Source organism: Mus musculus, chromosome 6 (genome assembly GCF_000001635.26).
Source record: "Mus musculus strain C57BL/6J chromosome 6, GRCm38.p6 C57BL/6J".
In the NCBI taxonomy this organism is placed as follows: Eukaryota; Metazoa; Chordata; class Mammalia; order Rodentia; family Muridae; genus Mus; species Mus musculus.
Genome location: NC_000072.6, coordinates 85407568 through 85521763, shown reverse-complemented (window position 1 = coordinate 85521763; position 114196 = coordinate 85407568). Strand labels below are relative to the sequence as shown.

The 114196-nt window shown below is 49.2% G+C and overlaps 6 protein-coding genes across 13 annotated transcripts; 3 read left to right on the top strand and 3 right to left on the bottom strand.

The window, feature by feature from the left end:
• Nucleotides 1-8174: 8174 nt before the first annotated feature.
• Nucleotides 8175-10643, top strand: Egr4 (early growth response 4). The gene is made up of 2 exons (NM_020596.3): nucleotides 8175-8499; nucleotides 8821-10643. Exons 1-2 carry the CDS (start codon nucleotides 8367-8369, stop codon nucleotides 10122-10124), a joined length of 1437 nt encoding a protein of 478 aa, NP_065621.1. The 5' UTR covers nucleotides 8175-8366; the 3' UTR covers nucleotides 10125-10643.
• An 8126-nt stretch (nucleotides 10644-18769) lies between these two features.
• Fbxo41 (F-box protein 41) lies at nucleotides 18770-52190 on the top strand. 3 transcript variants are annotated; one of them, NM_001001160.3, is made up of 14 exons: nucleotides 18770-19055; nucleotides 35669-35843; nucleotides 36901-37938; nucleotides 40772-40997; nucleotides 41471-41544; nucleotides 41778-42136; nucleotides 43122-43363; nucleotides 43543-43658; nucleotides 43756-43908; nucleotides 44101-44196; nucleotides 46252-46370; nucleotides 46526-46684; nucleotides 48448-48563; nucleotides 48676-52190. In NM_001001160.3, exons 3-14 carry the CDS (start codon nucleotides 37040-37042, stop codon nucleotides 48736-48738), a joined length of 2622 nt encoding a protein of 873 aa, NP_001001160.1. In that variant the 5' UTR covers nucleotides 18770-19055; nucleotides 35669-35843; nucleotides 36901-37039; the 3' UTR covers nucleotides 48739-52190. The 3 variants fall into 3 exon arrangements, with proteins under 3 accessions (NP_001001160.1, NP_001276604.1, NP_001276603.1); NM_001289675.1 differs by lacking the exon at nucleotides 35669-35843; NM_001289674.1 differs by lacking the exon at nucleotides 35669-35843 and having other exon boundaries at nucleotides 18770-19061.
• Nucleotides 52191-53286: 1096 nt separating this feature from the next.
• On the bottom strand, nucleotides 53287-70259 carry Cct7 (chaperonin containing Tcp1, subunit 7 (eta)). Its single transcript, NM_007638.4, has 12 exons — nucleotides 69637-70259; nucleotides 62496-62649; nucleotides 61716-61822; nucleotides 60594-60719; nucleotides 60204-60256; nucleotides 59567-59738; nucleotides 56820-56984; nucleotides 55676-55864; nucleotides 55043-55140; nucleotides 54605-54737; nucleotides 53979-54185; nucleotides 53287-53711 (listed from the first exon to the last, which is right to left on the bottom strand). Exons 1-12 carry the CDS (start codon nucleotides 69640-69642, stop codon nucleotides 53487-53489), a joined length of 1635 nt encoding a protein of 544 aa, NP_031664.3. The 5' UTR covers nucleotides 69643-70259; the 3' UTR covers nucleotides 53287-53486.
• Nucleotides 69777-74979, top strand: Pradc1 (protease-associated domain containing 1). Of its 5 annotated transcripts, none has more exons than XM_011241486.2 (6): nucleotides 69777-70007; nucleotides 70387-70651; nucleotides 73173-73273; nucleotides 73719-73828; nucleotides 74076-74243; nucleotides 74467-74954. In XM_011241486.2, exons 2-6 carry the CDS (start codon nucleotides 70585-70587, stop codon nucleotides 74585-74587), a joined length of 567 nt encoding a protein of 188 aa, XP_011239788.1. In that variant the 5' UTR covers nucleotides 69777-70007; nucleotides 70387-70584; the 3' UTR covers nucleotides 74588-74954. The 5 variants fall into 5 exon arrangements, 3 of the variants coding, with proteins under 3 accessions (XP_011239788.1, NP_001156899.1, NP_082781.1); XR_003956256.1 differs by having other exon boundaries at nucleotides 69915-70007; nucleotides 73957-74243; NR_028081.1 differs by lacking the exon at nucleotides 70387-70651 and having other exon boundaries at nucleotides 69794-70007; nucleotides 74467-74979.
• Nucleotides 74980-75334: 355 nt separating this feature from the next.
• Smyd5 (SET and MYND domain containing 5) lies at nucleotides 75335-89788 on the bottom strand. Its single transcript, NM_144918.2, has 13 exons — nucleotides 89664-89788; nucleotides 83548-83656; nucleotides 82875-83014; nucleotides 81989-82107; nucleotides 81589-81658; nucleotides 81020-81124; nucleotides 80142-80204; nucleotides 79956-80026; nucleotides 79547-79653; nucleotides 79109-79165; nucleotides 77427-77521; nucleotides 76776-76846; nucleotides 75335-76695 (listed from the first exon to the last, which is right to left on the bottom strand). Exons 1-13 carry the CDS (start codon nucleotides 89757-89759, stop codon nucleotides 76548-76550), a joined length of 1251 nt encoding a protein of 416 aa, NP_659167.2. The 5' UTR covers nucleotides 89760-89788; the 3' UTR covers nucleotides 75335-76547.
• Nucleotides 89789-92886: 3098 nt separating this feature from the next.
• On the bottom strand, nucleotides 92887-97878 carry Noto (notochord homeobox). 2 transcript variants are annotated; one of them, NM_001007472.2, is made up of 3 exons: nucleotides 97410-97878; nucleotides 96155-96366; nucleotides 92887-93807 (listed from the first exon to the last, which is right to left on the bottom strand). In NM_001007472.2, the coding sequence occupies exons 1-3, from the start codon at nucleotides 97771-97773 to the stop codon at nucleotides 93661-93663; spliced, it is 723 nt and encodes a 240-aa protein (NP_001007473.1). In that variant the 5' UTR covers nucleotides 97774-97878; the 3' UTR covers nucleotides 92887-93660. The 2 variants fall into 2 exon arrangements, with proteins under 2 accessions (NP_001007473.1, XP_006506419.1); XM_006506356.4 differs by lacking the exon at nucleotides 96155-96366 and having other exon boundaries at nucleotides 93491-93807; nucleotides 97410-97865.
• Nucleotides 97879-114196: the final 16318 nt, after the last annotated feature.

Genomic DNA, 114196 nt, shown 5'->3' with positions numbered 1-114196 from the left:
TGATTAGTAGGGTGTAGTGGACTTGACTCTAGCATCTCAGTTCCGTTCTAGAATCCCAGACCCACCAGTCCACTCCAGCAGCCTTCTTTTCTCCTGTTCAACTCCATGCACTGAAAATCAGTGTTCTTAACACTCCTGTCAGCTAACATATCCAAGGCTGGCAAGAATGCTTAGTGGGGAAAAGTGCCTGCTGCCAAGCCTGACAACCAGAGTTCAAGCCCCAGAGAACCCAGATGGGGCTTCCCAGCACCCACACGGCAGCTCACACCAACTGTAAGTTGTCTTACAGATGTCCAGATCCAGGGAACCCGACACCCTCTTCTATGTAAGACCCTCAGGAGACCACAGGTTCCCCAAGTGTCACAGTTTCATTTCTGTTGCTGTGATAAAATATCTAATAAAAAAGCAAGGAAGAAGATGTTTATTTTAGGTCACTATTTGAGGTTTCAACCCGTCACTGCAGGGAAGTCATGGTGTCACACACACGATTGCAATGAACAGTTGTATTGCAATGAGTTGTTGGTCTAGTTTGAGGCTCCTCACTGGGACTCCGGGCTCTCCTGTTGTTGCTCTGTGTCACGGAGATCCGGAAGCTTTGGATTTGTGGGACTGGCCCTTTCACACATCCCAACAGTTTGCAGAGGATGCAGATTCAGAACCCTGAATCTGAGCTGGGGTGGTAGCCTGTAGGCTCTCCCTTAGCCACACCACCAGGGTGAGCTCTTCAGCATTGCTCCAGGTAGGCCACCCATCAGCAGGAGGCAGGGTCAGCTCTCCTGCTCTTATGCCCTTGGGGATGGCTCATCCCCACCCACACCTCCAGAGCCAGCTCCACTGTGCTGCCCAGTCAAGGCAAAGGGCCCACTCCCTGCCAAGTGCTGCAGCCTTCAAGGGACTGGGTTAGCTCTCCTGCTCTCACACCCTTGGGTTCAGAGTGCAGAGTGGAAGTCAAAAGAAAAGCTAACCTCCCTCACAATGTGAGAGTAGCTTCTAGGAAGCCATCTTGTTCTCCTCTTCACATCCCCCATCAGCCAAACCAGAACAGGGTAAGGCGGGTGCAGAACTGATCCTGCATTCCCATCTAGTCCCAAGCCCAGCCACAGCAGAGAACCATCAGAGTCCACCATGCCAGCATAAGGATGCTTCTATTCATGTTCCTGGGTGATGGGAAAAGACACTCTGTGCAAGGATGCCCATCCCTAATGATAATGTTTACAGTGCATCTGGGAGAGCATCGGTCAGCTTGCCAGCTGGCTCCCCTGTGCCTCTGCTTGACCTAGAAACTGAAGCCATTTTTTTTTTCCAAAGAAGGCTTGGCAGTATTTATAATGTTAAATGTTGCTGCCTTTGACCTAGCCACCATTTTCTACTCTTGGAAGTCTGGGGAAGTTAACGGACTTCATGCCTCATTTTCCTCACCTGTAAAATAAAGGTAATGATCATACTTACGCATGAGCTTGTAGAAGTAAATGATGTTGTGTGTGAGGCTCTCGATGCCCAGCAAATGGTGTCCATAGTAAGTGGTACCTAAGCATTAGCTTACGTACTAACGTGTTAATACTCCATCAGTGCAGGCTGGAGAGATGTCTCAGGAGTTGGGGGGCAATGGCTGTTCTGTCAAAGGACCTGGGTTCAATTCCCAGCACCCACATGACAGCTCACAAGTGTGTAACTCCAATTTCTGGAGACCTGACCCTCAAACATACATACATACATACATACATACAGGGAAAACACTGATGCCTGTATAATAAGTAAATAAATAAACTTTTTATAAAGTACCCCACCAATACACCAAGTATAAACAAAAGACTAGAGGCAGTTGGATTCCTTTTTATCAATTTTTCAGATAGGGTCTCACTATGTAGCTTAGGATGTTCTTGAACTTATGATTCTCCTGCCTTCGCCTCTTGTGTGCTAGGTAGACATATCCCATTATGGCTGGCTCCTGTTCTGTTTTAGGTTTTTTGTCTTAGATTTTTATTTTTAATTATGTGTATGGGTGTGTCTGCATGTGGGTTTGTGCACACATGAGAGCAGGTATCAGAGGAGTCTTAAAGAGGGTATCAGATCCCTGGGAACTGGAGTTACAGGTGCTTGTGAGCCATCCCAAACTTGGGTCCTCTGCAAGAGCAAATTTGCATATGATGGAGTCATCTTGCCAGCCCTTTTTTTTAAGTGTCTTAAAAAACGTTTTATATTTATTTTGTTTTATGTGTATAAATGATTTGCCTTCATACATGTATGTGCACCATACAAGTGCCTGCTGGATGCCCTGGAACTGCAGCTGCATGCTTATTAGCCACCAAGTGGGTACTAGGAATTGAACCTGGATCTTCTAGAAGAGCAAAATAGTGCTCTTAAATACCGAGTCACCTCTCTAGCCCCAGTTTTGTTTTGTTTGGCACAGGGCCTCACTGTGTAGCCCAGGCTGGCCTTGAATTCATTATGACATAGTGGCTATGTTGGCCAGTCCTACCTCCTTTACTTCCCAAGTACTGGGACTAATTCAAACATAAACCACTGTGCCAATGATTTTTTTTTTCTTTTTTCTCTTTGGTTACCATACAAGATACCCAGATTTTTTTTTTTAATCATTGAACTTTGGAGTTTAAAATATCCAGATGTTGGGAATGTCACTCAGTTGTTAGAGTGCTTGCTCAAACGCACAAAGCCCTGGGTTTGATCTCCAGCACTGTATAAACAAGGCATGGTGGTACATGCCTGTACTCCCTGCTTTTTAGAGACAGGAGAAGGAGAATTAAGAATTCAAGGTTATCTTCTGCTACACAGCAAATTCAAGGCTAGTCTTGGATGTGTGAGACCATCTTAAACAACAATTATAACAACACAAGCAGTGTGTGTACATGACAGAAGCACCTGTCCAACATATCATGAGGACCTGGATTTCAGCCCCATCATGAGATTGAGAAAGAGAAAGAAAAGGGGGGAGGGAGGAGAAGCAAGAATGAAAGGAAGAAAAAATAAAATGACTGCCTATTTTGCAGGGGAGAGAGAAGGGACAGGGGACCTAACAGGGATCTCTTGCTCCATGACCAAATGATTAGATTCCTGCCCTAGTACTCATGGAAACCTGGGGCCTCTGCATGACTTGAGGGGAGGCTGGGCACACTATGGACACTCCTTCTATCCCTGCTGAAGCTTCATTGGCCTTCCGACTTGTCAATCTGGTAGTCCCATCCTGATTCTGTCCGGTTTTAAGTAAATCCTTCAGAAACTGGAAAAGGGAAGGGACAAAGGGGGAAGGAGAGAAGACAGAATGGAAGGGGGTGAAGCAGAAAGGAAAGAGAGGAGCAAGCTTGGATGCATTGTCCCTGCATCCTCATGGCCCCAGGAAGTGGGGCAGGGAACTGCTCTTCAGCTCTGTCAGGAGTCACCATGGCGACCGAGCACTGGTCTCTTCATGATTAATACTCCCAGGCAGCTGTCTTCTTGGAGTCTTTTAAAATACACACAGTATTATTTGAACACAATGATATTTAGAGCAGAAAGATCAAGGTGGGGTGTGGGGAAAGAGCGGTCCTGTTAGCAGAGCTGTGGCAGGGGATGGGCTGCCTTCCCTGCCAGCCCTTCCAGGCTCAGCTTGCTCTCTGGATGCAGAGCTTCCCCTGCCAGGTGCTGCAGCAGCATCACCATCTGAAGGGCCCTCACAGCACCTGGCATCCGGCTGTGTTCAGTGAACACTTGGTGAATGAAATCATTCATCCATTCATTCATTCATTCATTCAGCACTGTTTTGTTCGATTATCTAAAAATAAACTCCACTTTGCCTCTACCATGAAAATATGAAATGTCCTTTTCCTTTCCTCAACACACACACACACAAACACACATACACAATTTTACTGCCACCACCATCAGGTAAGCTTCCACAACAGGCATCTATATGACCCCTGTGGTCTTGTCCATGGTGGGCCTGACAGTCTTTCAGGGATCAGTGATGGCTAGGTTGAAAAGCTAGAAGATCTTCCACCCACAAATATGTTTGTGTGACTCATTCTTTAAGGTAAACAATGCTTTAAGTGATCTTGTAGACTAGCCTGAACTCACCACTCTGCCCCCACCAGAGAACAAAAGTTGCCCTGGGCAATTCACATAGCATCTCCAGTGTTTCGTCCTTGGTCCCCTGAAAACAGGAATCTGCAACTCCTTTCTCCAAGGAGGTAAGAAAATGATACAATGTTTGCAAAGTCTAGGTGGATATTATTCCCCTTTTGAGCATGCCTGTTTTTCTATCTGAGGTGTAACCTACCAGAGCTCAGCGAGCCTGGCTTCCTTATCTCCTAACCCTTCCCAGAGATCTTCATTCCCTTTGAACCCAGAGTGTCTTTACACACTGCTGAAAGTTCAGAGGGAAGGCAAGGGGGATGGTACAGTTGGTAAAGCTTTTCAAACGAGAGGACGTGAGTTTGACTCCCAGAACCCATGTTAAAAACAAACAAACAAACCAAAGCAGAAACCAGTCAGGTGTGGTGGCACAGGCCTGGAGTCCTAGATCAGGTCCTAGGAGCTAGGGGGTCAGCTTGTCTTTCAGAATCAATGAGCTCTAGGGTCAGTGAGCAAACCTGCTTCACAAGATGGTAGAGCGCCGTCTTAGCTGGGTTTCTACTGCTGTGGTAAACACCAGGACCGAAAGGAATTTGGAAAGGAATGGGTTTATCTCAGCTTACAGCTGTAGTCTGTCATGAAGAGAAGTCGGGGCAAGAACTCACTGCAGGAACCTAGAGGTAGAGACTGAAGCAGAGCTACAGAGGACCACTGCTTACTGGAGTGCTGCCCAGTGGCTTGCTAAGCCTGCTTTCTTATACAACACAGGACCACTTGCCCAAGAGCAACAGAACTCAGAGTGAGCTGGGCCCTCCCCCACACCAATCATTAATCAAGAAAATGTCCCAAAGGCATCTCACGGACAATCTGAGCTGATGTTGTTTGTTTGTTTGTTTTTTGTTTTGTTTTGTTTTCCCCAGTTGAGGTTCCCTTTCCACAGATGGCCCAACCTTGTGTTGGAGTTGACAGAAAATTAGTCAGTTGAAGACTCCTGACATTGACCTCTGGCCTCCACATGAACTAGCACGTATGTGCACGTACATGTGAACATGTATGCACATGTGCATTCATGAAGTTGGAGGAAAAGGGAGCCACACTGGGAGGGGAATGCTCAGATGTCTCCCATTTAGTTCCCCCTTGTTCACAGGGAACCAAATACAGATAGATGCTCTTTATCCTCCAGGAGCAGTAATTCTGCGTGAATATATCTCCGATGGAAGTACAAAGAGATGAGGTCCACCTGCACCCACCCCGCGTGCGCACACACACACACCTTACTGCCACCACCATGTCCAGTGGGGGTGTGCCAGCCCCAACTCCGAGCATAGTCTTCCTTTCCCCTCCTAATCTCTCCTTCTTTCCAGCCCTGCCCCAGGTCTGGCCTCTAGCGAGAGCAAATTAAGGTAACTTGGATGCTTGTCCCAGCACAGACCTAGCCCAACAGCCCTTGGCAGAGAGTTGCAGTGGCCTGGCACCTCACCATAGGACTAAGGGACTTATCCATGACTAAGAGGGAGGAGGGGTGCTGTGGCAGAGGGAAGAACAGCAGAAGGAATGGGCAACCTGGGGCTGGCCAATCTGGCCCGACGGGCCACCCAGGGAGTCCTGGACACCTGCCCAGCCAAGCTCCTCGCTTCCCCTCTCCTTAGGCCAAAAGATGCCAGAATATATGTGAGACACATGTGCCCTTCCTGTCTGGTGTGGCTCACCCAGCCTAGGCAATGCATTTGGATTCAAGTCAAGCTCTGGGTCTGAAATAGAGCAGAAGAAAATTTTCCTGTGTATGTGTGTGCATTCCTTACAAACAGGTTTCTTTTTATACAAGGTTTTACGGAGCATGAGGCTGGCCTTGAACTTCTAACCTCCTCTACCTCTACCTGCACAGTGCTGGGACTACAGATGTGAAGCATCACACCTAGTTTATGTAGGGATGTGGATGCTAAGCAAGCACCTACAACTGAGCTGCATCAACACCCCCACTTCTGTATTTTCGATATGGACAGCATTGGAACTGTGGCCATCATGGAACCACAACTGTGCATGGATGTAAAGAACATTCACCCAGCTTGTAGACTTGGGAAGATTCATGGAAGTGTATCAACAAGTTCTGCAGATGAGCGTGTGGTGGAGTTTATTCTGTGAACACTTGGAAAGTCACTGTGGGGTGGAGTGACTAAGGACGGAAGTGTACCTCTCCAATAGTGGCTGAAATCTACCATCGGAGCCCAGAGAGGAACCTAGGGGATGAATACAGAGGATGCTGAGTGTTCTACTATACTGAGTTTATACCATAGGTAAAGGAGCACAGACTCTTGAAAAGGCGTAAGGGGAGGGGATTCTCGGAGATACACCAACAGTCTTTCTGTAGCCCACAACCTGCAAGGAATTTGTTTCCATTTTGAGGATAGTGGAAATGAAGTAGGGGGACCTCAGACCATGTTAAACTTAATCGTTTGATCAAATTATTTCAGGCTGGAGCGGTACCCCAGCAGTTAAGAGAGCTTACTGCTCTTGCAGAGGGCCCAGGTACTGTTCCCAGCACCCACATTGGGCCACTCATAACCATCTATAACTCTAGGTTCCAGAGGGATGCAGCACATCTGGGCTCTGTGGGCATCTGCACTCTCATGCACAATCCCCCACACACACATAGACACACAATTTACAATAATAAAAATAAATCTAAAATGTAAGACATGCTATTTCAAACTGGCATAATGGTCTTTAATCCCAGAAGCACCCGGTTCCCTGCAGGTAGCAGAAAAGGGACTGCCACAATTTGCCAGCTGTCTGTTAAAAACTGAATATCCTGTAGCTTAGACTTATACTCATTAAGAATTTATCCCATATATGTTCACATTTATACAGTTAAGGATAATGACATCAACATTTCAAAAAAAAAAAAAAGTTGGAAGTTACCTATGTGTCCGTGGATATGAACCAATCCAACGCTTATTCAGGGTCTCCCTGTGCCATGGAGAACCAGTCAGCCTTAGAAAATAGCCTAAGAAAATAGCCTTAGAAAATAGGTCTTTGTCTTCAGACATGATGCAATCTCTCAGCTAGTTTTAGTGAAAAAAAAAATATTTCTAGAACAGTTTGAATGTTTGTATAGACAAAAACATTTTCCCCAAAACTACTCAAGAAATGTCAACATGGCTACCTCAAGAAAAAAAAGTGAAGGCAAGAGAAACCTTTAATTTTCAGAATGTACTCTCAACTTGGCATGATGACATACCAAGGATATCATCTCTCAGGACTTAGGAGGCAGAGACAGAGGCTGATGGATCTCTCTAAGTACAGGGTCATCCTGGTCTACACAGTGAGTTCCAGGTCATCCAGAGCTGCATGTGAGGCCCTGTCTCAAAAAAGAAAGGAATATTCTTGTATACTAGTTGATCCCGCCCACCTCCATCATCAAATTTTTCATTATGACGATTTTTATATAATTTTTTCAAAGCACAGTAAAATGTTAAAACGGAAGCAAACACAAACACACCTAAATAAAGGCAATCTTTAAGGAACTGCTTATCTCAGACATCCCCACCCCCACACCCCCAGTGCTTTCACATCTGGCTTTTTCAGGACTCAGGTCCTCATGCAACTCAATCCTGCTTGTAACTTAAGTGCTGTTATCCATTTCAGGGCTACTAAGTGTTCCCGGGACTTCATGTTATTTTGTTATTTCTCTCCTTAGCAAGCTCACAGGTGAAAAAAAAAAACAAACTGGTATTAGGTGGGAACAAACGTTTTAAGTGGGAAACGGCAGGTTCGAACCAGTAATTCTACGGACTGGAGGGCAAAGCGCATCCCGGGTGCTCACACGGAGCTCAGCCCCTGCGGGGCGCACCCGTGGCCCAACGCACACGAGGCTCCACGCTCTGGGGACTCGCGCGCACGCAGCGGCGCGAGCCCGGCGGCGGCAGCAACGTCACAGGCCGAGCTTTCCTTTTCGGGAGTCCCCGGCATACATCCTGTGTCCATGTTTGGTCATTTACGTCACGGCGCCAGGGCCGGGGCCTCCCGAAATGGCAGTGGCCCGGGGAGTCGGAAGCCCGGAGCCAGCGCCGCCGCAGCTATATAAGTGGGGGGACTGTAGGTTGGGGGAGCCCTGTTGCACTTTGGAGAAGCCAGGAGCCGCCACCCGAGGCAGGTGCCGGTGAGCCAGGGCGCCGCGGCCCCCCAACCCTCGTGCCCCAGCCAAGCGCCCGGAGCCTGGAACTGGGGCGCCCGGATTCCCTGCCAGCCGCGCGCGCCCCAGTCCAGCGAGGCCCCGGGCGCCCCGCCGCCACCGCGCCATGCTCCACCTGAGCGACTTCTCCGGCTCCGACGCGCTTCTCTCCAAGCCCACCGAAGGCTGCGCCCACGCCAGCCCCGAGCTGCCCCGGCTGCCTGCTAGGGACGCTCCCTCGGCCGCCGCGTATCCTGGAGGTAAGGAGCGGGTCTGGGAGCTCGAAGACTCTGAACGCGATGAAGGGTGATAGGAGAGGCGCGCGGGGTGGGGGGTGGGGGTCCCCAAGCGCGCAGTACCATTCCCACCCCCACCAAGGCCACAGGCGCCTGTGCGGGAGCCTTGGGTGTGCGCGCCCTGGGGCGTCCGTGGGGGTCCCTCTGCTGCAGGATCGGAAGTGCACGAGGCGCTCTGCGGGTGCCTTGCGCCAGGAGGACTCGGGTGGAGGGGGTCGCAGCTGTAGGCTCCGAGGCACGCCCTTTGAGGTGTGCGGGGCTGATGCGTGGTCCCTCCTTTGGCAGGCGACTTCTTGAGCTGGGCTTTGAGCAGCTGCGGCGCCGGGGGGGACTTAACAGACTCCTGCTTCCTGGAGGGCCCTGCACCCACGCCCCCTTCGGGCCTCAGCTACAGCGGCAGCTTCTTCATCCAGGCGGTTCCCGAACACCCGCACGACCCGGAGGCCCTCTTCAACCTCATGTCTGGCATCTTGGGCCTGGCACCCTTCCCCGGTCCCGAGGCGGCAGCGTCTCGGTCCCCCCTGGATGTCCCTTTCCCCGCGGGCCCCGATGCCTTGCTGCCGGACCTCTACTCCCCAGATCTGAGTTCGGCCGCCTTTCCGGAGGCGTTTTGGGAGGCAGCGCCTTCGGCGGGCGCTCCCTCGCAGTGCCTGTTCGAGCCCCAGCTCTCCCCGCCCGACGTCAAGCCAGGGCTGCGGGCGCCTCCCGCTTCGCCAGCGCTGGACGCTGCTGCTTCAGCCTTCAAAGGGCCCTATGCCCCCTGGGAGCTGCTGTCGGCCGGGGTCCCGGGGAACTGTGGGTCGCAGGGGAGCTTCCAGACCACCCCGGAGGCCCGCTTCTCTGCAGTAGGGACCAAGGTCGAGGACCTGCTGTCCATCAGCTGCCCCGCCGAGCTGCCCGGCCCGGCCGCCAGACTCTACCAGGCAGGGGCCTACGACACCTTCTCGTTGGCCCCAGGTGACTTAGGGGAGGGGACCGAGGGCCTCCCGGCGCTGCTGACCCCTCCCGGCGGGGAGGGAGGGAGCGGCGGCGAAGGCGGAGAGTTCCTGGCCGCCCCTCCGGCGCAGCTGTCCCCTCTAGGCCTGCGCGGTGCCGCCACGGCGGACTTCTCCAAACCCCTGGTGGCCGATCTCCCGGGGGGCAGCGGCGTGGCCGCGCCCTCATCCCCCGCCGCATCCTTCCCCGCGGCCAAAGCCCGACGCAAGGGACGCCGGGGCGGCAAGTGCAGCGCGCGCTGCTTCTGCCCGCGGCCGCACGTCAAGGCCTTCGCCTGCCCGGTGGAGAGCTGCGTGCGGAGCTTCGCGCGCTCCGACGAGCTCAACCGCCACCTGCGCATCCACACGGGCCACAAGCCCTTCCAGTGCCGCATCTGCCTGCGCAACTTCAGCCGCAGCGACCACCTCACCACGCACGTGCGCACCCACACGGGCGAGAAGCCCTTCGCCTGCGACGTGTGTGGCCGCCGCTTCGCGCGCAGTGACGAGAAGAAACGGCACAGCAAGGTGCACCTAAAGCAGAAGGCGCGCGCGGAGGAGCGCCTCAAGGGCCTGGGCTTCTACTCGCTGGGCCTCTCCTTCGCCGCGCTGTAACCGGAGCTGGCCCCGTAGGTCGGGGGCGCCGGGTGCTCGGCGCACGCGGCACGGTCCGGCCGGTCCCTCGTTCCCCGCTGCCCTCCCTGCCTCTTCCACGCACGTCCGGGGCCACCCGCAGTCCAGCTCCAGTTTCCCCCGAAGCGCCCGCCGCTCACGCCCTTCAGCACGGGTTCCGCGGACAGCGCCCGCTGTTCGGGAGCCGCCTTCCTCCAGCCAGCCTCTCTGGGGACAGTCCTCTCGGTCCACCCACAGAACAGGCACTTCCTTGGGACTGAAGAAAGTGTTTTTGTAACTGGCGTACGCCCCACGCCTTCCTCTTTATCCCTCCCCAGAGACAAGCTGGGGATGTACCGAGCCGGTCTCTTAAGAACTTTGTACAGCAAGTCTTTGGATGTGATGTTTTTGCTTTGGGGTTATTTCCTTTTTGTTGTTCATTTTTTGTAAAGCAGACGCTACTCTCAAGCATTTGACAAAACTGTTTATTTTTGCAATTAAAATTATTGTGCTAAAAGCTTACCGAATCTGCCTTGTAAAAACTCCTAACAGTGATCTCTTTAACTTCACTCCCAGGACAGTATATGCCAGGAGACAGGAAATACCCACATGGTGAGATTCAGGCCTCCGACATTACTGACAAACACTCCTACAAGACACTGTGATTCACATTAGGCATTTAATAAATATAAGAGAATGAACTGATGTACTTCTTCACTGCTGACTTAAGGATTAGCAGTGTTTCTGGAACCAAAAGTGGAAGGCAAAGGTAGTAACGTCATGATATCCTCTAGGCCTCAGTCTCTAGTACCAATCTCAGAGCAGGAGGCAGTCAGTGCAAGTCGATTACTGTGTAATCCAACTGGAAACAACCAGGGTCGGTTATCCCTAACTCAGGAGCTTGCTTTCCAGCCCCAAATGGAAGGGAGGATGAGCCTTTGGAAAAGGCTTCCTTTCAAACAGGAAAGATTTGGCACTAGAGGGCGCCCTGGGCAGTAGAGGCCGATGCATTTTAGTGAAATGTGACTACTCTGTTAGCATTTGCTACCACAGATACATCTGTTCAAGAATCACTGCTGTAAAGACCAAAAGGGTCTCTGGGTTTATCTAGGCCAGACCCGAGGCTGTGAGGAACAAGCCAGAGGCTCCTGGAAGGGCCCTCCCTCTCCAGATGACAGTCCTTTTATTAAACAGCCGAACTCACGGCACAGTCAAAACCCTTGCCAAAACTTTACTTCCAGGTTAACCGTTTATGGTTTGGGGGTGCAGGCAGGCACAGAAAACCATGATCCTGTAATAGGGAAGGTGGGACATCCTCTTTATTCTCTTGATTTGCTCCTCAAAGTCTTTTCTACCTTGGGCTGTATAAAAGGCCTACAGTTGCACCTCCTGAATGACAGCTCTATGCTAAAGCAAGGGTGGGTCAACTCAGCTGAAGAGAGGGACGGAGGCAGGGAGAGAGAATATTTAGAGGTCAACTTTATGTAACGTTCTTCAGGAGCCATCTACTAGGGGTTTTGGTTGTTCCTATCTCTGCATGTGTGTACATGTATGTGCATGTGCCTTTGCAAGTGCATACCTTTGCAGAGGAGGATGTCAGATGACCTCTGTCACACCTCACATATACTTTTTTGTTTGTTTTATTATTTTGGATGCATAAATGTTTTGCCTGAATGTATGCATGTGTATTTGGTGCCTACAGAAGTCAGAAGAGAGTGTCCGATCCTCTGGAACTGGAGTTTCAGATGGCTACGGCACACTGTATGGGTTATGGGAATCAAACCTCAGTCCCCTGCAAGAGTAATAAGTGCGCTTAACCACCAGGCCATCTTCCCCAACCCTCTTGCACTGTAGTGTCTCTCTCTCTCTCTCTCTCTCTCTCTCTCTCTCTCTCTCTCTCTGTCTCTTTTATTTTTTCTGATACGGTCCCTCAGAAGCTGAAGGTTTGGGGGGGGGGTGTTTGGCTAGAGTAGGCAGCCTGTAAATCTCCTAGATACCCCTGTCTCCTCCACCCCTCAACCCTGGGTTACATGCACCTACAAGTTATTAGTGGCCATGCTCAGCTTTTACAGTGTGTACCGGTTATTAAAATTCAGACCCTCCTGCTAGCACAGCACATGAGCTTACCCATTGATCATCTATCTTGCTTAGTTATTTTGTTTTGCTGAAGAAATGTAGCTTTCTTAAAGGAAAAGGGAAAACATCCCCAGAGTAGAGAATACACCAAGAGAGAAATACTCTGTCTTGGTTTTTGAGATAAGGTCTATCTCTCACTGGACCTGGCTGACTGTCCTGTCAGTGAAGGCCAGGGATCCCCTGTTTCTGACTCCCCAGCTCAGGTATTATAATCTGCCCAGATTTTCTTTTTTAGCATAGGTTCTGGGGCTGGAATTTAAGTCGTGCTGCCAAGGCAAGCACTTTACCAACTGATCTCTCTCCTGCCCCCAGCTCCTCTTGAACCAGGAAAGACCTCACACAGATGCCTGGATTGGTGCTCCTGCTTTCTCAGCACCCCTCCCCCATATGCTTGCCCTCCAGTAACCTGTGATTAAAAACGTTGTCCCCTGCAGGGGAGCACCTTAAGCAAGGAGGTGAACAACAACAAAGCCACCCCAAAACTAAACAGATGCACTAGGCCCTTCCCTTTCTTCCAGAGTAAGCCGAGCCCAGTTGCAAAGACCCCAACTAGGTGAGCAACCAAGAGGACTCAGAGACTGGATCAGGTGCCTGAGATCAGCCAAGCTGCCTGGACGAGGTTTAGAGCAGATGAAGTGCCTGGAAAAGACACTCTCCAGCCTGCTGAGCTGCCAGCAGGCTGTGTGCAGTGCCACGTTTTCCCAGCTTTTACAAGCTGTGTCATGCATGCTGCAGTGGGCCTTGGTGATACAGCTGTCTTTGAGTCATGCCTGCTCCTGTAAGTAATGTCAATAAAACTCACTGGTTCACCAGCTTGGACTTTGGTGGTATCTGTACTTTAGTCTGTCATGGGTTCGCTACCAGGGATGAATACATGAATCTGTTTCGTCTCCTCAGGAAAGGTTTTGTCACCCAAATGCAACCCCAACAGCTGACCAGAGACAAAATGACTGAGACTTGTAGCCTTAGATATTAAGTCATTCTCTCCCTAGGTATTAAGTGCCCTCTCAGGACTGAGGACTTATGTCTAATAAACCAATTTTGACAAATTGATGCTGTCTCTTCCAAAAGAAATGCTATTTCAGAAGTATGGCCTGCAGAGGGCAATATTTAACCCTTTGGAGCCCAAGTGATGGATTGACTGCCAGACACTGAGAGGTAAGTGGTAGATTCAGGAGACCTGAGCTAAAAGGTGAGCCACATTATCTTTCTGACTATACCTTCAGACATACACACTCATAGGCATGACCTCAGACTTCATTTCTATACAGAGTAGGCAAGGCAGAGCATGGAGGCCCAGCTTTTCTTCTTTTTCTTCAGGTTTTATTGATTCTTTGTGAGTCATGCAGCCCAGTCCCACTCATCTCCCCATCCCCTTGTATCCACTCTCTGCCTTTGCAACCACCCCCCTAAAAAATAAAAAACACACAACAAAAAACAAACAAACAAACAAAAAAACAAAGCATAGAAAAATCTCATCGTGGAAGCTGTAGTGTGTCCCACAGTGTGTCCCTCTGTAATCTCTTGCAAATGTTCACTGCAATGAGTCATCATCCTGGTTTGATGTCTCTGGCTTCTGTGTCATGAAGACCCTGCAGCTTTGGATCCCCAGGACAGAAAAGGCCCATAGCTTAAGCAGCACCAAACCACACCACTGGAACAAAAGGAGGTCATATAGGCAGGCCGTCATCAGCGGCTAGTCTCTGAACCAGAACGCCCTTGCCAGCTTCTGCTGGGTTCCATCACTGTGGTCCTCTCCCTCCCTTCTCTGATTTCCTCATACCCTACTATTAAGTTTAACGGGATAAGAAAAGGGAACTCAGGAAAGCGACTTTGTAGTAATCCTGGTGACTGGCCAAGAAGTCCTCTTCATCCCCATGTAGTGGAGATTCCCCAGGGACCTTGAAGGAAGAGAATGTTAGGCCAGATATGGAGAAAATTAAAGTCAATCAGAAAACCCAAATTGAAATCAAAAAAGCATCAAGGGGCTGTCAGTTCATTTTTATTTTAGCTTGATTTTTATTGTTTTGGGGGTTGGTTTTATGATTTTAAATTGTATTATTTATTAAAAATAATTTATTTTTATTCTGTGTGCTCTAGTGTCTTATCTACATGAACGAGGGTGTCAGATCCCCTGGAACTGGAGTTAAGGACAGCTGTGAGCTGCTATGTGGATACTGGGTATTGAACACAGGTCAACAGGAAGAGCAGCCAGTACCTTTAACCACTGAGTAGTCTGGCATTTTTTGGCATCTTGTGATCCATTCGCCTTTGTGATCCATTGTTTTATGAGTTATTGCTTGTAGCTTGTAAACTCATCTGGCATCGGGGATTAACCTGGGCAGCAGGGCTCTGTAGCCCAGGTTGAAGGTATCTTTCCCTTTCCTGGCACTCTTAAGACTATAAGCCAGTGGTGAGGAGTCTTTTGTTGGTTGTTCTGGGTGGAGTCCCGTAGCCCAGGCTCTCCTCAAGCTCACTGTGTAGTCTCTGCCTCCACAGTGCTGCTATTACAGACATGCCACACCATACCCGGCTGAATCATTTGACAATTCCTTTACTTGGGGTTCCATATGGGTGTAAGTAGTTATAATTTTTCAGAGGTAGCTCCTCCTTCTCCAAAGAGCTTACAGGCTAGTGGACTTCCTCCCCGGGCCTTTCAGGGGCTGAACTCAACAAACTTCATGCTTTTGTGCTGACATTTTTGTTCTCTTTCTAAATTCCATTCCCTTTATAAAATTTTGCATCCATGTATTTATCTCTTCTTATCTTATCTTACCTTACCTCATCTATCTATCTATCTATCTATCTATCTATCTATCTATCTATCTATCTATCTATCTGGCATTGTGGACCCAACCCAGAGCCTCTTGCATCTTATGCATGTCCTCTATCCACTGAGCTACGTCCTCAGGCCCAGAAATAAACATTTTGATGAGATAAGCTCTGGAAGCCTTGGACTTCCTTTTACCCCAACTCACCCCTGTCCCCTGTTTGAAATGAGACCAGTATAACCAGTTTAAACTACCCAACTATTTCCTGACTCATATCTCCCTCCATTCCATCACACAGTACTAATGGTAGAAATGCTCTAAAACACCATTTGTGACATAATAGTGGTTTAACCCAAACTGACCAGGACATCTAGCCTTGTACCAAAATACTTACACCTGGGCCAGGGAGATGGCTCTGGAGGTAAAAGGGCTAATAGTCACACAAGCCCGATGAGACATAGTGGCATGAACCTGTAATCCCGGCATTCCTCTCAAAAGATAGGAGGGGGCAGAGACAAGAAAAGCATAGGAGAATCACATGGACGTTCACAGCCAGCTAGCTTGAAGTGTGGAAAGCAGCTGCAGATAGATCAAGAAAGACCATGCCTTAACAAAGTGGAAAAAAAAAAAAGCTGCCCTCTAGCTTCCACACACAAACCATGGCACATATGAATGAGTCTATATTCATATATATGTATACACACCAAATGAATATTTTTGAAACAAATATGCTTGAGGCATGGTGGTACCCACCTTTAATCTTAGTACTCAGAAGGTAAAGTGGATCTCTGTGAGTTGAAGGTCAGCCTGCTCTACATAGTGAGAGTTCCAGGACAGCCAGGCTAGGGCTGTGCAGAAAGCTCTTATCTCACAAACAAAACAAAATCATTTTCATAAAGACTGGAGAGATGGCTCAGTAGCTAAGAGCACTTGTTGCTATTGGACTAGACCTGATTTTACTTCCTAGAACACACATAGCAGCCTATAACCACCTGTACCTCTACCCCCAGCTCCAGCTCCAGCTCATGCGCGCGCACACACACACACACACACCTGTGTGTGTGGGCTCAGACACACAAATATACATATAACTAAAAATAAAATCTTAAAAAGAAACCCAACCACATACAGATAAAGCCTCCCATGTCCAATCTAAATTGTCTTCCAGCCACCTCCATCTCTTTATCCTCTCCCTTAGAATCTAATACCAAAACATCCCCACCTTTGAGCCCCCTCAAGGGTGGAAACCTTGTTTGATCCATAATGTGACCCCCCCATCTCAGCAAGACAGCACAGTTCACTTAAGGATTCAATCACTGTTCTGACTGGTTCACAGGAGGAGGAAGAGAGAAGAAAGGTGGCCAGAGAGCATAAAGCTGCCAGAGGAGGAGGGATGCTTAACAGCAGGATGATAAAGGACATGACGGTGGGATCCTGAGAATAGGACTATACCTCAGACTAGACCTCTGACTAGCTGGGACCTGGCTAGTCCTTAATTCATGATTCCCTGCCGTAGCCTTGGGAGCCCTAGATGTGTTTGTCACTGAGCATTCTCTCTTTTGATTTCTCTGGACCACATGGAGTGGGATTTACATTTTTAGAACAGTGGTTCCCATAACAACCAAGCAGGAATTGTTGTCTGTGAAATATAGCATGGTCACACATGCGCACAAGCATTCATGCCAATGCACATGTGTGTGGGAATACATGTGTGTGCCTATGTGCATAAGGACAGCCAGCATACATACCCTTACATATACATCCACATACATCCACAACCATGCACACATGCACTCACAAATGCACACATGCATCTATATATACCTGCATAGTCACAGGTATATACCTCCATATCCATACAAATGCATGCATACATGCGCACAAAAGCACACACACAGCACACTCCATGCCCTAAATTGTTTCCCTATAAGCACAACAAGCACAGAATATGGGCAATTTCACAACAAAGGTGGGGCTGAGATGACAAAGAGATACTTTTGGCTAGCTGCAGAAACAGGTGCATTTATCAAGTCTCTGCGTTTTGACAGGCGCAGGCTCTGGAACTTTATACTGTAGCAAAGAGGTGGCGTGCAGATGCTGGGTTTTGATCATAGGATGGATTGAGTACCTGGCATTCAAACTGTGATCTTGCTGTCTGTTGAACTTTGAACTTTAACCTCTCTGTCTGCAGAAGCGGGTATATTTTCTCACTTCTGTGACAAAAAACCTAAGACAGGAAGGGTTTACCTGGTCTCTCTGTTTGATGGGATACAGCCCAGCAAGTCTAGGGAGGTGTGGCAGCTGGTTGGTCACACTTTGTCCCCAGTCAGGAAGCAGGCAGCAGTGCTTGCTGCCTCACCTTCTTTGTATTCAGTTTGGGACCTCAGGGCTGCCCACGAGGGTGGCTCTTCTCATTCCAACCTCACCCCCATTAAAACACACCACAGGTGATTACAGACCCTCCTGAGCTGACTGAAAGGATGAGCCATCACAGTGGGAATAGGAATAGCTTCCGCTTTGCTACTCTACTGGAAAGTGAGTGACTGTGTCTTACAGCACCGTCAGGATGCCTGCTGCTTAGCTGAGTGATCTCCCTTCTTAATCTAAGAAGGCTTCCTGCAGGTGGAAACGCTTCAGAGATTCAGGAAGTAAAAGGGGTTGCTTCATTGGCTTGGCCACTGTACACTCTCCAGTTCTTGTTAGATGTATGGTTCCCCCTAAGTCGCCTGCCCAGATTCCAGATTCCTTCCCCCACACTACATGTCCCTGGGGCTTCTGCCCTCTCATGTGTGGGATGGGGCCAGTGGAAGCCACCCAAAGCCTCCAGGGGAGTCCTGGAACTATGCTGGCTGGATTTCTGCTCTGCTGCAGGCCCTGGGTGCAGTCCAGCAGAGGTGGTGGAGTGGAGGCACCGCTGTGTGGTCCAAGTATCATCTCCCTTTTCCTCATTCAAGGCCTAGTTCAGCCCAGGCCTTGCTTGGTATCCCCAGTGGGTTGTTGTTTTGTTTTGTTTCCCCAGCTCACCTTCAGCCCTGTGAACTTTCCCTAGCGCAAGACAGCCAGGCTGTGCCTATCTCAGCAGATAGGTAGGCCAGAAGCCAAGGGCGAGGAGTCTTCTAGGTACTTCAGGTTCAGGAATTCTGGGGCTATCCTATGGAAGTGATGGGTTTATCTGGAGCAAACCAATGCACGGTCCCTGCTCCTTTTCATTTGTAGGAAAAGGACCTAAGTGCAATAATAGGTCCAGGAACATGACACAGTGTGGCCCAATGCAGCCAAGTCTTCCCAAAGACTACGTGTCTGACCTGAAGTCACTGAGGGCAAGACCTGCACTTGGGCTCGAAGCCCAAGAGGACGCTGAGGAACTGTGGTGTATGTCATAGAGCTTGTGCCAGCCTCGTTTGGATCTCCAGAACGACCCATCCCAAGATCTGCTTCTGATTAGGTGCAGGCCAAGTCCGAGGGGTGGGTTAAGGTGGACAGGCCCTGATTAAAGGTGGGCAGCAGAAGACACAGCTGGACGCTCCAAAGCACAGGAATGCCTTGGTGGTGGTGCCTGGTGAGGGGAAGGTTGCACCCCCATCCCCGTAGTGCCCATCCTCCACCCAAGCCACCAGCTTCTGCGGAAAACGTGGGGACCAGGCGCAGCCGCTCCTGGCTGCAAGTGCCGCTCCCCTCTTGCTGGAGAGCCCGCCCCGGAGGAGGGGCCGGCTCCGCCCCACCTCCCGGCCGCCTCCCTCCCTGTCTCCTAGCTGCACCGGGGCCGAGCGCCCCCTCCTATCTCCCCCTCCTCCGCCCTGCGTACCCCGCCCGTGATCGCATCGCGAGCCCCTCCCGCTGCACCGGGCTGGGGGATTCGGCCGCCCCCGCCCCAACCGGGAGGCGGCGGCGGCCACCCAAGGCTGCAGTGGGGACCAAGATTTAAGGCCCGGCGGCGGCCCTGCGTCTAGACCGGGCACGCGGGGTCTGTGCCTCTGCGCCCCCAGCCCAGGGCCGCGGTGCCTGGCCTCGCCACAGGCTGGAAGAGGTAAAGGCAAGTCTGGAGCGTGCTGCGGGACTGGTCCTGGAGAGGCTAGGCAGGGAAGACCTCAGCCACTGCCCCCTCCTCCCCTGCCTTCTTCCCTGTTGCCCTCCTGAGGCCGTGAGGCCGCTAGAACTGGGAGGGATTCTGGGCAGGCCAGGCTTCCAGGCAGCCAAGGGGTTAATTTAAGGAATTAAAATCAGAACGGGTCTGAGACCAGGCTTCCCCTCCCCCCTCCCGCCTGTCGCTGCCTGAGCCTTGTTGGGGGGGGCGGGGGCGGGCTCCAGAAAAAACCCACTGGGACTCTGGACCTTGGAGAGGGAGAAGGGGGAGTGCCCTGAAACCCCAGCCCTCTCCACCTGCTGGTGATGGAATGGGGGAGGGTCTTGGTAGGCCTGCCTGGGCACCTGTGTGGTTGTAGGTGCGTGCCGGTGTGCACGTGTGATCGTCTGGAGGCGTTCATATATGTGCACACATGTTTTTGCCTCCCCACACCCCAGTGCCTTTGCGGGTGACTGTGCCCACAGTGTCTCTGGAGGTGTGGGCTCCATCCATCGCCTTGCATGTGTGTGTGATACTGTGCCTGTGTACACTGCCTACAGTCTGCCGAGAGAAGAGTGAGGCCTGCCCCCTCCCTTTGGTTTAGCCTGCGGTGAGGGGCTCAGATGGTTTTCCGGGTGTGGGATCCAGGTGCTGGAGCCTGTGTGCGTGTGTGACCTTGGGAGGCGTGTGCATGTTTGCAGGACCACGAGAGGGGGTGCTTAGAACAGAAAGGCAGTGAGGAGGGTGATCAGGAAGCAGAAGAGTGGCTGCGATGGCTCCTGTGGATTTTTACCAGGCTGGGTGACTCTTCTGGAGGCACCCAGTTTGGGGTTATATAGCTGCAGGGCTCAGGCCCAGGCTTCTTGGAGGATTGGGCAGAGGGGTTGGACAGGCAGGACATTCCTTTATTCTCCACCCACTGGGGCATAATGGGGGTATAATGTGGACACCTCCAGCTGCCTCTTCATCTGCAGAAGGCCTCCACCTGCTGGTGGAGGCCTCCTGTAAACACCTAGTTTAGAGCTTCTGTTGGGGCTTCTAAATCCATCTAACACCACCCAAACCTTCTCCCCTCTGTTGTCTGATTTTCTCTTTCTCTGCTTCTTTCCGGCAAGTGGATTTTACACGGGAAGGAGGAGGGACATGCTCCTGGGCCCCGAAGGCCAAGTGGGAGGGAGAGCAGATAACTGTGGGTTGGTCAGGTAGGAAGTTGGGAGCCAGAAAGGGAAAACACAAAAAACAAACTCAGCTAGCTTCTGCCAGATCTGAATTTAACTGGTGGGACAGGGGACAGAGATTTGTGACATATACACATTTGTGCCTACATTAAGGAGTACCTTGCTTTTAGGGAGGGTTAAGAGGTAGTGAAGGTTGTCAAAATATAGTAATTACCTTTGCCTCTGAGTACCCTAGACATTCCTCTGATAATGCTTTGTATAGTCAACAAATATTCCCTTAGTGCTACTATGGGACCTTTATCCTATGAACACTTCAGGATTGGTACAGACACCCCGCTCTCAGCCAGAAGGAATGTAGCATAGAAATGAGTTGGTCAGGAAGTGTTGTGTTCAAATCCCAGTTTGTCATGGGTTTCATTTATTTACTACTGTATAACAAACACCCACAGAATTTAGAAACTTTGGATGGCATTTGTTTGCTTGCTTATTTCAGTGCTGGGAATTGAACTCAGGACCTTGTACATACTAGGCACATGATCTACTACTGGCCTTAAACTTTCGGTCTTCCTGTCTCCCAAGTTGCTAGGACTTCAGGCATGTATCAACCACTAGCAACGACACTGTTTCTCATAGTCTATGAGTTGCCTATGACTGTGGCTATGGGATCTGGGGATCTCACTTGGAATCACATACAGGGCCTCTCAAGATGCCTTCTCAGCCCCCCAGGGCCTCCTTCCAGCAGTAGCCTCAGGCAATCCTACACAGCTGGGATCCAGTCTCTGGGTTGCAAGGCTCCCTAAGGGGAAATGTTCTAATATGACAAATCCTAATGTGCAACTACTCAGTGGCTTCTGCTTGCATGAAGCTTGCTGATAGCCATCTGGCCAAGCTCTGAGTCAGTGTGGGAGGCACATAAGGCACATAAGGGCAACACTAGAAAGCTTGATTCCTCAGAGGTCCTCATGCAGGAGCCATTTGTTACAGGTCTTTATTGGCCACGGGCAAGTGATCTGACCAATCTGAGCCTTAGCTTCCTCATTCCAGCACTGAAACCTTCCACCTCCTTGGGAGCATTGTGGTGAATATGGTGATGTACCAGGAATGATTATTAGACAGACATCGGGCCACTTGACTTTGACATCTTGTGCTGGGCACATGACATAGAATAAACCAGGTGACCCTGAAGCCTTAGAGCTCAGCTAGAGCAAACCATGGCAATGAGAAGACATAGTGGGTTCTGACCTCTTAGTAAGGGACTGGGGAGCCACCATGCTCTACAAGGCCATTCGTGGATTTATTTAGTTAATCTGTTTATTTAGTTACATGATGGTAAGTGTTGAAAATCGCTTTGGTTGGGCACTGGAGAGATGGCTCAGCAGTTGAGAGCACCTTGCAGAGGACCTGGATTCGGTTCCAAGCTCCCACATGATGACTCAAAACTGTTTGAAACTCCAGTCTTGAGGGATTCAATACCCTCTTCTGCTCAGAAGTGCACTTGGTGCATGTACATACACGCAGGTAAAACACTCACACACCTAAAACAAAAATAAATCTTTTCTAAAAATTCGTTTTAGAAAATTATTTTGGCTTCGTGAAATTTAATTGATTCATGATTTGGGATTCCTCTAATAGTGTATTTATGTGCACCATGTGAAGATGGTCATTTGAACTGTTTCTGCCTGTAGTGTATAAACGATGATGGATCTAATTTATATGTATATCCATGATCCCCAGCTTGTGGGAACTGTCGTCTGTCAGAGTTTAGTGTATGGGAGGACTTGTGCTGTGGTGGGACTCAAGGTATCAATGAAAGGCTCTACAGAAAAGGTGACATTTGAGCTGAGTCTACAAAACTTACTAGTTGGAGAATAAAGTCCCAAGAAGGGAGACCAGCATGAGCCTAGACTTGAAGATGTGACAGGGCCCAGGGCTTCCCAGTGTAGGTGAACCCTCATGGGGCTCAATGGCAATTTGTGTGGAAAAGGAACAGAGACAAAAACTGGTGCTGGTGAAGCTGAGAGCTGATCAGATTTAGCTACCCTTGATGACAAGGGCTGCAGGTGTGCTTCACCACTGAGCAGATGGACTGGGGATATAGCTCAATTTGATTGCTGGTACTCTCCAAGCACTTGGGAGATGGAAACAGAAGGGTCAGAAGTTCAAGACCATCCTTGACTTCACAGTAAGTTTGAGACAAGCCTGGGCTACATAAGGACCCGTCTGAAAGGAGGAAGAGTAAGAGACCATCCTTCAGAGATTATTTTACTTGTTTGGTGTATGTGTGTGTGTTCATGTGTTTACGCATGTAGTGTGTTAGATGCTTTCTTGTTCTTCACCTCATTCTTTAGCAAACAGGTCTCTGTCTGAATCTAGCATTCACCGGTTTGACTGGGTTGGGTGGCCACTGGGTCACCTGTACCTCCCTCATCATTTACTAAGAGGTCAGAACCCACTGTGTCTTCTCATCGCCATGGTTTGCTCTAACTGAGCTCTTAAGGCTTCATGACCATGCTTTATTCTATGTCATGTGCCCAGCACAAGATGTCAAAGTCAAGTGGCCCGACGTCTGTCTGATAATCGTTCCTGGTACATCACCATGCTCACCACAATGCTCCCAAGGAGGTGGAAGGTTTCAGTGCTGGAATGAGGAAGCTAAGGCTCAGATTGGTCAGATCACTTGCCCGTGGCCAATAAAGACTTGTAACAAATGGCTGCTGCATGAGGACCTCTGAGGAATCAAGCCTTCTTGTCTTCACCTTCCCAGTTCTGGGATTATAAATGTACACTGAACTTTTTGTGTGAGGATCTGAATTCAGGTCTCCATGCTCCTGCAGCAAGCACTTTTCCATAGCCCCTATTTTACATCATAAGTGACATACATGACTGGGTTAATACTTGGGGAAAAAATTCAGAAGTCATGAGGATTGTAGAATACGTGAGTTTAAGTCCAGATAGACGAGGATAGAAGTCTAGCGTGCAACAGTGACTATTAGAAAAGCAAGAAGCCAACCATTCAGATAGTGTGTGACCAAGGGCAGAGATGGAACAAAACCCAGACCACCAACAACAACACCAACACCAACACCAAAAACAAAACAAAAAACAAAAAAACAATAACAAAACAAAAACCCTGTGTCGCTGTCCAGGGTGCTGAAAGCTGAAAAGATAACGAGGCTGTTGGTTAAGTTGGGAATTGTAAGAAAAGCAGGTTTTGAGCTGGGCGTGGTGATGCACGCCTTTAATCCCAGCACTCGGGAGGCAGAGGCAGGCGGATTTCTGAGTTCGAGATCAGCCTGGTCTACAAAGTGAGTGCCAGGGCTACACAGAGAAACCCTGTCTCAAAAAACCAAAAAAAAAAAAAAAAAAAGAAAAAAGAAAAAAAGAAAGAAAGAAAGGCAGGTTTTAGAATGTGCACAATGGTATTGAGAGTTTAGAATTAGCCCCTTAAAAGTTTTGGTTGACAATATTGAAATAGGTCATTTGAATCTTTGTTTGTTTGTTTGTTTGTTTTGAGATGGTATTTCTCTGTGTAGCCCTGGCTATTCTGGAACTCATTCTGTTGAGCAGGTTGGCCTTGAACTCACAGAGATCCAAGATCCACCTGCCTGTGCCTCCTGAGTGTTGGGGTTAAAGGCATGCACCATCACTGCCCAGGGAATTCATTTCATCCTTTAATGATTTCTTTTAAATTCACCTCGAGCTTTTAAAAGGAGGAGAGAAGGGGCCAGGAGGGGAGGCAGGAAGAAAGAAGGGATCTTTAGCTCAGTTTCAGGCTCCAGGCATTAGCTGTATCTCTGACAAGTGGAAGCAGGTTATCTCTAAGATGTTCATCCTCTCCTATCTTAAAAAATGCTCCTGGGGTCTCCAACACTGCCTGCTTCCCAGCACAGGAAACTCATGTCCACTCAGTGTGCCTTATACACACCTCAGCCCACACCAGCCAGACTCATTAAAGCAGCCCTCTTAGCAGTCCCAGTGGGTCCTCCTCAGTTCCAGCCCCATGTGAGCTCCACCACTCCTTCCAGATTGCATCCACTCTTCCTAAGTTTCCTGCGTAACTCCTGTTTCTGCTGTTGGTTCTTGGGAATTCTTTGGCTCTTCTCTCTCCTCTGTTGTTTGAAGGTTCCATTTTCCCCTCTACCTCCTTCTCTTCTCTCTCTGTGTTCCCACCCAGGGCTTGCTTGTCCAGTATCATTTTTTAGGGTTTTCTTTTTTTAAGTATAAGTTTGGGGCTGGAGAGATCACTAAGTGGTTAAGAGTGCTGTTGCTCTTGCAGAAGACTCAGGTAGGGTTCCCAACACTTACCCACATGGCAGCTCACAACCATCTGTTACTCCAATTCCAAGGGATCTGATTCTCTTCTGGCCTCCAAGGATACAGCATACACATGATGTACTGACACATATTCAGGTAAAACAGTCATACACACAAAATAGAAATAAGTAAGCCTAGTTTTTTTTTTTTAATGTATGTTTTAAAAACTGATGTAGCTTCAGCTGGCTTCAGACTTGTTACATAGTTGTGAATGACTTTAACCTTCTGATCCTTTTGCCTCTGCCTTAAAACTTCTGGGGTTGTGGGCATTATCTGGCCAGTAATGTATTTTAACTTTTTGATATTGCACTTACTTGCTTTGCATGTGGGTGCATAGAGCTGGATCTACACACGGACAACACGTGAGAGTCCATTTTTTTCTTTCCACTATGTGGACTACAATTATCAGGAATGTGACAAGTACCTTTACCCACTGTCCCCAATAATGTATTTTTGGCTGCATACTGCAAAGTAGGTACAAATAACTTTACTCCTGCTTTTTATCACTATTGTCATCATCATCATCATCATTTTAAGTTTATGCATGCTTTCTCGCATGTTTGTGCGTATGTATGCATCACATGTGTGCCTGGTTCCTGCGGAGGCTGAAAGCAGATCCTCTGGAACCAAAGCTACAGTTGGTTGTAAGCATTCACGTGGGTGCTGGGAATCAAACTCAGCTCCTCTGGAAAAATAACAAGTGCTCTTAACTACTGAGCCATCCCTTCAGCCCCCATTTGTCTGTTTCCTTTTGCCTCCCCTCATCCCAAGACTGGGTCTCTTTTGTAGCCCTAGCTGGCCTGGACCATGTAAACCAGGCTGACTTTGAACGCACAGAGATCTTGCCTCTATCTCCCAAATGCTGGGAGCAATGGCACGTGCCACCACACCCAGCTTGTTTAATTGTGTGGATGTCAGCGTTTGCATTTGCCTTCATGTTATCATCAGAGTCCCCGAAGCCACAGGTAAGTGTGGTTAGGAGCTCCCTGAAGTGGGCGCTGGGGATTGAGCTTAGGTTCTCTGCAAGAACATCGTGTGTTCTTAACCACAGAGGCTCTGTTCATCTCTCATGCTCTTTCTGGCCATATCATCTTCTTTCCAGATTTGTCTGTGTGGCCTGTATATGCTGAGCACCGTGCCTGTGTGGTACTAAGCAGTACTCCTTCAGTGTACAGAGAATGACCTGTATATGCTGAGCACTGTGCCTATGTGGTACTAAGCAGTACTCCTTCAGTGTACAGAGAATGAATTCATGTTTAACTATAGCTTAGGTGAGAAGTATAGGCTTTAGTTGATTAGGTGAGAAGAGGGTTTTATTATAAGTGACAGAATCCAATCTTATTTACTGTTAATTACATCATTTATTCCTGTGTGTGTGTGTGTGTTTGCATTTATGTGTTCTTGTGCTATGGCCTAGAATAGCGAGGTCAAAGGACAACTTAGAAATCAGTTCCCTCCTTCAACGTGTGGGACCTGTGGTTTGAACTCATGTTCAGGTTTAGTGACAAGAACCTTTGTCTGCTGTGTCCACTCACCAGCCCCCGATTTTATTTTAACCAATAAAAGATCTTAACACCTCCTGTAACTCTGAAAAGGGGAGATGACAGAGTCTTGAGCATAACTGCATGCAGGTTCTCAGAGATGTGGGGTTCTCAGAGACTCCGGGCTCTGCTTCCTTGGGTGTTTGCATGTTTTTCCCTCCGTGCATGGACTCTGTGGTGGGTCAGTCTGTGCACTGACAGCCCTTTTCTCCTCCACAGTTCTGTGGAGACTGTACAAGGTCTCAAAAAGCTTCATCCTAGCATGTGATTCCCCAACGGAAAAGAGGACTAACCCCAATTCCCCTACCCTCAATCCCGCAAATCTCCCAATGAAAAAAGATTCCTCTGGCTCAGCTGGAGGAACGTACCCATCCTGGGTCAGTCATCCAGACAAGGGAAGCGGGACCAGGTCCCGTGTCTACTTCCTAGGAATAAGGTAGGCTTGCCAGAAGCACATGGAGTAGATAGGGGTAGCTCATCAAAGAAAAGCTGGATGCTGCATGACCAAAAGGTGAAGATGAAAATAATGTCCCCTGCAGGACTCACCAGGGTCCACGTGGTAGTGGGAGCCATAGAGTAAGATCCCCTATACTTCTGGTAGTAGTAACAGGTAAGATTGTGACAGGAGACACAGAGCTCGGGATGAGTTATGTCTTGTTTGGAGATGGGCCTGAAAGCCTAAACATAATAAATAAATAAATAAATAAATAAATAAATAAATAAATAAATAAATAAAATGAATAAAGTTACTCCAGTGAGTTCAGCCTGTAGAATCCTAGCCAGAGAAAACCAAAAGCTGAGCTTGGAAAGGAGCCCTGAAATGGGTATACTGGGTTAGAGAAGCAGTTTGGGCAGGGCCAGAGGGTGGAGCTAGGCACAAGTGGGGCGGGTCTCAGGGCTGCAGGAGTTGTTAAGGTGGGAGAAGCAGACACATATGAGCATCTCTAACTGTTCTTCCCCATGTTCAGAACACAGGCAGGAATCTAAATAGATGACGAAACTGTGCTTGTCTTCTCATCCCACTGCCTACCTTTCCATCATCTCCCTCCCTTTTTCTTGTGTGTGTGGAAATGCGCATGTGTGTATATGTGTATTTTTGCATGTGTAGCACTCATACTTGTGTAAATATGCCAACATGTGATGGGCCAAGATTGATGTTAAGAGTCATCCCCTCTTGATCTTCCACCTTAGTCACGGAGGCAGAGTCTATCAAATGAACCCAGAGCTCTCTGATATGTCTGATCTTGCTGTCCAACTTGTTCTGGGGACCCCCTGTATCTGCTTTCAGATGCTGGAATTACAGGCAGGCAGCCATGCCCACCATGGGTTTCTGGGAATCTGAACTCTGGTCTTCCTATTTGTCTAGCTAGCACATCTTCTAAATAACTAAATCAACTAAATAAGCAAAAATCAATCTCCAACCGTCCAATGTCTGGGATCCAACTCACGATCTTCTGGGCTCCTCCAAGGGCTTGGGTCACTTCTCCAGCCATGCCCTTTGTAGTACATGCGTCATCCTCTAGGCTCCAGATGCCTGTACTCCACTGCTGCTAGACATTGAGCTATCTTCCCAACCCCCATCACCTCTGGGTTGCATTCGGGGAAAGCTTTATGCTCTCGTGGAGGTGTGCAAGTCTAGATGAGACTATTCCCAAGAACATAGTCATTTGTAGTAGGCGGAGGGTGGCTGTGTGATGTGCTGGGGCAAAGAGCTTCTGGGATATCAGTAGCCACTCTTCCCGTCTGCTTTGGTGTTCACCCACAGGCCTGTTTCTCCCTCTCCGTGATTTCCTGGAGCCTGGCTAGTAGGGTGCTATGAAAGCTAATAAAGTGTTCTTCAAAAGTGGGAATGGACAGGGAGAGAGTTGGAAGCACACATAGAACACTGCTGCACTTAGCTAGAGCAGACAGGTACACAGGTCAGAACAGCCCTGCCCCCACCAGCTATGGACATGAACTGGGGACCTCCAGGCCCACTGTTGTATGACAAAACACTACACACTGGTCAACTCACCCCAGATATGGAGCCAGCAACGGATCAAAGTACAGATATCACCAAAGGCCAACTTGGCGAACCAATGAGTTTTATTGGGGTAACTTAGAAGAATATGGATGAGAGGTGATTTACAGGAGCAGAAAGGTCTCCGAGTCAGCTGCATTACCAAGGCCCACCCCAGCCTGGGTGACAGCTAACAAAGGCAGGGAAACGGGAGCTCACTGCACAGCCTGCAGGAAGCTCAACAGGTTGGAGAGTGGCCTTCCCAAGAGACCCAGCTGGTCTAGACTTGTTTTTGCTTCTTCATGCAGCTGGTCAGCACAGCCTGTCTAAGGATGATTCAGCTGTCTTTATTGTTTACTCAGGGAGGGAGGGAGGGGCCTAGTGAGTCTGCTCAGTTTCAGGGACTTGGAACTATTTTGAGTTGTTTACTTTCTAGTTTAAGCCCCCTCCTCCCCCCAGAATGTTTCAATTTCAGAGGAAACTGCTCCACAAGTCTGACCTCCTCAGTCTTGCCTGTTGTAATAAATCTATTGGGTGTTCTGTACCTTTTCTTTGTTTTCCTTTTTGTTTTTCTGTTTTGCTTTTTGTTTTTTGGGTTTTTTTTTTTTTTTTTTTTTTTTTTTTGACAAGGTTTGTCTGTAGAACAGCTCTGGGGGGTCCTGGAATGCACTCTGTAGACCAAGGTAGCCTCACGCTCATAGAGCTCCACCTGCCTCTGTCTCCTAAGTGCTGAGATTTAAGGCAAATGGCACTGTGCCCGGCTTGAGCGCTTCCATTTCTTCTTGAGTCAGTTTGATGTTTTATGTTTTCCTAGAAAAGCATTCAGCTCGTTCAGATTTTCAAGATTTTGGGCCAAGAGTTGTACCTAGTAGTATTTTCATAATTGAAAAAAAAAATCCAATTGTACGCCTGCATGCCAGTCATGTACTTCATCTCGTTATAGGGTTGCATATGTGTGCTTGAGTGTGCACTCTCTCTCTCTCTCTCTCTCTCTCTCTCTCTCTCTATATATATATATATATATATATATATATATACACACACACATAATTAGTGTTTTCTAGAAAGTCATTTTTAAAATTCATTTCCACTGGCTACTTTTTAGAACTTGGCACACTTACTAAGTATTTAGTGACCTTGGTCTTTTTTGCGCGGTGCTGGGAATTGAATCTAGGGCTTGTGTATACAAGACATGTGCTTTACTGACTGAGCTGTTCTTCAAAATTAATTCCCCAGTATTTGTTTAAAATGAAGGAAGAAAGGAGGTTAAGTTGGGTATGGCAGAGAAGTCCTGCACTCCTTAGCACTTCAGAAATTTAGGCAGGGAAGTCAGCAATTGAAGGCCAGCCTTGGCTACTTGAGACCCCATTTAAAGAGAAAAGGAGGGGCTGTCGAGAGGGTGCGTCAGTCAGGAGGTCAGCAGCTCAGAACCATCCTAACTCCAGCTCCATGGGCTCTCTCCTGCTCTCCTCAGGCTTACACCTACACAGACACAAACACACGAGCTAAAAAGACTTAAATCTTTTATTTATTTATTTATTTATTTTAAGACGGGAGACAAGAAAAAAAATCCTCTTGATGGTTCTAAGTGTGGAAAGAAATCTAACGGTGGATACAAATGTGAAAAGGCCACACAGCCCGCCATACTTACACATTTCCCAGTTGTCATCAGCTGTGGAGGCAGGGTTATTTGTTTAAATGCTTATTTTTAAAATATCCTGGGGCTAGCAAGAAATAAAGAGGACTAATTGTTCTTCCAGAGGACCTGGGTTTTATCGCCAGCACCTACCTACCTGATGGCCCACATCTGGTTCCAGTTCACATCTGGCTCCAATTCTAGATCTAAAGCCCTCTTCTGGCCTCCGTAGGCACCAGGCACACAGGTAGTGCTGGACATAAATGCAGACAAACCACTCATGCACATAAAGTCAATTTTAAGAATTTAAAAACTCTCTGGAGGAAAAATAAAGTCTAAGCACTAAAGAACACATGTGTAATTGGTAACAGCCTTTGGGTGGGAACAGACTTCCTCAGCGTAACAACAAAATCAGAAATCATTAAAGTTTTACTGAGGTGTACTTTCAACATATCAATAAAAAACATAAAGTAAAAGCCAATCAGCATACTTGAGAATATATTTACAGTACATAAAGGATAAGAGATCAATATTATAAAAAGCCTTTGCAGATCAGTAAGCAAATAGGAATGTTCCGTGTAAAAATGAGCAAAATTGGGTGGAGTGTGGCAGCTTGTGCCTATAATCCCAGCATTTGAAATGCTGAGGCAGGAGGACTGTGTGTAGTTTGAGACCAGCTATATGGCTATATGGTGAGATGCAGGCCAGCTTGGGCTATATGGTGAGACCCTGTCTCACAAAACTAGAGCTGGAGAGATAGCTCAGTAGGCCATAGCCTTTGCTCCTGCTAGTGCTAATAATCTGAGTTCAGTCCCAGGGCCCACATGGTAGAAGGTGAGAACTGTCCTCCACAAACTATCTTCTGACCTCCATGTGTACGAACTGTGGCAGTTGTACACCCTTTCCAGTGTGTGTGCGTGCACACACAAACACACACACACAGAGTAAGTAGTTTCATTTTTAACCCCCTCTCCCCCCCGCCCCCCCCCCGGCCACACAAACATAGAAATAACCTAGTGTATAGTCAAATCACTAAGACACGTGGATGGCTGAAAGATGGCAGGCAAGTGTCCAAACAGGGCAATCAAAGAAACCCAGGTGAAGAAACCAGGTCAGTTTTCACTTTCAAGTTTGTAAGAGCACACAGAGACCAGACAGGATACAGAAACCTGGCAGTGGTAGGCAGGCAGTGGGGGACCATAAAAGGAGTCTTGAACAGAAATCCTGTACTGAAAGATGGGTCTGGATCGGAGCATGGAGGCAGATGCTTGCACAGCAGACAGCGGTGCCGGAAGGGCACAAGTAGCCTGGGCTGCAGAGTGAGACCGTGTCTTAAAAATAACAAAAGCTAATAAATTAAAAGGTGGGTAGGGCACATCCTTATATAGGATGAAAGAGAGTTGTGAGACTAAATGCTAGCCTGGGTGCGAGGAGGCTGAAAGAGCACAAAGTGTGGAAGGATGTGGGCTGAAAGCATCCGAAAGAGAAGGAAACAAGATGGCCAAGAGGCATCGCTGGGAGGACGGTAGCAACACTGAAGGAGACTAGGCTGCTGGGAGTGAGTGGGAGTTTGGAATCTGTTTTGTCATTGTGGACCACTGAGTTCATCTAGAGGCTCATGACTAGAGACTAGCAACACATTCAAATGAGTCATTTGGAAAATTTAAAAAACAAAATACATGAGCTGGAGAGATGGCTTAGTGGGTTAAAGCCCTTTCCATGCAAGCCTGGGAAATCTGGGTTTCATCCCAGAACCTGTATCAAAGCTGGACGGCACTGTACGCATCTGTAATCCCAGCATTCCTACCATGACGTGGGAAGCAGACACCGGAGAGCTCTCCCGAAGCTGTCAGACCAGCTAGCCTGACTTCTACAGCCACTAAAACAGGGAGCAAACCTGCCTTAAAAATAAGGTGGAAAGTGGGGAGATGGCTTAGTGTTTAAAGTGCTTGCCCCACAGAAGTTTGGATCCCCCATATAAATGACAAGTGGCCATGGTGGCCTGCCAGTGTGACTCTAGCCACAGAAGGCAGAAATAGGGGATTCCCTAGAGCAGCCTGGCTGGTAGAACTAGGTATAATCAGTGAGCTCTGTGTTTGATTGCGACATCCTGCCTCAGTGAATAAGGTAGGAGGGTGATCAAAGATAGTCTCAATGTTAGCTTAGGGCCTCCATGTGCACACAAAATAGAAAAAGAAATTGGAAAGGCGGGGACCAACTCCTGAAAGTTGTCCTCTGACCGCCACACACATGCTGCAGCACACAGGTGCCTGCCTGCAGTCAAACACACAAACACATGAGAGCCTGCAAAAGTCGTATACATCCTGTTGCCAACAAAGTCTGTGTTAAGCAAAAAGTTCTGGGCACATTCGGGTGTTACTGTTCAAGTGACATCATAAGCCCTTTTCTTCTGTCCCACAGAGAAGACAGGACACCAGAAGCTTCAGGCTCCTGTCCTGCTAGCTGCACATAGGTCCTGGGGTGCCTGTCTTAACCAGGAGTGGGAGACTTGTTCATCTCTCTCCAGACAGCGAAACCACACGTGCTTCCTTGGAGCCAGGGGCTGGGTCAGCTCCGCCCACTCAGAGTTGACCTGGAAACTGTTCTCTAAGAGAACTGGGAGTGTAACAAAGAGGAAAAGCTGGGTGGCAGGACTGTAGGGCACTTTAATAGACACATGGGCTCCCAGTTAACTGTTCAGTAATGTTTGATTAAGCAGCAATCTAGTCTTCAGGGCCTTGCAGTCTACGGCCAGAATCAAATGGTGGAAAGGAGACTGTATAGCTGGAAAAATAAAAGTACCCAGCCGAAGAGGGGAAGGGAGGAAAACCGCCTGGTCCACAGCCCACAGCTCTGACACACACACACACACACACACACACACACACACACATACATACACACACACCCAGCCAGTGCTACAGCCTCCATACTTGGTGCTCTGAGGCCCCTTGTGAGATGAATGAAGGGAGCCTGTTTGGCAATAGAGAAGGCACAAGCTTAAGAGTAACTTTTATTTTCTAGCTTTTTCTAGAAACATGCTGGTCTTCATCTTCAGGAGGGCTTTCCATCACCTTGCCTTCTTTATCCCCAGAGTGTTTATCCAAAGCCAGAGACTTCATCAAAAGTTATAATTCTACAATTGATTACTCGATGGTGGTCAAGATGGGGAATCGGAGTCATCTCTTAGCAACGGAGCCCCTGTGCTGCCCATTGCCAGAGCCCAGGCTTGGGAGGAGGGCTCTCGACAGGGCCCCTGCCATTGAGGCAATGCAGGTTCCCAGCTCCTTGGTCCCTTCTTACTCAAGCTGAACTCCCCCTCACCCAGGCTGCTTACAATGGATGTTTCCATGGAGAGGACACAGGAGGGCCAGAGGAGTCAAGAGCAGGCAGGCCCCAGATTGCCCTCCCTCTGAGTTTCCTGCCTCCTCTCTTTGCTTGAGTTCACTTTAGTTTAAAGCTAAGAACTGGCTCTTCATTATCTCTCAGTCATATTAGATTACTGGCCCCAGGCAGAAGGGGCCTCTCCAGGCCAGCGATCTTCAGATTGGCTGAAGTAGGTCTTGCTGGACTTTACTGAAGCAGCCATAACAAAGACCACAACAGCTAACAGCATCCTAACAATTTTCTGCTAATGTGGCAGCCTTTGTGGGGACATGGCCTCAGCTCCAGGGGCTGATTTGCTGTTGTGACAGGTTTCACCAACTTTTTTTCTTTTAACTTTATTTTTTATTTTGAAACAAGGTCTTTCTTTCTGTGTAGGCTCAGTTGGCCTGGAGCTCTCACTAGGTAGATCAGGCTGACCTCCAACTCACAGAGATCTGCCTGCCTCTGTCTGCTTCCTGAGTGCTGGGATGGAAGGCAGGCATCCACCATCTTTTCACTAGGGAGTGCGGGGAGTGGGACTGGTTTACACTCCCTTATCTTCATTTCTTTCCTTATTTTTTGTTTGTTTGGTTTGGTTTTTTTTCCCTTGCACATGGAAGGGGATGAGAAGGCATTCAAGACAGGGTTTCTCTGTGTACCCCTGGCTGTCCTGAAACTCACTCTGTAGACCATGCTGGCCTTGAACTTAGAGCAATCTGACAACCTCTGCCTCCCAGTGCTGGGATCAAAGGTGTGTGCCACCACCTCCTGGCTGTTCTGACTTGAATGCCATTTTTTAACAACTTGGTCAACAGCAGTCTTCATAACAGAAGCAAGTGAAGGGAGAAGGGGTTTACTTTAGCTCAGAGTTCATAGCACCATCCACCCAGGCAGCAGGAACTTGCAGAGGCTGGTTGCCTTTGCAGGATCAGGAAATAGCACTGAAAGCAGGCTACTGCTCAAGTCTTAATCCATGCACACGGTCCAGGGCCGCCCACAGTGGGCAGCTTTTTCCACCTCGACAACTGAAATCAAAATTCCCCAGTGGCCCATTTCCCAGATGCTTCTAGATTCTGTGAAGGAGACAGTTAACACTAACCATCACAGGGCGAGGGAGATGGCTTCATGGGGTAAAGGTGCCTAGCTGGTAAAGAACATGACCACCAAACCTAACAACCTGAGGTCCAACCTGGATCCCATGTGGTGGGAGGAAGGGACTGACCTCTGACCTCCACACATGTGTCATGGCGTGATACCACATCCCACCCCACACAAAATAAATGGACTAAATGTAAAGCCACTACCCTACCACAGGGCCTAGCCTATTGTTTGAAACGGGAATCTATCTGTCTAATTTCTCAGATGTACAGGGAACACAGACCTGATGTAAGGAAAAAAGGGGAGTTGATCATCTGCCCCAGTTCACATGGATAGGTTGGAAAAGTGGGAAAAAGCAGACTCCCCAAGATCCAAGCGGAGTGCTGAGCTGAGGAGGAGGCTAGGTGTGGGGTGGCCATGGGATGGCTCTATATCTGTGAGGAAATGGCAGAAGGCAGGCAGAAACCCAGAACCCATCAGGAGGGAGGGGTGGAGCTGAGAGCAGCTTCAAGGTGTGAGTTGAAGGGGGGGAGTCAGAGAGAGGCCATGGGGCTACCACACAGAGGTTGGAATCAATTAAGCACAGAAAGTCACAAAACCAGAGGAAAATCACCATCCTGTTTGGGGTTTTATTGCTGTGAATTCACACCATGACCACTGCAAGTCTTTTAAAGGGTTGGCTTACAGTTTTGGAGGTTTGGTGCTTTATCATCAGTGGTGGGAAACACGTTGGCAGATGTGCTGGAGATGAAGCCGAGAGTTCTACTTCTTGGTCCATACACTGGGCTTGGCTTAAGCATGTAAGACCTCAAAACCCACCTCTACAGTGACATACTTCCTCCAAGGCCACACCTACTCCAACAAGGTCGTGTGTCCTAATGGTGCCATTCTCTAGGGCCATGAGTCTGTGGGTACTGTTCCTATTCAAACCACCACATCCACCCTGGGCAATATCATGGCAGCCTAGATGTCAACAGCTGCATAAAGTGGACAAAGATCTTGATGACAACTGCACTGACCTCAGAGTGAGCATGAAGCCTGAGTTAAGGCAGTTAAGAAAGGAAGTCACAAGATGGGGAAGGGTGAGAAGCCACAGGTGGAGGATGGGTGGCTCACAGCCAGGAGTGATAGGAAAGATAATGAGGGTCTTGAGGGGACAGGCAGGAGTGCTCCCTAAAAGCCAACTTATCCAAGTTTGAGGAAAGGACATCAGTGCCTGGAATGGTGGCATGGAGCAGTGCCACCTACATCATAGCTGGGCAAGCATCTTGGTCTCTACAACTTAGCTCTAGTGGTTCAGCCTATGGGATGGATGTGATCTTCATAAGATGAAAGTTAAGTGTCTGTTTGAGGACCTTCTTAGATGAGCTTAGATGACATACATGAGCTAGGGTACACAGAATACCCCAGGGTTCATGTACATGTCTTGACTTTTGTCTACATAGGCATTCATAACCCAGCCCTGATCAAGCTCAAGAACATTTTCAATAGCACACAAGGTTCTTTCCTGTCCCTTCCCAATCCATGAGGCCCCCAGGAAGAGCCTCTTCCTCCGCCTTGTGCCTGGTCTTGCCTTCCAGCTCTGAAATCCTGCAGTGTTTTCAGCTTGGCTTCTTTCCTGTAAGTAATTCTAAACAGATTCATCTGTTGTTATGGATACTGGTTCCTTTGTCACTACAGAGTAGCAGTACATTATGAATAGACCAAAATCGATCCATTCTGTTTTCTTCCTTGGGATCTTATTAATTCTGTAACATTTGACAATTCACCTGCCTTGGCCTACTAAGTGCTGGGATTAAAGACATACGCTGCCACGCCTGGGTCCCATTCTGCTGTTGAAGAATGCTTGGGCATTTTTTTTTCTAGGTTGGAAATCCTTACAATTATAATTATTTCTTTAAGCCAGGCTCGGTGGCTCATGCCTATAATCTTGGCACTTGGGAGGTTTAGAAAAGTGAATATCTGAAAGTTTGAGGCCAGCCTGAGCTACATTGTGAGTTCCAGGCTAGCAAGTCTAGGGAGTAAGACACTGTCTTAAACAAACAGAAAACTTGGTAGCAACAATAATTCATTCCTGTTTCTATGAGGCAGCATCTCATGTAGACCAGGCTAGCTGCACCTCTGCATGTAGTTGAGGACAATCGTGAATGTCTCATCCTCTTGGCTTCCCCTCCCAGCTGCTGGAATTACAAGCACTTGCCCCATTGGCAAACCAGTTTTATTTGTACAGTCAAACATTCCCTAAATTTTTAAAACCTTATTTTACTTTTTGTGTATGAGTGTTTCGCCTGCGTCTATGTATGTTCATTGTGTGCTTGTCTAGTGCCACGGAGGTCTGAAAAAGCAAACAAGAGCCTTGGAACGGGAATTAGAATGGTTTGGAGTCATTTGTGTGCATCTGGGAACCAAACCCAGGTTTCTTGCAAGAGCAACGAGTGCTTTTAACTGCAGAGCAGTCTTCTCCAGCCTCCGAAAACAAATATTAAAAACAAACAAACCCATCCACCTAGACCTAGTAATCTTAGCACTTGGAAGGCCAGTGGCTATTGGCCTCCTCCGGCTCCTCCATCCTGGGCACGTCGGTTTCCCGCTGAATAGGGTACAGGGTTGCTGGACCTGGGAGTAGCGAGTAGGAGCAGGGCTAGCAGGCTGTTGAGCTTCACTTTCTTTCTTCTAGCCTCCGGGCCCCTGGCTGTTGGTGAACTAAGCCTCCTTGATCTCGCAGGCCGGGCCCACCCGCGGCCCCCCATGAGCGCGCCCGGCTGACCCTGGAGGCGGCCGCGGTGGAGCCGGCGCGCCCCGAGGGCGGCGGGGCCATGGCCTCGCTGGACCTACCGTACCGCTGCCCGCGCTGCGGGGAGCATAAGCGCTTCCGGAGCCTATCGTCGCTGCGCGCGCACCTGGAGTACAGCCACACCTACGAGACGCTCTACATCCTTTCCAAGACCAACAGCATCTGCGACGGCGCGGCCGCCGCTGCAGCCGCTGCCGCCGCAGCCTCTGGATTCCCGCTGGCGCCTGAGCCCGCCGCCTTGCTGGCTGTCCCCGGGGCCCGGCGTGAGGTCTTTGAGAGCACGTCCTTCCAGGGCAAGGAACAGGCGACCGGGCCCTCGCCCGCGGGGCCGCACCTGCTGCACCATCATCACCACCACGCGCCACTGGCGCACTTTCCCGCTGACCTGGTGCCCGCTAGCCTGCCCTGCGAGGAGCTGGCTGAGCCGGGGCTCGTGCCCGCTGCGCGCTATGCGCTACGCGAAATCGAAATCCCACTCGGCGAGCTGTTTGCGCGCAAGTCCGTGGCATCCTCTGCCTGCTCGACGCCGCCACCCGGACCTGGCCCTGGTCCTTGTTCCGGGCCCTCCTCTGCATCGCCGGCGTCGCCATCACCTGCGGACGTCGCCTACGAAGAGGGCCTGGCACGCCTTAAGATCCGCGCCCTGGAGAAGCTGGAGGTGGACCGGAGACTAGAGCGGCTGAGCGAGGAGGTGGAGCAGAAGATCGCGGGCCAGGTGGGTCGGCTACAGGCGGAGCTGGAGCGCAAGGCAGCAGAGCTAGAAACTGCAAGACAGGAGAGCGCGCGCCTGGGACGCGAGAAGGAGGAGCTGGAGGAGCGCGCCTCTGAGCTCTCACGCCAAGTGGACGTGAGCGTGGAACTGCTGGCTTCACTCAAGCAGGACCTGGTGCATAAGGAACAGGAGCTGAGCCGCAAGCAGCAGTGAGTAGACCCTGGAGGCCCAGCGGGTGGGTATTCGTGGATGTCACACACTTAATCCCCACACTTGCCTGGGGTGTCTCCATGTGGCCAGGTCCGTGATGGTAATGTCAGTGGGTTCAAGAGTGTTGTGGTGGTGGTGACTTGGGACTTCTGAGTATGTGATATTGGGACCTTGTGCCCACTCTTTTTTTTTTAAATTAGGTATCTTCCTCATTTACATTTCCAATGCTATCCCAAAAGTCCCCCATGCCCTCCCCCCCACTCCCCTACCCACCCACGCCCCCTTTTTGGCCCTGGCATTCCCCTGTACTGGGGCATATAAAGTTTGCATATCCAATGGGCCTCTCCAGTGATGGCCGACTAGGCCATCTTTTGATACATATGCAGCTAGAGACACGAGCTGCGGGGGGTACTGGTTAGTCCATAATGTTGTTCCACCTATAGGGTTGCAGATCCCTTTAGCTCCTTGGGTACTTTCTCTAGCTCCTCCATTGGGGGCCCTGTGATCCATCCAATAGCTGACTGTGAGCATCCACTTCTGTGTTTGCTAGGCCCGTGCCCACTCTTGAAAAGTATCTCTTCGCCTTTGATATCCAGGCCAGGCAGTGCTTGCGTTTTGGTACCAGATCTTTCCCATTAGCCTACTAAAAGAAATGCCCCAGTTCTCCATGCCCTGTACTTCGTCAAAGCATGCAGACACAACTGCATCCCTTCCATAAAGACGGAAGAGGTACCATAAACCTGCTTTCTCTCGACCTTCTACCTCTGTGCTCCTGCTTTCTTGAAGGCCTTGCTTGTCTTTCTAGATCTTTCTTGAACCTACCCACTAGGGTCAGGTTGCCACTTCCACCATCAGCCACTGTGTCATCAGCAAACTTCGTGTTCCTCATCCTCCTGGATCCATCTACAGCCCTCCCCCCCTCCCCCCGACACAGACTCCCTCCCTCTGTAGCCCAGGCTGCCTTCGAACTCGTGATCCTCCGGCCTCTGCTGGTATTACTGCCAGGCACCGCCACCGTTAGCTTTCCTTTATCTTTGTCCCTTTACAGCTATCTTTCCTGCCTTCCCCTTTGTTTCTCTAGTCTCAATGGGAGCCTTAGGAGCTGTATAGGATCAGACCTTGTGCTTGTTCCCACTGTTACATAAGCTCAGCCCAGTCAGGGATTTCCTTTTTTTTTTTTAAAGAGAAAAGGGTTTATTTTTGTTTATACTTCATACTCCATCATAAAGAGAAGTCGGAGCAGCAACTCAAGGTAGGAACTGGAACAGAGACAAAGCACACCTTTCTACCTTTCAAGTTGCTTTCAAAACTCGGAGGAGGAGCATTTACAGTAGCTGCTCAATTTGCTTTTTTCTATGCAACCCAGCACCACAGGCCGAGGGACAGCTCCATCCACGGGATTTCCTTTTTTGTTGTTTAGCAATGCTTTCCCTGTGTCCCAGACTGTGCTTGGCAGCCGGAATAGGTGTTGAATGGATGCGAGAACAGCTGAATGCAGGTGGGGATAAGTGAGCACTTGGGTAACTGAGTGTGCCGTGTTTGTATGTACCCCTTGGATGCTGGGAGGTGGTACCTCGGGTGCTATAGGAGTTCTCTATGCATGAGTTGATGGGACTCCTTCATTTTGGTGCTTCTAGAGCGCATGCATGTGTTTGAGCAGGTTGGTGGGTCTGAGCCACCATGGTTCTTGGTGTATTTCAGAGCATGAGTGTGCCTGAGAGTGAATATGAGTGCATACATAGGAACGTGTTGGGCTTTGTAGGATATGTGTTCATTGCTATGAGGCTTTCCATGTGGCTGGACATGTTCCTTTGTGAGGAGACAGTGTATTGAGGCCACAGGGAACTGGAAAAGTCTGCTTTTTGTGTATAGGGGTCTTGTGTCTGGAGGTGACTGTGTCAGGGAAGACTCGGTATATTTAGTGACTTTGCTTGTTGCCCTGACAGATTAGCTGACATAGTTTAAAATGCCGGCAGTTTGTTCACTGGGTCTCATGGTGGAAGGGTCTCTCCTTCCTGTCGCCCTCCGGCCTCTGATGGTGTGGGAGCACAGTTTTTGTTTTAGATTTATCTTTGCTATTTTTTTTTTTTTGCGAATGTGTATTATGTGTGCATATGTGACCTCTGGTGCCCACGGAGGTCAGAAGAAGGAGTCAGATCCCCTGAAATGGGAGTTACAGGCAGTTGTGAGCCAGTATGTGGGTGCTGGGACCCAAACTCAGGTCTTCTGCAAGAGTAACAAGTGACTGAGTGATCTCTCCAGCCACGGGTAATAAAAGTTTGTATTTTGGAAGCAGTTTGAAGGGGAAAAGGTGTGCTTTGTCTTGTGGTTTGGGGAAGCACTCTATCATTGCAGGAATGGTGTGATCTTAGGCATGTGGGGTCCCTGTTTACATCCTGTCAGCCAGGAAACAGAGAGATGGAGGCTGCTGTTCACTTTGCTTTCAGCTTTTTGTTTAGGCTGGGGCCCCAGCCCATGGAACGGTGCCACCTAAATTTAGGGTGGATCTTCCCACCTCAACTAGCACAATCCAGAAACTTCCTCACAGATTTGTCCAGAGGTTTATCTCGTATGTGATTCTAGATTCTGTCAAGCTGACAGCATTAACAGAGGTGTCCTGGACTGACTGTGTGGCTTGTGTGTCTGCCTGTTTGTGTTGGGAGAGGAGAGGGGCGAGGGGGGTTAGGAGGATGTGGTGGGCCTTACCTATGGGATCATGAGCAAACACCTTGGGCCACTGTTAGCTCTCTCCCCACTGGCCGCTTTCCTCCAACGGGAGGTGTGAGCGCAGTCAGGCTGGGGACCTGGGGTAAGAGACTGCTCCCGGCCTAGGGAGGTGGTGCAGATCGACCAGTTCCTGAAGGAGACGGCAGCTCGGGAGGCCAGTGCCAAGCTGCGGCTGCAACAGTTCATCGAGGAGCTCCTGGAGCGTGCAGACAGGGCCGAGCGCCAGTTGCAGGTCATCAGCAGCAGCTGTGGCAGCACACCCAGTGCCAGCCTGGGCAGAGGAGGTGGGGGCAGTGCCTCGGGGCCTGGGGTGAGAGGCCCCGGCAGAATGGTGAGTGAGTGCGCACCTGCCCTGGCTTCTCATTGCTCCTGTGACCCCCCTCCCACACACACACAGCCATCCCGCACACCACCCCAGCTTGCCTCCTTTGCCTATACCATAGAGGCAGCCCCAGGTCTAAAGTGGGAGGGAGATGCACTCTCGGCAGGGCAGCAGTGCAGGCTCTGAGGCTGTGACAGAGCAGCTTCTGTAGCCTCAGCCTTCAGAAGTCCTTCTCCGAATTTCAGATGAAAGCCCAGGAGTCACAAGCTGGGCCCTGGGATGCTGGGTGGGTGGCTTGGGAGGGAATTTGGGAGCCTGCCTGTCTGGACTGTCTGTCTGTCCGTCCATTCGTCCATCTTTCCCAACTGTTTTCTTCTCTCTCCTTTCTTTCTTCTCTCCATCTTCCTCTCTCTCCCACAATTGCCTTCTTCTCTGGCCTCCTCTGCCCATCCTTTTTTTCTCTTCCACTCTGGGGGCTGCAGCGAGAACATCATGCAGGCTCAGCTGTGCCAAGCACATACGCCGTATCACGGCATGGCTCCTCTCCCAGCACAGGGTAAGCCTTGGGCTTGGCCCACCCCAAACAGCCTACCCTCACCCTGGAAAGTCTGCTGGCCCATTAGAGGCTTGTCTCCTTCTGTGCCCACGCCCCCTGTTGTCACCAGTCTGGCTTTCCATGCTCAGGGAACTTTTGGAAAGCTAGCCATAGCTGGTGGTAAGGATAGTGTGGGGAGTTGGGACAGTCTGGTAGTCCTCAGCCTTCAGTATGCACTCCCCCACCTACCCCAGGGCCTCCAGTCGTGTGCCAGCTGCATCCCAGAGCTCAGGCTGCTATGACAGTGACAGTCTGGAGCTGCCCCGGCCAGAGGAAGGGCCCTCGGAGGACAGTGGCCCTGGGGGCTTGGGTTCACGGGCCCAGGCTACCAACGGTGGTTCAGAGCGGTCCCAGGCCCCTCGTAGTTCAGGCCTAAGACGACAGGCCATCCAGAACTGGCAACGCCGACCTCGTCGTCACAGCACCGAGGGGGAGGAGGGTGACGTTTCGGATGTGGGCTCCCGAACTACTGAGTCAGAGGCTGAAGGACCCTCAGATGTCCCACGCCCTGGACCTGCTGTGGCTGGCCCCTTGAACAGCTGCCGGCTCTCTGGTAAGTCCTGAGAGAGTGAGTAGGCAACGCAGCCTCTCACAGGGGACACAGGGTAGAGGTGGTAACCCTTGGCCCCTTCCTTTTGCTTACCTATCAAGTACCCTTCAAGCTTGGAGCTAGGGTTTATGTGACAGGGTGGGCCTGCAGGGACCTAAGAATGCCCCATTTAAGGAGTCTGTACATGGTGGGCTCCATCACAGGCAGGAAGAGGAGCTGAGTGTTTATTCTCAGCTCTGAAGCACCTGGCGCAGAGCAGGGGTTTGAGGGGGTAGCTCTGTACTTATATGGGAGGCTTAAAGGGTTAGAGTCAGGGTGGCCCTTAAATAGAAAGTCTTGCCGGGCGTGGTGAGGCACGCCTTTAATCCCAGCACTGGGGAGGCAGAGGCAGGCAGATTTCTGAGTTCGAGGCCAGCCTGGTCTACAGAGTGAGTTCCAGGACAGCCAGGGCTATACAGAGAAACCCTGTCTTGAAAAAAACAAAAAACCAAAAAACCCAAAAAACAAACAAACAAACAAACAAACAAACAAACAAATAGAAAGTCTCTGGGGTGGCAGTGTGGGTGGTTCAGAAGACAGTGAAGTGCTTATCTAGATCCTTGTGGCTTCAGGCTCCAGCCCCTAAAACTGGACACGGTGGTGCACACCTGTAATTCTAGCACTTGGGCAGCACATTCAGGAGGAACAGAAATTCAAGGCCATTCTGGGCTTGAGTTCAAAGCTAGGCTGGAATACATGAGACCCTGTCTGCAAAGTTTTGGGCGTGTGACAAAGGAACAGACAACTCCCTTTTCCAATCAGCAAAATATGGGGTACTTGTAAAGAAAGGGAAGGCAGAGGCCATGTTGTCTTCTCAGGAGGCTAGTCCCCAGTGGTGTGGGAGGTCTCATACTCACCCATGCAGGTCCTGCCCTTCCCCGGCTCCTCACCCACAACCCTGACTGGTCTTTTACTCTCCACTGTCTCCTTTGACCCTGCTGTTCTCCAGCACGTCCTGAAGGAGGCAGCGGGCGAGGCCGTCGGGTGGAGAGAGGTAGCCCCTCACGCTCCAATGAGGTCATCAGCCCAGAAATCCTCAAGATGCGAGCTGCCCTCTTCTGTATCTTCACCTACCTGGATACCCGGACACTGCTCCATGCAGCAGAGGTCTGTCGGGACTGGCGCTTTGTGGCCCGCCATCCCGCTGTCTGGACGAGAGTGCTACTTGAGAATGCCCGAGTCTGTTCCAAGGTGCCTGCCCCTGCCCTCCTGGGAGCCCAACTTTGTGCAGCAGAACTGGCCCAAGACTAGTAACCCCTTCGGCCCCGGTTCCCCAAGATGCTGTCACAGTGCCTCCTCCTCAGGGCTAACCCATCACCAGCCAGCCAGTCCAGTTCAGACCTCTACTCATATCACTTGATTTTTCCCAGTTCCTGGCGATGTTGGCTCAGTGGTGCACCCAGGCTCACTCGTTAACATTACAGAACCTGAAGCCCCGGCAGCGGGGGAAGAAGGAAAGCAAGGAGGAGTATGCCCGCAGCACCCGGTGAGGCCTGCGGTGGTCGGTGGGTGGGTGGTTGGGAATGCTTCCCAGATGAGGAAGTGACCACCAGCAATTCCCTGACCTTGTTGGTCATCCCCAGGGGCTGCCTTGAAGCAGGGCTGGAGTCCCTGCTGAAGGCAGCTGGTGGGAACCTGCTGATCCTGCGAATCTCCCACTGCCCCAACATCCTCACTGACCGGTCCCTCTGGCTGGCCAGCTGCTACTGCCGTGCCCTGCAGGCTGTCACCTACAGGTGGGTCCTCTCTTCCGGAAGCTCAACTCACCCTTTGTGTGCCTTGGGCTCCCAAGGTCCTTAGGTACCACATGGTCTTAGGTACCACATGGTCTTAGGTACCATGGTCTTAGGTACCACATGGTCTTAGGTACCACATGGTCTTGCCTCTTAGTGGGGACAGGGGCTACTTGAGCTTCGGCTTTTCCACAGGAGTGCCACGGACCCCGTCGGCCATGAGGTGATCTGGGCCCTGGGTGCAGGCTGCAGAGACATTGTCTCCCTCCAGGTGGCGCCACTTCACCCCTGGTAAGTCTAAGCAAGGGGGTGGCTAAGGAGAGAACAGCAGTGGGCCTGGCCTGGGGCTGAGGACCGAGCTGTTACTGATCAGTGTGTTGCTAATTAGGAGCAGGGCTGTAATAGGAAACCTGGAGTCTTACTCTGGCTTGCTGGCAGTGCCACTTAAAATTTATTTTATTACATATTTTGGCGTGGGAATTAGGTATGTATGTGGAAGTTAGGGAACAACTTATAGGAGCCCTCCCTCCCTTCCTTCCTCCCTTCCCTCCCTCCCTCCCTCCCTCCCTCCCTCCCTCCCTTCCTTCCTTCCTTCCCTCCCTCCCTTTTTCCTCCCTCCCTCCCTTCCTTCCTTCCTTCCTTCCTTCCTTCCTTCCTTCCTTCCTTCCCTCCCTCCCTCCCTTCACCATGTGAGTCTCTGAGATCAAGTTTATGTCATCAGGCTTGGTGATAAGTGACTTTACCCACTGAGCCATCCTAATAGCCTGGCATTGCCACTCAACCCTGTGAATCAGTGTTGATTATGAGAGCTGTTACTACTGGCTCAGCGGCATCCTGTCCATAGACACTTTTTAAATACGCGTTCAGCCAACAATATCCTGACATAGTATAGGCAGGTCAGGGAAGTCAGTAATAACAAAGAAGATCCTGGGAACGGTATCACACACTTGTTGTCACAGCTACTCCAGTGCTCAGATTGTGAGTTTGAGACCTCTGTGAGCAGCTTAGCAAGATTCCATCTCAAAACAAGAATAAGTCTATTGTCGTGGGAGAAGCCAGGGGGTGAATCTTCCCCTGCTATGCTTGGGACTTCCTCACATTACCAGGTTGTCTGTGTGCTGACCCTTACCTTCCCAGTGATCTCCCCAGCGTGCCGGCTCCTCCCACACTATCACTATTGGAGTCTGCCATTATGGTCCCTACTTGGTTCCCATTGCCCCCCTCCCCCCATCCTGACTCTTGATAGCTTCTATTCTGTAGTAATTTGTACTTCAAGCTCCTCTGCTAGACTTGGTTCTCAAGGCAGACTGTGAATGTCCGTTTCTGTGTCCTTGCTGCCACAGGCATGTCAGATGACAGAGATACTGATGCCTGAGTGAATGTTGAGGGATGAGATTGGCAGTGAGTAGGGCAGGCGAGCCGACAGTGATATGGGAAGGCAAGTGGGGAGATGCCATGAAGGCTTTGGTAAAAGATGCAGAGCCACCAGGTTGTGGTGGCATATAGCTTCACTCCCACACTTGGGAAGCAGAGGGGGAGGTGGGTCTCTGAGTTCGAGGCCAGCCTAGTCTACAGAGTGATTACCATATCAACCAGAGCTACACAGAGAGACCCTGTCTTGGGGTGGGGGAGGGGGGGACGAAGGCCTGTGTATATCATCTAGAGAGTACTAGGTAGCTATTGGGGCGATTGTCAGTTTTAGCAAACTTACTGAGCCAGACATGGTGGTACACACCTGTCATCCCAGCTATTGGGGAGGTGAAGCAAGAGGGTTTCTCAGCTTTATGACTTTGAAGTCACTCAGCCTGGGCTGCATCAGACACTTCTTAAAAAAAAAAATCTAAACAACAAGAAAAAAAGTAATAAAGTTATCAAAAACTAGGTGTGGTCTGTAATCTGAGCACTTGAGAGGCTGAGGCAGGAGGATGGCTTCTAGTTCAAGGATAGGTGGCAGCGGCAGATAAAGGTCAGATGACAAATGTTGTTGGAGAACCCAGGGTGTGCTCTTAAGGGTGGAGCTGTGTCTTCATTGTCACCTTGCATTCCACAGCGTGGCTGTAACGCACACTTGATAACTACCTGGTGCCCAATGAGGAGCTGGTCACCAGGTGCAGGGTGAATAGAGACCAGGGTGGGGCTCTGGTCTACAGCTCTGGGTGGCTCTGGAATCTGAAGCTGCCTGGTGTAGTGAAAGGGGAGAGGACAGAGTCAGAGATGAGCTACTTTCTGACTTAAAAAGCCAGCTGGGTTGTTGGCAAGGCCTGAGGCATGAAAAGAATCCTCCGTGGACTCTCACACTTGGGAGTGCGATGCCTCCCTGACCACTGTCCACTTTCCATTCTTCAGCCAGCAGCCCACCCGGTTCAGCAACCGTTGCCTGCAGATGATTGGACGCTGTTGGCCCCACCTCCGGGCCCTGGGCGTAGGTGGTGCCGGCTGTGGGGTACAGGGCCTGGCATCACTTGGTGAGTCTTTGCTTGGGGTTGGAGTATGTAGACAAGAAGCAGGCAAGGGTGAGATGCTGCCTGTGAAGTCCCACGAGCGTTGGGGGCTGCAGCCTGGGTGGTTGGGCAGGGGGGCCGGGGACTTTGTCACCAGGCCTATCTTCTTCCTCTCCTAGCAAGAAACTGTATGCGGCTGCAGGTCCTGGAGCTGGACCACGTGTCAGAGATTACCCAGGAGGTGGCGGCTGAGGTCTGCCGGGAAGGCCTGAAGGGACTGGAGATGCTGGTGCTCACAGCCACCCCTGTCACCCCTAAGGCCCTGCTTCATTTTAACAGTGAGCAATGGGGGTTTGGGGTTGCGGGGTATGGCTACAGCCTATCTGCCGACAGTCCAGTCGGCAGCACTGAGTGCCCTCTTCCTGTGGTGATGCAGATAGATGCTTGCTCCTCCCAGAAGGGCCATCTGTGGTGTACCAAGTAGTGCTACCAGAATTCAGCTTGCTGAACCATGGTGTTTATTGGGCTTACTTACAGAACATGGGTGAGGATTACTTATAGAGTGTGGGTCACCCCAAACAAGCCGTTCCACCAAAAAGTCTCGGCACAGATGACAACCCTCTCGTGGCTGCACGGGTGGAGTGCTCTTCTTACTCCGGTTCCTCCAAAGACCCTGCAGCTGGGGGAAATTGCACACACCTGGGGAGACAGGGACAGGGACTAGATAAGAGTCTCTCCAATTCAGAAAAATCAACAAGACCAATTCTTGAGGGGTGTCCTGGGATAGTTGTAGCTTCTAGCAGGCAATGTAACTATTTCCTGCTGCTCTAACCAGCATATGCCAGTACAGGGGCAGGCAGAGTTTTTGCCTTGGCTCATTTAGTGTTTCTGAAGTACTCCAGGCTTGGCAGCATTTAGTGTCAACTGTTTAGCTGCACAGGATGGCTACTGTTCTGTGCTGGCCCACAATGTCACCAAGAGCTGTGTGTGTGAGCCTCCCACTGGGGTACAGGCAGAGAGCAGACAGGCAGAGTGCAGACAGGGTTTCGATACCACTCTTGTACATGCGACTTCCCTTCCTGAATTCGGCAGTCTTGTCTTTTGACTTTTTAGGTGGTAGCTTAAAATACATGTGAGTCCTCAGAGACATATCTTGGAGATACGGACTTCACTCTGACTCTTTCTGCTGTCCACATCATCCTATCTGCTCAATCATGCATAGCCTTCACTGTAGTCCACCTCTCAGGACCAAGTGGAGGTGACCATGATTTTTCCCCCAGTACTGGGGATTAAGCCAAGTGCTTTAAGTGCTATGCTTCCAGTCTCCATCCCCTACCCTACCCGTACCTTTATGAGACAGGGTTTGTCTGTGTAGCCCTGACTGTGCTCTGGAACTTAGATCAGGCTGGCCTCAAACTCACAGAGACCCATCCACCTCTGCTCCCCTCCCCGTGCAAGCAGTAAAGGCTGCACCACCATGCCTGGCCTTTTTGCATTTTTACTTTGAGACAGTCTCACTAAGCTGTCCGGACAGACCTTCAACTTGATGATCCTCCTGTCTTGACCTCTTGAGTAGCTAGGGTGACAGCCCTGGGCCTTCACACCTGTTTCTTTGGCCTTATCACCTCCTGGACCTTCAGCCTCATGTCTACCTAAATGGACTACATAGTCCCCCCCCAATCCTGTTGTCCTGGCCCCTCCTAGCTCCTGACCTCACTCTGTCTCTCTCTGGCATCATGGCTGCTAGTTATTGAAACCATTGCTTCATTGTCTGATCACCTCCCTTTCACCCACTCAACACTCAGCCGCAGTTCAACACCTCTGCCCCTCTTAAGTCACTTCCAAGTGCCCAGGCCGTGGCACAGCTGTCCCCTCTGCCGGGGAGTTGCTAGGGCAGTGAGCAGCTTGCTGTCACACACCTGTCCTCTCAGGATATCTTTGCCTGTCTTACGATGTTTCATTATGAGCTGCAGCCAGCCCGGGCCTGGTCCTCTTGTTCCTGTGGCTGGCCCAGGTGTGTTTCTCAGTGGGGCTCTGGTTTTGTGAAAGGAGATGCAGCCCATCGCCCTGCCAAGCACTGTCTCCCTTACCTGCTCCCCAGGCATCTGCCGGAACCTTAAATCCATTGTGGTGCAGATTGGGATTGCAGATTACTTCAAAGAGCCCAGCAGTCCCGAGGCCCAGAAGCTGTTTGAGGACATGGTGACAAAACTCCAGGTGAGAGGTGCCTTTTTAAGGCCACACAAGACCCCTTGGCTGGGGCTGTTGAAGGTGGCAGCAGTTTACCTGCCCAACCTAATGAGAGCTAACTTAGGGCCTTTGTCTGCAGGCCCTGCGTCGGAGGCCTGGCTTCTCGAAGATTCTGCACATCAAGGTAGAAGGTGGTTGCTAACCCGGGTGAGGGGCGGCAGGGCACCTGCCAGCCCCACACCAAGTGCTCTTTGGACCTCTGGAGAGGCCCTGGCTTGGACTAGACCTTTGGAGGCCTAGTGTTACCCCAGGTTCCAGACAGTGGTTGAATATCCTGTCCAGTTGGGACAGCAGTGACAGGTGACTCAGAGCACTGCCTCCCCGGGACAGGGGACTTGGAAAGAAGCTGCCCTGAGACACCTCTCCCCTCACATCCCCAGCTGGAATGGCCTGCTGGTACAGCCAGCAAGGAGCTGACACACCTGCTGCTGGTTGTCACTGCGCAGAGGATCTGCAGTAGCCACCCAGGGCCTCCTCAGCTGCTCAGGCAGGCCATCTCCTGGTCAGGAGCCAGATGGGGCTTAAAGCAGCTCAGACGTGGCAAGGAGGACTCTTCTCCCCTTTTCGTGACCGAGCCCTCTGTAAGGCCTTTCTTCCAGGTCCACATTCTCCAGTGATAATCTAGGCGAGCCTAGGAATCCAGGGACAAGGTTAGCTGAAAGTTGAGGCAGGGCCATAAGGGTGAATTTCAAAAGCTAAAATAAAATGTCTATAGAGTACACCAGGCAGGATGAGGCCTACACCTCCCCAGCAGGTAAAGTACTGGTCAGTTGGAGGAGGCTACTTCTCGCTACCACAATATAGAGCTAAGCTCAAAGCAGTCTCTATACAACTCCTTGCTTCGGGGATCACAGAGAGCAAGGGACCCAGCAAAGCCCTACAGTGAGAAGGGACCTCTTAACCCAGGCATTTCGGCAAGATCCCCAAAGGGAGGGGAGACCCCGGGCTACCTGCTGTGCTGGAGTTTGGGGGAGGGGGAGCTTGCTTGACCTAACTAGTGGCTTGAGAAGCCTTTGGCAAGGAGCCAGATCCTGGTGCTGAGGCGGAGGAATAATTTCCACAGCCTGTGTCTCTACAGTCCTGGGCTGAAACTATAGTAGGAGAATCCTTGTGATAGGGTGTCGCCGGCCCTTGCATCGTACCCAAGAAGTCTGGTCACCAAAGCCCCACTGGCTGAGCACACCTAACCGAATTCCTCTGCTCAGAACGTGGAGTGGCCGAGGCCATGAGTCTTGGCAGCCCTCATTTGGGCAGATCTTTCAAACGCCTGGTTTGTCGTCCACATCTTAGGGTTTTCTTTGCTCCTTTGTAAGGTGGGATCCTCTTGCCAGTTTTCTCCAGCTGTGCCACACCCTGGACTGGGTGCAAACCCATCTGTATGTTGCTGCCACACAAGTCCCTTCCATTGCTGCACAGCCTCCAGCTCGATGCTCCCCGATCCTATAGCCCTGTCCCAGTTTATCATCATCGCTGAGTTGCGTGGCTTGCTCTGTACCTGCTCTTTACACACTGAAATGCCAAGGCTGTCAGTGCTGGATACTCCATGCCTAGTCCTGCATGAAACCTTGGCTGTGTGGTATCTATGCCCCTACCTCTCACAGCTGCCTCCCGTTACTCCCACCTCCCCAGCCTTGTCCCCAAGGAGTCACAGGCAACAGCACAACTTTCCTCTCCTTCTGTGACCCAGAAGGGAGGTGGAGGTGCACTTGGGCCCCAGCTGCCTTTAGTAGGTCAGTTGTTTTGCCAGCTGCATCCATGTAGCTCCTGCTCCCTGTGACTCTTAAGACCAGAGGTGCTGCCCTTCCTGTCTCTTGGATAAAGCACAAAGTAATGTAGCTGGCCAAGCCTGCCAGCAGGGGCTTCTGTTTCACAATCCTAGGATTTGGACATCTCCCTGGGCAGGGGAGGCACTAGAATGCCTGGGTGCACAGGGTTGCACAGCCATCAGGGCAGGAGGCAGGACCAAGATGCTGGTTCCAGGCATTCTGACCCACGGACAGGGAAACCTACCCCTAAGAAGTCTCACCTGTGTTCTTGCTCTGAGTAAAGGTGAGTAAAGTGAAAATTGCAGACCTAAGCCTTTACCAACCTAAGTGACAGGTCACTGTGTCCTGGCTGAGTCTTGGGCATCTTAGTCTTCAGGCATGCGGAGAGCCAGCAGCTCTGTCTCCAAGTTGTGGTTTCTTTGCTTTCTCCAAAGGGGGCCATCCCTGCTTCTGGGTGCTGTGCTCATTTCTATCTTGAGCAGTCACAGAGCCAATGGGGATAGGGTGGGTGCCTGGCTTCCTTAGAAGCACCTCAGCCTTTCTTCAGCCACTCAAAGGGAAGAGGGAAGCCCTCTGCGTCTCATACTTAAGTAAGGCACAGAAAACTCGCGTGGGCATGCCCTGCTCCAGAAGCACTGGGTCAATGGAGAAGAAGGCTCACAGGTGGCAGCCACTTGCCATCTCTTCCACTCCCATCCCCTGCCAAACAGCACGTGTAAATTGGGGCATGGTTTGGCTTGAGTACTTCATGCTTATGCAGGCTGCTTTTCCCCACAGTTATGGCAAAAAATGTATGCACCTTGCCCAGAACACCAGCTTTCCACCCATCGAGAGAGTACCCTAAAATTAGGCTTTTCTTTTAAAAAAAAAAAAAACATTAACAGAGGCTAAATCGGCCTCAGGAATTGCATCAGAAACTTAACAGGCCTCTTTCCCAAGGCCTGCTGCTCTGTCACCAGCCCTGATCTTGAATGCAGAACACAGGCAATAAGCTGTCAACCCCAGTCTCTGTAAGGCACGATGTTGAAGGAAAACTTCCCAGAATTGACAGCTGGTGCCAAAGACATAGTTCCTGGTGAACTTGGAGAGGTGAGACTTCAGTGCCCTCTGGAGTTGTTAAGCACTGGTGGGGCCTACCCTAGCCACCAGCTTGATGACTTGGCAGTCTCGCTGCCCTTGGTGGCCCTGCTTTCTCATCCAGCCTTGGCTCAGGCCAGCATCTCTCTCTGTATATATTACTGTGTAGTGTGTGTATAACCTGGACAAGTGAGTTCAGCTGTAGTCCTTGCCCAAGGACAAGGCTTAAGGTTGGGTGAAGAGCAGACCGTTAGGCTTTCCCCGACTCTTTGGGGCCTTAGTCCTGAGACTGCCAGACAATCAAGCAGGTACCCCACCAGGAGGCCAGCTCTGGACCTCTGCCATTATCACAGCCCTGGGGAGGCTTGGCCTGGAACCCCCAAGTCTTTACTCAGCCCTGGCAAGGAACTCAGGCAGGGACCTGAGGTGGCTCAAGAGGGCACAGCTGGCCCCTAGGCCCTGACTCCCTGCACAGCCAGGCTGCAACCTGCCCCCATGCACACTAGGCAGAGGGGTGGACAGGAACTTATGGTTTTAGTTTTGTTTCTAAAGTGGTGCCTGTACCTCCAGCCCCCAGGGGGCCTTCCCTGGCCCCACTTTTCTGCCCCACCCAGGCATTGCCATCCCAGCACTTTGCTCCATGTCACCCAGATGCCCTCTGCCGAATGTATCTGATCGTATGTATTTAAAAGGATTCACGGGCATCAGAATTTCTGGTTCTGTATCCAATAAAAGATGGTGAAACTGAAAAGCTGGTGTGTGGCCAAAGGAAATCTGTGGCATGTAGCCAAATTTGTGAGATACCAAACCCTACCCTTTGCTTCTGAGTCGAATGTAGCTCAGGCTGGCCTCAAACTCAATACTGAAGATAGCCTTCAGCTTCTGACCCAGCTCTCTGGTGCCACAGAGTACATGTGTGCATCAGTCTGCAATCCTGGGAATTGAGCCCAGGACTTTACACGTGCTAGGTGAGCACCCCACCAGACAGCCCCAGCTTTTCTGCAGCTAAGAACAACACTGAGGTAGGAGGAAGCCAGGCTTTGTGTGTTGATTCCTGTTTAAATACATACCAGGCGTCTGGCTGAAACTTGTACAAGTGATCCTTGAGTGCCACATGCTTCGAGCTGGTTACAAATCCTATCCTGCCTCGAGGCCATCTGACCATGAGTGTAGGCTCCTGAGGTTCTCTAGTCACTTCCCAGACATTTCCCAGATGTTTCAGGAAACAAGAACTTCAGTTATTCGAAATGACCCCTCCAGCTAATAACTGGAGCTACAGCTCTAGCTTGGGGCAGCTGGCAGAACCGAGGCACTGGTAAATCCTGCCAGTCTTCTGTGCTGATAGCTAACTGCCTCTGGTCAGAAGCAGGAGCTGGGATGGTGGTAGGCATAAGCCAGTTGTCCCAGTTTACTCAGGAGACAAAGTTAGGTCAAGGCCAGCATGGGCAATTTAGTGAACCTCTAGGTGCAGAAAGACTGGTCAACCCAAAGTAAAAACAGGGCAGGGAATGGAGCTGCGGTCAAGTGGCTGCCGAGCAAACCTCCCAGGCCTGGGTTCAGTCCACAGTTATCAGCGTAAACAAAAAGGGACTCTGAACAAGAAACAAGCTGTTTTCTTACAAGGCCTTAGAAAGCTCAAGTCCAGAGATTATATGACAACCTGACACTTTTCTGTGCCTTCTCTTAAAATATTGCAAGAGGAAACACTGAGCTCAGAGAACATGAAGTGCGGTCAGAGCAGACAGGGAATGCACTCCAACTACGATCACAGCAGTGTTGTGTGACGGTGATACTGCTACCACCTAGCCACTGAGGTGTCTAGACAAGGGCCATCACAGCAGAGCAAGCAGCAGGCTAACACAATTCTTTACTTCTATTTCCAAGTATACATGACTCCAATTCTAAGGCAGGAAAATGTTTATGAAAAACACACCAAGCAAATAACCTTAAGCTTTATTTAAATAACCTCAGTGAGAACCCAGCAGACCAGCAACCATCTTCTCATCCACCCCCTCACCTCACAAGGAGGTGCAGACCGCCTCGCCTCTCAGTGGAAGCGGGCTTGGCCTCTGCCACGGCCAGCTGATGGAGCTGGAGGATCCACAGTGGAGCGGGGGTTCTTGATAGTCTCATCCACGGACACAATAAGGCATGCAGCCTCAGAAGCTGCTGTCAGAGCGTTGATGCGCACCATGGCTGGCTCCCACACAAATGCCTGGAAGTTGTCGGCGATGTTCTCATTGTTGATGTCCACCCCATACCACATACCTCCCTGAAAGAGAGGAGAGTCACCATGGCACATTTATTCCTGCACCTTCCAAAGGACTCCAGGAACCTGACTTGACAAAGCACTTTGTGAAGAGAAATGGCACCAGACCTTTCCCTACTTGACCCCAGCCAACACCTACTTCCAACTCTGGCACTACGACAGGAGGCAGCTCCCCATTGTATCTAGTGACTGTATTTCCAGTGGGCACAGCACATACCTAATAGCCTACCTCACCCACCCAATATCCCTGACTCCAGAGAGCATAACCACCTGTGCGTGTCGAGCCCGCAGCTTGTTGAGGATGTTTGTGGCATCAAAGCCAGCGTTGTCACATAGCTGTCGTGGAATAATCTCCAGGGCCTTGGCATATGCCCCAATCAACAGCTGCTGCTTCCCAGGAATGGTCCTCGAGTAATCCCGCAGGTATTTGGAAAGTTCCATCTCGATGGCTCCACCACCAGCCACCACAGAGTCATTCTACAGAAACCAAACACATCTCAATGCACTGCCCCAGCTCAAGGCTTCAAGTTGGGCCACAAAGCAAATCTTCCAGCCTAGAAAAGTGAAGAGTGACTTGTTCTGTCTCCCTTCCAAGCCTCAGGAACCTAGACACAGCAAGCATGAAGCACATCTCAGTTTCAACCCTAGGTATTTTAAGGTCACTGTCAATGTCTGCCATAGTTTGGGGTAGTGACATCACAAGGACAGCTAAATAGATCAACTCAGTTTGTTGCCTGATTTTGGGGGCAAATGAAGATCTACTCTGGTTTTCAGGAGGAAATGAAAGCCCAACATGTCATCAAGGAAAGGACAGTTTACATGAAATCCAATCTTATCAGCTCCGGGATTAGAGCTGATTAGGGGACTGTGAAGGTAAGAGTCTGTCATCCCAGTACCTTGATGGCCCTCCTCACAATCATGATGGCATCATGTAGGGACCTCTCTGTCTCTTCCATAAACTGCTCAGCGCCACCACGGAGGATGATGGTACATGTCTTGGCCTTAGGGCAGCCAGTGAAGAAATTGTACCTACGTCCAGGACACAATGGTGCACACATGAATTGCTGCCATCTTGCCATCTGAGCTCCCTGCCAAGCCTTCCCAAGAGGGAGAAGTTCTTGTTCACTCAGGCAGGACTGCTGTGGTATCACTGAAGCATCAAAGCTTGTGGAATCGGAGCCAAGATCCAACTAGAACTTCTCCCCTTCTTTAACACTACCTGACCTCTTTATCCCCCACACCCCAAAATACCACCCTGAAAAAGGAATAGTACAAGCTATATATCACACCCAAAACATGACCAAAAAAGGGTTTGGAAGACCCAATAGGCTCACCTCTCTCCTCCAATTTGGGTCTCTTCAAACACTTGGCAGTGGCCCAGCACATCTGGAACCAGAGCATTCACACTGGTCTGGATTGAGCCTCCACAAGCCTGAAGAGCAAGGAAAACATCAATGAGGACAATTAGCCTCCCACCAGGCACTCACTAAGCCGTGTTGCCACAGAGCCTGAGCCCTCTGCATAGGATAGCCCACCTTTACCCTAACCTCTAAATAATCCCTACTGCCCCTCAAAAAGATGAAAATCAAAACAGAACAAACACAAGGCAAAGGGTCTCGTTCAAAGGAGATAGGGACCTGATGTCTAGTGCTCTGGGTGCAGCAACTCTACTCAGGAGCAGTTCTTTAGACTACAGGCTCAAACCCAGAAGGAAAGCCCTGGCTGGTAGCAATACTCATCGAGGCTTATCTGCTGACCACAGTGTTGGTGGCTGGGCACTATCCACTTCCTGACCTGTCTTGGTCAGTGAATTCAAAGGAGTTTCTATTACTAGGCATATACACTGGGTTGGAACATTTCTTGACAGTGTTAACATAGGGACAACTTGATAGTCTATTCCATTACATCGGGTCAGAGGAAAAAGTTCAGGGCCATGAAGGATAAGCAGCAGTCCAAGGGTTTCTTACCATCATCGTCCTCTTCAGATCCTCCTCAGGCACTCGGCCAGCACAGAACATGTCCCTATCAGCAAAGTACTGGGTGGCCACATCCCCAATAGGGAGTTTAGACAAGATGACTTTGGCTCCAGACTGATGGATCTTCTCTAACTTGTCATAGAGAATATTCCACTCGGCATCAACAATTGCCTGGTAATCCTACAGAGCCCCAAAAAGAAGAGGGTGGTTGGAATGGAGGTGGGTATATATGATGGGCTAAACCAACCCCTCCCTCAAACAAAAACATGCTGATTTATCTGGGAATGGGCCAACAGTCCCAAAACACAAGGACCTTTAACAGCAACCACTTAGCACTTTCAAACACAAACATACAAAGTAACCTCAAGGAAGGAGCTTTGCCAGAATTTTTGGCACTGCTGAGGTATGGAGAATAACAGTTTAACCTCTTCTGAAAGCTGTGCCTAGGGATTTCCCAGTAAGACCTCTTCTATTACAAAAGCCATTCTGTGCTGGGAGATACTGCTACCTAGAGGCTGCCTTGAGAACCACAATGATAGGAACAGAGTCCACTAGAAGACTAAGTAAGCTTGTTATCCCAGATACTCAGGACTGAGTTAGGAAAATTACAGATTCAAGGCCAGCTTGAGCAACTTAACAAGACTTCACCTCAAAATAAACATTTTAAAAAGGCCTGGTAAGCATTCAGGAGGGAGAGGCAGGCAGATCTTTTGAGGCTAGCCTGGTCTACAAAGCAAGTTCCAGGATAGAAGAGCTACATAATGAGACCCTGTCTCCAAAAAGAAAAAAGAAAAGATTCCACAACAGCCAGGGCTACAGAGGAACCTTGTCTCAAAAAGTTAAAAAGGGGTCAGAGACTGGGGGTATATAGCTCAGTGGCACAGCCCTACTTGATGTATGTGAGGTGTTGCAGGACCCATCCCCAAGAGGCAGGGAGCAGTCACTCAGTAACTTTTCACATTCACATTACTCCAGGTAGAAGTCATTTAAGGAGAACAAAGAGAAAATTAGTGGACCTAATTTTCTCTTCCAAGAGAGCTGACATGGAAGTGTCCACAGGTACCTGAGAAACATAGCTTAGCAGCCTACAGACCAGAGCCCTCACCCAGAAAGCATCCCCGCTGGGGAAACCTACCTCCACTGTGTGGACTCTGATTTCAGCATTATCTTTCTCTGCTTTCAGCTCAAGCTCAACATTTAAGAGGGCAATCTTGGGGTTCTTATACTTCTTGGGCTGCATTTCAAACCCAGCATAAGAGAAAGTCTTCTTGAACGCAACACCAGCAACTAGCTGAGACTCCTGGTTAAAGCAGACAGAGCAATGGTTTGGTTACAGCCAGAAATCCAATCAGTCCATGAACCCAAAAGAACGATCATCACTCTGATAGTTTTATCATCACCATCACAAAATCTGGGACAAACCCATCTTTCTTTTGCTAAGTGACACAGAATATATTTTACTTCCCCCTTTAAGGTGAGATATCATTCAGTCTGTAGAGAAGAGCATGGTACAGGGTATCTGGGCTGTCCCCGATGGTTGGCCTCTGATGTAGCTGCCAGAGAACAACTACCCATGCAAAGCAGTGCCAACAAAGGAACAAGCAGGTGGGGGAAAGGAAAGGCCGACACAATGAGCAACACTTCTGCCTCACCCTCAAGTCTCTTTATTGCTTGCACATATAGCACAGCCACTGGAGCCTGGATGTCTTGATGGTAGCTGTCCCTGTGGCTCTTCACCCATTAACTCCCTCCACTTGTTTAAACTGTACATAACTTCCAGCAGCCAGATTTAAATACAAGGCAAAACAGAGAATACGTTGCATGTGGGGCTGACTTCACTATCATGTGACTTAAGTTCTCTCAGCAACCTTTCTTAGCATTTCATTTCCCATTCCATGTCATTCTCCATTCCATGAGAAAGCCTGCCAGTTTACTAGTTGCCACAGGGGATAATGAGCAGTATGTGTCCCCAAACCTATACCCATAACCTCAAGTGGCACTGATTCATGATGGTGAACAGAAATTTGTCCAACAGTAAGAGAGAGGTAGTTCAAAGAAATGGAAATAAAATAGTAGGTGCATGCATACATGGTGGTCTTGTAGATTCAGGGGATGAAAAACTTCTAATTAATGAATACAAACTAGAGGGCAGGGATCAGATAGTGAGAGTACAGAAGCAAAAAAGGGGGAAAGGTACCAGTGACCTGTGTAGAAGGATCTTATGGGCCCCACTAAAGCTGTGGTCTAGGTGTGCAAGATTCACAGAGATATAGGAATGTCACCCTGCAACACACAGAATGGATCTGAAGGAATCAAGCAAGACAGGAGGTGACACTAGTCTGACCACTATGCCCACCAGGTTCTTACATGGCTTTGGAGATCCAAAACTCCTGTCCTCAAGCTTATGCAAGCAAGTGCTTTATCCAGGGAGCCACCTGTTTTCTATACTTAATTCTTTGAGACACGGACCTAAAGCTCAGCAGTTTGGCTAGATGGCTGGCCAAGAGGTTCTGGGTATCTTCATGCTGCCTCCAATCCACCCCCAGGAATGCTGGCTACCCTCTGTATGGGTGTTGGTATAGTAACTAAGGTTCCTATGCCTGCACCCACCGAGCCATCTCATCAGCCTCTTTAAGTAGTTTACAAAAGGCCAACCACAGTGGTAAAAGCCTGTAATCCCAGCATCCAGGAAGCAGAGACTGGAAAATTCTAAGTCTGAGGCCAGCCTGAAATAGAAGTGAGACAAAGCTAGAGGTTTTTTTTTGTAAATTTAATGAAATGTTGAGCACTCTGGGGAAAATTCAAGTGTGCCAGTTAAAACTATTAGTTCTAAGACCTGGGCACCCTGCAGTGCTAGAGCACCTGTGTGGCACATGTACAATCTCGTCCACTCTCCTCCACCCAGAAGATATGATGAGTTTTCCTATACAAATGGCTCCTACTGTAAAAAGTCTAAGAGTACAGCGGACCAGCAATGAAAACAGCACAAATAAACTAATGTCAAAGAATGTTTTTAGGGGGGCTGGCGAGATGGCTCAGCGGTTAAGAGCACTGTCTTCCGAAGGTCCTGAGTTCAAATCCCAGCAACCACATGGTGGCTCACAACCATCCGTAATGAGATCTGACGCCCTCTTCTGGTGCATCTGAAGACAGCTACGGTGTACTAATGAATAATAATAAATAAATCTTAAAAAAAAAAAAGAATGTTTTTAGATAGCTGTTAAAAATGAATCACAGCTATGCCTTCCAAAACAACAGGCACCAACTACATGTTGATTATTTAAATAAAAAAAAATTCAATTTGAAATTCAGCTTGTTGCATTAGCTGTTACAATCTTCAGTGTACAGCTATCTATGGTGGATGGACCAACTGCTACCACAGTGCTATATGCACACGACCATGGTGCAGAACACCAGCATGCATCAGAAGCAACCACTGGCATTAAAACAGCATGCACACACACGCACTGTGTATACAAACTCTCGGTTACACTACGTAAACTGTTAATAGTGGCTGTGTAAGGGACAGAAGTGGTTATGCGACAATTCACTCTATGCTCTCTTTATAGTCTGAACTATTTATCATCTATCCAAAGGAAACTAATAGTTTGACATTACACCTTGGAGAGTGAACTGCCAAATACCTCCACTATATATCTTTGAAGAATTCACAAGTAATTTATCTCAAATAATCCTTCTATAGACCCTGACACTGACATAAAGAAAGAAGATTCCGAATTGGCCTGGGTCCACTTTCCCATCCTGACGATAAGCAAACAGATGCAAAGAACACGGGCAGCATGGCAGAGCGGTCACATCTGCTTTCACATCTGCCTCATGAAGCTGCCTAGTGTCTAGGGAGGCCACGACAGGCTCACTCACCTCCAGGGCTCCCCCCTGCACCTTCTTGATGCCAATCATTTTAAGCTGCAGCAGCTCGTCAAGCATCATCACGGCATCAACCACCATCTTGGCGAAGAAGACCTTCTGCTGGGAGATCAGCTTGGAGCTCAGGGCTGTCATCGCACACTTCTCCAGCATCTTCCTCTGCTCTCTGCAGCACAGGAAAACTGGCATTGAGCTTCTTACCAGAATCTACCGCAGTGTGGGAGTGGTGCATTCCATCCAACACCTTACACAGTAACCATTACACTGTGCGGCAGACAATTCACATTTGAGGCAAGCAGCATCAACCCGTTATTTAAATAAAAATCTACCTTAGCAGCTATACACATCAACCCATTACTCTTCCTCGAACCAAAATTTACCACCTTTCACCTTCTCCACTGTTACGATAGATCATCAGTGACCGACAGCAGATACAGTCACCCCACCCCCACCCCCACGGTGGCTCTTAATGACAGTCTACAGCCTCTTTCATGTTTTACATCAAAGGGTCTGTCAAGAACCAAAAGGCCACCCACCCGCTTATACAAAGTCTGCAACATGCTTATTTGGCCAAAATACCCTATTTGGCCTCAAGATATCAAGGTTCTGACACAGCCCCCTGGAAACTTACACTTTATCTTGCTTCTTCACAGTCACAGCTATCTCTTTGATTTTGTTAACAGCCTGCCAAAAACACAAGTTGAATGAGTCTCATGCTAAACATGGAACAGTTGATCCAACTACTGCTAAGATGTTAAGCACATCTCCTGGGCCTGAGGCTGCTTAAGAAAATGTAAAGGTCTGCCACTTGGGAAACTCTCAGGCACTTCCAGGACTTGGCGCTGGCCTGCCAAATAAGGACAGAGCAATGCTTAACAGCTACTGAAGGTAGACCAAGGAAGTGGCTGGAAATGCCCACATACTCTGTGTGTCTCCTTCACACTCCAGCAAAGACATTATCCTCTCTAACAGAAATGTTAAGGTCCCTAGGTGTAGATCAAATGAAATGATGTAGCCATACCAATTGGGTGGCTGTGCGGAAAGCTCGGATGATGATCTGAGGGTGTAAACCTTCTTCCACGTAGGGCTTCACCTGCTTCAGAAACTCCGCAGCCAGCAGGGTCACTGAGGTGGTGCCATCACCAACCTGGAAGAGAATGGCAAGAATACATACATGTTTTCTGGTATTCAGGGAATGAAGCACTGAAAATCATTTTTAGGCAACCCACCAATTTAAAGTGGACATTGCCTGGGTGTCAAGCTCTTTTTCCAGAAGCCCACAAATTTTGCAACAAATGGAAAGGTGAAAGCACTCAGGGAATCAACATTTCTCAGACGGCCTTGAGGCACAAGATTAATTCCCCAGACAGCACCGTTCTCCAAAGGGCCTATGGCCAACACTCTCAGGATATAAACTTAGGGTTTTATGAAACACTATGACCAAAGAAACTTGGGAGGAAAGACTTTAATTGGCTTAGACGTCCACACCACAGTACATCATCTAAGGAAGTCAGAACAAGAACTTAAGCAGGGCAGGGACCTGGAAGCAGGAGCTGATGCAGAAGCCACGGAGTCGTGCTGCTTACTTGCTTGCTCAGTCTGCTTTCTTATAGAACCCAGGACCATATGCCAGCTCTCCCACTTCAGTCACTAAGAAAAGGCCCTACAGACCCGCTTAAACCTGATCTTATTGAGGCATTTTCTCAATTAAAGCTTCTCTCCAATGACTCTAGCTTGTGTCAAGTGACATAAACTAGTCAATGTGCTTTACTATATACAAAATCAGTAAGAAACAGTGTCACGCTCACATGACAAGTAACTATAGTACCAAGAAGAAAGGTTAAAATCCCTTAGAAGGTCTTTAACTTTAAAAAGCTTTGATCCCAGCACTTGGGAGGCAGGGGGCAGGCAGATCTCTGTAAATACAAGGTCAGCCTGGTCTACACAGCCAACTTTAGGATAGCTGAACTACAGAGGAACCCACCCCAACCTCCAAAAAATGTTTAACTATTTTTATAAGTATGAAATACTTACACAATTATAATTTTAGACTAAATAAAAAAATCTCCAGTGAGGAGAAGAGAGAGGCAGTAAGGTAAGCATGTGTTCCAGCCTCCACTGAAGTTTCTGTGTCTGACCTTACCTCAGCATCCTGGGACTTGGCTATGTCCACTAAAGTCTTTGCTGCAGGATGGACAACATCGAGGAGTTTCAGAATTGTGGCCCCATCATTAGATATTGTTGCTTTGCCTTCAAGAGAAAGACAGTAACATTTAAAGCTCCTCCCTCTTTCTTAAAGATTGAAGTACTCTGTTGCTGTCTTCAGACACACCAGAAGAGGGCATCAGATCCAAATTCAGATGGTTGTGAGCCACCACGTAGTTGCTGGGAATTGAACTCTTTTGAGTACAGGTTAACTGACCACAGAGAAATGTTTTAAATAGCCAAGTATGGTGTTGCACAACAGTAATCCTGGTACCCAGGAAGCTAAACAAGAACATCTCCAGTTTAAGGCTAGCTGGGCTACACTATCTCAAAATAAGAGTAACCAGTTAAGATACTTTGAATATAACTGACATACTAGTATCTCTGCCTCACATAGGTACTAGGAACTGATCTTGGTCACATCAAAGAGCAGCAAGCTTTCCTAACCACTGGGACATCTATCTCTCTAACCCGTTTGCTCTATTTATGTCTCTTGGCCATAAACAGAGCAAAAATAGTAAAGTCTGTTTACTAGAAGGCAAAAGACTTCTCAGTTCTCCCACAGATCCCAACAGGGTTCTGCATTCAAGGCCTTATATAACTTCAAAGTGAGAGAGATCCCACAAGCAATGGGACTTCTGATGGCAATCTTGAGCCCCACATACTCCCTAGGTACCCATCCTCCTGTATAAAGCCCCAAGGAACCATGAAGACTTACCTCGGCCATCCACAATAAGTTTGTCCATGCCACGGGGACCCAGGGTGGTTCTTACAGCCTCAGCAATCACTTGGCAGGCACTGATGTTACTCACGAGCTGAGGGATGCCCTGGGAGCTATCAGTACCCTCTTTCAACAGGATAACTGGTGTGGGCTGGAGAAGAGAGCAATTGACTGCTTTTAATCATCTGCTACTTGAGACTCAGGACAGTGGATGGGGAAGATGCTCCCAATACCACGATGGCTGAGTTATCCACACTCTTAAAGCACATTCCCCTGCTACCCAGACTGACTCCCCAACCATGCCAAATTCTGAGACACTGCTGATAACGACGTCTAAACAATAAACTATGATTTCTCCCATATGGCCCTTTCAACTTTTGACATTCTGTCTTGTGCTTCACAACCAGGCTACAGCACACAGCACCAAAAAACCAGGCCCTGCTTTGCACCTCCACCGCCAATAAAATACCTACTGGTTTGTGTTAAAGAAGCAGAGGGGAAGTGGTATGGAAACTCAGGCACTGTCCTAGAGATGCCCAGGAAGGCAGCTCTACCAGAGACCTTAGATGGACTGTAGCAACACACAAAAATCGTGTTTGTCTTACCTTACAAAGTGACATACTGATTCCGCACAGCAATGCCCTCATACCCACTCCAAAATGCCTTCATGTGACTCAATCCTAGTCACACCTCAGAGAAATTTTTGTCTTTTTCTTTTAGCACTGGCTCAGAAGAGTCCCCATCCCTTGCAGGGGGCTTTCTTTGCACTACCATTCTAGAAACTATGAGACCGCAGAATGCTGTTTGTTAAAGGCCTGCTTAGAGCCTGCACTGGTTAGTTCTCTATCAACGTAATGAAAGCCAGGATCATCTGGGAAGAGGAACAACAACTGAGAAAATGCCACCATCAAATTGGCCTATGGACATAGACATGAGATACTCTCTTGATTAATGATTAATGTTGGAGGACACAGCCTACTGGGGATGGTACTAGGTGATCCTGCATTGTTTAAGAAAGGAGACTGACAGGCAGTGGTGGTGCACGCCTTTAATCCAAGCACTTGGGAGGCAGAGGCAGGTGGATTTCTGAGTTCGAGGCCAGCCTGGTCTACAGAGTGAGTTTTAGGACAGCCAAGGCCCTTTCTCAAAAAAACAAAAAACAAACAAACAAATTAAGAAAGGAGACTTGAGGGGGCAGGAGAGATGGCTCAGTGGTTAAGACCACTGGCTGCTCTTCCAGGTTATGGGTTCAATTCTCAGCACCCACATGGGGGCTCACTACTATCTATACCTATGTGGGATCCAATGTCTTCTTCTGGTGTGACGACAGACATGCAGACAAAAGACCCACACACATGATATTAATAAATCTTTAAAAAAAAGAGAGAGAGGCTGAGCCAGGTTGTATTGTGAGGCAGAGGCATGTGATCTACAGAGTGAGTTCTGGGACAGAGAAACTCTCCTAAAACAAAAACAAACAAGAAAGGAAGGAAAGAAGGGTAGGTAGGACAGTCTGGAGTGTTCCTCCATGCCCTCTGTTTCAGTTCCTGTAATGTACACTACCCTTCATGGTGGACTGGAAGCTGGAAGCTGCTCTTCCCAAGTTGCTTTGGTCATTGTGGTGGTGTGAATGAGAATTCCCCCCTCCCCATGCCCTCCTATGTTTGAATGCTTTGTCCTCAGCTAGTGAACTGTTTGGGAAAGGTTACAAGGTTTGTGTCACTGGCTTTAAGGTTTCAAAAGTCCACAGCAGGTCCAGTGTTTGTACGACTCTGTCTCTGCCTGTTGCCTGTGGGTCTGGATGTAGCTCTCTGCTACTTCTCCAGTGCCATGCCGGCCTACCTTCCGCGGCCACCACTCCTCACCATGATGATAATGAACCCTCTAAAACTATAAGAAAACTCCCAAATAAATGCTGCCTTCTATAAATTACCTTTGTTGTTGTGACTTTTGACAGCAACAGAACAGTAACTAAGACAATCCCAGTGTTTACTCATAGCAACAGAAACAACCAGATTAGGTATCTTTCCCCTGGTGTTGAGGATAGCAGATAGCAGCTGGCAAACAAGAGCTCCCTATTTATCTAAACCTGGCCTTCAGAATTAAATGGTCATCTCCTCAGTATTGGCCTAACTCTGCATGTCAAACAGAAGTAGTTAGGGGGACATCATCTCAGCATATTTTTGGTCACTTCTTTGTTAGTAGCTACAATTGCTTTTTACTTTTTATAACACAGTGCAAAAGACATTGAAAGCCATTGTTCCTTTCTTTGCTCATGCCTCTCAAATGCCTCTAGCTTATGTCAAGCTGATATAAAACTAGCCAGGACCATTGTAGATGCTAAATGCATATTACAGCACTCTAGGCTAGCAAGGGTAAAACCTCTCAGCAGAGCTGCAAATGGGCAGTAAGTCCCCCAGCACCAATAAGAAAGCCAAGTGAAGTGTGAAAGCATCACAAAAAAATTATGCCTTTGTGCACAGGCAGCAGACACCCCAAGGGGCCTAGATAACAGTTTTCAGGCAAAAGATTACATGTCTACCAACTGGCTCAGGAGAGAGCCATCCTAAGATGGGAAACTGAAGCAAAAGAGGGGCACTGTTCAGAAAAATATCCCATAGAAGACGTCTGGGCAGCATGGTAGACTTGAGCAAGCAACATAGTGAGCAATATTGAAGAGTGCACACACTTTCTATCATGGGCTATGGAAGTCACTGCATTAAAACATGCTCAGACTGAGTGCTCCAAGTCTAATACAATCACTGTCATGAGGAAATGGTAGCTGCCTTTGCTTAGAATTACACAGAAATAGACCCTGCTCCAGCTGCAAGTCCCCACATACCCATGGCCAGCCAACTTACTCTACCTCTCTTGATACCTATAATAATTTGTTGCGTACTGCAGCCTGAGACTCCACTGTCAGAGAGGACTATAGGTAGGGGCTTCAGAGAGAGCTGCCTAGGTTTCTGCAATCATGTAGATTGCCCGCTGGATGTCTCTGTGAGCGGTATATAGGCTGGACAGAGTGCTAAGGCTTTAGAAGTGGGAAGGATGGGCAGAAACTTGGAGCTCCCACTGTGCTGAGAATTCACTTTTCATGGCACCTCATTTCCTGTGTGGAATCACAAATCTTAAAGTACTTTGCTAAGTGCAGGCCTCCTTTGCTTTCTTCTCTTTGGCCCATTTTCCTTTCTCCTGATGCTGAAGCCTTCCTTGGCTCTGTTCCCCCAAGAAGTTCCATTCTATGCAGACACCATGGTGGGGGCTGTAATATCTCCTCCCTGCCTCTCAACTCCAGTGGATGTTAGAGCTAGAAATGACCTTGGTGAGAGTCTCTGCTTCCAGCTTTCTTTTTTCTTTTTTAAAGGATAGGCTAAATCTACAGAATTGGACTACATTTTTTTTTTTTGTGAAATGTCATCTTAAAATAAAAATGTATAACCATTGAGAAAACAGAATCTATTCAGATTTTTGTTAGATTATTTCATAAACATTTTTTGAACCAACTGCTTATCTGTCAAAATTCTCTGGAGCAGCATTTCTTATTGTATCCCAGACCCACTGAAGCAGGAGCTGAACTTCAGAAATAGCCCAAGTGGATTTACACATACTCTAAAGCTTGAAAACACTACAGGTCATATATGCAAAACCAAAAGGCCCCCAACTGAATTTAGGCTAGTAAATAGTGTACATTTACCAGATCTCAGACAAGTTAGGAGCATGGTTTCAATGCAACATAACTGACAGGAATAAGGGATCCAATAAGGCACAGTTGTGGGCAAAAGACATTAATTACTTGTAGTTGGGGAGATGGCTCAGCAATTAAAAGTGCTGGCTGCTCTTCTAGAAGACTAGGGTTTGAATTCCATTACCCAGCTCTCAATCACCTGTAACTTCTCTAGACTCCATAGGCACCCAAATACACTACTGATGCACAGACCTACAGGCAGCCAAAACAACTAAAATAAAATTTAAAAAGAAAATTGTCCTAAATAAGACATTAGTAGTCCAGTGAGATAAAAATTAAAACACACTTAGCAGCACACACCATATCCTAACTTGATTAAAGGGCCATTGACCTTTACTGAATGGAAAACAACCAGGATGCTGGCCTCAAATTGTATGCAGAAGTCATATTATCTACAAGGTATAAGCCAATAAAGGCCTATTTGTTTTTCCAAAGAAAAATGACCAGTTATAGGCAAACAGGCTTTTAAATCAAAGAAATATTAAAAGCAGTAGTAAATGAAGTTGTATTGGTCTAAGAAAAAGTATCAAGCCAGGCAGTGATGACGCACACCTTTGATCCCAGCACTTGGGAGGCAGAGGCAAGGGGATTTCTGAGTTCGAGGCCAGCCTGGCCTACAGAGTAAGTTCCAGGACAGCAGGGCTATTCAGAGAAGCCTTGTCTAGAAAAAGAAAAAGAAATAGAAAAAGAAAAGGTATCAAGAGTGAAATGTAAAAATAGATTTGAGGCTGGAGTAACAGCTCAGCAGTTAAGGAGGCTTCCTGTCCTCCCTGAGGATAAAGTTTGGTTTGGAACATCACAACTATCTGTAACTCCATCTCCAAGACTGAATCCACTGCCCTTTTCTGGCCTCCACACATGTCCACATGAATATGAATACATACACACACACACACACTGAAACAAAAGGTTTGAATATGCTGGAGAGCATGCATCAGTCTACTAAGACTGGTTATGTATAAAAGAGGTAAGAGAAGAACTATAAAAAGATTAGGCTGTAGAGTCTTGGAGAATATTAGCAGAGAGAAAGAGAAAGACAAGGGAAGGGGTATATATGCTTCTTAGGTCCAGCCAGGAACACTAGACAATCCCAATTCTATACATTACTTGTTACAGGCAAATTTACCACAAAGTAATAAAAACAATGAAACTGGCATACGAGAAAAGAATGCTGGTCAGGAAACTCCCCTCTATCAGTGTCAGGCATATACTGAAGAGTAAATACCTTCCTTTTCCCAGAGTATCCAGGGTCTCGTGACAAGAAAGGGCTTCTCTATACTCTCAGCATTTTGGGGGGCACTCCTTAGTTCCATCTAGAAGGAAAATGCTTTCCCAAAGGTCCCACAGTCTCATGGTCCTTCTGGAACAAACCTTAGGACAGTCAAGAGCGGTGGTTCTCAGCCTGTGTGTTGTGACACTTTTAGAGTCAAATGGCCCTTTAACAGGCATGGAGACACTGGTATTTATGTTACAACTCATAACAACAGAAAATTAGTCATGAAGCAACAATGCAATGATTTTATGGTTGGGGGTCACCACAACACAAGGAACTATATAAAAGGGTTTCAGTATTAGGAAGGTTGAGAACCACTGATCTAAAGCCAGGCATGGCTGTGCACAGCTATGATCCCAGTGCGTGCTTGGGAGGTGGAGGCAGGAGGACTGCTGTGATATCAAGGCCAGCCACAGGGAAAATAAGGCTGGCAGCAGTACAGTAAGCCAAGCTATGGTTACAAGGTAGGTCCCCTTCTGCCATTCTTTGGCAATAGTACTGCCTAGAACCATTCCTTACTTTCCACCTCACTCTTCTTGTTCCTTCACAAGGGCTTAGTACCCTTAGAACCATAAAAGGCTTTAGTGTTTCGTCTTAATCTTCCTCTCCATTTTCCTTAGATCGTTTAAGGGACTGACTGGAAGAATCTCTTACAACACTGGCTGCTCTTCCAGAACTGGGGTTCCCTCCACTCCTAGCATCCACAAGGTGGGTCACCACATCTGTAACTCTAGTTCCAGAGATCTGACACCTCCATGGGCATTACATGTACATAGTAACCAGGCACACAGTAGTCATAACACCCACATACACTAAATAAAACAAAAGTCAATACTATCTATTAAACAATTAGTTGGAGGAGGCCCTGGAAGTGGCTCAGGGGTAAAGCTGCTAGATGCATAAGCCTAAGCACCAGAACTCATTACAAGTCTGTCATTGTGGTATATATCTGTAATCCCAGAACTGCTACAGCAAGATGGGAGGAAACAAGAGTCACCAGCAGCTCATAAGCTGTAAGTATGCAGCACAGCAGCAGAAACAAGAATCATCAATTTAGGTAAAACCCAAATGTGATGGTCTGGGACCCTTTGATAAAAGGTTTGCTACTTGTTTTGGCCAATGCTGGGCCACTGGTCATATCAGCAGCAATGATGCATATTTTACTGCAGCACATATGACTCATGGATTTATGCCTCAGCTCTGGTCTTCGCCGACCAAATCAATTTCAAGCGCTAGGGGTCAGGGAGCATGGACATGCTTCTGTAGGGACTCCTTCGGAGGAGAAGCTGTAATTTGGTAGCAGAGGGAGGACCTTACAGGTTTCCAAGTCTGTCTGGCATCTACGCATAGGAAGAAGCTGCAAAAGGCAGACAAAGGATTGACACTAAAAAGCAAAACTTAACGAGTGTGCTGATGCCAAACGCACAGGATTCTGTCTTGGAAGTTGACATTGCTCACTAACAACTCAGGTTTATCACAGGGGAACAGGGGAGGTATCTGACGCTGTCGGGGATAAAGGGTGATGCAGGAGGATTACAGGCAGACCTTTAAGAGACTCTCCTGCCTAAAGTACTCAGGTCGTCCCATCTTTGGTACTGTGTACATCAATTGCCCTTTTCCAGCACCAAGTACATTCGGGAGAACTAAAAATGCCCCCAACGAACAGGTTCCAACAGGAACGAAGGATTCTGTCTTTCCACATGCGGGAACGTAAACGACCACAATGCCAGGCAGGGCGTCACTTGGCCCAACCTAAAGACCCTCACGCTGCCTCTGTGCGCCTAGAAGCTCGCGCCTTCACTTCCGCACCTCCCAGGGCGATGTAACCCGGCCTTATGGTAGAGGTACAGAGCTCAACACACACTCGGTTCCGAAAACCCAAGCCTCCATTACGGGGAACAGGCTGAACAAGAGGTCTGTGGTCCCAAGCACCATGAGATCCATGGTTTCCAGGCCCAGCGGCATCGCGAGCCCCATTCGGCTCTCGCCAACAGCTTCAGTTTTGGATCAAGGCCGCCTCCGGCCGGGGAGCGGAAACGAGCCACTGTAGACACTCCGCATGGCGGGCCAGGGCCGCAGGGTCGTGGATGGCAGCGGATGCGCGGAGAGACACTCACCATCATCTTGGAAGCGGCTTCAGGTACCCGCAACTCGTCAGTTGTCCGCCTCGGGGCCGCCCACCCAAGCCCACAATGCTCCGCGCCGGAGAAATGCCCAGAAGCTTCTGGCGAGACGTTAGCCCGGGAGAGGAAGGGGCCGGACCACTTCCGCCACTCTATGGTTAGCTCCCGAGGTAGCCGGCTAGAGGAGTCGGAGGTCCAGGGACGCTCTAGGAACTCGCGTTAGCTTTGGCGGGGGTCATCGAGTCTCGCAGTGCTTTTGGTTTGTAAGGTGCGGTAAGGTCCCGCCTCAGCCCGCGCTCCCAGACGCCATGGTAGACGTGCAATGAGCTATCAGTACTGAACACCGGCTAGGAGAAGCACCTTAGGTGAGTGATCTCACTGCACCTGCTCAGCTCCGTGGCGAGGGAGCTCCGTGAGTTTCACAGGTAGCTTGGGAAGTTGGGAACAGTGTCCCGGGTCACAGGTGCGCGGCCCGCTCGGGCGCAGGAAATTTGCTCGGGTCGGCTTCTAGCTCTGTAGCGCCCCTTATCGGCCGAGGCGGCGCCGTGCCGCCTGCCCCTTCGCGCGAGGCCCGTCTCTGCCTGGGGAGGAGAGCCGTGGATCCCGCGCAACCCCGCGAGCCGCCCACCGCAGGTTCCGGGAGGCGCGTCTATAAGGAGGAGTGCGGGGGCGGGGCCGCGAACTGCAGTTGCTATTAAGAGTTTTGGCCAATCAGCGCCCGGTTCCACTTCTCCTGGCCAATAGGAAGTGGCCTAGGGCGCAGAGGAGGAAAGTGCGGCCACACGAACAGGCGTGGCGGCCAATCAGCCGCTGGCCTCCGTTCTGTGCTCCAACCGGCGCGGAGAGCGGGCCTGAGGGAGGCCGTGGCAGCTGTCAGGCTAAAGTCGGGCGAGGGATCGCGGCGGGACGGCGGCGGCGGCGGCGGCGGGACGGGCCCTGGAGATGAGCCGTGGCGCCGCGGGCTGGTGCTGTCTCGTGCTCTGGCTGCCCACGTGCGTCGCGGCCCACGGTGAGCGGCGACGGACAGGCGGGCGGGGCGGGAATCCAGCGTGCGCGCTTCCCGGGCTGGGGGCCACGGGTCACCTTGGGGACCCCGCGAGTTTGGGCCGCCCAGATCCAGGGACTAGACGGCTGCAGCGGGTGGATGCTGGTTCCCGGGTCAGTGAGTAGGCACAACCTGACAACCCCACCCCTCCCCGTCGAAACAAGAGCTTTCAGCTTTCCTCCCACTGAAGGCGACCCTGGTGACAGCTAGAGATCCAGAACGGAGGATGTGAGCGTTCTTATAGGCAGGAACACACATATGGGCTCACACGCACAGGCACCCACTTACACAACTCGAACATAAATGTACACACCTACGCGTTAAGTGAACACATGCATATACCCGAAGCTTATTAGATAAGCACATCAAATGCCAGACAGGGGTGTGCTTGTGGAAAGGGTTGCCTGGTGTTAATCCAGAAGGCTTCCTGGGGGGGGGGGGGGGTTATCCATCTGATGAAGTGTACCTACACTCAGGACAAAAAGCTGCAAGCCCCCTTAGCTCTGTCTGAGCTGTAATTTGGACCATAGACAGGATCAATTATAGACACAGCAATTGGATTGACTAACAGACCTGAGCTTCCATCCATCAACATTTACTTGCCTTTCTGGCAAGTTTAAAGAATCCAGGGACTCAAATCCAACTGAGAAAAAATATCCTAGCAAAGCTCTCGTGGTTTTTTTGGCCATTCTCTTGTTCAGGACAGCAGAGCTGGGCAGAGTTCTTTGTTTAGTAACCTTTACTGAGCAGCCACTGTGTCCTAGGCACTGGAGATTCATCTCTGTATAAAGCCACATACTTAAGGCTGGAGAGGTGGTTCAGTGGTTAAGAGCACTGACTGCTCTTCCAGAGGTCCTGAGTTCAAGTCCCAGCAACCACATGGTGGCTCACAACCATTTGTAATGGGGATCTGATGCCCTCTTCTGGTGTGTCTGAAGAGAGAGAGACCGTGTATTCACATAAAATAAATAAGTCTTTTTTAAAAAGCCACATACTTAGAATCACTGCTGCGATGAAAGAAGCTGACATAGAATATTATGAATCCACCATAATTACAGAGGAAGTATTAGCTGGGAGAAAGTATATTTTGAATGGGTGGAGGAAGGATAAGGCAGCATCTTTCTGAGAAATGACAGGTAAACTTTTAGGAAGACCCAAAAAGATAAAGACACTGAAAAGCCAGTACAGCTTTAACATGGGAAAGAGGAAACAAGAGTGGAGTGGGTATAGGAGTCAAATCAGGCAGGGCTTTCTACACCACAGCCAACAGCAGCATACACTTTAGTAGGTGAAGGGGACATTGAAGCTCTTGCAGTGGGGCAGGTGGACAGAGGCAGAGAGCTGGACAGACAGCTTGGCAGTTAGGAATACTAGTTGTGCCCGGCAGTGGTGGTGCACGCCTTTAATCCCAGCACTTGGGAGGCAGAGGCAGGCGGATCTTTTGAGTTCGAGGCCAACTTGGTCTACAAAGTGAGTTCCAGGACAGCCAGGGCTATACAGAGAGACCCTGTCTCGAGGAAAAAAAAAAAAAAAGGAATACTAGTTGTTCTTCCATAGGTCCCAGCTCACCACTGTCTGTCCCTCCATTTCTGGGGAGCTGATACCCTCTTACAGACTCGGCTAGCACCAGGCACACACATGGTGCATGAACATATATGCAGCCAAAGCACACATATACATAAAATTTAAATTAAAAATACAAAAAAAATGAAGGCAGATGAGAAGCTGAGGCAGGAGGATTGCTTGAGCCTAGAAGGTTGAAAACCAGTCTGGGCCACATAGCAAAACCCCCATCTGAAAAAGAAGACATGGAAGCAAGGCTAGATAGGTTGGGTCAGGACAAGAGATGACAGTGACTGATCTAGAAGATGTTGGTGAGACCAGAGCAAACTTGTAAGTTTTGGTTAGAAACTTGGGGGCTTCCCTGTCCACTCTGAAACTCTTAGGGCTTCTTCAGGTAAGAGGTGGATGTCAACCCAAGAGCTCCAGGTCTTTGTGGCTCACCTGCTGTGGCAGCAGCAGCAACAAATACAAATCTCCTGCATCCGGTCTGCCTTCCAGTGCAGAAACCAGCTCTCCAGCTGGGCATGGTGATGCATGCCTGTAACCATCATGTTTGGGAGGCAGTCAGGAGGAAGGATTCAAGGCCCACCAAGGAAACAAAACTAGTCCAAAGCCAGCCTGGGCAGTATGAGACCATTAAAAAAAAAAGAGGATTCCTGAGTATGATGGCACACACCTTTAATTCCAGCACTAAGGGTGAGGGTCGGGGCTATCAAAGGCTAGTCAGGGCTACATAGCGAGACTCTGAAAAAATAAGTTAAAATTAAAAACAAAAGTCACGCTCCCTAAGGATTCAGTCAGCTGATGCCAGGGTCTCTGGCCCCAGACCATAGCCCACCCAGTTGAAGACATAAAAGAAGTCCATACTCCAAACCTGAATCAGCCTATTCAGAGAGGCCTTCATCTACACTCTTTCCTTTAGGCTTACGCATCCATGACTACTTATACTTCCAAGTGCTGAGTCCTGGGGATATTCGATACATCTTCACAGCCACACCTGCCAAGGACTTTGGTGGGATATTTGTAAGTTCAAAGATGCCCAGATCTCTGATCTTCAGTCACCTTCTTGCCATCATTTAGTATGGTGGCCCTCTTCCCACTTTTATGCTGGAACAGGGCAAGAAGTAGAATCTAGCTCTGCCTCCCAGGAGCTCCTGCATACTATAAAAACCAGGGAGGGGCTGCCTTTATTAAAAAACCAAGGGCCAACTACCTACTGTCAGTTCTACCTACTTCCCCCTGTCCCTGGGTTATAACCAGCTCCCCTCTCAGAAAGGCACAGGGTGAGGTTGAGTGGTCAGGTGGGACTTTGTGAGAATCAGATTAAAATGCTCAGGTGCTCAGCCACAGAGAAACCACTCCATTTCCTTCCTTCACTCGTTATGAGGCACCAATAGATGTTATTAGCCCATTCCAAAAAGTGTTTTCCTACACTCTTATTTGTCCAAACGTCTAAACGTTTTTTCAGCACACACGGTATGAGCAGATTCACCTCGTCCCTGCTGAACCTCCAGAGGCCTGCGGGGAACTCAGCAACGGCTTCTTTATCCAGGACCAGATCGCTCTGGTGGAAAGGGGGTAAGGAGTGGGCCGGCGTGACACAGGGGAAGGGCAGATTCTGACTACAGCTTATGGTACTTTGAAATGTAGACTTTTAAATAATTCATCCTTTACAAATCTTTAAGAAATGTCTTGTCTACTTTCAGCTATGTACCGATGAACCTCAATACAAGTTCTCTATGGTCCTTTCAGCCTCCCAGAGAGGGTGTAAGGGAGGGGCAGCTAGCACCTGCCTGACTTTTGATCTCATCACCACCTCTTCCAGGGGCTGCTCCTTCCTCTCTAAGACCAGGGTGGTACAGGAGCATGGTGGGCGGGCTGTGATCATCTCGGACAATGCAGTTGACAATGACAGTTTCTACGTGGAGATGATCCAGGATAGTACTCAACGCACAGCTGACATTCCTGCCCTCTTCCTGCTCGGCCGAGATGGGTGAGGGCTCTTTGCTTCTGGCTGGCCATGCTGCACTGGGTGTTGTGACTTGGTGGGGGTCAAAAACAATCACCAGTACCCTCTCACAAGCCCTATCTTGAATATCCCAGTCAGAGGGCAAAAAAGTTCTGAGTTTCTGGAACTCCCAGCATAACTGGGGCAGAGGGCAGTGTTGGGTGCTGAGAAAGTGACCAACGCTATACTGCTCTTCATGCCCTCCCAGCTACATGATCCGCCGTTCTCTGGAACAGCACGGGCTACCATGGGCCATCATCTCTATCCCAGTCAATGTCACCAGTATCCCCACCTTTGAGCTACTGCAACCTCCGTGGACTTTCTGGTAGAAAAGCTGACTCCAGGTTCCAGTGACAAGTGACTCATGGGAAGAGGAAACCCAAGATTCTGCTATTTGGAGTTTGGAGATAGATTCTGAGGACAAGTGGAACCAGAGAGGACAGGGAACCCCTCCTCCTGGCTTTCCCTTCCCCAGGGCCTCAAGGACATCTCATGATTCAGGAAGAGGCTTCTGACTAGAATTTGAAACAAAAGGTGCTGAAGGCAGATGGCCCTGATACACACCACCTGTTTCAGCTCCCAGCAGCCAAGCCCTCCTCACAGTGAGCCTTGTAGCTGCTGCTCAAGTGGTTTAAAGAAGTGATATTTGGGGACTAATAAGCCCATACTTTCAGCAATAAAGCCAAACAAAGCTCACCAGGTTTGTGCCTGTGTCCTAAACTAAGAAAGCATGCTGTAGGGAGCTCATCTGCTTAGTCCCATGTCATTCGGCTGATTGTAGGGACGGCTTAGAGACGCTCAAGGCCCTCTAGGATAAGTACATCAGACTGCCAGTTTTAGCCCAGCCCTCTGGGAAGAAGGCTCTTATGGCCCAGAGTCAGCAACTGAAACCAAACCTCTGAGACCCTTGGTCTGGCTTTAGGGACATTTACACACCAGTGTGGGGCCTGCTCAGGACCCGGAGCATTCTGCTGCCACCCACTGGTCTAACTTGTGCCCTTTGCACCCATCTTGACTACTGTAGACCCAGAGTGGTTCACCCAGCCCACGCCCCACAAGGCATTGTTGCAAAGGCCTATCACCACTCACATTTTATTGAGACCAGTGGGCAGACCAGAGGGAGAGGGGCTGCTGGCTGTTGTGAAGGAGTGTGCCCAATAGGTCAGGGGGCCAGTCAGGCATGTTCCATCTGGCTCCACCTTGAAAAGGGCCTATAGCATAGGCACTGGTCCTCCCTGAAAGCTCCTAGCAGAGCCATGTGCAGGCCTCTCAGGGAACAAATGGGGAATGGTAGCTGTAATTCCGCAGTGCCCATCCCAAGTGAGGGATGGTCATCTGTGGCAATGAGGGAACAAGTCCTGGCTCATCTTCGTGTGTACTGCCCAGCTCCTTCAGACTTCTGGAAGACTGGTGTTCCTCTGGAGATCCTAAAGGAGGGTGTCGGTGACCCAGAGACCCTTTGCTGGGCCACTGCAGCTGGTCTCGGGGAAGATTGGGCATCCTAAATTATAGAGCACAATCTGTCATCTGCTCTACTGTTGGTCTGAGAGAGGGTGGTAGTCTTCATCCTGATAGAGGCCTCTTCCACACCTTATCAAGCTAGCCCCCTTGTCTGAGCCTAAGAGGCAAGATGTAAGCACAGCAATTCTGGGGTTTGGCGAACAGGTCAATCTCTACCTCCCCAGTGTACAGTGGGAACAGCCCAGCACCCCTGGCAGAGTCTTTTTGCAGTGTTGTTCTAAAGGCCTAGTCCCTTGTTCCTGCCTGTTGCTGGAAAGTGGCAGGCCAGTACTTCAGCTGCAGCTGTGGCAGGTGAACAATAAGGAAGAGGTAAGGCTTCACATCACCTCTTTCTCTCAAGAAAGCCGGTCTGCTCTCTGATTGGCCATTATGTTGCCACCCTGAAATTAATAGCCAGTCAATAGGAGCCAAGCCTCTCGTGGATGCATGAGCTGAATATGGGCTAAGGGGCCCAGAGGAAGAACACTATGAGACCTGAAACTTGATTCCCGTCTCACAGCTGCAGTGGAGCATGGCAGGGGAAGGCCAGTTCTGGAAGGCTTGTGATGGCACAGGGCCGATGCAGCTCAGCAGCAGTGCTCAGGGCATGAGGTCTGGGAAGGGGTGGGCTCGGGTCCAGCCTCTATCCTACCCTCCAGCAGTATGCTAGAAGGGAGAAAGCAGGCAATGGGTGCAAAGGGGAGGGGTTGTTCCTTCCAACCACTTTTGTGGAGGACAGGCCCCCTTTTTCCAGCAGGGTCTGGGCAGGGCCTTCCAGGTGAGATAACATCACACGTCGGTCATCTCATCCCCTAGCTCTGCATCTTCTGGCTCTCCTTCCTCCTCATCTTCCTCTTCCTCCTCTTCTGAGGTCACATTGGGGTCATCAGCCTCTGCCAGGCATTTGGGACAGGAACAGTTGAACAAGTAGTTCTCCCTTCAAAATAGAGGGGTGACAAGTCAGGCAGTTGTTGGGGACAGAAGAGCCCAGAGCCCAACCATGTCCCCAGTTGGCACCTGAGGATCTTGTGTCGGCTGTGTCGGCTGCGCTCCCGCTGACAGCAGTCTAAGTAGCTGATACATATTTCCTGTAGGACAGAGGAGGATCTAATTGCCTATGCCCTCCATCAGAAAGGAAAAGAGCTTCCCCAACAACTGCCTTATCTATTGTCTATTGTTCCCTGCCTGAGAGCTAGGCCTCCAAAGTCTTTCAGCACTGATCCATCCCCATGCCTCCAGCTGGCAAGACTCCCATCTGGGTCTAAGACAGACAGGAATGGAGGTTGGCCTCAAGCTCTGGGGAAAACTAGCCAGTAGCCAAAGTCTCTAGGTTAATTTTGGTATAGCATGTTTAGGAGAAACTATGGCCACCAACCAGAACTTCCAATCCACACTAGCTCCTGTGGTCCGAGCCACAGGAAATCAAAAAGGTAGCTGGGATCAGGAACTGGGCACATAGTTCTACCTCAATCTGAGACTTTCTGAAGATGTTTGAAGAACTGGGAGGGATTAGAGCATACTCATGGCCAAAAAGACTCAGGCCCTGGGGCCTGTGGTGACTCACCACCAGCCCAACAAAGGGGCTCCAGCTAGTTACTGCTGCTTCATAAAGAGAAACCGAGAAACTGCAAAGCCCTTATGCCCACCCCTGCTGCCCAGCCCTCTCACCTCGCCTGGCTTAATATCCTCCAGGGCAGTAACATGTAAAACGAAGTTGTTTTCTGGAAAGGAGGTCTCCGCGTTGGGGACACAGCTGTGGTTGCCTAGGCCACAAAAGACAGATAGCGAGTAGAGTGTGTGTGTATGCATAACCAAGACCTTGCACATGCTAGGCAAGCATTCCATAACTAGTTTTGTATCAGAGTCTTGCTATGTACCCCAGGCTACCCTTGAACTTGTGACACTTGCCTCTGACTCCTAAGTGAGTCACTACACCCACAGTGACAGCAGGGAGATGATTCAGCAGGTAAAGTGCTTGCTTCAAGCCTGACAACCTGAGTGTAATCCCTAGAACTGACTCTGACCTCCACATGCACACCGTAGCCTATGTGTGTAAATAAATCAATGTCAGAAACAAAACAGCCAGCATGGTGACAATGGCCTTTAATCATAGCACTCAGGAGGTGGAGCGAGGGGATCTGCACAGCAAGTTTTAGGCCATCCAGTGCTACACAGTGAGACCATCTCTCAAAACATAGAACAAATATAAAGAAACAAATGAAACCAAACTAGTATTCTCAAGCCAAGCATAGTGATTCACACAAGTAATCCCTTGAGCCAGATAAGATTTGCTATGAGTTTGAAGTCCAACTGGACTACACAATGAATTCCAGTCTAGTCAGGACTCAAGAGACCTTGTCTCAAAACAAAACCAAACCTGCTAGGCATGGTATACCTATAGTATCAGCACTTAGGAGGTAGAGCCAGGGATCAGGAGTCCAAAAGTCATCATGTATGTATGTATGTATGTATGTATGTATGTATGTATGTATGTATTTAGATGTGCATTGGTGTTCTGCCTGCATGTATGTTTGTGTGAAGGTGTCAGATCTTGGAGTTATAGCCATTTGTGAGCTGCCATGTGGGGAACCTAACTCAGGTCTTCCAGAAAAAAATCAGTGCTCTTAACTGCTGAGCTATCTCTCCAGCCTCTGTGTCAAAACTCTTTTTTAAAAATTTTTTATTCCAACAGAGCTCTGGGTCACTTTCTTTGTGGTTAAACACTACAGGGAAGGGCAGGGCTGAAAGCCCATTTCCTGTCTCCCTGCCCAGTGTTCTTTCCTGAAGACCACAGTGAAAATAAAATGTGCCTTGTATCACTGTGGGTTCCACACACACCCCAGACTGACCATTGTTCTCAGTTATATCCCATTGTCTCACTGAGGGAGGGAGGCATGGGATCTGAGGGCACCTACAACAGACCATTTATTTCTGTGCCTCTCTTGTAGGTGGATGTGGCCCACTGTAAATATCTATTAAAACACAAGGAGGAGGCTGGGGATGAAGCCTTGGGTTTGACCCCCAGTAACACCACAAATAATGGAATGAATGAATGAATGAGTAAATAAGAAAGAAAGAAAGGAAGGAAGGAAGGAAGGAAAGGAAGGAAAGGAAGGAAGGAAGGAAGGAAGGAAGGAAGGAAGGAAGGAAGGAAGGAAGGAAGGAAGGAAAGGAAGGAAGAAAGAAACTGATAGAGCAATGATTTCCAAGAAAATTTCCAAAGAAACAAAGAAACACAGGTCTAACCATACTTCTAACTTGCCCTGGTCAGCCTCAAAGGAGCAAACTGGGAAAGATGGCCTGGTAGGGAAGAAGCAGATAGGCCCATTCCTCCCTAGTCCAAGACTCACAGCAGCTTTGAAGCACGAAGAGGCCAGATCCTTCACAGTTAAGGAACTCTCCGGTTGCTGTAAGAAAGTATTGTGCAGATACAGTGGAAAGGGAAATTAAACTCATGAGAAGACATCAGCTCTGCTCTCCTGCCACCCCTCCAACTGAGACACTCAGGTTCTACCATTTTGTCTAAATGTGCTTCTCCAAGAAGTCTTGCTCTTCTGTCTGTACCACTACCTATTTATCTGGCACTCTCCCTCCCCCCACCATGGAGTCTCTGGATGGGTCTCAGGACCTCTTCTCACCTTCAAGTCCTGTGGATAGTTCTGAGGTTTCCCATGGGCACAGAGAAATTCCCTTCCCCTCATAAGCTTAGAGCTCCCTGGCAAGAACACACCCACTATCTGACCAGGGAAGCTCCGAGGGTAGGGAAGCCACAGTCCCATCTCACCCACCTGCCTCGATGTCCTTGTACAGCTGGTCAATGAAGGTGTCTAGTTGTTCCCGGTCCTGAGGCGTCAGCTCCAGGGCATCACAGGCGTGCACCCATTGGCTGAGGGAACTAAACAGCCCATGGATGGAAGCAACCCAGGTCACAGGGCTCTCTATGTCTAGGCAGGTTAAGCCCAGGCAGAAGGGTTCCCCATCCCAGATCTAAAACTGTTCTTTTCTTTTAGAGTAAGGACCCCACCCTCCCAAAAGAGCAAGATTCCCAGCAGCAGATTCCCCTGCCTCATTCCTCGAACCCAGGTCATGACAACACCCAATCCTACCATCTTCAAAGAATCTGTGGCTACCTTCCTCCATTAATCTTCTATCGAACCTGGAGGATTACTTAGTAGGTCTAGAACATTCTCTCCTAACCTGGTTCCGATTCCTTGACCATTGGTCCCAACAAGGGCAAAGAGAGACCGGAATCCTTCTGGTGTGAACCACTGTAGGGAAAGAAAGGTGAGTCTGGTGCTTGCTTTTCCTAACCCCACTGCACTTCAACTCCAGGCCTGGAGCACCAGGAAGAAAGGCTTCGTGCTCCTGCCTTCCCACACTCACCAGACTGAGAGCCTCTTCATAAAGGGCCTCTTTGAAGAGCCCAAGCAGAAGTTCCAGCTGGTCCTGGTTTAGGGGAAACAGAGGGACATTGAAGCCCTGGGAACTTCCCCTTAGCACCAGGTAAGTAGGGAAGTCAAGTAATAGAAAGAAAAGGAGCCATCTGTGTGCCTGAGCTGTCCCTGGGGACACGGGCAGTGCTCCAAGTCTGCAGGCTCCAAATGAGGGTGTAAACTCAAACCTTTCTTCCTTTTTCCAGTACGTGTTCCAGCAAGACTGAGGCAGCAGGGCTTAGAACACCTATCCTTACCCTCCCTTGGAGCGTCCCTAAGATTTGCTTGGCCTCTGACCAACTTGGCTTTCCCCTTCTTTCTTCTAGATACAGTACTGCAACACTGCCTGAGAGATACACCTTTCCCACAGCTGCACTCCCGCCCTCTTCCTCCCTCCCTCAGACAGCCCCTACCTCTGGCAGCCTCCCCACTTGGGCAGCTCCAAAGGAAGGCTGAGGGCCTTAGTGTCTTATTCTCACCTCACCAATTTCACAACTCTCTGACCCGTGGAGCCCCAGCCCTTCCACTCTCCAGAAAACCTGATGTGTCTGCTGCTGCCTTCCTCAGAGTCTTGCCTTCCCACATGGGGTAATAAGCACTCCTGGGTAGGACATGCAGCCCTTTGTCCCTACTTCCAATTTTAGATCTATATTAGGTCGCAAAGGTAAGTGGCACTAGGATGTGCATTCTTTGAAGGGATTTTCAGGACCAGATTTTAACCCCTGCTGTAGCTGAGAAGAGGGCAAATGTAGAGTTTCCCCTAAAAGTAGCCACAGACACCGCGGGCTACTTGAGGGGCTGGGGTAAGGGCTGTGGGAGAAAGCCGACCTTGAACTTGCCCTTTAGGAGTTTGTGGACAATTGCCTGCTCCTGGTTGGCTGTCCTGCTGCAGAAGTGGTTGAAGAGTCTGACCCAGTGGTCCTTGTCCTTGGCCTACACAGCAAATGCACACGTCCGTGTGGAAGAGAGGTGTTATGTTTCTCAAGTCCCTGCTGTCAGGGAATGACCACCACCCAGGTCTCCCTTCCCACTTTGCCCACACTCAGCCACTTCCCAGCTGGGGCAGGGCTTGCCAACTCAAAACACCTTGAAAACAGAAGGCCATAGAGGAAGAATAGTGAAGACAGAAGGGGTCCACAAGACCTCTTGATGTAAGAAACACTATCCTGGGATAGTGATCCCTATTGACCAAATTTGGGAACTGCTGCTACAGATCTCTCAGAAAAATGAAGACAGGCAAAACCAGGGGCCACAGCCTACACCTGATTTAAAGTTAGCATGCTCTGGAGATTCTACAGAGCAAGCAGCTGTCCTTCAGGAAACCCAGACGCAAGAGCACCCAAGCAAGGTCAGATGGCTGAGACCTAGGGCTGACTGGGCCACCTTCTCTGGCTCACCTGTTTCACCGTGGCTACCATCCGGGCCATCAGCATTATACTCGCAGTCTCAGGAGGATAGTGAACACTCCTAGGGAAAGAGGAAAAACATGTAACCTACAAGACCCCCTCCCTAGGAGCAGAGCCAAGCAAACCCAGCATGAAGGCTACAGACACACTTCCTGCCTAGTCCATCAGTTATCAAAGGCTGGACTTAGGCAACTTTGTATCCCTTAGGGTTGGGTGGACCCTCTGGCAGTGTAGTGTCTAAAGTACTGAAGATGCTAGGGCTGGCTGTTCAGATTAAAACAGGTTGCCAAAACTGTGACTTCTATTTAGGAATATAACTCACCAAAGCTCCCCATAGCTGCTGAGCTGAGGCAGGAATGGAGGGAAGAGTAGGGAAGAGGAAGAGACTTACCTCCATGCCTCCTGCAGCTTATTGAGGGGGTGCCGGGGGTCATGGGATGGGCCTGGGCACAGGATTTGGTGGTACTGCTCTGCAGCTGCTAGCCGACATTCTGCACTGCAGTACATCACCTGTTAGGTAGAGTGGAGGTTAGCACACAGGACCTGAGGCTCTGACCTCATCTAACTGCATTTTTTTCCATAACAGCCCTAGAGCAAGAGCTCAGTGAGGATAAAATAGGGTGTTGTAGGGGCATGCACCTAACCTAAGCTCTTTATACTACACGAAGGGAAGAGAGCTTTCCCAGCGTCTTGCAGATTCCCAAGAAAAAGGCATGTCCCCATGTGATGATTTAATAACTGCCCTCACAACTCATGTGTTTGAATGCTTGGCCATAGGGAGTGGCATTATTAGGAGGTGTGGCCTTGTTGGAGACAATATGTCACTGTGTGGGTAGGCTTTGAGGTCATATGTGCTCAAGCAACACACAGTGTGGACAGTCTCCTGCTGCTTGCAGATCAAGATATAGACCTCTCAGCTCCTCCAGCACCATGTCTGCCTGCATACTGCCATGCTTCCCGCCATGCTGATAATGGACTAAACCTCTCAAACTGTAAGCCAGCCCTAATTAAATGGTTTCCTTTATAAGAGTTGTGTGGTCATGGTGCCTTTTCACAGCAATAGAAACCCTAAAACACACCATACATGGGTACATTTTCTAAACAATGGACACTGGCAGCAAAGAAAAGGCTGAACAATGACTAGGCCCTTGTACTGTCATACTACACCATGAGCCTTGAGGAACGAACCAGTTCTGCTCAGTTGTCTCACCAGTGAAGACGGAACTAAAGCCTCCTTGGGCTGCCTCCTTTCCTATGCATTCCCCAGGGGTGCTCACCTGGCAATGGGGGCAGTTCTGGTGGAGGTCCTTACGCACACTGCATAGCTCTGGGTGTGGTAGAATCTGGCTTGGTTTCCCAGTCAGCCTCTGGGCATTCTCCTCTGCCTTCTCCAGTGCCCGAAGGCAGTGGTCACAGGCTGCAGGGAAGTAAGACATAGTAAGTCCCTCATTCAAGAACCTTCTAGCTCCTGATCCCACTGCTTCTCCTTCAGATTCAGTCTGTGGGGATCCCTGCCTCAGTCTGGTGCTCCTTTCTGTTTCTCTCTAGCTTAAGAAAACTATGAAAAGGGTGGCCAAGTTAAGGGCACCTTTCCGTGACACCTAACTCAGTCTTGGCTGAGCAGGGGTTATACACAGTGTTTCAGTCGGGATGTCTAAGGTACATTAAGGTACCATCCATAAGGTATCTCCTCAGCATGATGCCCATGGGATGAGACTCTTAAGTTCTGGCTAAGAGAGAATCCTTCCCAAGGAGCATTTTGGAGGCACCTCCCATCGCAGGTACACAGCCCCAAACACAAAGGTAGCCAGAGCCCTGGTTTTCAGGCCCTATGCTCCAAGGAAAGACAGCATTTCCTTCCAGGATGTTGGCCAGGAGAAGTGTGAGGCTTGGCTCCATGCGCAGAATGAACATCTCAGCAGCCCCCTGAAGCAGGCAAGATGTGCTCACCCCTGTACTGATAAAGTGCATTCCAGAGGAACTGCGCAGCTACCAGAGGTCTTTCAATGAAGATGGTCTCTCCCTTCCGAATCAGCTGTGTGGCAAACAGTCCCTTTCCCTAACAGGGCAAAGAACAGACAGGGTAAGACATTGCTCCAAACTTGCCAAGTGACACATGGCTATTATTCTAGCACATGGAAACAGGGGGATAAGTAGTTTCAGGCTAGCCTGAGCTACATAAGACCTTGGTTTGTTTGTTTGTTTGGAACCCCAGCTCCAGAGAGGATAGAAACAGGAAGAGGACTGGGGCCTGCTGGCTTTCAGCCAAGCCAAGTCGTGAGCCCCAGACTCAGGAACTGAGACCCTACCTCAGGGGAACAGGTGGAATGTAATAGAAGAGGAAACCCAATGCTTTCTTCTAGCCTCTGTTCACATACACAGGCATGTACATCTACATACAGAGATGGCGCGAGCACACGCACGTGCGCGCGCACACATATAAATAAAACAGGGCTAGAGAATTTAGAGTGTTTACTGCTCTCCCACAAGACCTATTTGGTTTCTAGCATTGACATAAGGCAGCTTACACACACCTGTAACTACAGTTCTAGGTGATCCAAGGCCTCCACTGGCACCAAACCCGCGTGGGACACACAAATATACAAACGAAGATAAATCTTTAAACAAAAACAAAGCTCCAAGAGCTCACAAGAGGCTGAAGCAGCTGCACCTCTCTCAGTCCACAATACCTGGCCAAGGAGGGAGCCACCTTAGTAGCCACCTGAACACCTGGACAGTCTAGAATGGCCAGGGCAAGGCCACGGTTCCTAGTTGGTTGAGGCCCTCTTACACCAGCAGTGGCTACTAGGATGGCACTACCTCAGTTCCCCATGAGACCTTGTGCTGCTCTCCAGGGTCTCAGAGACATCCTATATCCCAACAGAAAGCAGCCTAGTTTGGGGGAGAAGTGACCAGCACAAAGCACTGAACTCATCCTAGAACCGGCTCCCAACGCCTCCTGGGAACCTCCTTGACAATTGCTTCCCATTGGAGAAGTGGGTGTTCAGTAATTCTGCCAGGCACTTTGCAAGGTGTGGTAACATAGTGCAAGGGAGCACCCTCGGGAACTCTACCTCTTCACCACCCAGTTTTTAAAAGGAAAACTCTCAGGCCCTGCCCAGAATCAGAGTGCCCATCTTCCTCTCCCTCTCCCCCCCCCCCCGTGTGTGTTTGTGTGTGTGTGTGTGTGTGAGAGAGAGAGAGAGAGAGAGAGAGAGAGAGAGAGAGAGAGAGAGGTGCATGCATGAGTGTGGGCGCTGTGTAGCAATCAGATGACAACCTTCAACAGTCAGCTCTCTCTTTCCACTATGGGATCTAGTAAATGAGCTCAAGCCGTCAGGCTTGCATGACAAGCATTTTTCCCTTATGAGCCATCTCACAGGCCAAAAATTTGCATTTTAACAGGATGCTGGTATCCCTATACATGCTAAAGTTTAAGAAACCTAGCCTGAGCTAGGCAGTGGTGCGAACGCCTTTAGTCCTAGCACTAGGGAGATGGAAACAGGCAGATCTCTGCGTTCAAGGCCTGCCTAGGGTCTACAGAGCATAACCCGAGACAGCCAGGGCTATCCAGAGAAACTGTCTCAAAAATAAATACATAAATACTCAAACAACAAGAAAAGCAAAAACAAACCTAGCCTGGACACTTTGCACATCAAGAGCCTAGGCAGTTAATGGTTCTGCTGACACTGCTTTAGCAAGTGATGGTACTGCTTCCAAAGAGGAGCTGCTATCACAGGGTGGCAGAGAAAACGCTCCATCACTGTTGATGCCACAGCAGCTTCCTGTTTCCCTTCAGCATTGGCACTGAGTGTAGATGGGCCTTTGCCACACTCAGAGCAAATCTCAGCCTATACATAATAGCCCAGAAAGCTTCTTTCCATTTTGGACAGTGCCTCCCTACATAGCCTAGGCTGCCCCTGAACTTACAATAGTTCTTCCTAGGCAGGGATAACAGGTATGTGTCACTACCCAGCTCTAAAAGCTAACTATAGAACAGGACAAGTGAAGTGAGGGGCAAAGCCCAGAAAACACCCTTGGCTGCCTTCCTGGGAACTCCATCTCTATATTTTATTGCCCCCAGATCAACCAAGCAATATGAAAACTCAGCCTTCCTGGCAGCAAGAAATGAGACCCATGTGATCTTCTGCTAATTTCAAATCCTGAAATGGCGTAACTGGCCAGATGTAGCGGTGCATGCCTTTAATCCCAGCACTAAAGGTTAAGAAGACTGGCCTAGCACACTTTGAACATCAGGATGAAGAGTGGGGAAACAATCCTTTAATGTCTCTCTGTGTGTGTCTGTTTTTCCTCTGTCTCTCTCTCACACACACACACACACACACACACACACACACACACACACACACATTCAAATTTGTTTCATCCTCTAGAATAAAGAAGCAAGAAGGGCTGGAGAGATGGCTCAGTGGTTAAGAGCACCTGCTGCTCTTCCGAAGGTCATGAGTTCAAATCCCAGCAACCACATGGTGGCTCACAACCACCTGTAATGAGATCTGACGCCCTCTTCTGGTACATCTGAAGACAGCTACAGTGTACTTAGATATTATAATAATAAATAAATCTTTAAAAAAAAAAGAAGCAAGCAGATCTCTGAGCGTGCGGCTGAGACCAAGGCCAGCCTAGGCTACAGAGTTCCAGGGCAGCCAGGGCTACACAGAGAAACCCTGGGAGCAGAGGTAGGGCATGGGACAGGGAGGATAACCATAGAGCTCCCCTCCCTTAGGTCCTAGAAGACCAAATGCAGAAAAGATTTAGTTACTTCAGCTAAAGAGAGCCAGAGGAATGGTGGGCTGTTGGTGTCTGTAACTCCAGCATTTAGGGCAAAGGAAGTCAGGAGTTCAAGGCCACTCAAGAACACTGCACTCATTCCTCGAGCACACAAAAGTATGAAAAATCAAGAAGCATGCAAGGTTAGGCACGGTGGCTCACACCGGTTGTCTCAGAATCCGGGAGGCTGATGCAAGAGGACTGACTACCTTAAGTTCAAGGCTAACCTGAGCTACATAATGTAGTGGTTCTCAATATTCCTAATACTGCGAACCCTTAATACAGTTCCTTATGTTGTGGGGACCCCCAGCGGGGACCCCCAGCCATAAAATTATTTTTGTTGCTACTTCTTAACTATAATTTTGCTACCTTTATATTGTAAAGTAAGTATCTGGATTTTCCCATGGTCTTAGGTGACCCCTGTGAAAAGGTCATTCCACCCCCAAAGGTGACACATAGGCTGAGAACTGCTGATATAATAAGTTTCACAGTAGAAGGAAGAAAAAGACAGAGAAGGGAGAAAGGGAGGGAAGACAAACTTTAGGGGAATATACAAAACTCTTAGACAGTACAGTATAGTTAGCAGTCTTTATTAGACCAGCCAGATGGCTCAGTGGGTGAAATGCTTTCTGCATCAAGTCTGATGATCTGAGTTCCATCTCCAGATCTCACTTTGAGAACAGAGAACCGGCTTCTAGAAGTTGTCCTCTGAGCTCCACATGTATGATGTGGCACAAACACGCATCCCTGTCCAGAGACACACATATCATACACACAAGTGACAATACTTTAAAGTGCATGAGCTTCTATTAATAACTGTTTTGACAAATACAATTATCAAAATAATTTAAAAGCAAGCCCAAATTAGTGAGCCATGCTGGGCTTTAGCTAGTGTACAGAAGTATAACATTCCAACTGGCACCGACTAGGCCTCATTAGATTCCATCCTCCACTGATTGGTCCCTGGCATAACACTTCACAGATATCTAAAAATCATCCCTTCTAACATCCACAGAAGCAGAACAGAGTGGGGCAGTGGTGGCGCACACCTTTGATCCCAGCACTCAGGAAGCAGGGGCAGGCGGATTTTTGAGTTCAAGGCCAGCCTGGTCTACAGAGTGAGTTCCAGGACAGCCAGGGCTATACAGAGAAACCCTGTCTCGAAAAATAACAAAAAAAAAAAACAAAACAACAAAAAAAAAGCAGACCAGAGTGCCGGAAGTTACCCTCCCTCTTGCCTCACATCACACTTCAGGCGATAGTTCTCTAAAACACTCAAAGAATGAGTACTTCTCATTTCACTCTAAGCCAGGCATGAGTGTTCTATGGTAACCTGAGGAAGACAGCACAAAAGGAAAGAAAAACTACAAACCAAAGATGACTGTAGCTGCCACAGCCCTCGGTAAGCCACCTGGCTCTACGTCCACATGGGAAAGTGATTCTCCTAGCAGAATATTAGGGACAGGCAGAGGACTGTGACCAGCTGGAGTTGGTTGGTTTGTTTTTGAGACAGGATTTTACTCTGTACCCCAGGCTAGCCTGGAACTCACAAGAGTCCTCTTACCTCAGTCTCCTGAGTTGTTGGAATACAGGCCAGGGTCACTAGGACTAGTCACTAGCTGGGGTCTTGAGAGAGGGCTAGGACAGAACTGGGCAAAGGGACTGGTGGAAGTAAAAAATGAGGAGGAAGTGAAGAAGGGAGTTTGGGCCAAGGTAGGGGAGGAGTACGGTGACTAAAAAAGTGATGAAAGGGATTACTGATCTGAGACACCTCAGATGGCCCCCAGATGGACCAGCTCTGGGTGGTAATGGGGATGTGAGCAGCTAAGGACACAAAGGAGACCAGCAAGCTAGCTTCCTACCCATGGGCAGATAGGAGTACTTGCTCTCAATGCCTATGGAACAGAAAGATAAGAGAAACTTAAAATGGGAACCTGGACAGATATGGAGATGCTGACAGCAAATGACAACATCTTGGGTCAAGGACCAAGGATATGCATGTTGTTATTATGATTATTTAACCTGACTTTTACCCAGGGGAATGCAAATGAAGTCAAAACCATAGCATTTTGCATATATCAACTGGCAAAGGCACCTAGTGAGAAAACAGTGCCAGAGAGAACAAAAGCCTGTCTGCAGCGAAGCCAGCAGAGACCTTTGCTCTCAGGACTGAGAAGATACAACATAAAGGAGCCATACAGAAGGATTTGGTTGAGTGAAGTGCGCCCCCCACCCCAAAACTCTTATTGATCAACTCCTTGGGTTTGTAGGTTTTTAGACCAGGCTGGCCTTGAACTCAAATCCGCCTGCCTCTGCCTCCCAAATGCTGGGATTAAAGGCGTGCACCACCACGCCCGGCTATCAATCAACTCTTTAACCAAGTAGAAATGGGACCGCTGATACTAAAGATGTACTGAAAACATGTATTAAAAGAAAACGTGGGATGGAGGTGGGGTGTTTCAGCCACAAGGCCCATTAACCAGCACTTGGGTGTTGGTAGATGAGTTCAAGTCCAGCCTCAAGAACAATTTGGAGTGTTTTTTTTTTTTTTTTTTGCCTTTACTTATGTGAATTTTCTATTCTACAGGGAATAAAACACGATTAATAGAGCCGATCATACTGGCACAAGTCTTTAATCTCAGCACTGGTGAGGCAGAGCAGCCTGGTTTACATAGTGAGTTCTAGGACTGCTGGAGTTACAAAATGAGACCCCGTCTCAAAACAAAACAAAAACAAAAAGCACAACAACAGAAGCAACAAAAAAGAACCATAATACGAATCACGAAATCATGTCATTCTCTTGCTTAAAACCCTTCAGGAGAAGTGCTCGGTGTGTAGGTTCTGGTCCAAGTTCCCTAGCTCTCTTTCCAAGTCTCCACCCATACCTTAGTCAGAAGGGTCGCTGGGGAGCCCAGTCTGCTTCATACCTCCGTTCCCTCGGCTAAGTACTCCCCTCACTACCGCCAGAATAGTAGCTAACTAAGCCCCAGCCTAACCAAGATAGCCTTGGCTTTAATCTGGCCCAGGATATCCCTCAACCCCAGGTCTACCCAGAGCCTCAACTCCACCCAGGACAGCAGCAGCACGGCCACCCGCCAGTGGACCGGGCTTTCCTCCCTCCCCCCGCGCGATATCGCCACGAGCCTGGGCACGAGGACCGACTCTGCACCCCGGGCCCAAGCAGCAACCAGACTGGCGCCGAGGGGCCCGGACTCCAGAATGTGAGCGTGGGTTCCCCCGCGTGGCTCTCCGGGCCCGGTCCGACCTGGCCTCACCTTGATGCTGTCCACATAACGGACTTCCACGGAACCCCGGGCACGGTCCGCCACGCCCACGCAGAAGGAGAACACGTCGCACATGGAGGCCGCCATCTTGGGCACGCCTCTGCCTTCTGACCCTTGACCCCGTCCCGGGAGGCCCCGCCCACAGAGCCAGCGAGCGCTCCCTTCCCCACCTTACCCCGCCCTGGGACGTGGCTAGCAATTCAAGGCTTTTGGTGTCTTGGTTGCTTGATTGGGTGGAACCTGGCCTGACTTTGTGCTTGGACTTCTGGTAGACTGTGTCTGACTCGGTAGCTTATGTCGGATGGACAGCATGAATGACGGCTGATGGAGTAGCTCAGGGGAAGACCCCCTACTCCCCACCCCCCACCCTCCAGCCTATCCTAGCTGTGTTCTTAAGTGTCCATAGTTGCTCTTCCCACTGTCTGGTGTTTGAGACAGGGTCTCACTATGTATCCCAGGCTGGCCAAAAGTTTGCAGCCCTCTTCCTGCTTAAGCAGCCCCTCGTCATTACCTCCAACACCGAACAAAGTTTTTAGACCCAGAGAAGACTGTCTTATTTTTGCTTTGACCCTCCATCCTGGTTGGATGCTGGGCTCACTCGGTTTAAAATTTTTCCCTCCCTCTGGTGGCAACATTTTTATTCTATGTTTGGGAGAGATTTGCTTTGAACACATGAGTGCAGAACTTTGAGCCACAACACTGCTTAAAACCAGCATTCCGACTATGCCTATAACCTCTGCATTCAGGAGGTGAGGGCAGGGAGGACCAGAAGTTCAAGGTCAACCCTCAACTACGTAGTGAGTACATGAAACCTGTCTGAAAGAGAAATGCACGTGATACTCTAGCCGAGGATCCTGGTTTGGTTTCCAATACTGGTTTCCAACTATCTGTAACTCCAGTTCTGGGGGCTCTGATGACCCCTCTTCCAACCTCCTCAGGCACCAGGCAGGCACATAGATACATAAAGGCAAATCAATCACATGCATAAAGTTAAAAAAGAAAAAGAAGAAAAAATGATTTCCTTTTTCTATAAATAACTAGGTTGGATCAGTGCCTCAGAGTAGTTGGGGACTTTCTTGACATTGCAGAGTGTGGTTTATGGAGCAGTAATAAATGGACCTCACATATGAGGACCCCTTAAGTAGACACAAAAAATGAATGTACACGAGGCTGGGAGAGAGGACAGGTCTATTTCTGCAACTAGACCTGACTACTATACCTTTTATTGTTTTGTGTCCCAGTTGACTATTCCAGTTGACAGGGGACCTGTGTCTGCTCTGCTATCGTTTCATAGTGACTTTAGGGGGTGGGGGAGATAACTTAGTAATTGTTTAGTAAGTGATTGAGTTTTTGTCTTTTTTTTTTTAAGACAAGTTCTCTCTTGGTGGGGAGGGGGGCATTGCATTTGATACAATGTTTCTCTGTGTAGCCTTGACTGTCCTGGAACTCACTCTGAACAGGCGGCGGAACTCAAACTCAATAAAGCTCTGCCTCCCTAGTGCTGGGATCAAAGGCATATACCACCACCACCACCACCACCAATGCCCACAAAGCTCTATGTGGACCAGGCTGGCCTCAAACTCAGAGATCCACCTGCCTCTGACTCCTAAATTTGACTTTTTGTTTTTCGAGACAGGGTTTTTCTGTGTAGCCCTGGCTGTCCTGGAACTCACTCTGCAGACCAGGCTGGCCTTGAACTCAGAAATCTGCCTGCCTCTGCCTCCCAAGTGCTGGGATTATAGGCGTGCGCCACCACTGCCCAGCAGTGACTTTTTTTTTTAAGTGAGCCAATTGTGGCTGTGTTTGCCACATAGCACGAGGACCTGGGTTTGATCCCCAGCGCCCACATAACAGGATATCAATCCTAGGGTCGAGGTGGTAGAGGCAGGGTGACACCATGGGCTCCCCAGCCAACTAGCCTAGTCAAGTGGGCTAGCTCTATGTTCAACAGAAGAGCCTGACTCAAAAGGAAAAGAAAAGAAGGTAATTAAGACCCTCTGGCCTCTGATGAACATGAATGGGTGTGCACACACACAATGGACCAGTTGTTCCTGAAGGAGATAGACAACTATGGCTGAATTCCTCTGGTGAATAGGACTTCTGAGCCCAGCCTTCAGAAGGATTTCCCAGAGATATGAAAAAAAAGTTTCAGGGTTCCCCCTCTTTTTGTTATTGTCTTCATACATTTTATTTATTTTTTACCTGTGTGAATGTTTGGCTGTATGTGCCTGGTGTCTGCATAAGTCAGAAAAGGGCTTTGGGTCCCCTGAACTGGATAAGCCACCACATAGATACTAGGAATCAAACCAAGGTCCTCTGCAAGATCAAGTGCTCTTAAATGCTCAGCAATCTCTCCAGTTTTTATACGTGTTTTTTCTTACAGCTATTCTGTGAGTGTGTCTGTGTGTGGGTGTGTGCACGGGGGGAGACGATTTTCTCGCTCCATCATGGAGGTTCCAGGGATCAAATTCAGATCTTCCGTTTGGCAGCAAGGATCTGTACCTGTTAGGCCTTCTCCCAGCCCTTGTTTTTGAGACAGCATCTGGCTATTTACTCTGGGCTTACCTCAGACTCACTATGATAGCTCTGGCTGACTCCATCCTTCTGCCTTAGCCTACCTGGTGCTAAGACTACAGGTGTGTACTGTACTGTCCAGCTCCAAAGGATGGCTTCTCGAGGCAAGGCTCTGGATTCCCTCAAACCTACCATTTAATGTCTACAAGTTCATGACAGGCCTTCTCTGTGTAACCCTGGCTGGCCTGAAACTCACTCTATTGACCAGGCTGGCCTCTGCCTCCAGAGCGCTGGAATTAAAGGTATGTGTACACCTGGCTAAAGCCCACTGTCTTGTATGTTGGGTTCTTTACAGGCTCACCTCCCACTACCCACCTTCCTTCCTCTTTCCCCAGAAAGCTGGGCCCTGAGAACAACCTCACTGAGAAAGCTCAACCCTTCCTTTACCCCATCACCTCACCTCAACCCAGGAACTGTGGGTGGGCAGTCTTCAGTACAGAAACCAGCTCTTAAATGTCAGAAGCTGGTTTCACAAGAATAAGCTCTCGGCAGGCTTCCTGGCAAGAAACCAACCAGTGCCCAAGGGTCATTCAAGGAGGAAGAAATGTATTGTCAATACTGGGTGAAAAATGACAAAATTTGGTCAACATACATTCATGGGGGAAAAGGTAGGGGCTTCAGAGGAAAAAGTAGCTTGTTGTTCCAAGGAACCAGTTACCATAAACCTGAGCTCACTATGACATGGACTCCTATTGAAAGTAGTCTCAGACAAGAAAACTTTGGGCAAAGCATGGAGGCTTTTACCCATTACCTCAACACTAGAGAGGTTAAAACAGGAGAATTTCCATGCATTTGAAGCCAATCTGTGCCACATAATGAGAATCTGTAATCTCCCCACCCCTCCAAAAAAAAAAAAAAAAAAAGCAGCTGTAATCCCAGCACGTGGGAAGTAGAGGGTCAGGAATCCAAAGTCATCCCCAGATACAGAGGAGGGTGACAAGAGGAAAAGAAATAGGGTTGAAATGCAGGAAACTTTGTTTGAAGCGAGCTAAGAAATCTCCTTCTCTCTAGACTTTGGGGAGAGTCTTTCCACACTGTGATGCTGATTCAAGGCTGCCTATTCTCCATAGCCAGGCCAGGAGAGAGCTGATGAATCCATCTTCAGGGCAGAGCTGGGACAGCGTCTATCCCATAAACCTCACCAGCTGGTACTCTGTAAGTGCTTTACAGACCTTAACTCACCCTGGGAGAGATGTGTAAGTTATCAATATACCTCTATCCGCAAGACATAAAACCTGGCCAAGGACATAGGTCAATCCATTATGCTGCTTCCAGAGTTCCCTTGCTTGATTGTCCAAGTACATTTGGTGTCCTTTGACCTTAAGGAAGCTCTTCACTGAGATGTGGGACAGGGAGGGCCAGCAGGTACCACAGGAAGAACTAGCCCATATAACTAAAGCCTCTTGCTCGGTCCTTAACTGCCAATTCCCAACTCAGCATCTTCACTCTGGATGTTGCCATCTGAGCTGCTGGAGGGCTCCTCCATGACAGAGGAGGAAGGCAATTTCAGTTTTTGCTGCTTCTGATACTTCACCCTGCGATTTTGGAACCAGATCCTCACCTATAATTGGAGGCAATGAGCAGGCATCAGAATTTGACCAGCAGACCCCTTTACCCGTCACTCTCACTCCTCCCAAATGTCATTCCTAAGTTCTCAGTCACCGCACATCCATCCCTGTCTGTACCTTTGTAGTTATTTTTCTAACCAAGTCTCATTTCACCCAGGCTAGCCTCAAACTCGCTATGTAGCTCAAGATAGCCCTGGATCCCTGGTCCACCTGCCTCCACTTGGGTTCAAGTGTGTGGGGTTTCAAGTGTGTGCTACTGTCCCCACTGTAGGTGGTACTGGAAACGGAATCCAAGACTTCAAGCATTTGAGGCAAGCACTCTACCAACTGAGCTATGTCTCTAGCCCCAGTGAGTGCTTATGACTACAGTGTGCTGGTGCTGTACCAGGTGACTGTGACAGTGACGGCACAGAGGCATGACCCCTGTCCTCTACAGCTCACCATCCAGTGGGAGAAGGACCAATGAAAATAAGGAGATATAGCCAGGCGGTGGTGGCGCATGCCTTTAATCCCAGCACTTGGGAGGAAGAGGCAGGTGGATTTCTGAGTTTGAGGCCAGCCTGGTCTACAAAGTGAGTTCCAGGACAGCCAGGGCTACACAGAGAAATCCTGTCTTGGAAGAAGAAGGAGAAGGAGGAGGAGAAGGAGGAGGAGGAGGAGGAGGAGGGAGGGAGGGAGGGAGGGAGGGAGGGAGGGAGGGAGGGAGGAAGAAGGAAGGAAGGAAGGAAGGAGGAAGAAGGAAGAAGAAGAAGAAATAAGGAGATATAATAGATCTAAGAGGAGTTACAAACAGAGGTTTGGGTTGGGGGAGCTCTTTGAAGATGGGTCCATCCTGGTCGGGGCAGAGAGCAGCTGACTGGGTGGAGCAGGAGGACAGCCTATGGAATGGCTTTCAGTTAACATCAAACTCAACTCGAAGACCAGAAAGAGAAGTATGGCTGCCAGGGAGAAAGGGAGAGGTCAGCAAGAGCCTGGACACCCAACCTTGAAGGCCAAAGGGAGGGAAAATCAAGTTTGAGGCTTGTGAATGGGATGTGACATCATCCTGAAGTAACTGCACAGCTGGCTGGTGTGTGGAGGCTGGATGGAGGCTGCTGCAGTAACCCAAGGGGAGCTGGGGGTGTAGGAATGTAAAGCAGGGACAGTGGGAAAACAGAAGCAATCCCATCTAGGATGACTTCCTTTGTGAGTAACCAGGTGGGTGGAGTGACCGAATGAGGAGAGAAACAGATAGAGGGGAGACAAGAATTGAGGTTTTGTAAAGTTTGCAATGCCTTCCTAGAGATGTCTAAGTGAAAACTTAAAGAGTTAGTGGCTGAGGATGTAGTTTAGTGGTAGGGACTTGCCTAGGATAATGTGCAAATCCTAGCAGAGAAGGATAGACTGGGAATATAAATCTTAGTGGCCAGATTAGAGAGGGTATTTTAAACCATAGCTATAGGTGATGCTCAGGAGTCAGCTGAAGGGAGGGACATGTTTGTTGGCCTTGACAACAAGGATATCTTTTTTTTTTTTTTTTGGTATTTTGGGGGGAGGGGTAAGATAGGGTTTCTCTGTATAGCCCTGGCTGTCCTAGAACTCACTTTGTAGACCAAGCTGGCCTCGAACTCAGAAATCCACCTGCCTCTGCCTCCTGAGTACTGGGATTAAAGGCGTGCACCACCACGCCTGGCCCAACAAGGATATCTTGATGAACCATCGGGAAAATCATCATGTTGGGATAACTTCAAGGGAAAATAGGGGGCTGGGATGTAGATCAGTTGGCAGAGCCCTGGCCTAGCACACACACATAACGCTCTGGGCTTGACACTTGTGTGTGTGTGTGTGTGTGTATAATTTTTTTCTATTTCATGTGTACTGGTGTTCTGCCTGCATGTATGTCTGTGTGATGGTGTCAGATTCCCTGGAACTGGAGTTACAGACAGTTGTGAGCTAACATGTGGGTGCTGGAAATTGAACCTGGGTCCCTTGGAAGACCCACCAGTGTTATTAACAGCTGAGCCATCTCTTTCACTACCAAAAAATGATTATTGATATCAACCTCAGGCCCCACACATACACACATACTTACACACATGTGTGTGCCTACACACATGCAAAAACATATATGCACATATGCAACCCACACACATAAAAAGGAGGAAGCACTAGAGGAACCTTTGGTTATGTTTATAATGTGACTCCCGATAGGAATATTACATAGGGAATGTGTTTTTAAAAAGGGGGGGCTCTCTCCTCATCATCCTAGCTCAGAGGAAAAAGGTCATATCATCTTCCCATCCCTTACTACAAGGGTATCAGATGCCCCCTACACAGCCTGAGCCTCGTCCCTGCTCTCACCTGATTCTCCGTCAGGTGCAGCCTGGCAGCCAGCTGGGCTCTCTCCTTCCCCACCAGGTTGTGCTGCTTTGCAAACACCTTCTCCAACTCTTGCAGCTGCTGCAAGTTAAACGTTGTGCGAACCCTCTTTGTGTGTCTCTCGGTCCCGTGGTCCCGAAGGTCCACGGTGGGTGCCCATTTCAGAGGGCCTAGACAGTAAGGTAGCTCTGATCCTAAAGAGAAACCAAGAGCAGACTTCAGCCAGCAACCACCTGCCCACACATGGTAGGAGAGAAAGAAAACTCCAGGCCCTTCCTTCTCCTTGGCCTGTGATCTAGGAGAGAGTGGTAGAGGCTGTGTAGAAATAACCCCATAAAAGCTAGGGAGACGACTCAGCCAGAAAATGGTACAAGATCGAGGAATATAAATCTTAGCAGCCAGCTTAGAGATGGTATTTTAAACCATGACTATAGGTGACACTCAGGAGTCAGCTGAAGGGAGGGACATGTTTGTTCTGATCCCTAGCACTAAGTTTGTGTTTGTTTGTTTGTTTGTTTGTTTTTTAAAAAGGCTTTGACGGGTGATGGCTCAGAGGTTAACAGCATTGACTGCTCTTTCAGAGGCCCTGAGTTCAATTCCCAGCAACCACATGGTGGCTCACAATCTGTAATGGGATCCGATGCCCTCTTCTGGTGTGTGTCTGAAGAGAGCAACAGTGTACTCATACGTTAAATAAACGAATAAATAAATAAATAAATAAATAAAGGCTTTGAGGAAGTAGAGACAGGAGGATCATTGGGGAGATGTTTGGCCAGCCAGGCTAGACAATTAGAAAACTCCAGGTTAGGTGAGAGGCCCTATCTCAAAACTAAGATGGAAAAGGGCTAAAGAGACAGATTGGCAATTAAGAGAAATTCTTCTTCTGCTGCTGCTCCTGGTTTTGGAGCCCATGTCCAATAGCTTACAGCCTCTTGTACTTAAGTGTAAATAGCTCTCGGGAAGCTGAAAAGTATTGAAGACAGCTGATGTTGACCACTGATATCCACATCCATGTGCACTCACCTGCACACATATGAATACAAGTTGAAAACACACACACAGAAGTATGGAAAAGTCAGGGGGATGTGAAGGAACGATGTGAAAAGCTGTCTTCTGGATTTGACAGGATTAGTACAACCATGAACTCACAGCAGTGATTACAGGCATACACCATCACCCTGGGCTAACTCCAGAAGTTCCCTCTTGATGCTATCTGCCACCGCTTCCATACTGATACCTGTGAGCCTGAGGCCCTGCTGGTGGTGAGTGACATTCAGTCCGGGCACGCAGGACATGGAGCACAGCGGGTAGACGCCCACGCTCAGGTAGGCAGGCAGCCAAGACCCTGTGGAGCACACCCAGGGCAGGACCCCGTACTGCGACACCGCACCGAGGAGGTTCAGACTGGTGCAGGTAGAGAGCGGCAGAGAGGTGGCCGCCAGCTCTCGGGTCTTGGGTCTCGCCAGGATGGCCTCGACAGAGAAGGATGACTCCAGGCGTCCCCGAGCTAGTCGGCGCGGGACAACTGGGGAAACAGCTCCCGGACAGGGGCGCAGGCTCCCGGGCTGGACCTGAGTGCCTGAGGGAGCAGGGCTGGACATTGCGCGACCCTGAGGGGACCTCCCAGGCTGTGCAAGGAGCTCAATGGGAGAGAGAGAGGTGGTCACCTTACTAAAGGAACGGGAGACTTGTGAATCAGGATCCCTAGGGCCAGCTGTTTGCAAGGACTCTTAAACTTAGCGGGTGGGAGGAGGCGGGGCGAAGGCCTGACTTAATCATCGCTGATTGAGGCCAGGCAGGTTGCATCCCACCAGGACAGGGGTGGGAGGCGGAGAAGGGGGTCTCCTCCACTCCAGTGCTTTGGGGAAAGTACTTTGAATTTACTACAGCTCACTGTGGTGCCCTCCTTCTCCCTCTTTTGTTTGAGAAGGTCTTACTCTGTAACTCTGGCTATCCTGGACCTTGTAGACCAGCCTTGGCCTTGAACTCACAGATATCCACCTGTTTCTGCCTTGTGATTGCTGTGATTAAAGGCATGTTCTGCCAAACCACCCACTCCTCCTCTGTTCCTTCTTCATTCTGCCTTCCAGGCTGTCCTCCAAGTCACAGCTCATGGCAAAATCATGGCAAGCCTGCCTCAGCCTCCCAAGTACTAGGATTGCAGATACGTGCTACTGTGCTTGGCTTCGAAGTGGCTCTCTGATGATCCTAGATGAAGGTCCTTTGCCTGCTCATGACATCTGTGATGCCAGTCTCCCCTGCTGGTGTGGGGAACAATGATCTCAGAAGGGTGGGGCAGTGCCTGCTGTCCTGATTTTCTTAATCTTCACCCTCTTCCCAATTAAATTTGTGCACTTCCTCACTGCAGCTGGGACACCTGCTAAGTACACTCTCTACGCTGAGTTCCTGGGAGACCCCTCTTAGAGCAGAAGCCCTGAGTAGATCTACTTAAGGACTGGAATTTTAAAGTGTGTAAACATCGTATCGTAGTGAAAAGTGAGTCTCCTAGACTCCTGAAGCTGCTGCTGTTACCACGTCCTCTGAGGTCTTTTCTGAATACCCTTGCCCTCAACACAGGGTCTTGTTAGAAAGGTCCTTCCTGCTGGCCCAGGGATTGCTGAAGGAGGAAGATCTACAGTCCAAGGCCACACCTGCTTTACAAAGCAAAATAAACAAGGGGTTGTGATGACACTCTCCAGTGATCCTGGCACTTGGAAGTGGGGGACCACAGGACCAGGAAGGCAAAGTCATCCTCAGTCATACAGTGAATTTGAGGCCAGCCTGGGCTACAATAGACATTGTCTCAAAAACTCAAACAGAGGCCTGGAGAGATGGTTCAGAGGTCAAACGTTCTTGTTACTCTTTTTGGTTTTTCGAGACAGGGTTTCCCTGTATAGCTGTGGCTGTCCTAGAACTCACTTTGTAGACCAGGCTGGCTTCGAACTCAGAAATCCACCTGCCTCTGCCTCCCATCCCGAGTGCTGGCATTAAAGGTGTGCGCCATCACGCCCGGCTGTTCTTGTTATTCTTGCCTAGATTGGAGTCAAGGCACCCAGAAGGTGGATCACACTTAATCCCAGCCCTCGGGAGGCAGAAGCAGATGAATCTCTGAGTTTGAGACTAGCCTGGTCTACATCGTGGGTTCCATGCTAGCCAGGTCTGTATATTAAGACTCTGTCTTAAAAAACAAAAACAAGCAGGGCATGGAAAAAAACAAAAAACAAAACAAAACAAAAACAAAAACAAACCAAAAACCAATGAGAAGGGCCTGGGGAAATGGCACAATGGGTAAGTGCTTGCCATGTAAGTGTGGAGGGCCTGAGTTCAAGTTCCCAGAATCTCATAAAATCAGATGTGTCAGCAAGTATCTGCCGTCCTCAGAGATCCTATGAGGTGACAGGAAACAAAGAGGGTGACATCCCCAGGAACTCCAAGGCTAGCTAGCTTAGGAGAGAGAGAGAGACAGAGATAGAAAGACAGAGGGAGAGACAGAGAGGGAAAGAGACAGAGACCCTGTTTCAGACAAGGTGGAAGGGAAGACAGGCAACCTGGTTTGTCCTCTGACCTCCATACATGTACCATGGCATTAATGTATGCAGGTACTTATGCATGCACACACACACACACACACACACACACACACCTAAAAAAAGAGATAGAAAGGTAGAAGGGAAGGATGTGAGGAAGAGAGAAAAGAAAGAAAGGAAATAGGCAGGAGCTAGTTCTCTGTAGGCAGCAAAGAGAAAATGGCCCATGGTAAACGGTGATAGCAGAGACAAGGTACAGGGTTCAACCTACACCAAGTCAGGGAGACACTAGCCAAGGTCAGAGACTGACAACTCCGTCAAGGTCAGCTCAGTCTAGTGGCCAGCAGAGGAGCCAATCATAGGGAAAGAGGGAATTGAACATGTGGACCACCCAGAACTGAATGAGCAGTGCATAAACAGCTCCTGGCTGTCTACCTGGTCAGCCCAGGAACATGCCAAGAGCATGTGCACACACACACACACACACCCATTGGCTTGGCCTAGAGAATTAACCAGTGTCAGTAGAAATTACCTCAGCCGTTGTCCAGTTTCGGCTGGGCGCCATATAAAAGCCCCTACTGAGCATCTCTATAGTTTTCCCTTCTCCTAGAACCCCGCTCACTCTTAGGAGTTTCTCTCCTCCTCCTGCCCCTTGCATTCTCATTTTTCTCAGTTACCCAGGAAACGTTGCTTGCTTTGTTTTGCTCACTCACCCATGCCCCAGTATTTAATCATCATTGTGCAGAGACCGAGACAAGGAGCTCAAGAGCCTGTCTCAGGGCTGGGCATGGGGACACACACCTTTAACCCCATCACTTGGGAGGCAGAGGCAGGTGGGTTTCTGTTGAGTTTGAGGAAGGAAGGATCTTTCCTTTGTCCAGCTCTCTGTGTTATGTGTGTGTAGGGCAGGCACTCGTGTCCCAACTTTGCCGGTAGCTACTCAGTACTTTCTTGAGTTGCATGTTACCATTTGTAGTTACCATCCTCGAAGTGGAGAATGGTGGTGGTAACCTTGGCTTTGAGGCAGGGCTTGAACTGCTCTGGAGGTGGAGCCTTGAGAGCCCCCAATTTCCCGGCTCTCCTGGCATCCTGCCTTCCCAAATAAATGCCTAGCACTAACGTTGCACCACCATGTTGCAGCTGGTTCTGTGTTACCGCATGGCCCTTGGCTATTTGGGACCACAAATGTGCCGCCCTGTCCTGCCAGAGGTAGAAGGAATCTTGCTTTCTCTTGAATACACACCTGCTGTCCCAGTTTGCCAAAACCAAAGCAAATGTGGATGGAGAGGGTTTATTTCTGCTTACAGGTTACAGTCCGTTACCAAGGAAAGTCATGGCAGGAACTGAAGCAGAGACTGCGAGGGAAAAGAGAACTCCGTTTATGCCCTGCATTGGAATGGTACCTCCCAGAGTAGGTTGGACCCTCCTCTGTCAATTTACAATCAAGAAAAATGTCCTACAGACATGCCGGAAGGCCAAAGGATGGAGGCAGTTCTTCAGCTGAGGTTCTGTCTTCCCAGCTGACTCTAGGTTGTGTCAAGTTAATAATAAAAATTAACCTATCCGGCCGGGCAGTAGGGGCGCACACCTTTAATCCCAGCACTTGGGAGGCAGAAGCAGGTGGATTTCTGAGTTCAAGGCCAGCCTGATCTACAGAGTGAGTTCCAGGCCAGCCAGGGCTACAGAGAAACCCTGCCTCGAAAAACAACAACAACAGCAACAAACAACAACAACAACAACAACAACAAAATTAACCAATCCACTTGTCCTAACTCCCAAGGAGCCCTGCAACAAGCCTGGGGATGTGGCTCAGTTGTTGGAGTGTCTGGCTAGTACTCATGAAGCCCTGGGCTCAGTACACAGCATCTCATAAAACTGGGCGTGGTGGTGTGTGCCTGCAACCCCAGCATAGTGGGAGGGAGAGGAAGACAGAGCAGCAGTTCAAAGTTACCCCTGGCTACAGAGGAGTTTGAGGCCAGCCTAGTCTACATGAGACGCTTTCTCAAAGAGAAGTGCAAGTGTGGAGAGATAGCGCAGCAGTTAAGTGGTGTGAGGGTGGGGATATAATTTGTCCCACAGGATACCCTTGACAATTGCAGGGTCTTTCTTTTGTTTCTTTCTTTTTTCTTTTTCTTTTTCTTCTTTCTTTTTTCTCTTTTCTTTTTTTTTTTTTTTTTTTTTTGAGACAGGTTTCTCTGTAGCCCTGGCTGTCCTGGAACTCACTCTGTAGACCAAGCTGGCCTTGATCTCAGAAATCTGCCTGCCTCTGCCTCCCAAGTGCTGGGATTAAAGGCTTGTGCCACCACTGCCTGGCCTTTCTTTTGTTTCTTTTTCTTTTCTTTTCTTTTCTTTTCTTTTCTTTTCTTTTCTTTTCTTTTTCAAAGATTTATTTATTGGTTATATGTAAGTACATTGTAGCTGTCTTCAGACACTCCAGAAGAGGGAGTCAGATCTCATTACAGATGGTTGTGAGCCACCATGTGGTTGCTGGGACTTGAACTCCAGACCTTCGGAAGAGCAGTCGGGTGTTCTTACCCATTGAGCCATCTCACCAGCCCTCTTTTGTTTCTTGATATGGATTTTTTTTTTTTTTTTTTGAGACATAGACTCAAGTAGCTGGCCTCAAACTTGCTATTTAACTGGAATGACCTTGCATTCCTGACCCTCCTGCCTCTACCTCTCAAGTGCTGAGATCACAGGGTATGCCACCACTCCCAGTTTTATTAAGTGCTGAAAATTGAACCTAGGTCCTATGAGTGCTGACTAGCCCTGTTCCCACTACTTCCTGCCTCAGGTGCTGGATATTAATACCAGGGCCTCCTATATGCATGGCAAATGATCGATTGAGCTACATCTCTAGGCACTTCCAATTTTTTTAGAAAATAATTTGCATAACTACTAAAATATTTCAAACATCCCTCTAAGGAATTTCGCTGTTTACTGTAGCACATTGTATAACACCGAACCAGAAGACAGCTGGAGATGGAGCTCAGTGGTAAAACACTTGGCCCTGAGTTCAATCTGCAGAACCACAGACAAAAACCTAGACTGTGGCAAGTCCTGGCATTAAATGTAGGCTTCCTCGTGTATGTGCACCTATACCCACGTGTGCCTGCATAAATGCAAACACGCATAACACACACAAACATGAAAATGGGAAAAATGAAAAACACTTGGAGGCAACTTACAGATTTTCTGGGTGCCTAATGCTTAGAAGGATTCTGCTGCCCAGAATTTCCTGAAGACATAAATTTTTGCCATTCACCCTGGAGCAATCTATTTTATTTTTCTCATTCAACTGTGAATGCACCTCCCCTCAAAGTCATTGTGTTTAGAGCTTTTATTTTGGTGGGGGTGCAGCACACTACCATGAAGCTACATAACCAGCACTAATTAGTTAATTGACTTGATAATTTTATTTTATTTTTTTTTTGAGATAGGGTCTCACTATGTAGGCCAGGCTAGCCTCAAGCTCACAGAGATTTTGCCTGCCTCTGCCCCACAAGTGTTGGACTTAAAGGAGTGTGCCACCACCATGCCCAGACCTCTCTTTCATTTTTTGAGACTGGGGTCTCACCAAGTTTTACAGGCCTTGAGCTGACAATCCTCCTGCTTTAGCAAGCAAGTAGTTGTGCTTACCAGCATGCACCTAAGCTGTGGGGATAACTTGTCCTTTGTAATAGCTGCATTAGGTCCCATGGTCTAGGTAAATCACAATTACTCAGCTGTTCCTTTGCTGAAGAACGTTAAGTAGCCTCCTAGCTTCTGCCTCTACAAACAGAACAGGTAATAGACACTATTTTTAATATTTAATGCACAACTGGTGACCTTATTTCTATACAAATTCTGAAAATAGGATGAATGGTCATAAATTTATATGAATTTATATTTTATGCCACATTGATCTCTAAAATAGTCTTTAATAATTCAGTCCTTGCTACCTGCTATATCCAAGGATCCAGCACAATGCCAAGGACTCAGCTGACCATGTAAACAATATATATTTAAAGCATGGTGTGATGATGCACTTCTGTGTTCCTAGGAGGTAGGGGCAGGATGATCAAGAGTTCAAGGTCAGCTTCAGCTACATGGCAAGTTTGAGACAAACTCTGCTTATATTAGAACCTGTCTCAACACACATACACAGAGACAGACAGACAGACAGATGTCAGACAGACAGACAGACTGGTACCAGCTCAGCTGGTAGAGTACTTGCCTAGGATGCATAAGACCCCGGGTTTAATCCCCAGCATGCCATCCGACAGAGCCTGGGGCAGAAGCCTATAATCCTAGCTTGGGGACATGGAAGTAAGAAGGTCAGGAAATCAAGAAGATCAAGGTCATTGTTAGCCATCTTTAACTGCATAGCAAGTTCAAGGCCAAAATGGGCAATATGAGCAACAAACACAGGCTGGCAAGATGGTTCAGTGGGTAAAAGCACTCGCCATCAAGTCTGCCAACCTGAATCTAATGCCCCAGGGCCTACAGAATGGGTGCAGAGAACTGGCTTCTGGAAGTTGTCTTCTGGGCTCTGCATGTGTGCTGTGACCAGAACATGTTTGCACAGGATCACACCTGCACGTGACATGCACGAATAAATACAAGTAAGTGTAAAACGTTGACTTTAAAAACAAACCAAAACAAAATGGCCAGGCATGGCGGGGTACAACTTTAGTTCTAGCACGTGGGAGACAGAAGCAGGTAGATATCTGTGAGTTTGAGGCTAGTCTGGTCTAGATACTGAGTTCCAGGACAGTCGGGGTCATATAGGAAATAAAAACAAGCAAAAACAAAAACACTAAAGAGGCTGGGTATGATGGTACACATCTTTAATCCCAGCATTTGGGAGGCAGAGACAGGTAGGTCAATGGAACCTGAGTTCAAGGCCAGCCTGGCCTGCATAGTGAGTTCTAGAATATCCATGGCATTCTAGTGAGACTCTGTCGAAAGAAAGAAGAGAGAGAGAGAGAGAGAGAGAGAGAGAGAGAGAGAGAGAGAGAGAGAGACACAATGTATCACTATACTGTGTATACTGTGTATGTATGAGTGTTTTTCCTATATGTACATTAGTATACCATATGTATGCAGTTGTTCAAAGAAGCCAGAAGAAAGTATTAGATCCTCTGGAACTGGAGTTAAGTTGCCATAAGGGCACTGAGAACCAAGCACTGGTCCTCTGCAAAGGCAACAAGAACTCTTGACCTCTGAGCCATCTCTCCAGCCCCCAAATGTATATATTTTTAATGGTCAATAGCATACACCTATAACCTGAACACCTGAGAAGTTGAAGCAGGCCTATGGTCAGTGTGGGCTATGTAGGGGACCCTGTTCTGTTTCCAAACACAGTAACTCAAGGAGACATGGCTAAGATCTATCCAGCTGTCCTCACCCCAATTCCTCCCGCCTCCCCTGCCCACTCTGTCCTGAGGGGCTCGCTCTCCTCTCTCAGCTCCATGAGCACTGAGAAGTGAATAAGGTCTGTGGCAGAAGTGGACGTGAGACAGCAAATGCACATGAAGCATCACTGTGCATGACTGTCTTCCTTAAGTCAGAGCACGCTTCCTCCACTGGATAGAGGAGTCCCCTCATTGAGATCTTAGAGTCACCAGGAAGCTGAGAGCTGGGGACCCCCTTACTACCTTCTCTCTCAGCATCCTTTTTTCCTGTTTTCTTTCTTTACTGTCCCTTTTACAATGGTTCCCCCACCACCACCACTCCAAAGGGGAGTTGTTGCCATCCTGAAGTCACATGCTTGGTGATAACCATGAAGCTCTATGGAACTAAGGTCCACAGCCAACAGCCCAAACCACAGACTTTAAGTAGGGCACAGCCTGCAGAAAGAGAGAGAAAGAGAGAGCGAGAGAGCAAGAGAGAGAGAAAGAGAAGAGAGAGAGAGAGCCTGAAGGTCCCCTGGAGAAGCCCCTCACATTTTCCCCTGCCCAGGCTGCCTCAGCTTCAGCCCACACCTGCCCCTCTTTCTCTGCCCCTCCTTCCATACTGCACCTGACCAAGAGGGAAGAGCAAACAAGGAGATTGTTTGTTCTTTCCTCCCTGGAATGCTCCGCCAGAGGAGGTGCTGTGTGTTGACACACAGGCACTTAGGCAGTTTCCAAGGGTTTCCTAACTTTTTCTTATGTATGTCGCTTTTAAGACCCTCTGAAGTCCTATGCTCTTTAATTAGAGTGAAGTTAACAAACATGTATTTGTTTGAGCTCTTTTCTGTGAGTTGGGTTTTATGAGGGGGTACAAAGAGCTATGGGGTGTGTGTTGAGGTTTCTGCCTTGGAAACTACCGGTGTCATGGTGGGCTGGGAAATGAAACAGAGAGAGACCCATCTACGACTTGCTAATGCAGCTGCCAAGCCAGAGGATGAGTCCATGGAAGTGTGAAAGTCAGAGAGATTAGGGATAATTCATTTTTACTAGCAGGCTAGGCTAGCTCTCTGCCATTGAACAATATCCCAGCACATTTTTTTACTTGGAGACAGGGACTTCCTAAAGTGTCCAGGCTAGCCCAGACAGACCTTGAGCTTTTGGTGTTTCTGCCTCAGTCTTCCAAGTATCTGAGCCAATAGCCCTGTATCTCCAGAGGTGTGAGAAGGCTGCCCAGAGACCTGCCTCTTTAGCTAAGTCCAAAGCGAGCCAGGTCTACCAAAGTCCCTGAGTCCTGTTGAACTCTGAAGGAAAGAGAGCTGGTCTGCACCTTGGTGACTTTAAGAATGACTGAGATAAAGGAGGATAGGTCAGAGAGAAGGGGCAGGATGTAGCCCAGGCTGCCCTTGCCCTTGTTTATGTAGCTGAGGATGGCTTTGAACTCCCAAGTGCTGGGTTTATAAGCACATGCCACAATGCCAGGCTTGAAACAGTCCGTGCTGTATCCACTTGGAACCCCTTTGGTATTGGCAGCAAATCAGTTGAAGCCCTTTCTTGTGTTGAAAAAGACACCAAGGACCCACTGAAGGAGGCGCCTACCCCAAAGGCAAAACTTGGTGCGAGCTCTGCACATCCAGGTCCTGGTGGCCATACAATAGCTCAAGGTAGGGTCAGCGCCTTTCTCGGCAGTGCAGATATGCTGGGTTTGAATTCTCTCTCCCCCTTCCCTCCAGCCAGTTTCTGAAAAAGAGTAGAAAGAAAAGTGCCCCCAACCTGTTATCATTGCACACGCCACAAGGTACTCAGGCATCCCTGTGACCCCACCCCTCTTCAGTTGGAACTTTATTCTCATTTCACATGAGTAGAAAATAGATCCTGGTCAACTAAATGACTGGCTTCATGACAGGATGTCATACAGCCCAGGCTGGCTTTGAACTCACTCTATGGGGATGACCTCAATCTTCTTTCCACCTCCACTTCTAGTGCTGGGATAGAAGCTGTGTTCCACTGTGCCTAGTATATGCAGTGGGCTCTTTGCATGCTAGGAAGCACTCCGCTAACTGAGCTGCATTTCCAGTCCCATGACTTCTTTCATAGCCAGTAGTCTATACTCAGTATGGGTTTGCCCAACTCTAACGTGCAGAATAGACACTGGGGGTTTGGCTTCATCATAGAACACTTGCTTCATATTTTGAGACCCTGGATTTGATCCTAGCACTAGAAGGGAAAAAACGACCACAGTGGCTTACACATGTAATCCCAATCTTAGGAATGCCAAGGCAAGAGGCCATGAAGGCTGAAAAGATGACTCAGTGGGTAAAGGTACTTGCCACTAAACCTGGCGACCTGAGTTAAATCTCCAAAGACCAGCATAGTGGAATGAGAGAACTGACTCTCACAAGTAGACCTCTGACCTCCACACATGCGCTGTGCCCCATACATACCCATATAGACACATACACTCACTAAAAACAAATAAAATGTAATTAAAAGTTACAAATAAAGGCATAATGGCACATGCCTTCAATCCCGGCACTCAGGAGGCAAATCTCTGTGAGTTTGAGGCCAGCCTGGTCTCTGAAGCAAGTTCCAGTCCAGTTAGTGCTACACAGTGGGATCCTGTCTACAGCTAACCAAACAAACAAACAAACAACCAACAAAAAACAATAGAAACAACAACAAAAATAAAAAAACACGTTTTTTAAAAATGTCAAGACCTGGTAACACTTTTCATCAATCCCAGTACTCAAGAGAAGAAAGCCTGATCACTCAGAGTTTAAACACACACACGCGCGCGCACACACACACACACACACACACACACACACACACACACACACATCCCAGGGCCTAGAGACATGGTTCAGTGGTTAAGAGGGAGTACTGTTCTTACAACAGGTACCTCAGATGGCTCCAGGTCATCCAATGCCCAGGCCTCCCTAAGATGTTCATAGTTTTCTCAAGATAAAAATCTTAAACAACAACAGACAAATAACAGCACCAAAATGAAAACTAAAGGTTGAGCCTGAACGGAGCTGATTTCTCCGTACTCACAGCCCTTAGAGGGGAGGGTAAACTTTGTTTTTGGTGATCAGGAGATGGGAGAGAGTTGGGGTAGGGAGTAAACATTATTCATGGCTATGTCGGTTTGTGTGTTTTTTTGAACAGGGTCCATGTAGCCGGCTGACCTCTAATCTCAGCAATCCTCTTGCCTTGGCCTCTGGAGAGCTGGGATACCAGGCGTGTGCTACCAGACCCCCTAACTCTCTTTTCTTTCTTTCCAGATCTCACGATGGCGCCTGGGCTGGCCTGGAACTGCTTGTAGACCAGGCAGGCCAATGTGGACCTCACAAAGTTCTGTCTGCCTAAGGATCAGCTCAGATCTTCTTTCATCCATTGTAACCTTTCACACTCTTCTACAAGTGGACTTCTGGTCGATCCACTAAGCTAGCCTTTGCCGCTGGCTCCAAGGCTGGGGTGCTAAGCCTAAGGGGCACAGTCTGGCAGGAGGGAGGAGTGATGGACACCCTGAGAAAGCTCATTTTGCAGGCCAGGTGCAGAGCCTGGGGCTCTCCTAGTGGGCTGGAGGCCTGGCTGGATGTTTGCTCAGCACAGACCTGAGAGTCCTGTGAGGAAGTCTGTGTCCTGACTAATTTGTTTGCTCTTCACACTTGCACCACGGGCTACCCCTTTGGGTGACCTAGGAAGCGGTATAGATTCAGAGACTCCAGAATCCCAAGAATAGCCTAGAAAAGCCACCATCTCCAAGTTCCTGGTAGGAGAGGAGAGGGTTGAGCCCCTTCACAAGCTATAAGAGATGAGAGGGACACAGCCCACCCCCTCCTTTCCTGGGAGGAACCATGTGGTGAGATTCCCCCATAGAAGGGCTTGGACTTTTCAGGGACCACCTAGCGAGGAGCAAATGATCTTACTCTGATGTCCCACGTAGGAGATTCTGACTTGGTTGGTCCTGAGGCGGAAGTGGGGGAGGCTAGCTGTTTCCCAAGCCTTAATTGGAACCATGAACCAATGTGGCTGTGTCCCTTACCCATTCAGCAGTCTAGCTTGGGCCCTTACGTTCATTTATTTACATACTTAGTGTGTATGCGCGTACATATGTGTGCATGTGCCTACGGAAGCCAAAGGTTCGTTTTGTTTTGCTTTTTGAGACTTGATATCTCTATGTAGCCCTAGCTGGCCTAGAACTTGTTGCATAGAAAAGGCTATTCTTTTTTTGTTTTGTTTTGTTTTGTTTTTGTTTTTTTGAGACAGGATTTCTCTGTATAGCTCTGGCTGTCCTGGACCTCACTCTGTAGACCAGGCTGGCCTCGAACTCAGAAATCCGCCTGCCTCTGCCTCCCAAGTGCTGGGATTAAAGGCGTGGGCCACCACGCCCGCCGGAAAAGGCTATTCTTGACCTCACAGAAATCTGCCTGCCTCTGCCTTCCAGATGCCGGGATTACATGACTTCAGCCCCATACTCTGCGTTGTTCCACCTGGTGTTTCGAGGTGGGTTCTCTCACTGAGCTGCATTTTATCCCCCAGCCCCAGGAGTTCCGCCGAGGCAGATGGAGGTGCCAGGCCTTTTCACGTGGGTGCTGGGCGAGCGAACTCCAGTGACTTGCTTTCATCACTAGAGAGCGGAATCAGTGGCGCAGTGTCACTTCTGGGTCCGGGTCTTATGATCTGGCGTTTTCCTTCAACTTGCAATATTTATTCTTTGGGTCCAGTGGCTATGTGGAGGAGCTAAGGAGCTAAGTAGAGAGAGGAAGAAAGAGACAGACACATCCAGTTAAGATCATTTTCTATGTGTATGAATATTTTGCTTAAATGCATGCTGGGCACATGTATGTATGCCTTGGGCCTACCGAGGCCAGAGGAAGGTATCTGATTTCCTGGAATTGGAGTTACAGATGGTTATAAGCAATCTTGTAAGTACTGGGAACTGAACTTAGGACTTCTGAAAGAGTAGCGAGCGCTCATTACCACTGATCCATCTCTCCAGCCCCAGTTGGATTATTTTTCCTGGAAAAAAAAAAGTCTACTTGTGTGTGGTGGTTTTGAGAGGCCATTCCTACTCCATCTTGGAACCGGCCTCCATCTTAAAAGAAAAAAACAGCCGGGCGTGATGGCGCACACCTTTAATGCCAGCACTCGGGATGGGAGGCAGAGGCAGGTGGATTTCTGAGTTCGAGGCCAGCCTGGTCTACAAAGTGAGCTCCAGGACAGCCAGGGCTATACAGAGAAACCCTGTCTCGAAAAACCAAAAAACCCAAAAAAAAAAAAAAAAGAAAAAAACACCTGAAAACTTGACCTGCAGCAGAACCCAAGCTGCACACATGTACCAAGAAGGACCCCATGGCTTGTCTTTGGCCAGAGTTACTCCGTAATTATTTCCTAGTAACAGTTAATCAAAGATTAGTCTGATTGTTTCAGGTGAACTTTCAGACCATTCCTGATTGTATACAGTCTTGCTTCAGAGCGCCACCTGTCTGCATACAATAGTTATTCAGTTACACACATTGGGTGGTTCAACTGTCTGTAACTCCAGCTTTTTGTTGTCTGATAACCACTTCCTTGGATTCATCCCCGCCCCCAATACACACACAGAGGGTCTTCCCCTCTCCCCGCACACACACCTTCTCTTCTTCTCTACAATACCACCAGGTGGTACTGAGCCCTTTAGACGGACATACTATTTTGTTTTGGAAATATCTGCGCTCCCAGGTTTTGTTCCAGCCAGAACTCAAGAAAACACCCAATAAGGGTGCAGGGCTAGGCCTATGCAGAATGTCCTCTCTCACAGCGGGCGGCAGAGGGCGCCCGCAGACCGCTTGATGGGGGCGCCTAATTTCCAAAGCGGCGGGATCTTGCAGTCACAGTAACTAGACAGGAAGGGAATGAGACTGGAGGGACAGGCCCTCACACAGAAGTCTAGGAGTTGGGACCATTTTGGCCTACAGGTCAAAGCTACGGGAGATGAAGCTCTCATGGGGTAGGAGATGCGGCAGGCCCCTGTGCCCAGAGAGCAGCAGAGAATAAGGGAGCTGGGAACCCAACCGCAGCAACTCTGTAAGGAATTTAGACCAGCATGAAGAGTTCAGAGAGTACAGAGCTAGGCACAGATTTATTTGATCAGTTTGCACTTCCGAATAGCAAGAAAAAAGACTTTAGAACTCCACGGAGAGAGGACTGATTGCCACGATCTGTGTTTCCCAAAGGTGGGGGTCAGAGTGAGGCAAGGTGGAGTCCCTGTGTGACTCCTGAGAAAACCTAACATATGGCCTGAAGGGAAAGGGAGAAAGCTAAGGACACCTCGTTGCTGGACAGCTGAGATGGAGACAGACACTGTTTGTTCCTTTGATCACTGAGGAGAAGACAACCTGGAGGGCTGCCTGCAGGAATAGGTTGGGAGCCAACAGCACCAGGACAGGGAAGGAATCAGCCCACACCTGGAAGGTGCAGGGAGGGAGAGAAGGAGGGCAGAGAGCAGGGGCTGGGATCTAGTGGGGACATGGCTTCTGTGTGAGTCTCAAAGCACCCAGGAGTGTGTGACTGTCTTTTCCACCTGTCAGAAATTTGACTTAAGACTAAGAAACACACCTCTGACCAGGACCAAAGGAAGCTGAAGGCTTCAGGACACCAAGAACTCAGAGCTGGACTGGGGACCAGCCAGTGTTTTGGATACCATGGTTTCCTGTGCCGGGATCTACCCTGGCAGCCTGGAGAAGGGGTGTGAGAAGGGGAAAGAGGCACTGGGCCTGGAGGCAGCAAATTAGGGGCTGGAGGTGAGATTAGAAGAAGGGGGGTCCTTATTGCTCCCCTTTCCTCTCCCAGACTATCCTCTCTTCCTCTTCTCCTTGTTTCTCCTCTCCTCCTCTCCCTATCTTCTTCTTCTTCCTCCTCCTCCTCCTCCAGCCTTTTGAAACTGGACAGCATGTAGCTCAGGCTGGCCTTGAATTGTCTGATGTAAGTTGAACTTGACTCTGAGCCTTCAGCCTTCATCTCCCCACTGCTGAATTGCAAACATGTGCCACCATGTCTTGCAGCAGTGCCAATCTCCTTCCCTCATCTTCCTCCCCGCCTTCCTTTCCCCACTCCCGGTGTCCCTCCCATTCCCCTATGTTGGTAATTGAATCAACCCCGTTTTTTACCCTGGGAGTTGGCCTTCCACCTGCTCGAACTTCAGAGGATAGACAAGTTGCAAATTTCGTGGCATTGGAAAGAGGGAAGCCTCTCTAGTCCTCAGCAGGAGCCCCTCGGCGTCTCCCTTGGGTGTCCCCCTCCCAGGGACCAGTGGTTACAGCGGCCCGCACCCGCGGGCGGAATCGCGGCCAGGGGATTGAAGCGGGCCCCCTAATCTCTGATACTCTTGCGAGTCGGCTTCCCGCCCCAGGCCAGCTCCGCGAGCAAACAGGCGGGCGCGCGCCGCATCTCAAATGCCGCATTTGAGTCGCGGGAGGACGCGGATGCCTCAGGCTGGTCAGCGCCCTTCCCGGCCTAATCCCCGCCAAGCCCGGCCAGCTGCAGCCAGAGGATTAGTGCGCTGGGCCGCTTTGCTGGCTCCCTAGGGCCGCAGGCTAGTGGGGGCCCTCATCCTTTTCAGTTGAGGCTCTCTGTCCCTGGAAAGGACAGCAAGGTTGTCAGCAGGGAGGTGACAGAAGGGTGGAGACACCCTCGGACTTGATTTGCTGATGATGGCGGCTCCTCCCAGGCTGAGGAGGACATGCCCGACCACATTGTCCATCGATGGGTACAGGGTACAGGTACTCATGGGTGCCAGTGGGTTCCACACCCTGAGAGCTCATTATGGAGCTGGAGAGATGCCCAAACCACCACCAAGACTTCAACACACCTTCAATGACCTGGCTGGCCTGCTAGAAGGTAGACTACAAACCCTCACTCTGGAAGGCAGGGGGTTCAGAGGCTCCAAGCCAGACAGACACAGGTAGCTCTACAAGTAGTTAATGAGAGAGGTCATGGCAGGAAGAGAGAGGGGCATACTGTGGGAGTCTCTGCGGATAGGATGGACTTGCAAGGCTAGACCCTGCCCAGCGTTTGGCCTGTGTTTGCTTCCTACCTTTCACTGTCGGAGCCAGGCCGAGAGTCATGTCTGTCTCACCCCCAGCCCAGACCAGGAAACCTGAGCACAGCCCCTCTGGCCCACACTGGTAGTGTGGCATTTCCAGACAGAGCAAGCCTGGTGCTGTGGGCCCCTTCTTGTACTCCGTATGGGTAATTGAGGCCCAGATCCCCACCATAACCCTCAGCAGCCCGCGGAGTTCTGGAGTTTTAGGAACCTCAGCTCGGGCTGAAACAGGATTAGTCATTTTGACACAGAAAAGAATTTCAGGACTAGCCAGTTTTATGAAGGAGAGTGGGAAGATTTTATTGAAGAGATTTTAATATAGGCTTAAGCAAGAGGATTAGGAGGAAAGGGGGCACGGGAAAGAGAGGTACATCCAAGAGCCCCGACTTCATTGTTTTTACAATATCACTGGGTGGTTCCCGAGGGGCAGATGACAGGATTACCACAGTTAAGGTGAAAGTCTAGCCCACAGGAATGCAGAAAGGTAGCCAGCTATCTTTACTGTCAACAGTTTGAGAATCTTAGCCAACAGCTGGGCAAAGCAAGGAGCCCTTTCCCAAGGTCACAAACGGGGTTCACTGTTACTTAAACATGAACCATCTCTCTATGAAAGGAATAGCAACCTCATGTTGGCAGCCTTTAGAGCAAGGTTCCTTTAGAGTTCTGGGTCTTAGCTAGCTGGAGGCTGTCATGAGACTTCCGGACCCAGGATTCCTCATCCTCTCAAGCCCCTGCTTTCTCTGAGCTCCTGGAAGGGAAGCTTCAGCTGGCGGCAGAGGCTGTGCTGGGACAGAAACACAGAGACGGAGATGGAGAATTGCACAGCAAGCGGACCCACCCCAAAGTACCAGTTAGGGAGGTACACTCTCACTATGGTACAAGACAGATGGAGCTGCTGAGAGTGAGTGCTCCTTGCCTCATCATAGAATCAGGCTCCAAGAAAGCCTTTCCCTGCCTCAGGTAGCCGCCATCCATCGTGGCTCATTCCGCACTGTCTCATGCACTTGGTTGGTATGACAGGGCACTACGTCCCAGT

What these genes read in the sequence shown, in the direction of transcription:
- Pradc1 (NM_001163427.1), top strand. Translation starts at nt 70,585, where the DNA reads ATGAGCCGTGGCGCCGCGGGCTGGTGCTGTCTCGTGCTCTGGCTGCCC. An exon ending in CACGTGCGTCGCGGCCCACG is followed by an intron (nt 70,652 to 73,172) that starts GTGAGCGGCGAC and finishes TCTTTCCTTTAG; the next exon opens with GCTTACGCATCCATGACTAC. An exon ending in ATCGCTCTGGTGGAAAGGGG is followed by an intron (nt 73,829 to 74,075) that starts GTAAGGAGTGGG and finishes CACCTCTTCCAG; the next exon opens with GGGCTGCTCCTTCCTCTCTA.
- Smyd5 (NM_144918.2), bottom strand. Translation starts at nt 89,759, where the DNA reads ATGGCGGCCTCCATGTGCGACGTGTTCTCCTTCTGCGTGGGCGTGGCG. An exon ending in TGGTAGCCACGGTGAAACAG is followed by an intron (nt 81,125 to 81,588) that starts GTGAGCCAGAGA and finishes TTTGCTGTGTAG; the next exon opens with GCCAAGGACAAGGACCACTG. An exon ending in AGCCGACACAAGATCCTCAG is followed by an intron (nt 76,696 to 76,775) that starts GTGCCAACTGGG and finishes TCTATTTTGAAG; the next exon opens with GGAGAACTACTTGTTCAACT.
- Cct7 (NM_007638.4), bottom strand. An exon ending in TCAGAGTCCACACAGTGGAG is followed by an intron (nt 55,865 to 56,819) that starts GTAGGTTTCCCC and finishes GGGGCTCTGTAG; the next exon opens with GATTACCAGGCAATTGTTGA. An exon ending in TGCGGGCTCGACACGCACAG is followed by an intron (nt 53,712 to 53,978) that starts GTGGTTATGCTC and finishes CCTCTCTTTCAG; the next exon opens with GGAGGTATGTGGTATGGGGT.
- Noto (NM_001007472.2), bottom strand. Translation starts at nt 97,773, where the DNA reads ATGTCCAGCCCTGCTCCCTCAGGCACTCAGGTCCAGCCCGGGAGCCTG. An exon ending in GCAGGGCCTCAGGCTCACAG is followed by an intron (nt 96,367 to 97,409) that starts GTATCAGTATGG and finishes GTTTCTCTTTAG; the next exon opens with GATCAGAGCTACCTTACTGT. An exon ending in TGCACCTGACGGAGAATCAG is followed by an intron (nt 93,808 to 96,154) that starts GTGAGAGCAGGG and finishes CTCCAATTATAG; the next exon opens with GTGAGGATCTGGTTCCAAAA.
- Egr4 (NM_020596.3), top strand. Translation starts at nt 8,367, where the DNA reads ATGCTCCACCTGAGCGACTTCTCCGGCTCCGACGCGCTTCTCTCCAAG. An exon ending in GGCCGCCGCGTATCCTGGAG is followed by an intron (nt 8,500 to 8,820) that starts GTAAGGAGCGGG and finishes CTCCTTTGGCAG; the next exon opens with GCGACTTCTTGAGCTGGGCT.
- Fbxo41 (NM_001289675.1), top strand. Translation starts at nt 37,040, where the DNA reads ATGGCCTCGCTGGACCTACCGTACCGCTGCCCGCGCTGCGGGGAGCAT. An exon ending in GTGGCGCCACTTCACCCCTG is followed by an intron (nt 44,197 to 46,251) that starts GTAAGTCTAAGC and finishes TCCATTCTTCAG; the next exon opens with CCAGCAGCCCACCCGGTTCA. An exon ending in GGCCCTGCTTCATTTTAACA is followed by an intron (nt 46,685 to 48,447) that starts GTGAGCAATGGG and finishes CCTGCTCCCCAG; the next exon opens with GCATCTGCCGGAACCTTAAA.